At 41.5% G+C, this 144179-nt stretch overlaps 4 protein-coding genes across 8 annotated transcripts; 1 reads left to right on the top strand and 3 right to left on the bottom strand.

Annotated features, from left to right (window-relative positions):
* Positions 1-29513: 29513 nt before the first annotated feature.
* ACE2 (angiotensin converting enzyme 2) lies at positions 29514-55311 on the bottom strand. The gene is made up of 18 exons (XM_063150387.1): positions 55019-55311; positions 51477-51635; positions 49485-49578; positions 48701-48844; positions 47272-47384; positions 46668-46776; positions 45851-45948; positions 44168-44337; positions 42894-43120; positions 41977-42121; positions 40400-40498; positions 39639-39761; positions 39131-39303; positions 38197-38255; positions 33449-33549; positions 32382-32498; positions 30948-31142; positions 29514-30323 (listed from the first exon to the last, which is right to left on the bottom strand). Exons 1-18 carry the CDS (start codon positions 55205-55207, stop codon positions 30203-30205), a joined length of 2436 nt encoding a protein of 811 aa, XP_063006457.1. The 5' UTR covers positions 55208-55311; the 3' UTR covers positions 29514-30202.
* An 8565-nt stretch (positions 55312-63876) lies between these two features.
* Positions 63877-86975, bottom strand: CLTRN (collectrin, amino acid transport regulator). The gene is made up of 6 exons (XM_063183067.1): positions 86841-86975; positions 86410-86468; positions 80558-80643; positions 73301-73417; positions 69992-70186; positions 63877-65926 (listed from the first exon to the last, which is right to left on the bottom strand). Exons 1-6 carry the CDS (start codon positions 86905-86907, stop codon positions 65776-65778), a joined length of 675 nt encoding a protein of 224 aa, XP_063039137.1. The 5' UTR covers positions 86908-86975; the 3' UTR covers positions 63877-65775.
* A 7185-nt stretch (positions 86976-94160) lies between these two features.
* ZRSR2 (zinc finger CCCH-type, RNA binding motif and serine/arginine rich 2) lies at positions 94161-111075 on the top strand. The gene is made up of 11 exons (XM_063183028.1): positions 94161-94228; positions 96026-96105; positions 96252-96348; positions 96651-96759; positions 97047-97133; positions 99263-99301; positions 101421-101536; positions 104471-104684; positions 106929-106984; positions 107165-107274; positions 107905-111075. The coding sequence occupies exons 1-11, from the start codon at positions 94182-94184 to the stop codon at positions 108396-108398; spliced, it is 1449 nt and encodes a 482-aa protein (XP_063039098.1). The 5' UTR covers positions 94161-94181; the 3' UTR covers positions 108399-111075.
* A 1913-nt stretch (positions 111076-112988) lies between these two features.
* Positions 112989-143781, bottom strand: AP1S2 (adaptor related protein complex 1 subunit sigma 2). Of its 5 annotated transcripts, none has more exons than XM_063183039.1 (6): positions 143629-143781; positions 142465-142643; positions 135232-135340; positions 134220-134357; positions 126348-126441; positions 112989-114901 (listed from the first exon to the last, which is right to left on the bottom strand). In XM_063183039.1, the coding sequence occupies exons 2-5, from the start codon at positions 142641-142643 to the stop codon at positions 126397-126399; spliced, it is 471 nt and encodes a 156-aa protein (XP_063039109.1). In that variant the 5' UTR covers positions 143629-143781; the 3' UTR covers positions 112989-114901; positions 126348-126396. The 5 variants fall into 5 exon arrangements, with proteins under 5 accessions (XP_063039109.1, XP_063039105.1, XP_063039115.1 ...); XM_063183045.1 differs by lacking the exon at positions 112989-114901 and adding an exon at positions 117184-118621; XM_063183052.1 differs by lacking the exon at positions 112989-114901 and adding an exon at positions 118584-126022.
* Positions 143782-144179: the final 398 nt, after the last annotated feature.

Raw genomic sequence — 144179 nt, 5'->3', positions numbered from 1 at the left:
TAAGAAATTCTGCAAAACCTCGGTGATTTAAAGGCAGGTTAACAGAATAACAGGTATGTTAAGTCCATCGTGCTTTCAGAGGGAGTTTGGGTCACAAAACAGTAGAATAGTGCTCACATGAGAGTACCAGAGTATTCCTGCCTCCTAAATGTCTGTAAGGCAAGCCTGGCCCCCATCTGCAGCCTTGTGCCACCAAGTGCAGGACTGGTGAGACCTTCAAACCACAAAAGAGGGTCTCACCTATTCCTTCAAGATGTACTGTTTGCACAGTGTTAGCAACATCAAAAGCAGCTCAGAACAGCCCAGTTTGAAGGAGACTCCCAGGGGTCATTGAATTCAGCCTCCTCCAGGTCCAGCTCTGGCAGCTGCACCACGACACAAACAAGAGGGAATGCAGTTGGTCACCCTATGGAGCAATATCCCATTTCTCATAGAACTCATCTGGCACACTGTAAACACATGGCTAATCCTAAACCAGAGTAAATTAAATGCATGTTTAAACACACTTGAGTGATCATATTTTAAGGGATTTGAGGCTAGATCCCACTAATACCCCTTCATAAATAATTATTGTGGCAGGTCCCTGTGAAGTACTTCTGATTTTATATCCTGTATAATAAGTTCTGTCCCTCAGCAATTTTTTAATTGCACAGAACAAAAGACTGATGGAACAAGAGAGTTTCAGGGGCAGGGGTGCAGAAGAGTTTGCTGCATGGAGTGAAATTAGACTGCCACTTAACATACAAACCAGTAAGCATAATATTGCAAAGATTTTGCATGTCTCGTCATGTGAGGAAAAATACATTATCCCCTTTTTACTGAAAAGTGAGGGCTGAAATACAGGTAATTTAAAACACCATTTAAAATTATGTTCTAAAATTAGAAGGCAGAAAACATTAAGATTATTAGGACTATTTTCCATGTGTACTTGAATTGTCTCTTTCACTGCTTTCCATTACACCAGGATCAGAAACCTTTTCCATCCCTAAGCCTAAATATGATTTGCTAAAATGAATACCAAGAAGATGCATTTTTTATGTTTACATTTTTATCATACTAAAAGAAATAACCTGCCTCATTTCAGATCACTTTTTATGCACTGTTTGTGTTATAATCACCTTAATCATGAATTATAAACACCGAGTTTTTTGCAACTGGTTTAATTAACTAAAATGTACTTCAGGTGTGGTGGATTGAAAAAGGTTAGTTTATCAAAACATTCAAATTTAAAAATGTTATGTCTCATCAGGAAGGTGAATAGAATTTGTAAATAATGTGAGATGATTGGTTTTGCAGGTCTATCCACAACTTGGAAGTCATAGAATTGTTAGCTCTTGCCCTCTACATCTACTTTATTTGTAATTAAAAAGAAAATTTGTAATATTCCAAATGCTGTGTTGTTGCAGAGCTCTGAATAAACAGCTCAGTTAGATGGAATAGTTCATCTGAAATGAAGGAAAAAGCTCTCTCAACCTGAGTGAAAGAACACCTTTAAAAGGCATTAATAATTAAAGGTATAACAAAAATAAAAGGTATTTTTGTGAAACAAAGGGGGTCTTTGGCCTTTAGCACAGGGAATGCCAGCAGAGCTTGCTGCAGTGTCCTTACACCCCAGGCATGCTCCTGGGGCAGGGGTGGGAGGTGATGGAGTCTTTCCTCAGAGATACCCAAGCAGCAGAATGGGAGCACTCTGGTTTTCCAACAGTTTGCCCTGCCTGACATATGCCCAGCCCCTGCCCTTGCCTGGCACCTCTCCTGCCTGCCCTGAGCCCACCTTGTGCCCTGCCATTGTCCCTGCCCTGTCACCTCCCCACAGCTGCCCCAGGCCCTGCCCAGCTCTGCCTGCTGCAGCCTGTGCTCCATCACTGCCTGTTCCTCTGTCCCACCCTGTCCCACCAGCTCTGCCACTGTCCCTGCTCTGTCCCACCCTGTCCCATCAGCTCTGCCACTGTCCCTGCCCTGTCCCACCAGCTCTGCCACTGTCCCTGCTCTGTCCCACCCTGCTCCACCAGCTCTGCCACTGTCCCTGCTCTGCCCCACCCTGTCCCATCAGCTCTGTCCCTGCTCTGTCCCTGCTCTGTCCCAGCTATGTCCCAGCCCACCGGCTCTGTCACTGTCCCTGCTCTGTCCCACCCCACCATCCTGCCCTGGTTCCCTGACATCCACACACCCCTCCCCACCCCTGCAGCCCACCCCTGCTGCTGGGGCTGTTGGGGATGTAGAGCCAAGCCACAAGGACAGGCACCTCCTTGTTCAGTTTGTTCCTTTCCTCTGGCTGGAGGACACTTTTCCATGTGTTTGGGAGTCAGGAGCTCAACCCTGAGCTCACCATTTCTGAGCTGCTGACAGGGCTATTCCTCCAGCCATCCTAAATTAGTCAGATTCTTCTCCAAGCTTCCCCTGCTATGACTGCTGTCCCTTTCCATCTCAGTTTCCCAGCTGCCCACTCTCCTGCAGCAGGAGGTTACCAGGAGGGAAGGAGCCAGAGCACCCTGCCACCAGAAAATGCGCGTAGGTGGCCACCATACCCAAAGCACTGTGCCAGAGGAGGAAACAGGAGCAGCAGCAGCAGCAGTAGCAGCTAGAGAATGCCAAGGAAATATCTCTAACCTCCAGGAGGCCCTAGGCCCTCCTGCCAGTTTCCAGGAGCTGGCTCAGTTATTCTCGTGTGCTCCTTCCAACTCAGTATATTCTATGATTCTGTGACTCCATGAAATTGTCTCACAACTACCATCTTTCTGAAGGACAGGAAAAGTTTCTAAGCCCAGCTTTGTTGGGGGAACAAACCTTTGATGTTTTTTCCTGTTTTACAGAAGGCAAAGAAAATGCATCTCTCCTCAGAACAATTTCAAGTTTGGAAAAATAATCAGAGATCCTTAGATCTTTCATATTTCTTCAAATCATAGAGAACATTCACATCTGATTCCACATGGCTTTTTATTTTCTTCCAGGGCGAAATTAGATTTCACAGTTGAAGGGATTGAGCTACATCCGGAAAAAAGAGAGGTTATCATACGTGGCAGAAATTTGTACACAGCACAAGCCACTCTTTGCACTTTCTGCCCTGAAGAATCATCCATTCCCTTCAGCACATCCATGCAAGCATGACCTGACTCAGCACAGGAGGCTGCTCACAGAGAAAGGGCAGCCTGGGCAGGAAAGAAGGCAGTGCAACACAGACATATTTTATTCCTGGACCTGTCACCTCATTAGAAAAAAAAACAAAAGAGAGAGAGAGAGAAAGAAAAGTTGAACATTTCATCTGGCATAATTTCTGCTGTTGTGGTTTTCCAGAAGTGAAAAAAGAAGACCATTGTGCAGTGGATCTGGACAGGAAATAGTTTAGCTTCTCTGTCAAGATTTTTTTTTTTTGAGATTGAAACTGTTTTCTTTCTTGAATTGTAATGAGAAGTTGAAATCTGGGTAACATTTTTTTTAAACTTCAGCCAGAGAACTGCAGTAATGGAGTGGCTTATACATGCTGCAGTGTGGGCAGCTGCTCCTTCAAAGGCTGAATACTCTGTATTCTCCTTCAGAAAAACAAGGGATGTATAGGCTTTTTAAGTCTTTTAGGTGTTTCTTTTAACCTGTACTTTTAACCTTCTGCATCCTTAGAACCAGGTGATGTGCTTGCCACAGGCTCACAGACAAAGATGCTTTTAGATCACAGGGTGATCCAGTGTGTCACTTACTGTGCAAGGGCACATCCACAGACACCAGGTACCTAAATTGAACAGAATATTTTTCAGCTAATTACCTTAGAATGAAGAGCATGTCTCTTTTATCAAGAAAACACAAATTTAACTATTATATTTAACTGAACTTATAATTTTATTATATAAATATATTTAATGAATCTTGTAGGATTTTACTGTTTCATAACTTGTATTTGATATATTTAACACATATCCCTGCATTTTAATGCTATTTATTAATAAATAAGTTTTGCAAGGTACAGTTTAAAGAACATAAGGTTCTAATATTTAAATGAAATTACATATTATGATAAATCCTTTTGTCTCTACTCATTTCTTTCTACTCAGCTTTGTCAAACCCAGAGACTGTCTTGCTAGTGTTTCCACTAGTAGTAATGGAAGTACTTGGCCTATTTTCTAAGCCCCACTAAGTGTAGGTTATAGTGATTCCATGTGGCTTCAGCTGATTCTGTCTCGGTGGTCACAGTGTTAGAGCTGATGTGAATTTGGCACCTGGTCTCACATGCTCAATGTTATCAGCCCAGGCAGCTCAAGCAATTGATCTGATTAATCCAAGCACCAATAGGTTAGGATGTTTTGTAAAGATCACCCTGTGACAACCCCAGAAAAAGGACCTGCAAGTAGTGCTTTAAAATAAAAGTAGCTGAAGTTCCATCTCCCCCATCCTTTTTCCTGGATCCAGTAGCAAATGCAACCCTGCACCCCTGTGAGCCCCATGAACTTCAGTGGGAATGACAAGGTTTTTTACATTTTCTGTCAAACCTGATATTTTAATTGCAAAGACAGCTTCTCTAAGCTATGATGAACTAACTTCCAGCTTTATACCATTTACTGCTGCAGCCAGTCAGGGCAAGTACCTGCCCTGTAATGCCTGGGAAATTTCTTGAAGTGGGGTGGCTATTCCTCCTTTGCCCATACATAAAACATACAGAAGAAAATTATTATTTTTACATTTTATATAGTTGTTTTTACCACCATGCTAATGGTGGTAATAGAATAGTAGTAATAAATAGCGCTAGTTAATAATGACAATAAAGGTAATTGTGATGTTATTTTAGGGAATATAATGGACAAGAAAACAATTCTGGAAGAACTTTTAAAGAAGTCACAACAGAAGTAAAATATCACCAATCCATTACAAGAAAAGGTTCTTTGTTCTGACAAAATCAAGTGTTTCTGATTATAAATATGACAAAGGCATATGAAATATATTTTTAAAGAACTTTTTTTAAGATTTTCCAGTGCCACTCCCATTTTCTCCTTTGAAACTTGATTAGATATTATGTGTTAGAACAACAGGTGTAGTTTGTTTTGAGTTAATTATAAGGTATCAAATCCTAGTTTCATTTCAGGAAAACACCGATTCCCAGGCTTAAGAATGTTTATATTCCAAAGAACCCCTACAGTTGTGCTTACTATTGAGCATCTGTTTGTGTCCTTCCAAGGAGGACTTCAGCAAGTAATTAACATTGGCATATGTTTACACACTGCCTTGGATAGGGATGTTTTCCTTGTTGAGGCTTTGCTCTCAACTGCTGTAAATAACTGGCTTAAGAATTTACCTGTATGAGGTCTAATTAATGCAGAATCTCATACTCAGCTGCACAAAGCAGATGGTTAAACTATCCTTGTTTCCTAAGGAATGACTGTATATCACAAAAAGGTGTCTTTTCACCCAAAAGATCTCTCATTGGGAATATGTGTTCCAGGCAACTTATTTTAATTTTTGTTTTGCTCCTTTTCATACATTTGAGCTCCTGCTGTGAGTTACATCCCATTTCATAACTGCAGGGAAGCTCACTGACAATAAACTCCTTTACCTTGCCAAAATTAGGAATGCCCCAGGTAGGCTTCTGGCTTGCACTTGAGGTGTTTCCCCCTTAATTCCCCCTTGTTTTCCTCCTATTCCCCCCTTCTGCCCTGCCCTCCTGCAGCTACAGCAGATGCTCTCTCAGGTGGAGGGCTGAGTCTCGTCACTGACTTAGAAAGGAATTTGATTCACATATTAGATGCAGATAAGGTATCAAGGAGATTTCTTACTACCTTCCTCTTTAATTTTGACAAACCTGAAGCTATGGCTTGTACATCTTGAAGCACAAAATTGTACAAAATCTTCCAACTGTAATATTTTATATTGTGTTAGCATTAGTTCACAGTTTGCTGTGGTTGTCTCCCTTAGGAAGAAGAAAGTGCAGGGGGGTCAATTAGGATAGAGAAAATCCAATTTGTTAAGATAGTGAATATCAAGGAAACAATGCCTCCTGCAAGACTTTTTTTTACTTTTTTTAGGTCGGCCATGGAATTTGTTTCATTTATGCTTCTTGTGAAATATACCACTTATCCTAAGGTTACCCTTTGTGTCCCTGCCCTAACCTGATATTTCTAAGTGCTGCTGATACTGATACTTTCTGGTTGGACACAATGGTTTTAAAGCTCTTTTCAACCTAAACAATTCTGTTATTCTAAAATATTTACAGGAAAGAAAGAACCAGTCCCTGTTAGTGAAGGTGCAACTTTCCTGAAATATTTTAATTGACTGTAATGGAATTTAAATCAAGTCTTGTTTCTTTCATGTTCACAAATCTATCAGATACTTGCTTTGATTTTATCTGGAATATATCTATTTAAAGCATAATTGAGCATATAAAAATCTTATTTGAATTCTCTCTGTCTAATTCCACTCCTCTTTTTTGGCCTCAATGCCAAGAGCAGGATCTGCCCCCTGACCTCCTGATTACCATTCATATGTGCCACATTCAGGAAATCCAAGGCTGTGCCTTGTATCAGAAGATGCAGCCGCACAAAGCATATTTGTTCAAGAACTAAATGTCATGAGAAAAGCATAACTTCAAATTTGCTGCCTTTCATCAGTTTCTGATGCCTGACAAGTTCCTCCTGGAGCCTCCCTCAATGCCAATTCTAAGGCCAGTGGGACAAGCAGATGTGGAGGTGGTCACAGATTCCTTGCTGGAGTGCCAGGGACAGCCTGCCCCACCACAAGAAGCAGGATGCCACAGTGAGCAACAGGTTATTGAATAGTGCATTAATTCTTGACCCTGCAATAATTCCCTTGCCCAAGAGCAAGCCCATGACTGATACTTAACATTTAACTGTGTGGTTGATCCTAGGTGTCGTTCCAATCTTCCTTTTTCCTTCTCCCTCCCACAATGGCGTAACACCAAACAACACATTTATGTTAAATCAGTGTATTTATCTCAGGAGAGCATTATTCAGTAAAGTGGAGGAAAGTGTATGCTATAGTTTCAGGATGGGGAACTGGGAGAACAGTGTTTCTTAAAAAGACTTTAGGATCCTGAGAGCTGAACATAAATTCCTACAGTGATGCTGTGGCCAAAGCAGTCAATGCCTCCTTGGACATGGAAGCAGGCACATTCTGAGTGAAAGCACTGGACATGTTTTGACGCTGCTGTGATCACCAAGAGAAGAATATTGTGTCTAGTTCTGGTGACTGTAATTGAAGAAAGATGTTGAGAGCTGAGCAGATGTCAAAGGAGAGGCTTGGCAATGAGTAATGGATTGGATGGATAAGGTGCTCCATGAGGAGACAGGGAGCCCATTGATCAATGGGTGTGCACTCACCAGGGGGAGCAAACATTTAACCGCAGCTCTTTGGGCCAACACACAAAAGCAGTAAAGTGGCATTGGAAATGCTGTGCAGATGACTGAAAAGCAATGTACTCAAGCGAAATGAAACCCTGACCCAACACAAACACACACAGAGACAGGCCAGTACTAAACATGATCTAAAAAGCTAAGCAGATGTTAGTAATTATCAGGTAGGAATTGAAGGAAGATAGGCTAAAAACAGGCCAAAAACGCTGATTGTTCATATTGTTAGTAGTACTTAAGTTGTGGGAATACTTACTGAAGGATGTTATAGATTCTAGTTATTTGCTTTAAAAGGTAACAATGAATTCAGAGTAGAAATCTACCCCTCAATCGTTATCAGGTATAACTGCACCAGCTTTGGATCAGGATTCTCTGATGCTTTACAGCTGCCTGGAGCAGTTATTTCCCCTCAGTATTTGTTACTGGATCACAGGCTCCTGGACTCAATGAGTGTTTGATCTGGCCTAGTGTAACATGAGCCAGGAACTGGAGGATGAATGTGGAAAAACTGAAGTGGAAAGAACAAATTTGCATGTGGACTATAAGGTGTTTTGTACACAGATGATGGGAATATCCAGGAATATTTGCCATCCTTTTTCAGCAATTGTTCTCTAGGACACTTTGGCTAAGACAGTACACATATTATTTAAATTTATATCTTTTCATGAGTGTGCAAAGCTTTTTTAACTTCATAGCTGCTATAAAATGTAGCTTTTAGTACAACAAGGGGAAATAGAACACTACATTATATCTGCCATGTTTAATCAAAAAGTTAGTGACATTTCTAGCTATGAAATAAACCAGATGGAATTATTTTTGTCTTTATTCTTAATATCTCTAGTTAAATTCTAGTCTTTGGTTGCAAGACCCTTCTAGTCATAATGTCCCATAAGCTGGACAGATAGGAGCAATAGAAATTGAGCAAAAAAGAGTATATGGGTGAGTGTAAAACAATAAGGTATTAGAAGGTAAACTCTTATATTAATATTTTCTTTTCTAAACAATGTGATTTCATTTGCATAATTTATTTTAACATGCCTTTCTGACATACTTTCTGTACAATTTAGTTGCAGCTATTTCAGGATTTTAGTTTTTATCTGCATAGACCTAGAGAGAAACATTTGTACAACAGTACCCCAGTAGGTGCTCCATTTTCAAAAGGGAATTCTCTCATGTCTGTGTACATGCTTAACAGTGAAAGACATGTTTGGTGGAGGGAACAGTAGGTAATGGATATTTTGGCTTCATCCTTCTAAAGTTTGATTATTTGAAATTGTAGGACACTGGTAGATTGATTAGTCTTAACCATTTACAGTCAAAAGTAAAAAAAAGCATGAGCCCAAAATTAAAAATTAATCCAAAAATGTAGATGTGAGTGGTTGGGAACTTGATTTATGATTGTGAGACTGCCTGTATCCATTTTGAAAATTGAAATTAATGATACTGGCTTATTTACTATTACCACGGATTTTATCATTATAGAATACTTAATAATGCACATAGTTTTCAATTGATTTGTAATAGTAGTTTGAAGAGTTTCATGTACCTTCAAAATCACTTGTTACAACAGCAAATAAGGCCATGAAACCCCCAGTCAGGTGCAAGGACAAGAAAATACTCCATTACCAGTCATGGCTGGCTTACCCAAGAGAGGAACTAAAAAGAGAACTTTTGCTTATTGAACATTTCAGTTATGTCAGATAATAATGCATGCATGATAATGTGCTGTGTCTACTCCAAATTTGTTCCTAAATGAGCTCCTGGTGTTGCTAACAGAGATGTGTGGAGCACAGGGAGACTGTCTGTGTAGGGATGGCTCCAAGCCTTGAGCTTGTGACCTGTGGATGATTCAAAGCAGTATTTCTTAATCACTGATTCATACACTAAAAGAGTCAATGAAAAAAACTTCAACGAAATTGAAGCCAGCTGAACATGAGCCACTGAGTGCCCAGCTGGATAAGGCCAATGCTGGTAGCAATACTGGCTACAGCCAAAATGTGCATTAAATCAAAGGCTTTTTCCAGAGGGATCAGGGAATACATCAAAATTAGCTCTCTAGTGTGTAGGGAGTCCCCATTCCTAGAGATCCCAGAATCTCCTCTCCACCACCCTCCTCAGTGAAATCAGTGCAGGGTGAGCATTGTGGACAGCCCTGCCTGCTCTGCAGGGTGATGAAGTGGTCAGGAGCTGCATTTCTCTCAGGCAAGTCCCAAGCTCTGCTCTTCTGGGCTTGGCTCAGGAGCACAGATGCCCTCTTAGGAATGTCTGTTCAGCCCAAGCTTACAGAGCAGGTTAATGAACTGGGAGGTGCATCTCAGCTCTTTTCATACTCTTGCCATTATCCAGACTCTTTATCAGTCAGAAACCCAAGAGTGCAGGGTCCCAGCAGCACCTGCTGGGCAGTGCTGTGCATCTGAGAAAGGCAGGATTTCACAGAGCCAGAGACAAACTGGACATCAGGGTGCCAAAAAGCACTGCTCACACTCAATTCGACCTGAGCCCTACAGCACAGCAGTTGCTTGATCAAGAAGGTCAAGAGCTGACAGAGTTAAGAATAGAAGTAAATTTGAACATTTTCTTCTCTGTTTATTTCCTCATCTATCTCCTCCTCCTGGACAAAAGCTACAGCAATAGTGATATCTTTGACCTTAGTTTAACTTCCCAACTTAATTATTGACATTTGTAGGTGGGAAGGAGTTAACAATACCAAGAGAAGAGACAAAAGTCTTAAGTTATGATGTTTTCATCTCCTAAACAGGAGGACTAACAGTAGGGTCTGACTGTGTATTCATACATTGCTACAAAGCCTCCAATAAATTTTACCAGGTTGTGTTTCAATCATGGATCTTAAAATCTGTATTTCCTGCACTTTTTAAAATTTGTCTTCTTTTCTGAATATTTAGATTTGGGTATATTTCCCAGATTCTCTCTGTTAATCAAAAAGAAATGTAAAGAAAAAAGAGAGCTGGAATTCTTATTTATGCAGTTGATATGAACAGCCAGGGCTTTAAGAGACACATAGGTTGTCAAGAGACAGAAGATCAAAATCACAAGAGCTGTAAAATAGAGCTTTGAGAAGAAATAATAATAAAGCCTTAGAGAGAAGCTATGAACAAAGAAGCTTTTGACATTTTTTTCTAATAGATTTGAAAGCAATAGCATTGTGGACATGTAGCAGCATAACTTGTTTTGAATATTGTGGTCTGTTATGCCTGGGTTCCATCAGGAGATGCTTTGTCTATCTAGAGAGATCATCAGCCAAGCAAATCTGCTGCGGAACATTCTGGATTCTGCTAAGCCTTTGTAATTCATTTCTACTACCTGCTTGATTTCAGAGAAGATATTTTGAAAGCAAAATTTAAAAAGCAGGGACATAACATTTTTCTGATGGATACTTCTAAAACAGGTTCAGTAAATGAAGCTATAATAATTACCACATCTGGGTAGAACAAATTGACAAATTTTCCAAAGCCATATGATATATCAGGTTAAGAAGGCTAATACTGACTTTTCATAGTGAGGAACAGTCTATATTTAGACACAGAGCTACTTCCATAAGCTCTCAGCACATTTTCACTTTGTCCTTTCATCTCTTCAGTTTGATCATACGAGGTGTCACCATCCCCGGCCTTCTTTCAACCTCTCAGCTCATGGCCCTCACCTCTCCAGCCTCTGCAAGCCTTCCTCCCTTGCTTTATTCCCAGCTGACCTGAGGTGTTGTTTTGTATGACTTTTGGCATGACTTTTGCACGCTCACATCCTGCACCTTTGATGGCTCCCTTTCTTTCCCCAGTTCAGCATTATTCCTCTCATCTCCCACAGAGCAGCTGGTGCCTAAAGAGTGATGCCATTACAGAGAGTGTTGGGAACAAAAGGTCCCTTCATGGGGGCCAGAGGGCTCTTCCTCTGTGCTTTGATAACCACAGGGAGCAGGAGGAACAGTTTCACCTCTGCTGGTGCCTGGCATCCTCTGCCTTTGCCATGGACAGTGGTTTGTGCAGGTCAGAGCAATGCTGAGCAGAGCAGAGGGAAGTTCACTGAGTGAACACACATATCTTCCCTTTGTTATGTAAGGGACAAGCCCTATGGAAGCTGAAATGATCCAGCACACACCTCCAGATGTACAATAGGAATGCAGTCCTGCAGAGAATAACCCTTGCTCATGTGCGCATCAGAGCTGAATCTCCGGCTGTCACCTGTGGCTCTCTGTCGATGGCTGTGGCACAATCATCATTATGAAAACCACAATAACACCACTGCAAGCGTAAAGGAAATTACAAGATCCACTCAGTTACTCAGGAAATGCTCTGGGGCTTTCAGCCAGTTTTGGACATGGAAAGCTTATATATGGACACAAATCAGGACATTAATGTCTACCAGATTACAGATGGAGTCTGTCCAGAATATTGCAACAGTCAAACATACATCCAGCAGTGAAACACAGATGTGCTCTTCTTGGACTGGTTCTTTTCCCTGGCAGGCTGGACAAAGAAAAACTAGCTTTCATTATAATAATTCTATACACCATTTACTTTTCCCAATGCTTTCTGGTTTCTTTTGCTCAAAGAAGAAGATGAAAGTTCCATCAGATGATGACACTCTGATCAGGTCCAAAAAAAACCCCACAGGAAACTGAAGGAGCAATTTAATCTTCAGAACTCTTCAAAAATTACAAAGGCCTAGTATCAGAGGTGCATATCAGTTCATAAATATGATTACTGAATATCACTTTGCTCTAATGCCACTAGGTGCTCTAAAGAGAAAACAATTTAATCCCTGTACTATATTTTTCCCATCTTTCTGACAACTGCAGACAACTCAGTCATTATTCCTCAAAGCCACAAAGGCAGCTTAAGATTTGAGTCCTGCATAACTCAGGCCCTCAGCTCTAAGGTCCTTTCCATCAAAGTCAGATATGACCAAGAGGAGTAGCATTATTCGCTGAGTGACAGATCTACTTTCAAGAGAAGAGGATCTCCTGTGAGTGATACCTCTGTAAAGAATGAGTATCTCATTGGAGCTGGGTGAGATGAGATTGAGATTTTTTGTTTGCAGAAGAGATTATGTGTGTCTTCTTCTGGCTCAGAGGATTCAACCCAGTTCTCTGTTTTCTTTTGTTTAAATTTTAAAATGTCAATATATAGAAAACAAGCATACATACAATGCCATGATCACTTGGACTTGATTTAAAGGAATCACAGCCTGCTGAAGGACACTTGGCATTATTTCCTGACAATGCATTACAGTGGGTTTTTAGTGATAAATAAATAAATAGATGGCATTTGCAGCCTTTTCTCCTAAGTCCTTCTTATTTTCTCTCATCCTTAGCTGTCAGTGTTTCAAGTGTAGTTTTCCCTGCTCTTAATTAAAGAATTGTGATGTCTGACATTTCCCTGATTTCTAAATGCATCTCAGTGCCTTCATTTTAGATAGGCTTTTGCCCATGACTTGCCAGGCTTCTCATCCAAGTCATTTGTGCAGACATCCTCAACAATCCCTGATGAGAGGCAGACCCTTCTGTAGGATGACATATTTCATGTGAAGACATGGGTCAAAGTCTCATAAGATGAATCCCATAGTCACACACCAATTACATTCAGCTCTGCCCAAAGTTAGGCACCAAGGAGTGACATTCCTTATATCCAACATGCTCAGCAGAGAAACATCAAAAATGCATGTAAACGAAGTTATTTAGAATTGGCAGAGATTTTTCTTTCAGTGATTAGTAATAAAGAGTTGATTAATGCTTGTTGTGCTTGATGATAACATTGCTATTGATCAAAAGCCGTTAAAAAAATAATCCCAAAGTTATTTTTAAAATACTCTGATGGTATCTTTTGATACAACAGTTACAGTAAAGCAAAACTTGGTCAAGAGGTGTTTGGAGTGCAGGAAGTGCAGCAGTTCAGAGAGGTGGCAGGATTGTGACACAAGTCAGGTCCATCCCATAACCCTGGTAATGAGGGCTTGCTATTACAGCAGTGTCAGTCTCCACTCAGAGTTAATTGCTTCTGCTGTCATTATCATGGAACTTGGTCCTGTCCTCACCTGTCTCTCACATGGGGACAACAGAGGCTGGGCTGTTTTCCTCATCCATTCTAACAGGATAAAGGAAAAAACTGCATGTCTGTGCCTGTCTTCAGGGCTTTGATTAATTTGATTAATCATTATATATGTTGAAGATACAAGTGATCATGTACATGTCATGTGTTAATTCTTATTGCAGCCTGTGGTGCATCACCTTATCATTTGTGTCATCTGTCTTCAGAATCAGAAGTGGCAGAAGCCTGTCCTGCCCAGGGGCTGCCACCAGACAAGCCAGCCCTGAATATGGCTGTGGCTCCATGCAGCCATGAACACAGAGGAAATTCAGCTATCCAGCTTGTCAGAAGCAATAAATACTGTGTATCACAAGAAAACCATTCTGACTGGTGGAAAGTCAGGGATTTGGAAGGGTAGATATGTCCTGCAGAATGCTTTTGTTCCATGACCAAAGTCTTCCACATATCTCATCTTCAAAGACAGGACTGCAGACAGTCCTGGCACCTTTCAGGATCTATGTTAGAATTACCTCAGTAGATTTAAACATTGCTCTACAAGTCTTGTTATCTTCTGTACAACTCCATTTTCATTACCATCCTTGGCTGGCAGGTTGAATAAAATTTACAGCAGTCACTGCCTAGTGCAATAGCTAAGATATCCAGTGGCCTTATTCTTCATATGGGCCTGAAGAAGGACTTGTTTATGCAGAACATATACATTTTTTCCAATTATTTAGCTCATGTGAATAAAAATATAAAATCTCTCCTAACAAATGTTGCCTCGTGTGTGTGTGCAAGCCAAGGATCAGCACCATTGCAATTGCAGTAGCACAGGCAGCATGGGAGAGCAGTGAGAGCTGCTGAGCCATGAATCCTCTGTCACTTCAGGCTCAACTCAGCTTTAGCAATACTTCTCCCCAAAGGCAGGGCATCCCTATCCTGCACAGGATTTATTATGCTTTGAGGGGTTCACAAATGGAGAAATTCCCTTCAGCAAATTAAAATAAGATATTTTTGTTTAATAGCCATCATGGGCAGGAAAGAGCACATTTTCTAAGCTATTAAATGAGAAATAGCTTCAGAAGTTCACTGGAAACCAAGGCAGTACAACAAGCAGGAGATGCCTAGAAGAGAGAAGGTTCCTGGTGTGTCTCATGATGGATAATAGCTGAGTTTAATTTTGTGTGCTTGATAGAAATGTGGAAGACAAGAATTTTTGAGCTAGGGGATGCTCAAATTGCTTTGGAACAGACTGAAATTACTTGATCTACTCATAATTCCATGATTAGGTTTACAATTACAAGAAAACCAATTAAAAAGCCACTTGGGTTGAGGTAAATCTCAGGATTGCAAACAGTTGTGGATGAAAAAAGCAGCACATGACCCCACCAACTCAAAGAAATGATAAATTGGTAAGCTGACATGTGCTCCTAAACACCTTCATTTATGCTTATGTAAAAATATATGATACAGGCAGCTTTGCTTATGGAGCCTGGTTAGAGGGCTCTAAGATGGATGAAGGAGCAGACAGACATCCAGAGAAAGGCAGAACGTTTACAGCTTTTTTCCTTTGGGTAGAGAAACTGACACTTTTGCAGTCTTGATTGTATAAGGAAAAGTCACATATACACCATAAAAAAGATTTAAATTCTGCTTGAAAAAAGGAATGAAGATCTCAATTTCTTGAATGTAGTCAGAATAAACATCAGCAGTTACCTGTTTCACCTGTTTTTATGAGCTATCAGTTTTCTTGTGCTACTGAGATCAGTGATAAAGGAACTTATTCCTCTGTGCCTACTCATACTCAAATGTACAATTTATTTTTCTGATGGACACGACATCCAGCCCACCACCTTAACTCTACAGATGCCTGCCAGCCCCTGTGACATAGAGCTGTCATGCCAGCTGGCCTGAGTGTCCATAGTCACTCAGCTTCTCAATTTAAGCTGGCATTGTGCAGGGAAGAGAGCTGAGCCTGCCTTCTGCCCCTGTGCTCAACCCTGGGTAGTTTGCAGGCAGCATCAGCCACTGGTGTCCATCACAGCACCTGAGGTGGCACACAAGGACATCCCAGAGCAGCTGCTCCAGCCTCCCACTCGATGAAACCAACCACGGATGAGGAAACCACTCCATGACTAGCAAAAAGAGTTCTTCATTGAAGTGCAATTTTCTAAAACAAATTGCTTCTGTATTTTTATGCATGGTAAGTAAAGGCAGAAATGTTTTAACCATGAGCATTTCTGTAATGTTCTAAGAAGTGGCTCTCTGATTAATCTCTTTTCCTGTGTTAAGTGACCAATTTAAGATGCAGTCATGTACGATATCTAAACCAGGAACTGCTTATCTTGTGGGAATGAAGGATTTGTACCAAGTGCTTACTTGAGAAAGCTGCCTTGGAATGATGATAAGCCAAGGGTAATCAATATGCAGCCATCTACTGCTTAAATGTTTTCCACACCAGTCTAGTAAAGATTAAGCAACATTTCTTGAATATTTTTCTTTTTAAATGACCTCCTGAGTATTAAGCATAATGTTTCCTGAAATGCTTAGAATCGGATAAAGTTTATCTTCTTGACTCAAACATTAATAAAAACCATCCTGGTTTCATTTAAATCAGTAGGGTTTTGTCACTGACATCACAGATGCTGGAATTTCAATCTTTATACTCTTATTTCAACATTTAATCTGCCTTGCTAGTACTCCTGTGCTTTTGTATGTATGTATGTATGTATGTATGTATGTATGTATGTATGTATGTATGTATGTATGTATGTATGTCAGTAGTCCAGTGCAGCATAAAGGGAGCCCAGATCAGATCCATCTTTCCCTTTTCAGTAAGATGATATGATATTTTAAGCATTAGATGCATGCCAAACTATTTAAATGAAACAGAACAAGGTTTCTTATAATAAACCATACTGGAAAAAATTCAGAGTTTTCCTTGAAAAATCTCTACTCTTCTATTATCCTGTGAAAGGAATCTTAAATAACAATCTTTATTGTTGGTGTAGAAGAGGTTATTTTAGAGGCTTCTTTCTCTGTCACATGAATTCCTGTCATCTGTCATGCTAAGGACATTTGTTTGGGAAGTCTAGGGTTGTGCAATTTTGGAAAGCTTCCCTGTAATGTTTGAAAAGGTAGATGCAATCTCCTCCTAAGGTCACTCAAGGGATATGTGGTGTCATTGCCTGTTAGGGCTTGCACTGAGGATATTTGACTTTCCAACATCCTGCACAGAGGAGGAGTGAGGCTGTTTAAGTGTTCAAGTGATGAAACATCCAGACAATTACATATGTGCCAATTTTTTCAAATATTCACCTTAGACCGTGGCATAACTACTCAAAAAAGGTATATGCAGCATTACTTTTAACCCAAGAAAGGAATTTTTCATAGAGTCATTGAATCTTGTAACGGTTTGAGTTTTAGGGACAAGGGAAGGGACCTTTAGAGGTCACCTAGTCCCTGCCATGGAAAGGGATGTTTTTCACTAGATCAGGTTGCTCAAAGCCTCACCTAACATGACTTCAAACACCTCTAGGGATGGGGCATTCGCAGCTTCTCTGGGCAAACAGTTCCAGCATCTCACCACCCTTGTCATGAAAAATATCTTCCTTACATCCAGTCTAAATTTATCCTCATTCCGTTTAACACCACCACTCCTGGCCTCATTACTATGGGCCTTAGTACAAAGTCTGTCTCCATCCTTCTGATAAGCCATTTTAAGTATTGAAAGGGCACAAGTTTTTCACTATTTGAACATATTGTTTTTTCATTGCAGAGACAACTCCAATGTCAGCAAACTGCCAGAAAAGCAGAGTATTGCTAAGCATGAGTGGATTTACAGAACCCATCTTCATAAGAACCAGAAGATTCTTTGGGGAGGGCTTGCATTTCCACTTTACATGTCCACTATACCTACAGCAGTGATACCCTATGTATGGCTGTCATAATAATGACAATAAACACAGATATTGTCATTGGGAACCTCACTGCCCACAGATTTCTGAAGGCATGAAGGTATTTATTTTCAGGGAAAGAAAGTCATTTAGACAAATGAGTCTGTAGACTAAAGTAATGCTTCATGAAAGGGAGCTGCTATTAAAGACTTTCATTGGTGCTCCCTGAACTGATCTGACAGAGCATGTTTGGGTCGTTTCTCCCTTTGGCAACTCTCAGTTTATTTAGTTTACTTAAATATTATGCAACCAGAGGGTTACATAATAATAACAATATGGTTAGAGGAGAACTATGAACCTTCCAGGTTCAAGGCAGACAGCTGTGTCATGGTCTGCAGGAGACAGAGCAAACTGCTCCTGATAGAGCTCTGGGCAGAACTTCTGGGCAGCAGGATACTCCTCTAAGGAGTTACCCTAAGAAAATGTCACAAAATGAACCCAGATATTTAGGGCAAGGAGAACCCCTGATGAGGGGAAGCAGAAGGGAACCAGTGGTTTCCCTGTAATCTCATGGCAAATAATCACATGCAGGACAAGTCCTAGTTCTACCTTCTGACTTTTAAAAGCAGTTTTGAAAATATTTAAAATGTCTGGCATTTTTTGTGTGTCTGCTGCACTTTATTCAGAAACCAGCCAGTGAATAAAAAGCCAAATATTTCTCTTTGTAGTTGGTATGCAGGTAATATCTCCCATGGCCAGTCTGAACAGCTGCTCTGTCAGAAGGCTCTAAATATCCTTTATTGATTTTATATGAGCAACCATGGAACAGTTTCTGTGTAGTCTTTGCTCTACTGTGTAGCTAGAGGATGCTGATGCTCTTCAAATAGCTGCAGTGTTATGAAATGCTAGAAATTCTTGAGCTGACTTGGTATTAATAGTCATATTTCAAAAAAAATGCCTCTTCTACAGAAATGAACAAATTTTGCACCTCTAAAAAAGGCTTGGAACAAAGCCACACTGAGTGCATTTCCCCTCAAGCTCTGTTTTTTTTTTGTTTTCACCTCTTTTTCTGTGTTGTTTGCTCCCAGTGTGGCTTTTTCTGCAGGTCAGTTTAGAAGAATCCTCTGAGACAGTTTTACAATACAAAAATGTGGAGAAAAGCTGCTCACTGAGACAAGAACACAGCCCTGAGCAAACTCAGCCCTGTGCTCACTGACTGATGCAGGGATGGGCAGCACCACAGGACCAGTCAGGTGCACAAGGAGATGACTGCAGAAATTCATGTCCATGGACCTTTCTGGAACAGACACAGCCTTATCCATGCTTTCCTCTAGGATATGCTGTGTAAACATGTTTTCCTCTTGTGGCTTGGTACTTGCTCCCACTCACTCTTGGTGGTACTCAGCCACTGAGAACTTGGATGGAACACAATCCTTTGGGAGCCTTGGCTCACTCTTCTTTTCCTTGGACCTGTACAGGAGGTTCAGAATGAAGCTCAGGTGTGACCAAAAGGTTGGGAAAGGCAGTTGTGGCACAGTCCTCAAAGAGGCTGGATACCACTGGCTCTATTTAACTTTAGGGACGGGAAATTTCCTTCAAACTTCACAGCAATGAACTTCTGGGTTTCTTCTTTCCTCCCTGCAACATAGAGGTGGAGCTGTTAAATGAGCTCTGAAAACCAGAATTTCCAGCCCAGTATGGCAGGAAAACCATTAACAGAAGTTAAAACTGGATAGCACAAGTTAGGATTGGAGTACCACATAAAGACTAAAAATAGTGCAAATACAGAGTACAGCTAGAATCTTTTTACTTATTCAATATTTCAGAAATACTTGGACAATAGAAAATATATTATTCTTAATGTAAAGAAACTAAGTGTGGTGGATGGGGCTCTTATATGCGGCAGTGTTTGGGTCTTTTAAACTCTGCAGCCTCTGGAGGAGACATGAGGTTAATAACTCTTCATCTCCCCACTTATAAATCTGTATCTGTGCAGCAAAACAAAATTGCAGACAACTTGCTTCATGTCTGGGCTGGGGTAGAACTTATCTAATTTTAAATATTTATAGTGGGATACCACAACCACTTTCCTAGACCCTCTCTTTAGTGGAAAGAAATATTTCTAAGGCATAATTCATCATGTCCTAATGTAGTCCTTTAAGGAGATCAGGTGATTCATGTCTCATTCTTTCTGGACATAATGCTATAAAAGCCTAAAGCTGACTGAAATTAATCTCAACCTCATTGCTTCTTTGTTTCTTGCAAGTTATTAATTGATTTTTTTTTTTAATTAAGGAAAAGAAGGTTCTTTCCTGGTTCAGTCTAGCCAGGCAGGAATGTTCAGTGTCTGTATTCAACAAGGTTCCTTACTAAGTATCCAGTGAATGTGCAGTACTTCTGTGAGTGTGCCCTGGACATGCTTGGTGTGATTGCTCACCAACAAAATCCCTACATTGTGTTAAAAATGAACCTGGGGCACATTCAGGTCATTTTCATTCATTGACTTTGAATGGGCAAACAGAACTGTCCAGAGCTGCTTCATCTAAACAGTGGCATGCAGCAGGCACATAAATGCAGGGGAAGGGAGGAGTCTCAAGAGTGAGAGAGAAGGAAGGGAATGGGAATGAGAGCTGGAATGGGAAGTAGGGGAAGGAAGAAGGGAAGGGGAGGAAGGGAAGGCACTAAAAATGGGATGTAGAACCATTGCAAGGGCAGAATGTGAAAGTTTTGCTCCAGATGTGACTGTTGGGAGACAAGTACCAACCCTCAGAGTTCATTAGAGTGTGCTGCAGGAACCTCCAATGGGCTGGGAGCCTGTGCTGCATATCCCAGGTGCTGAGGAGGGAAAAGCAGGCTGAGGCAAATTTCCTGGTGACTTCCATGACATATTTTGTTATTTGGCCAGCTGGAGCATTGCAGCTCATGCAACAGCTAACTAATCTACTAACACAAGGGCTGGAAGGTATTTTGCAAGGTTTTGACGTGTACTGCATTTTAACTAGTAAAAAAGAAGCAGTTAAGCATTAAATGTGTACAAACCTCTGACTACCCCAATGAAAGTTACTGCTTTGAGCCAATCCCCAAACTTAGACAATACCAGCAGCACAACTTAGCTTTCTGGAAGTATGTTAGGATGTTTTTGGGGCTGTTTCTGGAGAGCTGTCAGTTCAGGCAGGGATATTTTGTGAGGTATCCCACAGGAGAAGGGGAAGGCAGGGGCATGACCCAGCATTGGCCAGTTCTAGCCCTGGGATCAGCCACAGCTGCACTGCCCATGCTGGTCCTCACCCTGACCAGCCTGGGCTCTGCTGCCCCCTGACACCCAGCTGGCTCAGCCCAGGGCAGCTCTGGAGAAAGCACTAAAGCCACTTGTCACCAGCACTGTCCCCATGGTCCCTGTGGGTCCCTTCTAGCCCAGGATATGCTGCATTCTGCAGTGCTCTGCTTCAGAGGGGAGCTAACACATCTACAGCACTGCACGCTGTGCTGCCTGCCCTTGTGGGCTCAGTCTCAGCAATTGATGTGCCACTTCTCAGCACAAACACTAAAACACTCCCAGAAAGGTGAAGGGTAGAAAGGGTCCCTTGCCATGACTCCCTAGGTAGCTGACCAAGCAGCCATTAGACAAGTATTCAGTCAATAAATAGATGGAGTATAATGTTGAGCATACACATAGTGTTTGGGATGATTAAGCTTCCCAAAATACAGGGGAAAAAAAGAAAATAATCAAAGAATAAATAGAAATTATTGTACATTTCTCAAAGTTTTGTTATTCAAAATATCAATAGTGTGTTCTGAAGGAAATTGTTGAAACTGGATAACTCTGACTTCAAATACTCCATTTCAAAAGGATTGAGTGTTCTTCTGCTTAGTACTTTGATGACAATCAAAAGAAGACTCAGTATCGATAAAATTACAGTCTTATAGCCAAAACCTGAAACAGGATTTAGCAGCACAAAAGTGTGTCCTTAATGATGGGAATGCCCTATATTTATCTGCCAGTTAGCAAGCATGTATTTCAAGTTGCTTTTGATGAGGGGATCAGTCCTTTCAAGGACTTGTACCTAAAGTTTATGCAAAACTTAGCTTTCAAAAATGCTTTCCTTCATTGAGGAAATATAATAGTATTTTATTGGCCTAATAATAGTGAACACAATCATATTTCTGCTGCATTATGTTTCAGTCAGTAGCAATATTTTGCCTTCTAACTTTCAACAAAAACATGCTGGAAGATTTTTGACAATTTATGTTCCAGATTTGCTTCATTTTTCAACAGGGGTGCAATTGCCTCAAGTAGCATTTCATTTGTACTGTTGATGCTTTTAAAGAATTGTCCATGTGTAAACAAAGTTGTTGAATCCACAGCTCACCAGTTTTCACAAACTGATTCAGAAATCAGGAATTTCAGACAAATTATGTAGGAGAATTCAAGCTGTAAATATAAAGTCACTTTCCCAATAACTGGCTGTGCACCATGGGAAAGCAGAAGTAAAACTTGAGCTTGATTTCAGGATGAAAACTGTAGATGCAAATAGTATCACAGAAGTTAATGAGAATGCACACAGAGAATACAGATCTAGACAAATGTTCTCAAGTGATCATTTGCAGAAATAGGCTTCTTTGGAACTTTTCATAAATCAAGCTATTTAAATTGCCTTTCACTCTGTTTGTAATGCACTGCAAATAATCCAATCAATGCTTTTCACTTTTTGATGCCTTGGTAAATTCTGAGACTACTGAAAAGAGCCTGGAGTAGGAAGCCTTTTAAAAGATGGGCTTTAGCTTCTTGCTCTGTTGCTGTTTTTCTAGATGAATGTGAGTTTCTCACCTCTGCTTCTCATCCTTCAATTTCCTTATTTTTTTTAAGCTGGGATAGTGCTACAGAATGTTTCAATAGTCAAAAAGTGAAACAAGAGAGCAACTTACTATTCCCTCACAGTTTCAAACTTAATTGAAATTCAAACAAAAAAATCAATCAAAGATCTCATTCACTGAAATGCTAGAGGACAGTAATTATTACCAAACTCCGGATGTTATTTGGTCCTCTCTGTGTTCTTTCCACTCATCTCTTTTCATTTCTCCACCAAAGGCTGCTTGGAACTGTTTGATTGACAGCAAACTTACTGTGAAAGTATCTGACCTTGGGATGACAGGGTAGGTGAAAGAATTGGGAGCCTGACAATCAGAAGCTCAGATGTTGGTGGATATTCAGTTTACCGGCATTGATCAGCTGCAGCTGGCTGCCAGGGGTGTGATACAGCACTTTGTGCTTTCTTTCCATTAATGACCATAAATTATTATGGAATAAGAATAAAAAAGAGAAAATTGAATCACACAGCTGTCTCCAAAAGTTAAGGCTTAAAGGCAAATCACAGCCGAGAGATTTCACTGGTCATGTTTGTAAAGAAACCTCAGTGTTTACTTTGAGCACAAGGTTTGCGCCTCATTTGGGGACCAAGCATCTCAATCAGTGGCCTCAATGGAGAGAAGCTGGAGAGGATGAGCAGCCCATGGAGCCTGTGGGAGAGAGCTGCTTAGCCTGAAGAAGAGGGCATAGGAAGTGCCTATAGTCACTTACCATTGTCATTATAGTGCAGGAGTTCTGTTGTCACTACATTGCAACAGTTCCACATTACTAGAGTTTCACACCTCCTTGATGTTTCTCATAGGCAGCTCCTCCAGGCACTGCCTCTTCCTTATCCTCACAGCAGCCAACTGACTCCAGTCCCCCTCAACCAACCAATCCACTCTTTTATAACACTCTCCTTATTGGCTACAGCTGTGGCCTGTTAACATCAGGCCTGCTCCTAATCTCTAGTAATTGGCTCAGCTGCAACGCTTTAGGGGGTGAGATTACATTCTATACCACCTTTTTTACTTATATTGTATCCCCCTACAACTTACAGTTACAAAGCCACTGGAATCTTATCTATGCCAGGTCATAACAGCAAGAATCGGCCACAGGCTGCACCTCTGGAAGTTCAGGCTGGATGGTAAGAGAAGGTGATTCTCCAGGAGGGTGGTGGAGCAGTGGAACATGCTGTCCAGGGAGATGGCAGTCTTTAGGGACTCTTAAGACTTAGCAAGACAGAGCCATGGCTGACCTGCTGTGATGTTGGGAGTAACCCTACTGGAGCAGAAAGCTGGGCTAGACTGGCCTGACAACAGGTGAGTTCCTGTGATTCTGCATTATTTCCCTAGTAAGATGCTAGCAATGATCTGTTCTGGATTATAGGCAATGCCTCTATCAGGTATCTTTGCAAACCTGAGATTCTGCCTAGGCTTTCTTTAGGAACCTTCTGATGTTCAAGAAGCAGTAAATAGTATTTCACTGTAACTGGGTCACAACCAAGTTTGGTTTGTGCTTTTTAGGCGTGTTCTGGATAAGCTGTGTATAAGTTCTCTAGGAAACAAGTTTCCACAGAAGTCCTCAGCACCAGAAGTTTTTCATCACACCAAATTTAGCAGCTGATCAGGTGCATGGGCCTTTGGTATGTATGAAATTTGACATGTGAGTTTGTATGTATATATGCCATTACATTAGGATTTCATCAACTTGTTAAGCAGAAATGTTAGACATTTAACACACTGAAGGACTATAAAAAGCAGTTATAGTTTGTGTTCTTGTTCAATATTTTTATTCAAACAAGACCTGTCATAGTTGGATTTTTAGCACTAGGATTCTTCTTTTAGGCAAACAGAAACTCTGCCCACTCCACATTTGCTTCATATGTGTCTAATATGGTAAACTTTGGCAGTGGAGATCAAGTCAAGTCTTTGGTCTGTCTAGACCATAAATCAGTGTTACCCAGCTGTGGAAAAGACTCTCTGGGAGCTGGGACTCTGAATCTCAGAAAAAAGTGTATCTGTTTGCAGATCACTTCCCACCAGGATATTCAAACATTTGAACTTCTACTTCAGTGGTTTCAAGCTGTGATTTCCAAATCCCTGGAGTCCGTTCAGTGTTTCTAAAAGTCTGCAAAAGGTGTCAAAGGAAAGGGAACCTTTTGTGAACAGGCTTGAATTCCACTTATCTGGGTCTGCTCCTCCAGAAGGAAAATTTTGGCAGCTGTCAAAGTGATGAAAGATTGGCAACCCACTGTTCTTGGCACTGAACCACAGTGAATAAAGCAGATAAAAGTTTTTCTGAATGTTGGGTTGCTTCTTATCTTTAACCTCAGTTAGCCTCCCAGTGCTAACCACTCTGGCAGAGAAACAAATCATTCATGTCCTCAACAAGTTGTTTATAATATATCCAATTAAATCAGAAGCTGGATACTTTTCTTTTTGCTCCTATTGATTAAATCCTGGCCCCAGGCTTTACTTTCATTAACGTCAATATTGGCATTAACTTCAATGACAAATCTTATTTTTCCTTAGAAGATATTTTTCTCACTTTAACACTATCCATTGATGCAGAGGAAGAGAAGGGACTGGGATCAGTCAGTTCTTGTTTGATTGTTTTTAACTAATGAGCCTTTAAAGGGCTAAAGAACAGAACTGATGTATTCATATCCCCAAAGCAGATGTCAGAGAACAAAGAATCCTGTTTTTTTTTAATGTTCTCATCAAGGAAAGCTGGGATTTTGATGCCATTTTAGTGTCACTGTGACACTACAATGCTCCAGTCTTCAAGCTGGAGTGAAATCAAAGATCCCATAAATTCCTTTAAAAAGAATATTACAGCCAATATTATATATCATTGTGAAATAAATATTTCTCTCCTTTTTTTTACTTTAGGGTAGGCATATTTATCACATATATACAGTTACAAGCAAAATTGTGGCTTGCAAGTCTATAATTATGAATTAGTAGTTATTATATTATTCTGTGTTTCTATTGCTCCTGTGTATTCCAGCTTTTAAAGCTATATATACAACTGACACTGGAAAATATTGGGAAATCTTTCTCATACCAAAGAAGTGTATGTCCCATTCAAAAAAATCAGTAATTTTTTTCTTATTATTTTGTAAAGACATAGATACCTATAGTTGTCATTTGGTTTTTCCTTCCCTCTCTGTACACATATATACTTAAGAGGATGTTTGCATGTGATCTGCAGAAAATTCAGCCCAATATATTTAATTGTCTCCATTAAATATATTTTGTAACTAACTTTATCATCTAAATTAATCTTTGTATGCAGTAGGCGTTGTTTTACATTCAGGTACAGAATCACACTTGTCAGTCTTTTTTTTTTTTTTTGGACAATATTCTCAGAGTCTGATTATTTTTATGTTGCATGTGTATCTTGTTCTGTGAAAAAGGACTTATATTAATTGACATACATTTCATGTCTTGATGTGGGAGGGGTTCACTTTGGGAAAGCAGCCCCATGTGCTTGGTGATGATGGCAGAAAGTCTCTCAAGGATTCCGACTTTACAGAGCACAGCAGGTTTCAAACATCACCTACCAGACAATGGACAGCTGCTGGTAGGGAGTATGTATTTACATCTGCACATACAAACTGGAGAAAACAAAAGAATAGGAGGCACTAGGAATCCCTGCTGATAGCTGAACTGATGCTTATCATGAAAATACCCTTTAATAAAAGCCATTGCTTGTAAATTATACATTCCATATTACCTAGTTCGGGACAGGGTTAATACAGGAGATGAGGCACAAAGGCAGGTTGGCTCCCTTCTTTCCAGAATCACCTATTTGAGCATAACACCTTTCAACATCAACAGATACAGGATGAGAATCCTCTCTCCTAATTTTAACAGTTTAAAAATTGTGTGCTGAGCTAAACTAACTGTCTAAATTTCTTCCACAACTACAGGGCTATTATTGTTACCTCCCCGTGGTAATTTGCCCCTTCTCTTTTAGCAGCAACAGAATAAAAGACATTTGCCTTCCTGTACAGAGATTTCAAACAGCAGACTTAGAAAAGACCTCCAGTTTTACAGACAGATAAATCTGTGTGAAATAACCCTGCCCTTACAACAGAAGGATGTGTTACCCCATCCATGAGTCTTCTAGGGGCTGTAAGTCAAATGCTGCTCATGCTGGTTTTATTTTGAGGTCTGCATCTTCTGCACCAAAAATTATCCTGATTTATTGTTCTTCTTCACCTAAATTTTGATCAGCTGACTGTCGACCAGGACTTGTTTCTCACCAGCAATAAAGAATTGTTTTGCACATTATTGATGACACCGTGAAATGTCTGTGATGTTCTCTTGGGCTTTTTAATATAATTGCCAGGAAAATGAGTAAAGTGACTTATATTAGAGGATATATTAATGCAAAGAAAGAAGATTAACCTAACACAATGTAAGATAGATATAAAAAGTAAGTTAAATTTTATTTACCTCCTTCAACTTTATTTTAGCATGCAGAAATTTGTAGTGACATCACCATCTGTGAATTTCTGCATGTTAATAAAAAAAAAAAGAATGCAAATTACAATTTCTGAATGATTTCAAAATTAAATAACTATACCTATCATCTTTGCTTCATTTAGCTACCAGAACAGTGCCCTGCTTTTTATCAGCTGCTACCACTCTTTTGAGGCATTAAGAGAAGGCAACAGAGCTTGGAAAATAAGACTGACAAACAGATGACTGTGCATTCTGGCTCCACATCACCTGTCTGCTCTACAGGAGCTGAACCTGGAATCTGTCTGACATTAGCCACCCTTATTATTCTGTATTTTAGTGTTCTTCTCATTTAATCAGGGGGTTGACCATATGGAGAAAGCATTTCTGACACTGTGGGTGACAGAATTTGGAAGAATACTGCGCAAGAATATAATTTATTTTGTTAGCATTTTTTCAAAAGGCATCTCAGATATTGAGATATATATACCAATTATCTGCACTCCTTCAGTGCCTCCAAACTGTCATTATTTGCCCTTAACTGGAAATGTAAACAGGGAAATATATGCTTGGTGGGTTTTCTGATTATCATAACTCATCTGAATGTGGTTTTTCTTTATAACCACTTGAAGCTGACACCTAAAGTCGAACTTAGAACTACTGCAAGTGACATCAACATAAATAGATATAGTCTCACTTTCAATTACTTAGAAATTACTACAGGTAAAACATTATACCTGTTTTCTCAGCAGTATTATTGACACTAGTTTTGGCCCTCGGGGTGTATATTTGATTTGGAATTCATTCTAAGCTGCATATTTAGGATATTTTCAATTTAGCAACATATGAAGCATCTAGTAGAGTGTTATTGCTTCCTCCAATAATAGGTAGAAATAAAGAAAATGTTTTTTTGCAGAATTCCACAGTCATTGCAACAGTAAATGGTAAATTTGCTGATCTCTATAATACTTGAGAAACAAAAACTTGAAAATAAATGAAAATGCTAATAATATAACTGCTTAGCCAAATATTTTACTACTGACACACTGAAATTTGGCTTCTGATGTTAGTGCTTAAATAGGAGCACCCAACTTTCAAATGTGCACAGCACTACAAAAAATAGTGCTAACTTCAGCAAGTCTTGAGATACAGATACATCTGAAGCTACAAAAGAGAGGCATCTAAACTTAGACACTAACAGTTGTAAGATGCTGATCTAGTATGTATAAAGATGTTTTAAAACAAAGTAATTTCTGAAATAAATCCTTTTTTCTCTCCCCATATCTGTGCTAGTTCAGCAAGTGATGCTGGTCAGAGTCCAGGTGATGTCTGCTTGCCCTGCCCTAGCCCTACCAAGGGCCTCTCTGCAGCTCTGCTCTGAGCTCACCTGAACCCGAGGGATAAGAAATGCAGGGTGCAGCCATGTGGGGAAAGAGCAGAGAGAAATGAAGGTCTCTGGCCAGGCAGAGGCTCCCAGGATGTGCCTGCCTGCCCTGCTTGGTGCCAGCACTGGGGGCTGGCTCAGGGAGCACATCCCTGTCACGGGGAGCTGCAGGTGCGTTGGAGGGAAAGCTGCATTTGGGGTCAGGGAAATGCATCCCTGGGGACCTGTGCAGGCCTGGGGGCCATGGAGGCTGCACGGGAGAGAGGGCCAGGGTGTGATGCTGCCCATGGCCCCAGCTGGGCCAGGAGTGCGACTCAGAGAATGGGTCAGGAGGAGCACTGAGCCTGAGAAAGTAGGAGAGGGAGGGCTCCCCCAGCACAGGTGTGCCCTAATGCATGCAGGTGATTTTTTTCATATAAACATTGTCTTTTTTTAATGTTCTTGCAACACCCTGCTATATTCTTGTAGCGGCTCTGGCAATTCTGAATGGTGCTTTTTGATTCAGAGCACAGCTTTTAAAATTAATTATATTGAAATCAAAGCTTTGTCATAATGAAAAAGTTACTCTTAACAACAAATCTGAAGAGGGCCAGCATGACTAATTACTTTATTTGATTGTCTCCAGAATTGCCATTTCTTTTTTGTGTTACTGCAAAGAAAGTAGGAAGACCACAAATAGTTGATTAATTTATCCTAAAAGTTCAGCTCAAGTACTAAGGTTTGGGGCTATTATGGCAATGGAATATATGGTATAGATAAGCAACTTTAAAAAAGTATTTTCATTCCTTAGCATTAGTGTCTAGCTTGCCATTAATTAGTATCATCTGCTTACCATATTGAACTGCTTCATTTACGGGTCTTGTCTCTTAAATAGGAAATGGATATGCAGCATTATAACAGTGTTTTGTGAACCTGCAGAGCCCAGATGTATTTTTCAGATATATGTTTGGTTGCTTACTACAGATTGTGGTCATTTTTTGGAGGCCCTTGATTTTAAGAGTCCATGCATTTCTGAGCATTTTTCATGCAGGATCGCGTTTGTTATTGGCTCTTTTGCAATCCAGAACTGAGTATCAGAAAATTTTGTGGTTTTCAGGGACTGGGTATGTACAGAAAAAAACACACTGGCATGGTTGCAGCTACAGTGGGGGACCTGAAATCAGAATCACAGAAAATCTGGCTGAAAGGGTCCTCTGGAGGTCATCTAGCCAAACTTCTCCGTCAGAGTGGGATTATCTCCACTGCTCCATCATCCATACCTTCATCTACCTGATCTCTGAGCACTTCTAAAGGTGGAGATCCCACAGCCCCTCCCAGAGTACAGAACAGGCAGCCTGGTCCAGTGCTGCTCTATCCTCCATGTGAATGGATTTTGTTCTTCAAAACAAAACCAGAATTTCCCAAGCCTCAATCTACTGCACCTTGTGTGTAACAGCACAATTGTATTTGTTGTAGGCAGCATTTGTAATGTAGCATTTGTAATAGAGGAGGCAATGGGCAAGGTATAGGGGAAAATAACCAAAACCACTTTGATCATTTAGTATTAAGGAAGTTTCCATTTTTAATGTCAACATAAAAGATTTTTTTTTTTTTTGAGGGAGCATGGGATATTTTGTCTCTACAATACTTATCAAGCAAACAGTTAGAAAAATAACTTATGTTATAATTTTCTAATAAACTTCCAGTGCTTGTTAGTCTTCATCCAGTATCCATTTTACATTGATACAGATTTCTTGAAGGTGCAAAAATTGCAGTTATATCAAATTGAGTTCTTTATCACTAAGGTTCTTCTGATAGTCAAGGGTTTTTTCATCACTGTCTTTAGAAACACTTTTAACGTCTCCATCTGAGAAGATCAAGATGTTCTTCGGGAGTATATGAGTTATTGTTTTGTGTGCTTTGGTCTGTATAAAACTGTACACTTCCAAGCTTTTGTATCTCATTACACAGGAAACAGAAGTTGGATGCAGCACACACATGAAAAGCAGCACAAATGGAGTGTAATGTTATGCACATAATCCATAGAAAAGCCATGCATGTTTTCTAGTTACCACATAAACAGCAGATTTAGTTGCTATTGGCCATGAACCAGTAGATTAATGTTCAACCAGAAGACATTGTTTGATGACATCCATAGGCTTTTGCTCCTTTGCAAGGCACTATTGCTAAAAGTGAAATTTAAAAAAGAACCAGAAGCCCTTAGTGTACCCACACCTTTTAAAATGATGTTTGTGTCTCTTCAGCTGGCTCAAAGCCCAGGTTTCTTTTTCCCTCTTCAGCATAAGGGTTCACCTCTTCATGATTTGATCCTGCTTCCCCTCTGCTTTCTCTTGCCCTCCTGTAACGAAAATTCATTTATATTAGAAGGTCCCTGTTCTGTTCCAAGTCCTTCTGGATCCCCAGAATCCCTGACTGCAAATAATACTGCAGTTAACTGGAGATGTATATAAAAGAAATTGAGCTAGGTTTAAGAAGAACTGTAGTAAATCTGCTATGTTCTTAGTAACCTTGTTAGTGGAGGGACATAGAAAACCAGCCAAGCTATACTTGTTAATGCAGTAATATTTAAGGAAAATGTCATTACTGAATAGCCTACAATCAGATTAAAGAAAACTGCAGGTGCTGGTGAATGTGGGCAACTCTGCTGTTGCAGAAGGCACCATGATCCCATCAGGACATCCCCTCCTCCCTGGCAGCAGCCACTCTGCAGCTCCCTGTGGCCAAAGCAATGGTTACACTGATGGTGATGGGGAAATTGCATTAAGCTGCCAAAGCTGTCCTGTACTCAGAGACAGGGAGATGAACCTTTAGCTACCACTGTTGATGGGAAAGGGATAACAGGCTTTCATTCCTTAACTTGCTTTAGGCTAACTGAAGCCTAAACTGTAAAAAAATCCTGATTGTTCAATTATAGGGACATGTCCCAGTAGTCATGACCACAGCATCCAAAACTATTACTCACTTTTTGCGATCTCTCAGCCCAGTGACGATCAAGGCAATAGCTCCAACGACAACCAGACCAATGACCACCCCAAATACAATTAACCAGATGGTTACTGGTGGTTCATAAGGGGCAGCCAGGGTTGGAAGGATTCCCACAAACTCCAGGGTACTGTCATCGAGTCTGAAAGCCTCGTTCATTCGTCCTCGAGACATACTGCCAGCAAATGCAAGTTCAAAGGGTTTCACACATTTATTGAAAGGAACAGTTTTCAGTTTTTTATACATCTTCAGCATGGCAAGCTTCCCCTGAACACCTCAGTTAAAAGGCAGAAAAGGAGGTACTGCTAAACCCATTTTCCTTCTGGCATGTGAGTAACAACCATAGAAACTTAAACCCTTAACCTACTGTAGCTTAACTGACGTGTTCAGACACTGCATGGACTCTTAAACTCAGTCTTAACATTTATTAAATGAACCTGCTGATCTCCTTCTCTCTTTTTATTTTGCCCTTCATTCTCTTTACCATTTCCTGTCTATTGAAAATTTTCTTATTTATGCCACATAAAACCACAGCTTTGACATCTTACCTGTTTCCCTCCTACAATCTTAAACAATTTAGATTAGTGTGTTTCTCCCCGCCCTAAGACCCCTTTCCCTGGTGTATCATCTGTGCCTTGTTTTTCCTTAAACTTCCACATCTGCTACTGAGTGCTAACCCAAGAGTCACTTTCACAGCTATATTCTTGTCCCTTAGTTCACCAATGTATCTCACTGCTCCTTCAACCCCATCTCAGGTTGATGCTGCTTTTAGATTTGTGCCCTCTTCATTTCCCACTGCACTTTACCCGTGATCTTCTGCAGAGTTGCAGTTTTACTTATCATTTTTATAGCAATGACTTAGAGTGGTGCCACACCATGCTATAAAAGAGCTGTTTATTGACCTGTAAGTGGGAACTAGTTCCTGCTCTGACCTCTTCTATATAATCAAATACATCTGGCTGTCTTTCTAGTACACCATTATTCTGGACTCCTTGTTAACAATAATTCTTGCACTGACTTTTCAAAAATGAGAGGAAGAACACATATGTGCATGCACACATCATTACTGTATTCTGTATTTCAGGATATAAAATAGTTCCTGTCAAAGTTTGAGCAATTAGGTTGGCTGGCAAGGTCTGATGCAAATGAGATGTGTTTTGGCAACACCCTGGAGCATTTTACTTTGGCTATTATCCAAGACACCATCTGATAGATAGACGATTTTCTTTCTGCCATAACGGTTTTCATCCTAGTATCTCTCATCCCACTATTTTCATTTTAACTGCAGAATTTACTTTTTTGTCACTGCTTCTGCCTCAGCTAATTTAAGCACTGCTTTCCCTTCCAGCCTTCCATCTGGTTGGTTGGTTGGTTGGTTGGTCGGGCTTTTTTTTCCCAGAAAGCAAAATCTCACCTGATGGCATCTTCCACGTCAGCTTTGGGCACAATATCACTGATATTACCTGGCATGCTGACAGTAATGTAGAAGGAGATCCTTTTTGTCAATTCCCCAACATGAATGTCTGTAACGCTGAAGGAGAAAGAGAAGAAAAAGGTTATTTTCATTGTTGAGATGACATTAAGCTTTAAATTCAAGCCAGTGAACAGTTGTTTGATTGACAATGCCAGAGGTTTAGCTTACACTGGGGGCATAGTGAAATGAGCTGGGAAGTGAAATCTGTTTTCCTGCCAGAATCCCTTTTTCTATGTGCTAATTTGTAACTTGAGCTGAGAGAGTCTCCCTCAGACCTAAGACAAGTCTTGGTGTAATTTTCCATAGCACATAATCACTTGCAGAACAGGGAGTGTCTGGGGTTATCTCATGAATGAGGTGATGTATGAAGTACAAAGTGGAAAAAAATAGTTTTCTTCCTTATTTTTCTAGAGTAGATTCTAGATATTACATTACTGTAGTTCTATAAAGTAATATCTAATAGCTTTAGTAGATAGCTTCAGGACATTATTGAAGATACTTAATCAAAAGAGTTGTTTTTCTTACCAAAATCACTTTCAGGTGAAAGATTTTATGCTTGTAACTGAACCTAGATAAGATTAGTAAGCCTGTATCAAATTCTAGTGCTTTATAGTCAACATGTTTACCTTTCCTTAGCCCCAAACCTCTTGGATATTCAGTATGATATACATACATTGCTAGAAATGTTTATTCCTAATCAGTCTACTTTCCCTGATATTTCTATACGTGTGTTTGGCACAAACTCTAAAAGTTCATCTCCATCACTGATAAGCTGCAGGAGACAAAGCCTTCTTACCTCTCCTTAGCACATTATTCCTAAACTTCAGGCTCTTGAGGGAAAAGATCTCACATACCCAAGCTGTCATCTTGCCTTTTTGCAAACAATGTTTGACATTGTTTCTGTCACCTCACATTTGACAGGAAGCACAATTATTCCCACCAGTTCCTGCCATTAGCTGAGCAGGAGCAAGGCAGGCAGAGCTGGCACAATGAGGCAAGCCACTCACTCGAAGGCAACTTTCTGCTTCTTCTTCTCTGCAAAGTATTTCCTCATGGCATAGGCAACAGACGACTTGAACAAGAAGAGCTCGCTTTCATCCCATTCATACTGCAAAACAGCACAAGAGAAATTCCTCAGAGATGCCAAGAAATCAGGGACATTAAGAAATCCTTCTAAAAAGAAAGAGCAACTGTGATGCTTGGCATGCACTTCAGTATTATTTATTTGTGCCATGATAGCACATCAGAAACCAACCCAAACCCTTTAGGTCTGTTAATCTGGGCACTGTGCAGGAGAATAACCAAGGAGGCATCCCTGCTGCCAGACATCATGCTGTCCCTCTGCAATCTCTGGCACCTTTATATGGGGCTGATGAAGATGCTGCAGTCCCAGCACACCTCCCTGCCTTACAGGGAGAAGAGGCATCAGCAAGGCTATTCCCACTAAACATTGTACATCCTCTTTGAGTTTTAAAGATTTCATGATTTAGGTCTTGTTCAATCATATAATTTTATTTGCAGAGCTGTTCTGTTAAGGAGGAGGACCTTTTTGGTAGAGCTTTTGTGTGAAAGTGGCTAATATATTTGCTTGAGCTCAGATTTTTGTTCATGTTCTGTTTTGCATCAATACATCAAAAAACTCTTTGCATCAATACTTCTGCAGCAGCACACATTTGGGGTTTTTCCCCCTGGAGAACAGATAGGTGATATTAAAAAAAATGTATTGCCTGTGTGCAGGCTTCTCCTGGCCTGCCTTATGAGTCCAAAGTTATTTGCAGTGGAAGACAAAAACAGCTTCTCTGGGCAGGACCAAGAGCTGTACAGGGGGCAAAAACCACCACAGGAGGTGAGAAAGCAGTCTGGTCTGTTGTGAGATAGCATGTGTGCACAAAGGGAAAATCCCCAGCTGAACTCTGTGGCAATATCTTTTTATTCCACTCAGGCATAGATTTGATTGTGTTTATGGTACCTGGGCAGCAAGGTCCATAAATGCTGTCAGTGACTGAAAGTCAGCTCCTGACTTTCTTGAGCATTATTCAGGAAGGTGTGGTAGAAGGCAGCTCTGTTTTAACAGGCTTTATAAAACCTAGCTACATTTTCCAGATGTGTCCATCTCTTGACACTGATGTAAAATGAGAGAGATGTATAAATATCTATGAGGAAGACAGGGATAGACAGGGATAGACTGTTTAGCTGGGTCTCTTGCAATAGCACAAGGAGTAATAGTTTTAGACTAAAAGAGAGTTGATTTAGATTAGTTACTAGGAAGAAATTCTTTACTGTGGTGAGGCATTGGAGCAGGTTGCCCAGAGAGGTGGTGGATACTCAGTTTCCAGAAACATTCAAGGTCAGGCTGGGTGAGGCTTACAAACTTGACCTAGCGGAAGATGTCCTTTCTCATTGCAGCTGGGTTGGGCTAGCTGATCTCTAAAGGTCCCTCACAACCTAAAGAGTTCTGATGCTATTAATAAAGGGCAGGAGGGGCAGAAAGAACGCACTGCTGCCAGCCCATTCAGGACCAGGTCCCAGGCAAGGCACAGCTACCCAAAGCCACGGCAATCAGAGCAGTGCCCAGGGCACTTGGAGGGCAGGGGCTGTGCCAGCCCTGGCTGTTCCCACCAGGAAAGGCTGAGGCTGAGTTCCCTGTGAAAGGCAGATGTTCCCAGCTTTCTCCTGCTGGCACAGCCCTGCACTGAAGCTCCTCTTGTTACTGCTGCTGCCTCCAGCAGCTGGCACTGTTCACTACCACAGCTCACAGGCTATGGTTGGGGTTTCTCAATTTTCTATTTATGCCCAACATCTTTAGGCTTGCAGTGCTGCTCTTTTATTATTATCATTTTTACCAGGATCTAATTGAGCTTGATTCCTCTACTGATGCTTTCTGTACTTAGCACGTTAACTTTTTAATCGTTTATTCATTTTTCTAACTTATGTCTTTTTCAGTCTAATGTATTCTAATTACCACTGTGCCTCTCAATTGCCTTTATAAATACTATTACTGGCTGTGTGGAGGGGAAGTACCTGGCTGGTTTCTGATCTGTGTTTGAGTTGTTATTACCCACATGGCTTCCCCAGGCATCCCAGGCAGCCACCCCACACTGTGCCTTACAGAAGCTGCTTTGCTTTCAGAGAGAAATGAACTCTGCCAGGCACCTCTGCTCTGTTACAGTGTGTTCACTCTGAGAGCCCGTATGTGATTTGAAAGACAGTGTAAGTGTGGCCTCTGATTCAAAAAGGATTTTTCATTGTCAAATACATCTAAATGCCTGCAGGCTGACAGCTCTCCATTCTCTAACACCGTCTCGTGTGACAGTCCTTTACAATGTGATCACACATATGGCATTGACCTGGTAGAGAATTTTGAATTAATCTTTGGAGTGGGGTTTGGTTTTCAAGTGGCAGTCAGGGGCTGGCACTCCTGGAACCATTTACTTTAAATGTGACAGACCCCAAGGCATTCAGTGGGGATCTTGTGGCAGTTTCCCTTGTGCAGGCACTTCCATAAAGCCCCAGCTGAAGGAAAGCTGTGGATGTTTCAGCCCCACCAGCTGCTCCGGTGATCCAGCAATGCTGCGGCTGCAGCTCTAATCTCATCAGCCTGAGAACAATTAGCAGGGTAATTGCGGCAGAGCACGCTCTGCTACAGCTGGCACTGAGCCCATCCAGAGTCTGGATGCTTAATTTGCCACAACTGGGGGCTATTGAACCATCCCTGCTGGGGCTGAGACACAGCCTGTGTGAGCTGCAGCTCCCTGGCCCCCAGCACAGCTGTACCTGAGCGCAGACCAGGAATATTTCCCTGCCTGAGCCCAGAGCAGCAATCCTTCCCTACCTGAACCCCAGAGCAGCAATCCTTCCCTGCCTGCTCTCTCCAGAGCAGCAATCCTTCCCTGCCTGAGCCCCAGAGCAGGAGCCTTTCCCTGCCTGAGCCCAGAGCAGCAATCCTTCCCTGCCTGAGCCCCAGAGCAGCAATCCTTCCCTGCCTGCTCTCTCCAGAGCAGCAATCCTTCCCTGCCTGCTCTCCCCAGAGCCAGCGAGCACAAATGCAAAACTGTTTGCTGATATATTGAGTGCTTTGTGCTGTTAGGTCAGGGCAAAGCAACTCAAAATACACCTTAAATGAACAATGCCCAGAGCTTCTGGGCACTGTGAGCCGTGCAAAGCACCCAAAACACATCACTGTGTGTAGCTGGGCTGAGATTGTGCCTGAGATTCCCCCTGCCTTTTCTCTATGCCAGCTCACACATGTACCACTGCCTGCTGCTGCCATACCAGCATTCAGCTCCGCAAAAGGCACATTTGTGGGGAGGCAGAAAGCAACCAAACAGAAAAGGTTTCTTGCAAGTCAGTGAACTGGTGATGTGAACTGGTTTTGAGAGGAAAATGTATGGCTTGCTCTTCAGAGCTTAGGAACCTACTGTCCATGCAATAATTCAAATTAAGTAATCTGTATGAGATTGTTTTACAGCTGCTCAATTGCACAACAAAAGACTATGATGGTTAAAGGCAGGCATAAAAATGATATTAAGCTAAACATTAACCATAATGACTAATAAACGTGTTGTAATATGGAACCTTTTTATGCTGTTGGTATCAGTTTTGAATTGTATCTAACTCGACTAGGCAGTCTAGGAAGCAATAAAACTCCAGTGGGGCTTGCGTGTGAGAGAGTGATAGAAGCAAGAGCATCAATTCATGAAAAATGGGCCCGTGCTTTGTGTCCTTGCTAGTGCAATAGGCTCCAACACGCAGCTCTAAATGGCCTGCCTGATGACACACTCATTCTTGCAAAATTACTAATGTCCTGCAAGGTGAAAATGGCTATTACCAGGAATGAAGTGTCTGCACTTAAACCTTCTACACTGCCTCCATGAGATTAGCATAAAGAGGAAGAGTTAGAATAAGGAGTAAATTTGCAGCCTGGGTTAAGCAGATGGGCTAAGCCAACGCTCTGTTTAAAATCGTAAAAGCCATCTTCAGCTTTGATGAGATTTTTTTCATTGCTGTAATACATTTTATTGGACCAGCTGGTATAATTGGGCAGAGCAGACAAGCTCTTGGGAATGAAAGCCCTTCGCCTCATCTGAAACAGAAGCAGCTGCACTGCACTGTCCCCTGCAATCTCAATAACAAAGCTGTCTCTGCATCAGGGTTGGAGGGCAGGGAGGCAGCTGAACACATCAGGGCCTGGAAATATTACTGTACACAGCCAAACAAAAATCTATGGAGAAATGCTAACAGATGTGTTTTAGTTTGAAATCAAGAGCATTTAAGGACAGAGAGTGGGATCCACCACCCTGCTTTTAAATGTGAAGTCAGCTGCTCTAATAACTTCTGAAGGCAGCCACCATAGCCACGATAATGGCAATTAGAAGAAATTAGGTAGAAGCTTTAAGTGGAGACATCAGCAAATCTGGGGAAAATATTCATGTACACAGGTTCCTCAATGTTAGCCCTCCAGGTCTATTCTGCAGGAGGAGGAAAATCACGATTGGTATCTCTACAGAATAACTCACCTAGCTGAGATGCCTTTTCTTAAATGGGTGGGCTCGCTCAGAAATTCCTCCACTAATTTTAGAGGCAGCCTTGACCACAAACTTAGACAAGACACCTTATATGTGATGACCGTCCAGCTGAGCTGATGCCACCCTTCAGACACAAAGATCAGCCATGCCCTGACTCATTTTCTGAGCCATCACACACCACCTCTGTTGCCCAAGCAGTAAGGAGGGTGCCACAGCACAGACACACTCACCGCCTTGTCCCCCAGAGCTGACTTCAGGCTGATGCGCACTTTGATGGCATTGCTGGAATCTGGTTTAGAAAGAAACAAGGGCCATGTTAGAGCTGCTGCAACAGAAAGGCTGCTCCTGGGAAATGCTGAGGTGGCTAAAGCTTCCTTACAGGTTCCTCTGCTCCCCTTGGAGAGCGTGGTGGGACTGATTTTGTTTCCCTTCCGTCACCTCTACTGCAAACACACTGATCTGACCTGTCAGTTCCCAAGTCTGGTTTTGTTTCAGATTGAAGGAAAATTCCTCTTTCCCATCACTGGGAATGAGCAGCTTAGATGCTGGTGCCTGGTTAGGTGAATCCCACTATCAGACTGCCACAGGGCTGTAAGAGTTACAATGCTCTCTAGTGCCAGCAATGATTACACAAATACAACCTGTCTGGTTCATCACTCACTGTCACAATGAGCTGAAAAATGCATTTTTCTACAGTCTCCTCCTTTTCCTCCCCTTGAGCTCCCCTCTTTGACTAACATGTCAGCAAACCCATAGCAGTGATATTTTTGTACTGGTTTGCCCCTACACCTAGCCCCCTGAACAGCTCTGCAATACAGGCACACTGCTCTCAGGAAAGTGCCACACAAGACCAAGCTTCTGAATCTTTCTCCTTCTGTAGAGCCATCCCACACTCTGGGGGCTGTCATCATGAAAAAAAAGACACCTCAATTTCTGAGGACTGGGTGAGGCTCTGACAAACACAGATGCTGACTTCTTCAGCTCTGGCCATGAGGAAGCCAGTTGGTTTTCCTGTCAGTAAAACTTACAGCTCAGTGTTTATTTCCCATAACCCTGCTTTTTTAGGGAGAATAGCCTCCAACAGCTACAAGAGAGAGGCACTTTGCTAACCCAGGGTTTTGAAGAATAACTCATGTCCTTGAATCACCCTCAAGCCATACATACATGGTGTCCAGTCTGTTTTCCAGCCAATGAATCTTCCAGAATTGTTTTTTTTCAGCCACTCATATAAAGGTTCAAAGTAGTGGAGCAAGGGGGCTGCATTCATGTATTTCTCTCCTGTTATACTTTCCAGTGCTTGAGTCCAGGGCTTGGATCTCCCTAATTCCAGCAATTCTCTGTATATGTGGAACAAGAAGTAATATGTTATTGCCATGCTCCATCTAGATGAGAAAAAACACTCTGTGATCAGTACAAAGGTGTTCTTCTTTGCTTCTGAATTCACTCCTTGCTCCCACTACTCTTATTAATAAAATATTTTATTCCCACAAACAAATAATTAAACCTTTGATGTTTAGAACCTTAATGTACATAAATTTAGTCAACTTGTCAAAATGAATTGAGCAGGTTTAGGCTAAATTTCCAAACTAGGCTTATTCTTGATACAAAATCATTTACTCCAGAAGCTTTGTTACACTCTGATTTATTACATGTGAGAAATTTGCTTTGTTACCTGAGCTTCTGCCCAGCTGCAGTGGAGTTGGTAATGTCACATTTGTGAAGAGGGCCAACATGGTTGGCTGCCTTGCAAAGTGCCTCCTGAAACTGGAACTGATAGATGGTGCGGGTGTAATACCTAAAGGAAGGGCAAGGAAAAGGGAGGCACAGGTTTCATTAGCTGTCTGTCAAGGAAACCTGCAAGCTTTTGGCCTTTGTAAAGCTCTGCTGCATCAGCTGTCACTCCTGCCTGGGAGACTGCACTGCAGGGACAGAGGCCAGCTGATACTTACAGGCTAGGCTAACGCAAATCTAGCAAAATGCCAAGATCAAGTGGACTAGAAGAGCCCCAAATCTGTTTGTTGCCACATAAATCAGAAGAGAGTAAGGTTTTTAAGGTCCAGCTCTCTGCTCTGAGCCCTCTAAAATGAGGTGGCTGGGACACAGGGGACATCCAGGGCTGCATGACATGGCCCAAATGACATGGGGAACACTGATCCTTCAGGAGGCAAACACCTCATACAGAAGTGCTCCTGCAGGTTTGATGGCAGCATGAAACTTTCCTGTTCAGTAAAAAGGTCAGCAGCCTCCTCACTGCTCAGAGATTATTGTGGAACAACCCCTGACGTGCAGAGAAACTCCCAGTGAAATCAGCAACCTTCAGTCTGGGCTTTAAACAAAATAAGATTGGGTCCTGTGACTATCCAGCAGATGTTTTAGGTAGCTGGGGCTTGTTCTGTAGACAAAACTTGAGTCATGAATTAAACACTGCCTTACCTTATGAAGGAGTAGTCATTGGCCACGTGAAACAGCGCGGCAGGGTCGCAGTAGGTTTCATCGTGAGGGACTGGCTCCACAACACCAACTATGGCTCTCCTGGAGAAGAAGGAATAACACAGGGTTTCTGTTTATAGACAATAAGCAGAGGTAATCTGGCACAGCTTTTCTTCTGTTTTGTCTGATACATATGGACACCTCTCCCTTGCAAACAGAAGAATTCCATACAGCTCCCAGTAACACCAAGAGTTCTGCTCCACAGCTGGAGACCACAGAGAGGAAGCTGTTTGGAAACTCATAATGCAAGGAACGGACTTGTATGATGGCAAGATGTGCAGGGATCAATTAATGGTGTGAAATAATCTCCAAGACATGAGATTCACATGCCACAACCACCTCATGCCCTGGGCCATCCCAAGTTTAGAGACCTGTATTTCATTCCTGGCAAGGGCATGCAGAGACTAGGCAACCCAAAAAGGTAGATGGTCTCCTGTGCCACTGTGCTGGAGATAACATTTCTCTTTATTTTCCTCTCCTGAGACTGTGTTTCCTGAGAAACAAACCCATGCCTTGAGTTCTGAAAATGGTAATAAGCTTCCATGGAAATATTTTTCATAAACCTGTATTTAAAGCAGAGAGCTTTGCAGTGCCACTGCAACAGATGTGATAAGCTTCCCTAAACAATTTGTCATTCTCTATTTCTCTGACATCTCTGCTATTTTTGAATACATTGAAGCTGATTGATTTTTACAGTGGGTCAGGAGGCTTGCATATATCAACTTTTATTATAGATTCTGTTTGCTGATGGAGGCTTGCTGTTCATGTTCGTGTTAGAGTTCAGGCTCCATTTTCAGCGTGGGGCTTGTTTGGTTTCTTTGCATTTTTTTTTGCCCTCATATTAAAACCAACCTGGGAAATTACAAACTCCAGTATGAATCACATTTATTTTTAATCTTGTGCTCCAAGGTGCTGAAAATAGACTGATTGATGGGCACAATCTGAAAAAGCACCTCTGGCTGTTACTTGCCAAGGGAACTGTATTTTCTGTACCAAGAAAGGTGATATCTTGGTACACAAGGAAGGAAAGATTCAGTCTGAAATCTTTCAGACAATTTGCCTCCAAAAAAGCACCACACAGTCTGAAGGAAAGTGGGCTCAAATACTTGGTGAATTGAGATCTGCACGTTTCTCTGGCAAGTACAATGTACCTCACTTTCTACTTGTCCTTAAGGATGTGGGGAGCAAACCAGAGCACAATGAGACCAGTGAGACTTAGAGAAGGGCTGTACTTTGGCTGTGAAGGTTTCTTGGGGAATGTGCCAGGCAGACAGCAATGTTGATCTGGAACAGGCCATGCAAAGGCCACGGGCTGTCTTTATCAGGAAGCTGACATGAGGCATTATGAGACATTGTCTGCACCACAGTTGGGTATTTCTATCTAGCACTCTATTGGTATTTACAGAAGAACCCAGAGACACAGATCCCTATGGGGGAACAAACACCTCAGTATGTTAACTAGGGTTGAGTTTGCAGGTTCATATGAAAAAAAAAAAATCCCCTTTGTTTCTCAAACTTACTTCATCTCCCACCACCGTTTGGTCCATTCCTGCTTTGTAATCTCACCCCTAAACACCATCCACCTCCACTTCTCCAGCATGTAAGTAAAAGGCATTGTTCCAACAATGGTTAGTGCTTGTTTGAGCAGAAAGTTGATTTCAGTTTCTGAAGAGAGAAGCAGTTAAGGTAATGGTTATGGTAGCAATTAGTATCTGTTTGGATGGTTGTTTCCTTTAACAGCTCATGCTTACATCTTGTTTGAATTACAGATTTTCACTAAGGAAAAAGTGGAAGGAAGAATACTACTGAAGAAAACACAAGATCATTTAGGAATTGTAAATTTTTTGTTTCTTTCACACAAATTCTTAAATAACCTAGTCCTTTGACATTTACATTTAGTTACTGAGAACCTCTCCAGTCTCTGAGGAATTCTGAGGTGAAGACATCTCAAAATGTATTAAAAGTGCATCTTCATCCATCTAAGGCAGTGCTCAGAAGCCAGGTGAACTGCATTATAATGAGGGCCTACCTATGTTGTCACTGAATATACGCTTAAGTGGGAGATGCAAATCTCAAGGTTTCAGTTTCATTTGAAGTACTAAATACATATATTGATAGAGATATGTATAGATTCATGCAATAGAGATTGAAAAGAGTTTTGGAGACTCATCTAAATGAACTATGAAGATTTAAGGATGAGTTGTTCAGTATTGAAGGTAGTGAAGTCCTAGCTACTTCTTTTTAAATTATATAACAGCACTGTAAAGCAGTGATCCTTGCTTCACAATGCAATTTGGGAAAAAATAGTATTTCTGGTAAATTAGAGGAGTAAGAAGCCTGTCAGTTGATTGCTGAGTTTGCAGGCACGATCTTGCGCTACAAAATAAGGCCAGAAAGTGCTTTCACATAAATGCATAATATTACTGCATTTATTTACCTTCATCATCTTGGAAAGTTGGCTCTAGCAGATCAAGGGATTTCAGGTGCTGGGGCGTGGCTGCAGAGAGTGACATAATTTCCCCCACAGCTTCGTGGAAGCCCTCGTTGGCCCCGCTCCTCAGCAGGTAGGGCTGCCCCGCGTAGGACATGTCGTACTCGATGTGCCCCATCTCGTGGTGTGCTGTCAGGAAGTCATCCATGGTCACTTTGGCGCACATCTTGATCCTACACAGCAAAATAAAGTGTCTGTGCTTAGACAGAGAGTGGCCCAGAGAAAGGCTGGCTGAGCCCTGTGTGCCACAGCCATGGGGCAAAGCCCCTCCACAGTTTGCAAATGCCCTTTGCAAAACTCGGGCAGCTACATCCTGGTATGCAGTGCAAATCCTCCTGCTACAGCAATACTTCTGGGGAACTCAGCAAAACACCTTCAGCCACCTTGAAATTGTCCAGGGAATAAGAGAAAACTGCTGTTTTGTGAGAACAGCTGTTCCCTAAAACCTGGCAATAAACTCACTGTATGTGTGGGAGTGAGTAACCACCAGTCTTAGTAACACAGTAATGTATGAAACCCTGTGTGTTGGTGACTCCTGCTACTTCATCCTCGTGTAGGGTTTACTAAAGGAATGTCTTCCAAAGAGGGTTTCCTTTCATCTTCCCTAGACTGCTGAGGTGGAACACTGATGTGTTTCACTAAGGCTCTGCTGTGCACCAGCTTCTTTCCCTGGGTAACTGTGGGGGCTGCAAGAGGAGTCAGAATTTCTGTGAGAAGTATTCATTGTGTGGGAACTTGCTGTCCCACTTCTTTCCCAAGTATGGAAGAGACTGATGGATTTCCATGAAACTGGATAACTCTGCTGAAGACAGATATTGGGCTGTCAGGAGATTTTCCCTTGCTACCCAGGGACCCGCTGCCATTGCTGCAAAATGCGCAGTTGTCCATAAATATCACTGGTATCCACCTGCATTTCTGCTTATCCCTTAAGCCCCAGAACATAGCCATTATTTCTCCAATTCATAAAAATATTAGTCACTTTTCAACTAAAATTTGAGAGTAGATCTATGAGTAAGTTTGAGTAGATCTTCACAGGAAAAGTTATACAGAAAGGTTTACAGTCCCACAGGATCCCTGCTCTCTTGTCTTCTTTCCTCCTCTTTTCAGCCAGAAAAAAAAATAAAGGAGAAATTATAACTTAAGACAGCATGATGCACCTGTAGTGAAGATATGTTTGTTCTAGGAGGCAGTACAAGAAGGGGTCATGGCAATTCCAGTACCTGTAATCGTTTTTGCCCAGGTCCCATGCTGTAGGATGGCAAACAACCTTCCTGCCATCGGTCGGCTCTATGAGCATGGAGTTATTCCAGAAGCCCTCAGTCATGCTATGAAGGCCAATGGAAACAAAGAAGGCCTCAGCAGATTTGAATATTTTAATTTCATCCCATTTCTGAAAGAGACAATGCCACCATTAACCTCTGCTTCTGCATGCAGCCTGTTTCCCAATGCTCTGCTTGATGCAGGGCAGCTGACTTAAAATATTTCCCAGGAGCTTCCCACCTGCACCTAGCCTATCGAGAGCAAGTCAGTAGTGTCTGCCTTTGGCACTTCTGTGAATTCTGCTGGGAACTGGAATTGTGTTTTCCCTGCAAACAAAATAGGTTCCTGCACCCAGAGGTTCGGCAGATAGCACCTGACCCAGGCTAGAGAAGTTCTCAATAAAAGATAAAGTAAGATAAAAAATGCATTCCTGTACATCAGATCTGTGATCTGACCCTTCAGTCACTTCATTCAACCTGGGGACAACACATTTGAGGAAGTGGAGCTACATTCCCAGCAGATGAGCATGAGAGACTTCAGCCAGAACCATAAAACCTGGCAAATGTATCTATGGGAGCTGCTTATCAGATTAGGAGTGCATGGTTGTGTTCAGGATAATTTTGCCATTCAGCAGTTTTATTGTTCTACCCAGCAGGAGCTCTGCATTTACTGAAATGAGCTCCCACAGAGACCTGGGTGGCAAACAGCTCATTTGGATGAAAATCCCAAATGGGACACACCCACCAACAAGAAGGAGCCCTCCCACTGCTCAAAGGTTTTGTAAATAATGCTTCCCTTCTTGCAGTGGTACTTCAACAGACACAAATTTATGAGTGCAAGTGGGTCAGTAGTGTAAAACAGAGGTGAGACTAATGCAGACTTGAGCAAACTGCTAAGGAATCAAATTCAACTACTCCTTCTCTTACCAGCATAACATTTTCATGGAGTGCTGCCTACGAGAGGAGAGTAGATTTCAGTTGAATAATTGCATTTCAGAAATCAAATTCCACCTAGTTCCAACAAATTCCCTTTAGTTTAAAAAAGGATAAGGCTTTTCCAAGACTACAGGGAATTATCTTCACCCATGTTCTTGGTCTGGTAAAGGTGGTGTCACAGCTGTTATCTCTACAGATCCCAAACACAGACCTTATGCTGCTATGCAGTTATCAAAAGATTACAGCCAGCATTTCAGTTTCTCCAGCTGTATCCAAATAAACAAGGCTGACAAAAATAAAACAAACTGTGATATACAAACTATTTGATTATGGTAATGACTGGCAAAGGTCATATTTGATACCAGCCCGCTCCAGGAGTCCTGAAATATTTATAAGTACAAAATATAACTCTTAATGGATAAGAGTCTCTGAGGAAAATAGACTTGGAGACAAGATTAAGGGGGTCAAAGAGCGTGGAGGAAAACAGAGAACAGCCAAGGGTACAGTGAGAAATGCATAAATGCTTAAAAGTGAACAGCAAAAAAACGATGGGAAAAGAAACACTTTGTTGGCAGTGCGTCTGCCTGAGGGCAGCCATGGATTTCTAGAGAGCAGCTGATATGTGGTACATAATTTTTATGTATGTATGTAATTTTTATACCTTCTAGATTTCTTACATAATGCATATTGCATAAAGGCATGTCTTACCTTTTCAACCATTGCAGAAGTTACATCGATGTTTGGTTTGGCTGGATAGGGAACAGTCAAGGCATACAGATTTGTCCAGAATCTACCCCACATATCACCTTCAGAAAAAGAGAGAAACAAAGAAATACTTTAAATTATTTATTATGTATTGCTCAAAGGTGCCAGACAGGTCTATAAATTGTGCAGTGTCAAAATTAGGGACTCCTATTCATCTAACCAGGCCTGATCCAGATGTGTAGGGGAACAGTTCTAGAAGGTTATAGGAAAAACCCAGATCAAGGATCCTTTTATTACCCAATATCAGCAATTCTTGGATAATATGGTTTCAGCACTGATGACATTCCTAAAGGTGTATGAAAACTGAATATCCTTTTCTTAGTCCTCATGATTGTTGTGCCACGTTCAGGTACACAACACTTATGGCAGCTTAAGGCTGCATGATTTGAAAGCCAAGTCATGAAATGTGGGATCTTAGAGTAAAATCTGAAAGGGAAAAACAAGTCTCTCTGAAACTCTCATTTCTAAGGAAGACAAGTGCTGCAGAGGGGAGGGAAATGTCCCAGCCAAGTGCCAGAGTTTTGTGCCATGTGAGGTTTGATGAGGATGAGAATACCTGCCCTCCCTTCCTGCTACTACTGCTAAGCACTTGGCTCACCTCTGCTAGGAATTTATCCATTTCTCCTCTAGCCTTCTTTTATCTGCAACCTTTTTGTTAATATCTTGATTAAACAGTCAGGTTGTTCTCCACCCACGTGCCTTGTAGGTGACAGTCCTGTGTATAAAGCCAGGCTTGCACGCCATGGATGCATTGACATACCCAGCAAGTGAGCAGGCAGGCCTCCAGTGGAGCTGATGTGCTCAGGGCCATACACTTGCCCCAGCTTGTGTCTCACATAGGCATGCAGCTGCTCATACAGAGGTTTTATCTGGAGGCAGAGGAGGAAAAGGAAACCATTTTTATTTTTCACTTAGCTCTATTCCGCTCATTACTCTTAAACAGAGAGCCTTGAAGCTCTCTCTGACAAAAAGCTCCTGGCAGGTAACTGCACCCCAAACCTGCAGCTTAGCTTTGCCCCCTGCCTCAGGGCTCAGGCACTGAATCCAGATTCCAGCCACAGAAGTCCTGCTCAGGTATGAGGGAGGGAGCATTGCTGACTTTCGAGCTGGAGTATCAAGGATGCCATCTACCCCATGGAGCTGCAGAGCTCCCTCTTTCCCAGCCTTTGGGGACCAAGCTGGTCCTTGAACAGATGCAGAGGTAGAAAAGTCATGTGTGTCTCCTCACATCTGTTTCTGTTAAACCCACAAAGACTGAGATCAGCCAGTTTAAAGCAGGTTTCATCTTCATTCATAACATCAGCACATGAGCCCATTTCAAAACACAACCCTGCAACTCAGATGAGAGCTCTTCCTGCCTCTACCTGCTCAAATGTCTTCTCCACATCTTCAATCAGCTGGTCACGGCTGTATTTGTAATTTTCTGGAGACGTTGCTTCATAATTTGCTCTCCAGTAGTCTCCGTAGTCAGAATAACCTGTAAAGCACGGATGCATCACATGAGGACCCCACAAGTGGCACTGCTTGGGTCTGCAAAAGTGCAGCTCCCTGCAGATCCCATGCACATCTGCAGCCTTTCCCCAAAGCAAAGCAGCAAAATTCTAGATAGTTTGGGTTTAGCAGAGAAGAAGAAGCCTCCCTGAAGTCTCCCTCATGAACATGCAGATATGGGAGATTTCCAAGAAATTCAGAAATTGATGTCGTGGTTATCTGCTAGTTAGGGTCATTCAGTCCAGAGATGGAGGTCAAAGGAAATCAGGAATCCTGACTGGAGCTCCTGGGCTATGAGGGACAGCAGCCTCTGCTCAGGCTGGATGCTAGCAGGCTCTCACAGAATGAATAAACTGGTGCACATTGAATATGGGCCCCCCTCTTCCACCAGGACAGATGCAGACACCAGCAGGGAAATTCAGCTCCCACTTCCAGGACATCTTCCAGTCCACCCAACTCCATCAAGCCTGGAGTAAAAATGGCTCCTAGCTGAATCTCTTCCTTAGTGCTACAGAGGAAGGCCATAATGACCATTTCTTAATGGTTGGCTTTTTTCCCTGTCTTACTATTTGGGCCATATTTTCTTATCCAGCTGCAGCCTGACAGTTTTTGCAAAACAAGGAGGATGGGAAAGCAGCTGATACAGCTGCAGTCTGGCCAAGAGACAGAAGCTAGTTCAGAAGTTACCTTAGAAGACCTCAAAAGAAAATCAGAAGGCAGCTGCTACTGTTCCTTGAAAAGAGTTCCATATGATTTGTGTGGAGATCTCAGGCTGGAAGCACAGTTCCCTCAGTACAAAATCCTTTTTGAACACCCAGCTGCACCTGCTGTCCCAGGCCTACCAAACCTGATCATTCCAGCTAGGGAATAATGCTTATAAATGTACTGTGCTGCTGCAAGAAGGTCAAGGCCCATAGGAAAGAGATGTTGCCAAAACTCAGCAACACTCAGAAGCTATTTAGATGGAGCGTGCTTGTCCATAAATCACAAATGGTGCAGTTCTGGGTGCTATGTAATGAGGGGCACTGATACATTATGGCTTTTGGGAAAAGTGCCAACCAAGAAGGGCACCAACTTGGCCAAAAAGGTGCCTCTTGTTCCAGGCTGGGAAGAACTGGTCAATGGCAGCTGTCTGCATTGCCTCTTACTTTGAGACATGCACACCAAGAGCAAATTATGTGCAAATTATGTATGTGTTTTGAATTCCTGGGAAAATTTGGTATACTGCAGTATATTTACTAGTTTCTGGAAGCCAGAAGGAGAAAATAAAAAGAAACAGAAAGAAAACAAAAATTGACTTACCATTAAGCCTTGCAACCTCATTTTCAAGTTCAACATACTCTTCATATAATGGTCTCATCATTTTGCCAACATCAGCTCTCCAGCCTTCCCAGGCCCACAGTCTCTCATTATAATCAGTGCTGTCAGCCATAATAGCATCCAGACCTGTCAGAACAAAAAACTAGGTGCTAGCCTTTGAAAAAGCAGAATTTTTCTTTCATAACAGGCAAACAAACCAAAGTGAAAGAAATACATGGACAGAGAAAAAAACACTTTGTACTTGATATACTGAAAGTATATAAAGATCCCATTATTTCAGTGCATCCTTTCCTAATTTAAGATTTCCCCCTTGTCTTTAAGAAGCATGGAGCACATCCATAGCCTCATAGACTCATAGTGTCTCAAATGCCCTCTCCACATTAGCTTCCCTTAAATTGGTAGAATTCTCAGGACTGGCCTCAATGCAACATTAAGTCCAACACCACTGAAGGCAGGGAATAAAAAATAGATTTTCTGTGATGTAGGCAAACCCCAGGTGACAGGCAGGCTGCCAAACAAGCTGAGCAGCCCTCCACAATTTATTTTTTTTTTTGCTGCAAACAGGAGACACTATGTCTCGTGGGCAGAAGGTCCAATGGAAGTGCCTGAACTGCAAGGTGCAATTAAATTATGACTAAGCTTTAGATAGCAGGAAGTATCTGTTGAAATTACAGCCTGTTCTTTTGCAGTCAGGGGCCACCCTTTGGCTTTCTCTTTCTGCACCCTCGGGGTAAAGAACACGGTAGGGCAGTGGTTGGTGTCATACCTGGCTCCAGCACCAAGCACTCCGATGGATTGTTGATTTTACAGACGGTCCCAGTGCTGTAGATGGTACTCATTGTATTGAGCACAGTGCCCAGCTGCAAGTTAGATGCAAGACAGCCTGTTAGAAACCCACTCTGTGCAAAATAACAGCCAATTATGCTAATTCCTTAAAAGCTAGAATCAACACTTCACCCACCAGCTTAATATTTAAGCATATGTTTGAGCTCAGGAGAGATTAATGAAAGAATTTGCCTAAATGCATTACTGAACCAGATCTAGCTGGAAAAGACAGATAATCTCCCAAATATATGATTATAACATACAGGTTCATAATATCCAGTGAGACAGAGCTCTGGATTCAGTGAGCACTGACTGCCATGAGAGAGCTGTCGCTACACAGCAGCAATAAAAACATAAAGTTTATCAATGTGCTTCCAAAAGCATGGACCCACACAAACTCTGCAGGGAGGCTGTGGCTTTGAGTGGCAGCACAAAGGGCCCCTCTGGCAGTGCTGCCAGGCTGACTGCTGCCTGTGGGTGTTCACATCACACTGATGGCATGGATCTGCTTGGACTCCACCACAGAGAAGCCATGGCTCATGCCTTGGGCCAGTTGAAAGGCAAAATGCACCTGAAATAATTCAGCTGCATCTCAGAACCTATGCTACATGGCTTTGTTTTAAATATTTTTTAATATTTCCACATCTTCATGCCTCAAGGATAACATGTACCACTTTTATCTGTGCCTTCAGGACTATGCAAGTTCTCACTTAGAGGTTGAAATCAGAACTCTGAAGAGCTGTAAGTGGGAGGGGTAATTAGTGAGTACCTCTAACTTTACCTCTGTCAGCATTAAAATCAATCAGTGCCCAGGCAAATTTTTGTGCCAGTGAAGAAGACTTGGATATTCCTATGGAACCCCATCAGGCTGTATAAAAAAATCACTTTTCAAACATGAATCAACAACTTCAGCCCCAAAGGCCATTATCTAGTAAATTATAAATGTCTAAACAAGGAGGATACTTAAGAACATATCTCCTCAACAGAGACAACATTTCCATTAGTGCGCTGTTGTGATCCAAAATAAATATTTGTTTGTATGAACTGCCCGCATTCCCACCAACACAATCTGGTTTTCAGAAATGCATCTGATTTGGATCAGACAAGAGATCCAGCCAATCTGCTGCTTCCCTTGCATGGTGATTAGCACTGCTGACCTTAGCAGAGAAATCTCAGGATTCTTCTGTAATTAGGACTGTAGGATTCTGGACTGTAGGTACCCATGACTCAGTGCTATGTTTCAATTTGATCTTCAGCCAAAGGAAAGTAATTTAACTGTCAGGTCTTTGGATATAAATCCCTTTTGAGTCTGCATAGCTGCTCACTCCAATTTCACATATAGTCATTATTCATATATCTGCCTCTTAGGTGAGCTTGTCAGTGCAAATGTCAAATCTCATTATGGTTCTTGTCAAATCTTGCTGGTCTTCAGCAGGTTCCTGTGGAACCCTCCCCATTTTCACCTCCCCAGGGTGCCCAGTGCAATGAAACACTCCTTCTTTTTCCCAGTGTGATAAAGTACCATGTTCAGAGAAAGAAAGACTTCCTCCATCTCCACCTTTTTGACTCATTGAATGGCCTTGTACCCATCTCTTTCTGCTCATTGCCCTAGGTCTGGACTTCACCAAGCACTTACCACATGTCCTTTCTTGGTTTTATGGCTAATCCAACTATAAGTGCAAGGACTGCTCTGAGGCGTGTTTGAAATTTATTCCATGGCAAAACTGCTGACAGAAGTGGCAACAGTTTCCTAGGCCAGACTAGCCCCAGTCCTGTACTGCTGTGAACACCTAGAACAGGTACACTCCCAAACCATCCACTGCATCATCCCAAAACAAGCACGGTGGTGACAGCACCATGCCCTGGCTCGGGGGTGTTGTGAGAGGCAGCTGAAGTCACCCCCCAAAATGATGAACTAGGTTCAACAACTTACTCTGTTATACTTTTCTGGTGACAGCACAGATGATCCTTTTTCCTGGAGAATCTGGATCTGGAGCTTGGTGAGTTCATCCGTGATGCTGTCCACTGGGAATTTGCTGGCATTCCTGGAGGCCTCGTCGTAAAACGCGGCCCACCTGGCGCCCGCCTCGCTCTGCAAGGGGTCACACAACCCTCAGTTAGTCCCTCCAGGGCACTGGAGTGGCCTGATGCACTCAGTGAACAAAAACATCACTTCTGGGAAGAACTTCATTTGTGAAAAACACCCCTGGACTGAGGGCTGAGCACTTAAAGCACCTGGTCAAATGGCTAGAGAGCTTTCTGGCTTTGTTTTATTCACACATCCAGATAGCCACTTTTCTTTGGGAACAGCAAAATGCACGACTGTCTACTCACACCTTGGTTGTTATAATTGATCCAGCATCACTTTGCTGTGTCTCCTGCTATTCTAAATCACGTTTTCTTCCCTTAGTGCTTTTCTTCACCCACCTGTGAAGAAATAAGCCGGGGCACAAAGAGATCTGTGACCCAGATATCAGTCCCCATTTCTGCAGCAGTAGCAGGAACACTCAGCTGCCAAGATAGTGATACTGAGTCTGTTTTTAAGGCAAATATCACTTTCTTCTGAAATGCTGGCAAATAAAAAATTACACTTGGGCAAAGGAGGGTCTAAACTGGTGCCCAAATTGGGTGTGCAAAATCTCAACATTTTGCATGAGATTGCTTTTAACACTTCTGCAATTACAGACCATGATATGTGAAACCCCCTAATTTCAGTTCACAAAGTAGCAGCATTAGAGCACAGTTCAGAGTTGGGACTGTCTTATTCACCTTTTTCTAATGTGTTTGTACAAAGTTTAACACATCAGCAGCAACTCCAAATGGCAACAAGAACAGTACTAATTAACCTGGGTCCTTGCGAGAGTTTATTTAATTGTGCTTACAGCAGAGCTTCCCAGGTTGTGGACAGGGCACCGGTAACACCCATCTCTGGTGCTGAGGCATCAGGGAACTCCAATGCCATATTGTGCCTGGGGGGCTCTCTCAGGCACCCTCCACCCCTGGCAGACACACAGCAGGACCAACACTCTCTGCAGGGCTGTGCCCAAGTTGTTCAGCCCCATGTGTGACAGGGGCACAGCACCCACTGCTCCAGGCTCCAGCACAGAGGGGTGCTGGCAGGTGTAAACCCATGGTAATCCCAGCCCCACATCTCCTCCATCCTAGCTGCAGGAGGGCAGCCCTCACTGGGAGGCTTTCTGTGACGGTGTTCACAGGGGTCTTAGGATGAGGGAAGAGACGAGGATCTGACTCCATGTTTCAGAAGGCTTGATTTATTATTCTAGGATATATATTACATTAAAACTATACTAAAAGAATAGAGGAAAGGATTTCATCTGAAGGCTAGCTAAGAATAGAAAAAGAAAGAATGATAACAAAGGCTTGCGTCTCAGACAGAGAGTCCGAGCCAGTTGACTGTGATTGGCCATTAATTAGAAATAACCAACATGGGCCAATCACAGATGCACCTGTTGCATTCCACAGCAGAAGATAACCATTTGTTTACATTTTGTTCCTGAGGCCTCTGAACTTCTCAGGAGGAAAAAATCCTAAGGAAAGGATTTCTCATAAAAGATGTCTGTGACAGCTTTCTAAACTCTCCCCTTCATGGTACACTCCTGACTCTACTCAGCAGCTTGCAGAGCCCAGTGGGAAAGAGCCTGATAAGCGCCCAGAGAAGAGCATTGCTGTGCCAGCGTGCTCCTGAGCTCCCTGTCCTGAGCAGGAACAGAGAGGGGCCTCAGGAGGGGCAGGGCAGAAGAGGGGGCTCGCTGGCCACAAAAGCCAGGGGAAAGCAGTTATCTTGCTGTCTGATATTTCCACAATTAGAGAAATTGGTTGGTAAGTCAGAGGAATAGTTGTAGGGGTTGTGACACAATTTAGAAGGCAAATGGATGTGAAGGAGCCAGAAGGGACGGTATTCATTAACTCTCCTCCAGCAGAACGGGAGGAGGGGAATCAGTGGGTTTATTGCCAGCACTGCTGAAGAGATCAAGAGAGAGAAAAAGTTCTCTCTGAACACTAGACTAATTGGTTTTATTACTGGTATCTCCTCATGTATTTTATTATCATCTCATTAATGCTGAAAATACTATATAGGGCTTTCATTTTATGTATTTGGAAGCATTTGGAAGCAGTTTAAGTGTCTGGTGCCTCAGAAAAAATTCCAGACTGACAATGATTAGTCATTAGGATTTCTTCCAGCAACCAGTCTCCTTGCTTTAATTAAGAAATATGATAATTAAAACATGTTTTAATTAAGTTATATGACCACAAAGTGAAAGACCAGCCATTAGGCAAAATAGATGTAGGATGTCCAGCTTCATTTTTACGCTCTGAATTGTTTTCTCTAAGGCTTGAGTTAACTTTAAAAATTGTGATGCTTCAAAACAAAGCAAAACTCAAGGTGGTTTTGTTCATTTTGAAAGGCTTTGAGCTTACAAGATACTGAGCTGAGGCTTGGCAGTATCAGTAACCAGCCAGACCATGGCAGGCTGCTCTTGACAAGCTCCTGCTTGAGACCCCCCAGGGCTGGGGCAGACAGAGGCTGGTGTTGAGGAGCAAGAACTGTGTTGGAAGACAGCATGAATAAAAGTGCTCTGAGATGGAAATGGACTTTCAAACCAACACACAAGACCACTGTAATAGAAACTCCACTGCTGGCATTTGCTAGTCTGTGATCTCACTTCATTTTTCCTGGTCTAATACCTCCAGGCAATCCACCAACAGCCCTGACCATGAGAAGAGTGATGGGGGGAATGTCCACCACTGAGTAACTGGTGTGGGCCTATAAATCCATCAGCAAACTTTTAACAGAATGCCTGCATCCAGGAAATATTTGCATACTCGCTGAGAAGTGAAACAACTGCCTGTGTCGGTAAAAAGCCCAGTGCTTGTCTGCTCTTAGGGAAAGTGGGAGACCTGAGCTCACGCGAGTGCAAGGTTCAGATCCTGTTTCCTTGCACCACAGACAGCTTCTACCCCAGGCCCTTGGAGAGGATCTTCACCCTCAGGATATGCCCTCTCCCAGAGGAAAGGGAAATGCTTTGCTCTTGGAAAGGGAAACCCCACAGGGAAACACTACACCAGGAGGCACTGGTGGTGTTGCACTCAGCAGAAGGAAGCATCTCTCTCCATCCAACACAGATTCTCAGGATGAACATGCAGTGCTCCCCTGCCTTTTCCCTCCACTCACTGGAGTGACCTGAAGGGATGGCTAGGGACAGTCCAGCTTCTGGACATCCCTCTGCAGTGCAGGCACTCCAGGTGCTACCCCAAGGCCGTAGAGCTGGAAGGGGCCCAGGCACATCCAGTGAGCATTGCTACACTAAAGCAAGCTCCTCTACCGTCCCCAAAATGAAGCACAGCTACCAGAGAAGTAACACTCCAATTTCAGACAAGCTTGGCGGAACCAAAACAAACCAGAAAGTGTCAGATTCCTAAGAGAACAGTAAGGATGCAGGATGGAGCACTCACCATTTTATTGGCATTCTCCTCAGTGATGTTGGTGTTGTAGTTCCATGAGGCAATGGAGTTCTCATAGCTGATATCTTCTGCCCTCCTGTTAAACTCTACTAAAAACGTTTGGGCTTGTTGAGTGACATCCTGAGGGGTCACAACAGCACTCAGGCTGCAAAGAAGCCAGAAGTGAACCAACATATTCATGTTCAGGATGAGAACCTCTCAGTGAAGTAGGTTTCCTCAGGCAAGCTTCTCTGTTGGCCTCTGCCTCATCAGCCCTCAAGCATGGCCACCGTGAAGAAGAAAGGCTGAATCCAATTTGCTGGACCTTTTATAGGTTTTATTCATTATAGGAGAGAAAGGAAAAAGTTTTTTATAAAAAGCCAAATAAACAAAAGTCAATGATTAACTTTGGAAAAACATAATTACTCCTGCCATTTTATGGCCTTCTTATAAAAGGCTTTTACTTTTGGTTAATGTTTCCCAAATGTGCTGTCAATGATACAGCTGGTCACTTTATCTATAGCCTACCCGTGTCTCTGGTAGCTCAGAATCTGTCAATCCTTTAACAGGTTGGCGATAAGCTGTAAAAATATTTAGAAACTTCACTGAAACACCAAGCCAAGAACCTTAACTCCCAGGCAGGAAGAAACCCCAGTGAGTCTGAGATAGGGTAGCTGGTTGGGTGTTCAGGGACATGTTTTTAAAGGCTTTGAAAGCCCAGGTGATTTGGGGAAAAGACCTCATTTTCAAAGTAATGGGGGTATATAAAACCTGAATTTTAAATGTGTTCACTGAGCCATCAAAGAGCAGCAAGAGACTGTGGGATCACAGCATCTTGTGTAGAGACCTAATCTGAGCTATAAATCAACTGGATTTGAGTAGTAAGGTGACTAAGGCTACTGAAATAACTCCATCTTAATATTTAAATACCTTTGCTAATCTAGCTAGGAACCCAGCAGTTACTGCAAATCAATGGGAAAATCAATGCATGAATTAGCTCTGGAAATGCAGCTTGGGTTGAGTGTTATCGATCAGACAATGCCTTAGTATTTTCTAAATTAGCGTATTTCTGCTCAGGATCACTTGGATGGTTTTGTTTTGGGTCTTGTCAGGGCTTGTTTTGAGATGGAACTCTGAAGCCACATCCACAGGCTTCATTTCCCATTCCCAGGAGAGTTCTCTGAAACCACCATGAGTCTGCCTCCAGGGGAGCAGCAGGAATTGGCCCCTCATAGCCCAGCCATGGGGAGGAGGTGCAGCCCTCAGGAGCCCTTGGGAGCCCAGCACAGCCTCAGCAGCAACACCAGCAACAAGCACCTGGCAAGCACAGCCCAAAACCAGGGAGCTTGAGGGAACAGCCAGCTTCAATATGCTGTGGTAGCCACGTCCTGTGGGCCAGGGGTGACTGATCTCTCTCGTCCATGTGAAATCCTCTAACAATTGGTTTTTTTTGGGTGAAAGTTAACAACATTCACTCAACCCTTTCCCAGAGGTCATGTTCCCTGAATTTCGTGTCGCCCTTCTTGGTGTCATCCGGACTTGCCAAGCCTTGTGCTTCCTTAGTGATGGTGTCCATATCTGCAAACTGAAACTGTGTCAGTGACCAGGAATCCAATCACTGGGACACTTTACACACAGAGCCTCTCTGATACACACCTTCCTTCTCGTGACATCAGCCAACATCAGTTCATATTCCAGCTGAGACCTTCCTGGTAGTCCTACTTGCTCAGCCATTCCCTTTTTTGTCTCTGTACATCTGGCTCCAGGGTGGCACCAATTACTGCATTGTCAGTTTGTCTGGGCTGGAGTGTATCACAGTGATTTCAGTCCATTTTTCAAAATTTTATGATCATTTGGAATTGTAATCCTTTGAAGGACTCCCTTGGCAGTGCTTGGCAATGCCCAAAAACCTGTTAATAGATGGATTTTCTCTTCCCACATCCAGATGATATGGCATACAGTAAGGCCCAGGAGAGGTAGTAAAATGCCCCTATTCTTGACTGAGAACCACAAAGCCTGTTTTCCAAGTAATTATGTGCCTTTTGTGATTCTTGTCTTGCTCATCGCTTCTCAATTTGCCAGTGAGACTGTCACATGGTGAAATGATGAAAGGTTTATGTGCTGTTGTTTCAGCTGCTGCCTGTCAGTGCAGAGAATTATGCCTATTATTACCTTGATTTCTTCTTCTTCAGCAGAGAACAGGAACTATGTTGACCCTTCACTTCAACTCTCCTATTTTCTCTTCTGTGCTGGCAAGTTAATTGCACAATCACTGAACTGGGTATTTTTAGGGTCCTGAAACAGGGCTGGCTGATTCAAAACTCCATTTTTACATGCAGGTGTCATTTTCCCCCCTTTACAGTGCTCTGCCTGTCCAGAGGCAGCCCTGGTAGCTGTGGTGCAGGAGTCACCTCTGCTCCTCACTCCCACCTGCTGCAGCCACCTGTCCGTGCACAGCCTGGAGCCCCAAGGGATACATGCACGGCCCAGGAGCCCCCAGATAGCAGGAATAATTCTGGGGGATACCCCAGGGCACAGCTGTATAGGGCTTGCCTCTGCACCTGCATTTAAATGTGTGTGCAAGCACTGTAGTGAGCTGGAAATGGAGCAGGCAGAGTCACACTGAGTTATGCTGCAAGTTCTCAGCCCTATTTCTAAGTTCTTTTCTATTGCATACCTAAATGCAAACCTTGATATCATATATGAGGAATAATAAAATAATTACACTCCACCTTTCTTGCCATTGCCTTTGCACAAGAGAAAAAATAAACTGTGAGATGAATTAGCACAAAGCTACATTTTGAAAAACTGTGTTGGAACAGTGAGGAGTCACCGAGCCTCAAGCACATCAAACCTTCATGGACGGATTTTCTCCCCTTGAGAAGACATATGGGAGACACTAGATTTGTAGAATCTATGAATCCTAGAATATCCTGAGTTGGAAGGGATTCACAAGGATTATCAAAGTCCAGGTCCTGCCCCTGCACAGGACAGCTCCAAGGCTCACATCATGTGCCTGAGAGTGTTATCTGAGTCCCCTGTGAACTCTGACAGGGTTGGTACTGTGATCATTTCCCTGGAGAGCCTGTTCCAGTGCCCAGCCACCCCTGGGGTGATGGAGACTCAATTGTGTCAGCCTTACTAGCACAGCAGGCTTTCTGCAGAGCGGCCAGGCTCTCAGCTGGGAGTGGTTTATATAGCCAGAGATGGGGATGGACATCCACACTTGGATGAGGGGCATTTCTTGTGGTGGACCTTTATGCTGGTCTGGAAGGCTGCTGAGAGCAGGAAGACAGTTGTACCACAGCAAAAAGGACACAGTAAACAGCTGAGGAAGGGAAGTACCTCGAGCCTTTTCAGGAAATTCAAACCTCCAAGGGCAGCAAGGCAGCAGCCATGGGTTTGGGTGAGAGAGGAGCAGCTGGAGGTTTAAACTGTGTCTCAGTGGAATCCTGCTGTGTGTGATGGCAGCCAGCCTGCTTGGCAGGAGCAAAGGGCTGAGTGAGTTTGCCACTGCCACAGCACAAAGGCTGCTGTAGCCTGGCATGCTGGCACAGGCTCCTTCTCCTCCCAGTGCCATTCTCCCCTCCAGCCCTCCCGTCTGCAGCAGAGCTGTGGCTCCCAGCTCCTACCTGGTGCTCCCAGTCCTGTCCCCAGGGTTCGAGCTGGCTGACATCTGCTGAGAGAGCTGCCCACCGATGTTCATCTGTGCTCTGGCTCTGTTAGAGCAGTTTTCTGCCTCACCACTCATGTTGTTGGCTGAGCTGTGCTATGAAACTAGGACTGCAATAACAGAGAATTGCAGTTAGGACATGCCTCAATAAAAACCCCTGTGTTGTGTATTGGGCACCACACACCCTTAAAATGGCTTTAAATACCATTATCAGGGCAATTTTTCCACACAGGAGCACTGTTTAGGCTCTCTGTTACACTTTGTCATTCTGCCTAGTGCATAAAAGACGGACAGAAGCGTTACTCAGCGGCCACTTTGTGCAGAAGGGCTCTGAAAGGCTGTGGCTGCACAGGGATTGCCTGTCCTGGAGCATCCCCAGGGAGACCGAGCTGCCGTGCCAGGGCCCCCTCACCACCTGCACAAGGCTGTGGCTGCTCCTCCTCTGCCAAAGAGCAGCTCGCTTCAGTGGAATCCTGGCAGATCCCTGCTCTGAGGTCTCCCATAAAGTGGCTTTGGGGAGGCAGTGAACAGCCCAGGGGTGGCTTCAGCCCCTCCGCACAGGTCCCTGCAGCAGCGCCTGGCGAGGAGCCGTGCTGCCCCGGCTGCACCTGGGCATCAATCCCCCATCCTCTCCTCCTCCTCGTGCTTTGAACAGGGGGCTGGGCAAATTGTCCTTTTAATCCCCTGGGCAGCCTTCTTCCCACATGACTAACCCTTCTGCATGCGTGCCATCCGCCTCCTCTCAGATGAAAGTGCTGGCACTGGGATGCTGGCTCCCTGCTCCCTGGTTCCCTGACTCCTTAACTCCCTGACTCCCTGGCTCCCTGCTCCCTGACTTCCCAGCTCCCTGCTCCCTGGCTCCCTTGTTCCCAGGCTCCCTGCTCCCTGCTCTCTGACTCCCTAATTCCCTGGCTCCCTGCTCCCTGGCTCCCTGACTCCCTGTTCCCTGCTCCCTGGCTCCCTGCTCCCTGATTCCCTGGCTCCCTGGCTCCCTGGCTCCCTTGTTCCCTGACTCCCCAGCTCCCTGACTCCATGGCTCCCCAACTCCCTGACTCCCTAACTCCCCTGCTCCCAGCTCCCTGACTCCCTGGCTCTCCAGCTGCGAGCTTCAGCCCATGCCACAGTCGCTTTGCCCATAGAGGGATCTGTCCCCACACAGGACACATCCCTGTCTGCAAGAGGAGGCTTTCATGAGATCCCCGTGTCCACTGTCTCAGGGGACCGGAGCTGTGTGACAGGGATGGGGACATCTCTCCCCCTCTGCAGGCACACACCCCCTGTCCAGCTCCATCCCAGACACCAAGGGCCCGTCCCAGCACCAAACCTCAGCCTGAGCATCAGCAGTTTGGGCTTAGCTGGCTCGTCCTCTGCAGGAACGAGGAAGGGCAGATGAGTGGGAGGCTGGATTAATTCCCTGTTGCCCAGCAGCAACGGAGGTAAAGGCAGCCAGAGACTCCCCACCTGCTGCACCACAGTCAGAATCTCTGTCTGTGAGGAGAGGAAGCCAGGGGAGGCTGCCACCTGGAGAGCACCCACCTGGTTCGACTGCCAGCCACCGCCCAGTGACCTCCTGGGGCACAGGGGGCTTTGCACCCCACTGCTCCGAGCCTGGGACTGATGCCTTGGACAACTAATGAATACCTCTCCATAACCTCCTCTCCCATTTGCTCCCTGCTTCTCTTTCTCAGACCTAAAAAAGCTGCCACCTCCACTCAGCTCCATTGCAATCCCAGGCTGTCACAGGCTGATGGCTGTTTCCCAAGTCAGAGTGCTCAGCATTGCCAAAGGACAGTGCCCTGTGCACAGGGGCCAGCCTCAGATCTGAGCACATCAGGAGCTGTGTAAAGATGCTGTCAGTTTCCTGAAGCATCAGGAAACCAAAGTGTGTTTGCAAAGTTTAGGAGAAAGCTTAGAAGATGAATGATTTTTAGGAAGATGAGTGTACAAACTGTCAGGATAAATCAGGGTTTCATAACGTGTTACTTTGAAGGCTACAGTAAAAATCAAAACCATACACTATAAAGGCAGAGGAGAGGCAACCACTCAGGTGCACAATACTCTACATCCATTACACATTGCCCTTTACGAAAAAAACCCTCACCCCAACAATGAAGGGAAAGGTATTGATCCTCTGAAGCATGGCTTTGCATCCAGGTAACGTGTGTTTCTCACTTCAGTTTTACTAAGCAAGTGGTCCCAGTTCATTTTACAGTGAGCATGTGCTCACACATCAGCACCTGCAAAGTTGTTTAGATACAATGTCATCAAGAATGTCAAGAATGTTAGTCCAAAGTCTAAAATTCCTGTTGGTCTACAGCTGATAAAAGCTACATACTGTCATTTGTAGTAAGTATAATTCAAATTATATGAGAAAAGCAAAGGTGATGGAGAAATAATGCAAGAACACTCTTGCAGTTTTTCCAAAATTAAATGCTTTCCATTTAGTCATTGCTGTAGCTAGCAAGATGCTTTGACAGCTTCAAATTGCCCCCTCTAAGGGAAAGGGAAACATGGTAGGAAGGAAGAGGACAGACTAACAAAATCAGATTTTACTTTTTCATCTTAGATCAAATTCAGTTCCTACTGAACCTGCTTACTTTACTCAGAACAAAGCTGGATCTGGGCTATAAGCGCAGAATTACTCTGGACTGATGCAAACATCAATGCAGACACAAAACATCCAGTTAAAACACAAGGCTTTCATGTGAAGTGCATCCACAGTGCTTAACGTATTCACAAAACTGAACATACCGATGTGTTTGTGCTGGCAAGAGTGACCCACTCATCACTGTCGATGTACTTTAGTTTAATGTGGTTTGAAAAATAGCAAGTTCAGTCCATCGAATTAGGCATATCTAACTGTGCAAATTTTTCATTAGCAATTGTCTGTTTGTAGGAAGCTGTGGTGTCACTCCACTGCAGACCTCCCTTCTTGCATGACACATTAAAAGGAAACAAAAACCATGAGAGGCCAAAAGGAGCCGCTCATAGAAAGCCAAGCACAGATTGTTCATTGCTAATGGATTGTGGACATTTGGTCATGCATTTCTATAAAAACCCAGCATATTTAAAGAAGCTTATTTCATGAGTCACAGGTTACTGCACTGATGAACCGACCAAATTTCTGAGAGCATCTGAGCCATGTTTTAAGAGTATCTAGAATCATAAACTTTCACTTTTCACTGAGTTGTTTCATGTCTTTGTTGCACTTCTTCCCTGACCTCAAAAGCAATTTTTTTTGTTTTCCCAAATGTGGGAGTTTACTCATGAAAAACTCTTTCTGTCAAGGTGTGGTAACTCTCCTTGGTTGGTCAAAACTGGAATCCAGTTATTGAAAGAAATTATCTAACCAAAAGCTCTTGTGCTAATACTGTGATTTGTATTAATTTGGAAATTATTTTGTACTCGCAGTGATGAAGGAACTGTGAGTTCCTTCACAGCTTGAGACTGCCCTGAGATTTCTTGAGCCCATTTCACACATCCTTTTAGTGAATAATAGCAGCAACAATGGACTGACTTCCCTCAAAATGTACAATAAAGGTGCTACTTTATGAAGGCTCAGCTAGGAAAGAGTGTCCAAGAAGATCAGTATGACAGAAGCAAATGTTGCACCTGGACAAACAGGAGCAGACTGTGTGCACGGGGCCCCTGAGCTCATCCCTGCAGGCTCCTCAGCACTGGCTGAGCCCCAGGGGAATACCAGGTCTAGTTGGGACCATCAGGCTGCAAGGTGAGCTGATAGAGATGTTCAGGGCTGAGTACCACAGACAGGCTCTTTACACCAACGTTCTTCAGCACTCCAAATGTCTGGCTAATGACTGCCAGCGTAAACAACTTACTCGTGCATGATTTGTGCTCATTCTGATGTAGGCATCAATGCTCTCTCTCAAGTAAGCTGAACAGAATTGTGAAAGTCCTTTCTGAAATGTCAACTTGCCAGGGATATAGAGCTAGTGATAAACACTGCAGATTTTCTTCAAATAGAACTACTCTGGGTTTATTGCTTTATTGAATTGAATTTTCCTTTTTCTTCTCTTTTCCTAAATATAGCTCTTGAAAATGAAAAAAATTCAGTCTTGGGCACACCATGTACCTCTTTCCAAGATTCATTGGCACAGTACAAATGTAACTGAAATCAGAACCAACTCATTGTTTTGGGAAGCAGTTCACTATGCAGTCTATATTACTTGTTACTCACTTTGCTGTTTATTATCATGGATAGGATGCAGGTGGTTTAGAAAAAAAAAAAAGTGGAAGTTACATAAAACATGTGGGCCAGATCCTCAAGGGATATAAACTGTTGTACCATTTACAGGCTCTGGAGGACAGGCTGTTCCAAATCAAAGTGTCCTTTGTTTTCTAATAAGATCCTACTGCACAGACTAGAAAAAAGATTTATTTCTTCTGTAGCACTGTGACCTTGATTAACTTCATTTGTAGTGTCTATTTAAGTGAAAGAGCTAATACCTACACTGACTTCAAAATGTTGCTAAATGTAGTATACGGCTGCTCATGTATCATTTGCTTCTCTCAAGCCATTTTCTGTCAGCAGAGAGGCAAGTTAGGTGTATGCTCTGGGTGATTCCCATATCATCATTAGCACAAAATTAAGCCAAACTGCTGTAAAAGGTGAGCTGTCAGGAAGACACTGATTAAATACTTACCACCACAGTCAGCACACATTGCTTAATTTCTTGTCTAGAGGATTTCAATCTGTTTTCAAATTGGTGGCCAGTGCCATAGGCTAAACTGAACCTTCACTCAGGCCTTGAGAAGTATGCTCAGATAAGCTTGGCCCTTTTTCATCTCAAGAGAATTTTATTTCAGTATCATATAGTACAATACAGGAAAACAGCAATTCTTAATCTGTAACTTGAGGTTGTTCTTGCACTACTAAGCTGTTCTCACCAAAATCTTTCACAGGTCCTTGCAGAGGTGCTGCAGACACAGCAAACCTTTGTGGTCACACTGAGGTGTAGATATCTGTCATGCAAAATATGGAAAAGTGTGAATGTTTAGAAATGATGGGATCTGAATTACTCCAATAAAACTTTGCATGAGAGACCTTGGAGCAACAACTGAGGCAGTAATAACACTGTACTCCATATTTCCCCTCCAACCCTGGCAAACTTCATCTTCAGCATTCCTGTGAGAAACACATCCACATGTTGTGGATGGTAATTTTGAAGCGCTGAGATATTATCACTAATAACCAACTTTATTAATCCTTTCCAGAATAGAGCAGCCCACACTGGGACACAGAGATAATGCAGTCCTTGTCCAGAGGGACCCACCAGCAGGACATCAAAGACAACTGTGACAAATGAGACCACATTATGCAAATGATTAGTGGGTTCCATGGTTTTATTTTGTATTTTGCCTTCCTCTCTCCTGCCTCACCTAGCTTTGGGCTTCCCTTGCTCAGCTTTCCCCTTTCACCCTGCTGCTTCCCCTTCTCCTTCCCATTCCCTCCTTTCTGCTGACACTGGTCCTAAGAGCCAGTACTGAGACAAGTCAAAGGTGCTCAATACAGACAAAAGGTTGAAGGATTTCCACTCTGGGAAACAAGAAACCTTTGTACCCTTCAGAACACTGGATGGTCCTTTATAAGCACCTTTTACTTTGTTTAAGCCTGTTCCTGTTGGTGAGGAGTCTGATGAAACAATCCTAATAAGCAAAGATGTTTTCTAATATGCTTCTAGACATGACACTGGAAACTGGATGGTTAATGGTCAAATCCTGCCTCCAATGATGTGGGCAGATACTTAGTGACTGCAGATATCATATTTTGCTTCAACACATTTCCTTTATCTTTTTACAGTTACCCACACACAAAACTCCCCTTTTCTGTTGACCAATGCTTCTGAAGACAGCCAGAATTTTATCACTTATCCAGATCAGGTGCACCAAACTCAGCAACTGGTGTTTCAAAATCTTTTGAATCCTTTCAAAAGTTGTCTACCTATCACATGATCATGAAGGTTCATCTGACCCCAGGCTGGCTATGCTGGAAATCTACTCTAGTTTTATTATTAAAAACTGTAAGCAAGGCATTTCCAGAGAGCTGTGAAAGACTATTTACAAGGGCATGTAGTGACATGACAAGAGGGAATGGCTTCAAACTGAAAGAGGGCACGTTTAGATTAGATATTTGGAAAAAATCCTTTACTGTGAGGTTATTGAGGCATTAGAACAGGTTGCCCAGAGAAGCTGTGGATACCCTATCCCTGAAAGTGCTCAAGGCTGGACTGGATGGGGCTCTGAGTAACCTGGTCTAGTGGAAGGCGTCCCTGCCCATGACAGGGGAATTGGAACAAGATGGTCTTCAAATCCATTCCAACCCAGGCTGGCCTGTGATTCTATGGTTTAATGAGAGCTGGGCCACAAAATACTGACTGCACCTGTGGAAAATCTGCCCTTTGTTGCAACTTTTAATTTCAACCAATTTCAGATTTTTGCAAATTTCCAGCTCACATAATCTGTAACCTTGACAGTTAAGTGAAAAACACTTCTAGTAGCACATTTTTGCTAGCCCCAGAGCTATACAAGATCCAGGTATTTTGACCTGGTCTTACAGAGGCTGTGAAAGCTTTTATGTGTCTCAGTAACTGGAAACTTTCATGCACTGATGGCTGTTCCATCGAAAGGCATACTACATAGCAGCAAACAGAAGTAATTTTACAGAGAAACTTTTTCCATATGGCTTGAGAAAAAACCCATCAAGAATTGACAATGACAGATGATCTCCCCAGTGACATTCAGGAATAAAGCAGTTCCACATTTATGTCAGGAAAAACAAACAATGGACATATTTAAATAATCATTAAAAATGAGATGCCTGGCACAAGGCAGGTTCCAACCCTGTTCTGCCACACATCTCCTGGAAATCTTTTCTGGATATTATCTGAGGCCTTCTTATTTGCGTTGCTCACGAAAAAGAACTGTAATGGAGGACGACCCAAGCAAAAGGTTCTCTCAAGGAAAATCACGTGAAAGGACATTTTTCTTGTCTTCATGTTTGACATTCAGGAGTAGTGATGAGAAAAGGCAGGCACAGGAGTCTTTCAGAAAACCACCAGAGAGCAGTGGCAGCATTTCATAGGGATGTGAACCGGTCATCATCTGCTGCAAAGACTCCATTAATGTGGCCTGCTTTTAAATCCAGTGCTTCACAAGGAATCCCATTTTCTAGTGTCACTTCAACTTTCTCTTCTAAATTTTCTCTCTCTGTTGACTCTTTATTCTTTCTAAAAACAAGAAAGAAAAGATCATCTTATTCTGTTGACCAGCAGCACTTCACAATGATTCCATAGAAAGAAAACTGCATATTTAGTTAGAAGTTTGTGCTCCTAAAGGCACAGTCTGGTGTATTCCCTTGCTGTAGTAAATACACCAGATGAGTGTATCTAAATAGCTGGGGAACCCACAGTTTGGAAGCCCTAGTTTAGCAGTTTGAGCTCAGAATTGGAGACCAGAAAACCTTAAGCAGGCATGTTCTAAGTATGTTTTAAATACTATTTCACCTTCTTATTCTGCATCATGACTAGAAGGTACAAAAGAAAAGCTGGAGCAAAACAAAATTTGAAAAAATCTCTAAATCTGTTTGGGTTTTTTTACATCAGAAAGGTCTACACTAAGCATGTAATCTGACCCTGCAATGTATGTTATAGATCACACCCCATGATCTGTACAAAATAAAACATATTTTTTAGAAACAGATCAGTCTTAGATTAACTATAGCCTCCAAATGTAGAGACATTAATGACATCCATTATTACTTTAGTCAGAATATTCATGATTACTTCCTTAGGTAATCTCAGTGCTGCAAATCTGCATTTTTTTCCTTCAAACTAAATTAGCAGCCACCTTCCTACCCAGTATTTTATACTTTTGTTTTCTAGATCAAACAATTGCATGGCTGTCACTTTTCCAGACTCCAGCTCTCCCAAAAACATAACAGTGGTTGAATAAAATTCTTTACATTAAAAAAAAACCTAAAAATATTATCTAAAATACAATCATTAAAAGATGTAATAAACAAATATGAGGTCACGATGTTCCTTTAATTCCAGATTTATTCTGACCTTGGGAACAATTAGTTCATAGTTGAAAAACCTGCTGTACTTTATGGCCTGCAGCATCAGCGGTTTCAGAGGACAAGCAACTCAAAGGTCAGGTGCACTGCTTCTTCCTATCTCACAACGAGCATTGTAACAATCTTACTCAGGACAACAGTAAAAGTCTGATTCAGAGTAACTGCTAACGACAGAGATATTAACAATAATAAAATTTTATAGGCCTTTGGGAGATTCTTCACATTACAGACTTGTTAAAATAAACTTGGGGTGTAGTAGCGGAAACCTCTGACCTCTGGCTACTCTCACACTGATAAAAAGGAATGTTCTTTAACATAAAACTGTGGGGGCAGAACATAAAAGTTACTAAGGAGGTTCAAAAGAAATGAGAGGAGCAGAAGATATGTGAAACTCATTATCAGAGGAATTCAGAGAAGTTTCCAGGATTTCCATGAATCCAAGGGGTGACTCAACACCTTAAGTTAAAGGAAGTTAAGGGAAGAGAAACTTAAGGGAAAAGAAAACATACAAGAAGACCAAATCCAGCTCAGGAAGGCCCACAGCTGAAAATTAATTACTGAGGGAACTAATAAAGGAAAAGACCTTGTGCTGGCTCTGTTTTCACTCTTCCCAAGGCAATTTTTATGGCCCCTGCTGCAGGGGGATAAGGGGAGACTTTGGGCGAGTTCAGGGTAGACTGAAGAGGATGATTCTGCCCTGGGCAGGTGGCAAATTTATTGCTGTAGGGGGAGATGTCCTCTTCCTGCAAGGGTAGAAGAGCAAACACAAGGCTGGGAGACAGTGTGTCTGAGCCAGCTCACTGCAGGCACTGAATTCAGCACATCTCTCACTTCAATAAATGATGCATGAGTCTAACTCAGTACTCAATCTCCTCAGTAAGCCAACTCCCCTTCCCTGACACCCTGAGCATGGACAGCCTGGAGCACGTGCTTTTGCTTTTATCTGAACTGAGGTATTTACATGGCATTTTAAAGGCCTTTAAAGACAAAATGCCAGATTTATGAGAAGATGACACCATCCTAGGGGTCAGATTTCCAACACAGCTTACTAGGCAACAGGGTTCCCATTATGTAAGCTCTGGACAGACTTCTAAGAAAACAAATTATTGAACATGCTAAAGCCTTTGAAAACCTGGTCACTTACTCCACTGTCTGACAAAGAGATCAGTGCTTTTGAAATCCTTTTCTCTGATTTTTTTTTCCAAGAAACCAAATAAGCCAGACCATCCCTTTTACCTTTCCAGTCCTTGCAACCATAGATAGAAAAAATATATGCTTGGTTTACCCTCTCTTTTACTTCCCCACCCCTGCCTGCAGGTATTATTGATGTGAAAGGAGGGTTACAGTTCAGCCACAGATGAGCCTGCTCTGAGGAAAGATTTTATGTAATGGTAGAGTAGGGAAACAGAGGGAGAAGTGGAAAAAGCATAGCAACTAAAAGGACAAGAGCATGAGACAGAGAGGGCGCACAGGCAGGCAGCAACAAGCCATACTAATGGCAGTGTGATGATAAGAGCATGCAGCTTGCACCATATTGAGGGGAACTGCTCAAGCTCAGCTGAATTATTTTGAAAATACAGGGGGAAATCCTATCTTTCAGCATGATATGAAGCACAATTGATTATTTTAGCTAGAAAAATCCCAGCTATTTATCCTAGTTTATTTTATTACACTTTTATGAAATGTTCAAAGATTCCCTTAAATTCAGCCACTATTAAGAAACACAGAGCCAAACTGCATGCTCTTATCACAGAGAGCAGGTACGGGCTTCAGGTAGCAACATCACTCAGTTTTACAGAAGAGGTTGCCTATGTTTAGGGCATGAAATAATTCAGTCCATACAACATGACTGTGATAGGGCTTATAACAATCCACAAATTCCAAATACCTTCCCAGACTCTTTCCCCAACAGTATCTTTCATCTATTGTTTGCTGAGTTTTGTGGGATTTTTTTAGAAAACAGAAAGGGGTTTTGGAAATTCATGTAACTCCTCTGATTGAAAAATATAACTGAAGGGATTCTGACTGCACTACTAAAGGTTCTCTATGAGAAGCACTTAACCTTCCCAAGTGTTGTTCTTCTGAGGTCTTTTAACATTCTTCAAGGTAATAAAAGGCAGGAAGGAGAAGTCTCTGCAACATACCACTTTTTATGTGGTATGTTAATTCCTTTTTTATTATGTATTATGTTATTTATGTTAAGGTATTATGTTAATTCCTTTTTCTGATATATTTGGGGATACAATCCATTATACAGTCAATAATTTTGATATTATCTGGTTGTCAGCAGGAATGTACCCTTTTTCAGTTCTTCTGCTGTTCCTCTATGAATCTATTGCTGAAGTCATAATTTTGTGTAAATCCAAACTCTGTGACAGCCAAAATCATGGTAGAGGCTGAACTTCTATGGCAGAATCTCAACTCAGCTGAGAAATTTCTATTCCTTATGCTCAACTCAGAGCCAGCAGAGGTGTTAGGATCAAAACTCCACCTGCTCTCTGTGTTGCTCCCACATGCTCACACTAGGGAAGCATGAATACCCTTCTCTTTTTCACCAGTGCCACCAGGGCAGAAATAGAGAGGAAAAGAGAGTATCTCTCTCCTACCCTATCACCAGAAAAATTCCTAAGATCATGGGTAGATCTGCCCAGGAACCTGTGAAGGGCTGCGTATTTTAAGCTCATCAAATCATGGATGTTAAGTGAAACCCTGCTCTGTTCCAGTGAGCAGGCCCCCTTCAGCCATACATTAATCATTACTGTGTGCTCTCCTGAGTCTTCTCAAGCTGCAGCAGCACAGTTTCTTTAGCCCTACCATATTTTGACACAACTGCCCTGTAAGGCACACAGAAAATGCCAGCCTTCCCCTTCCTATGTGAGTGGTCTGTGAAAGGAGACTCATCCCTGGCACAATAAACCTTCCCAAGAATGGCATCAATTGTCTTTTCAAAGCTCATCTCTAGTTAGGTGGCCTCCAGGATCATATTCTTACACTCTCCCATTTCCTTGTTACATCATAAAATTACTACGGTATCTATACCTTACAGTTAAAAATTTTAAGTCTTTTCCTCAGAAAAGGAGAGATGGGTTACCTTTGCCTAGCTAGGGAATGATGCACAGCATTAATCTGTCTGAGGCTGCTCTGAAACACAAAACCAGCTCAGCTGACCTAACTAATCCATATTCCATTAAAACAGAAGAAAGGCTAGGCTGCTTACTTCTTGTGTTTCTGAATCCCTGAAACAATGAGGAAAACAATCCCAGCCACAATGAGACAAAGAACAACACCAAAGACAATAAGCCAGACAGGTGTAGAGGGTTCCACAGGAGGTGATAAGGTTGAGGTTATCTTCAGGAACTGCAGCGTTTTGTCACTCAGTAGGAAGGCATTGTTGATTCTGTTCCGGTTCATCCTTCAGGGAAAAAAAGAAAAAACAAAAAAAAAAATCACAACTCTTTATAAAGGTATTTTACAAGTTAAAAAGATAGTAGAAAATAAAAGGATTTTTCATGAATGTGCTGTAAGTTAGGCAGGGCTGAATGTCATCCAGCATGATGAATAAAAGGAAGTTGTCCACCTTTAGGGGATCAGCCTCTTCTCTCAGCAACAGGACAAGAGGACATAGTCTCAAACTGCACCAGGAGAGGATCAGGTTGGACAACAGAAGAATTTTCTTCACTGCAAGGGTGGTTAAGCATTGGAAAAGGCTGCCCAGGGAGTTGTGGAGTCATCATCCCTGGAGGTGTTCAAGACACAACTGCTCATGGCACTTAGTGCCATGGTCTGCTTGACACAGTGGTGGTTTGGTCAAAGGTTGAACTTGATGACCTTGAAAGTCTTTTCCAAGCTAAATGATTCTGTGAGTCTATGATTCTGTGATTCTATGATGTTGGCAAGGTTACACAGATCTTGACTATAACAGAGACTATAACAGAGACCTCAGTAATCCACAGACACCCACACACTTACAACATTTTGAACATCCGACTTTTGTATGCATTTATCTGAAAAACTGGGAAATACAGATGAGACCTGAAGTACAATATTACTATTTATTTCTGGTTTGAACCATGTCCTGAAGACATAGCAGGTTGTAAGCTGTAAGGCTGGCTCTGTTGCCTTGCTCATGCAGCATTCAAGTTTAGCACAGGAGTGGCAGATCTACCCTTGAATGCTTGCAGGATTTACTCACAGCTGCCCCCTAGTTCCTCAAACTGAACCATCCTCCATGTTTTGGGCTGGTACATCTGCCACTGCTGCTGCAGATTTTCTTAGATCCATGAGGCACAGGACACAATCTGGTCTGGAAGAATCCACACCTATTGCCAACATGTCCTTCTTCCCTGCAGGATGCAGCTAAAGGGGTTTGTACTTTCTACATTTCTTGACATTTGCATATGAGAACCTGTAAGTCTGAGAAATTTGCTTTTTCACAGAAGTAGTACAACTGCTATCCTTTAGTGGATATCTTAACCCATTTTCACTGCCTGTAAGATACTCCTGGATCTAAATCTATGCAGATTTATGAATCTTTAGAAGTATCTTTCATTAGCTTTTTCAAAATGTTAAAAATTTTTAAGCAAATGGATTACACATATAGGTCTTGAGAGATTCTTTTTGATAGCAGTTGTATGAATTAATGCAGCTCTTTCTTGTATATAATTAAATTCCTTTACCACAAAGCAATTATTTCCTAAGAAAAGATGTATGGGAAATACGGGTAAGATTTAACAAATTTCTCTTCTTGGAAATGATAATGTTTGGCTGTCCCTTAAACAGGAAGTTCTTAGCCTCAATGGAAAGTCAGCATTCCTGGACAGGACTGAAAGCCATGGCATGTTTTAAGACTCATAATTCCGTAAGCTGTCTGCCATTTGGAAAAGATTTCCTTACTGATATGAAAGGATCATTGTGAACAGCTGAAATAAGCATTGTTTACCCTCATCTAGTGGCTTGAGTTTCAGAATTATGTGCTGAAACACATGCAGGCAACTACAAGTGCATTTCATGATTGTATATGCATAACTATATCTTGTGTATATTTATGCAAAATCTCAAATATCATACAGAGCTCTGACATGGTTTACCTTCCTCTTTATTCTTACTTTGTAGGAATCTCATACAACAATATTGTAGTCCATGACTAGTGCTATGTGCTACCCTAGCATGAAGAATTATAATGAAGGTTTTGTATGGAAGCCTGCAACCAGAAGCAATTGAACAAAAAAAAAATTAGTTTTATAGACCATTTTATTTCTTGTTTTTAAATTAGGTAGGAATTAAAACTTTTCATAAATAGCATATTCTTTATCAGGTGACAGACAACAGTTAAAATCCAAACAATAACACCATCCAATTTCTTTGCCAAACAGGGCACATAAAAGACTTAAATAAATCAGCTTATGCTACTGAATGTATCAAAGAATAACAGAAATGCAAAACCCCCGCATTCCAGCACTCTTACAGAGAGCTTCAGTGAATAAATAATCTGCTTCCTCCACTAATGCTATGAAGCTATTGTTTGGTGTCTCTGTAGGAAATAGTTTAATCTGCTCATAAGCTTAAATTAATCTTTCCAAAAGAACGCATACTCATTCATCAGGAATTAGGCATTACACCTCCATTGCGATAACACGAATTTTCAAGACAGACTAGAATGCCTGAAAACAAAGAGATCCATTTTCCACTCCATGCTTGAGAAATATATTTGTGTTATGCTGCTTGAGGGACTCATCCCTGTAAACCCCTGGTGCAGGTTTTTTTGGACCATTGAAGTCAGATTATCCCATTTTTATTTTTTCCCTTGTCAGCTCCAAATTCTTCCTTTTACTTTCTCCAGAATGTGACAGTAGAAGGCAAAGTGATTTGTAGTGCACTGTACTTTGTACAAGCAATGCTCAACTGGGATATTGACTGGCATTCTAGAAGGAGCTGGTATGAAAAGAATGTGAGCACAAGATTGCTTAAGCCAAGCTGGGACACAGCCAGCTCTGCTCATGAGGAGTTCACACGAGCTCTTCTCACGTGAAAGCTGACTTCCAAATTAATTCAGATGAATTGTTAGTAAGAAGCACTGAAGGGGAACCTACAGTCATTGGCCCAGGTGTAGATGTGCACATACCATGCAGTAAAAGCTAAATTGTATTAATCCCACCCAGAAAGTGTTCCCTTCCATCCCCTGTCTCACTGGGAAATGTGATGAGAGCTGGATGAGAGCAGTGTGCCACACACTGGACAGCACATCACAGGTGGGGCTCTGGAAAGGGATTAGATTTCTTCAGAGTATCCAGCATCAACAGAGACTCTTTCCAAAGTTATAATCCCCAGGCTCAAGTTCTTTGCATTCTGTGGGACTGTTAAACATCCTCTAATCTCACATTCATTAAAGAGTACTGTGCCCTCAGTGTTTTAGCAACTTGGATTACTTCAACCCTAAAGAGGCAGAGTGCTCATTCATAAAAGGCCCAGAGAGAGAAAACATCCTCAGTAGACAGGGAAGAAAACATTGCAAGAGCAGTGACTGTACCTGATGGCTGCCTCTACCTCACTTCCAGGAACAGTTGTCACATTTTTGGAAGAGTCTGTGACCACAAACCAAAAGGACACCCGGTCTGTCACATTGCAGAGCAGCACATTGGAAATTCTGCAGACAGTTAAAACAAAAATCATCACTAAAGAAGCATGGAAGGAATTATTGAAATATTTTAGATTTTCCTAAAATATTGCTCTCAACTAAGGGGGAAAAATTTCTTATCTTTAAAAAAGCTAACAGTTAATACTCAAGAAAGAAACACCACTCACCCATTTCCCATATGATTTTAAAGAAATCAAGCTTATGAAGACCAAATGAGTTTTCAAACAAATTTCTAAATCTATTACAGACTTTCATGGTCTTGGACATACATTTAGTCTAATCAAATGGAAAAATACATATTTGAATAACAATCATCATTGGCTATGACAAAGGCCATATAATGGAGGAAGTGCATTGGTGAACTAAGAATTCTGGTTTTGACAGCAAATACCACAGGAACCAGTCATTGAGAATTGCCCACGTGGTTGTTAAGTAAGTGCAGTTCTTCTACAAGATACATTTGTTGGAGGGATCAGTGGAATTGATGTTATAGCTTTTGACATCTTTGTTCACAGAGCCAGGCACAGAGTGCATGGAACAAGCTAAATTTAGTCATTCTAGGGGCACTGGCCTCTTCCTTTTTGCCTATGCTATATCAAATATTTATATTATCTATTTTAAAGGAAGATTGTTCAGTTTTATGTGAAGTTAAATGTGGAGGGGCACAGGCAGGCAGCTACTCATGGCATACTAAGAAAATAGTCCACGAAATGCCTTTTTGTACGCGATTTTCTTTTTAGATTTCTACTGGTAAATGGTGGAAACATCAGAAAACCCTTCTGGAATGACACAATCGCGAATATTTAAGCAGAGGAAGTGAAAACCGACCCGTTCCAGGCCGTGACAGGGCCCCGCGCTCTGCTCGGCAGCGCCGCCTGCCGGCCGCGGGCAGCACGGCCCCGGCCCCGCGGGAACCGGGACTGGGACTGGGGGGAACTGGGGAGACTGGGGGCACTGGCGGGGGACTGGGAGGACTGGGGGGATTGGGGGCATTGGGGGGACTGGGGGGACTGGGGGTGAGAGGGACAGGAGGGAGAGAGGATCTCCATGCCTGGGCATTCCCCATTCAGCCAGGGACCTGCTTGTAAAGCAGATCGCAGTGCCTCACTATTAATATTTTGTAGAAATGTTTTATTTCCTGATGAAAACTTTTTATTGCACCCAGGTAGTGCAATAGATCATTTTACAGAGGTCTGTCTGTCTGTCTGTCTATCTATCTATCTATCTATCTATCTATCATCTATCTATCTATCTATCTTTCATCTATCTATCTATCTATCTATCTATCTATCTATCTATCTATCTATCTATCTATCTATCTTTCATCTATCTATCTATCATCTATCTATCTATCTATCTATCTATCTATCTATCTACCTTTCATCTATCTATCTATCTATCTATCTATCTATCTATCTATCTGTCTATCTATCTTTCATCTATCTATCTATCTATCTATCTATCTATCTATCTATCTATCTATCTATCTATCTATCTAATCTATCTATCTCATGAATCATAGAAGAGCTTTGGCTGAAAAGGACCTTAGAGATTTATTCCAACTCTCATGCCATGGGCAGTGAGCCTTCCACTAGACCAAGCTGCTCAGAGCCCCGCCTAGTCCAGCTTTGCATAATGCCATGGATGCCATCCACAGCTTCTCTGGGCAGCCTGTGTCTGTGAGTCACCACCAGTAAAGAATTTGTCACTAATATCTAATCTAAACCTACTCTATCATTTTGAAGACATTCCTATTTGTCCTGTCATGCCCTTGTCAAAAGTCTCTTTCCATCCTTCTTATAGGCCCTTATCAAAAGTCTTTTCCACCCTTCTCATAGGCTCCCTTCAGGTACTGGAAGGTGCTATAAAGTCATGCCAGAAGTCTCTCTTTTCCAGGCTAATGAAACTAAATTGTCTCATTTTTCCTGGAAGGAAAGGTGCTCCAGTCCTCTAATGTGAGAATCACAGAATATTCTGAGCTGAAAGGGACCCACTAGGATCATGAAGTTCAACTCTTATGGGAGTGATCCACACAGGAGTCAAAGTCACAACCTTGGCATTAGTAGCACCATGCTCCAGCCAACTGAGCTGATTTCATTCTGGCTCTTTGGAGCTTGCTCCAACAGTTCCATATCCTTCCTGTGCTGGGGACCCCAGAGCTGGATGCAGCATTCCATGTGGGGTCTCACCAGAGCAGAGCAGAGCAGAGGGGCAGAATCCCCTCTCTTGCCCTGCTGGCCACACTGCTTTGGCTGCAGCCCAGGATGCAGTTGGCTTTCTGGTCTATAAGCACCCATTCCAGAGAGATATGCAATAAAATGGAAAGCAGTGATTTTGCAGAGCCAAAATGACCACTTTTACCTCTCTAGAACAGTATCAATTTTACAGAGAATTTTCATGGATAAAAGAGGAAAGTCATCCTCTGGAATTTGAAAAGACATTCACATCAGTTGCTGGCAACGGTCAGAAGATGAAAGCAGATTTATTCTTTGCAAAAGAAAAGAAAGCACAAAATTTACAGGAGAGGGGAAAAATGCCTACTTTTGGCTGGTGGCTGACAAACTCTTGCTGACTTCACAGAATATTTAAAATTGTAACTGCAGAGAAAGTTTTCTATCTCGGTGTTTACAACAGTAGGACCCAAAACTTCACGTTGCCAAAGTTCCTAAAGCTGCAGCTTCTGTGGTGCAATCAAAAAACAGGCCAGGTAGAAAATCTGAGCTGGTGTTGCCCTACAGATGTTCTTGAAATGGGGTAAGAAAGATTGATCCCCAAAGAGACAGATAAAGGCAGACAAGGACTGGCAGAACACCCAGACTCTTCAAGCCAGGGTCTCCCCTAAAGTGCCACAGTTTTTAGCATGAGACAAGGCATTCATCACCACAGGGATAGCATCCCTCTGTAGAACAATCAGCACTGAAACAAGGGGCAGCAAGGATTGCACTAAGATATGTAAATTTGGCTTCTTTTCTTTTCCCTGTTCTTTCTAAAATCCTTCTCAATTACAAGCATCCAAACTCTGGTTTCACCACCACCTCTTTTTCATCAGCGGAAATCAAATGCCATAAACCCTTCCAGACCCCAAAGAGAATAATCCCACTCAAGAGAAGTTCAAAGGGAATGAGTAAACACCAAAACAGACTGGTTCAACAAGCACCAGTGTGGCAATTTCTGTGCAGTGGTGCACTCTTTTTCCTCCCATGGGAGGAAAACCAGAGAACCTAGAAAAAACAGAGAACCATTGCAACTATGCCATCACACTGCATAGATCTGAGAAACCTGACTTCTCCAGGCACTAATCAGATGTATTTGTAAATATATATGTGGACATTTTTCCTTTCCTTAGCAGTTGATAGACTTTTGACATGGGATTATAGTAGACTGTTATCATCAAAATGACAAAATCCTGGTTTGGCCTTATGGCACCATGGCAAAAATCCAAAATTGCATTTCCTTTGATACACAGTGAGTAGAATGCAGGAAACCCTGGCAATTCCTTGACCTGAAACACCATCATTGCTCCTTGTGGAGATTTAAATGATTGCTTAGGGGTAAGAAAGAGCTGTCAGAGAGCCAAAGGAGCTGAGTGCCCAGAATGGCTGTTAGCTCATGGAAAAACCACAGTCCCCAAGTCCCAAGTGCCTATCTCCAGCTCTCCCAAAAGCATCACACCTCTTCCAACACAGGCCTCTGCAGCTGCTTCTGCAAAGGAACATTATTTTCCTCTCAGCAGCCATGGGATTACTTTGATTTAACAGCTTTACTCCAGACTCTTTATTTTGTTGTTCTAAATGGTCACAATATTTTTATTATCAAAAAATAGCCTGTCTTAGGAAGATGGATAATGTAGATGAATTTTTTTCCTGATCACTTCATAAGGAAAATTGCAGGGTTTTTTATCTATAAATGGGAGAATGATATACCAAAAGTAGATTCTGTTATTTGAATGAACACAAATGTGTTGACATTCTTTCTGCTCTAAAGATTAACTAGTCTCAGGCCCAAAAGAAATGCATATTATTTCAAATGAGTCACAGATTAGAGAAACCAGGGTTGCTAACACAGGCTACAACAATAATTTTTTAACACTGAGAGATCAAAGGTTGCCTTATGTAGTTCATGACCATATGAATTGAGAATCAATTGAAAGGCCATCTATAAAGCAGGAAATAATGGGGTATTAATTCTCCACTGAAAAAGAAGTATTTATTTTTAACTCTATTAATAGTTATTGAGTAATGTAATTGATTGTACCTTTCTTCTGTTTTGTGCAAACTTGAAAATTTGACAGGCCTTTCAAACATAAAACACTGCTACATGCTTTATTAAATTTCAGTTTGGAAATTAACTTTAGAGAGCTTGAGATGTAACATGCAATCCTCCCCATTCTGTGCTGGGTCATTCAGTGGTTACACAAGGGCAGCAACAGCATCAGCTGCTGTTTGCAGCCTCACATTGAAATGCTTGTCACCACAGCCTGGCTTTTATCCACCTTCAGAAACCAAACAAGAGGTGACTTCAAATATCAGAAATTATGGGGCAGACTACAACAATGGTTATCCTGATCCACCAGACAAATTATTCTGGGGCTTGATACAGTTTGCTGAAATTAATGGCATTTGTGTCACATATGGAAGTTAGTTGTGGCTGTGAGTTACTTCGAGGCTGTGGTTGTGTTAGAAATTAATGGGATTTTAAAGCAGAGGTCTGTCACATCCTGGCTATGGTCACATGCATAATTTAAACCATGGCAGAACCAGTATTTAGTTACATAAAATAATAGTGATCTTTTTCATAGGTTTTATTTTGAAAAAAACTTCAATTAACCAGATGCAAAATTTCCTTAAGTTTAGATGCTACCAGAATGCAATCACAGGCAATTTGTTTGTCCTTATATGACAGAATAATTGGTCATTGGTCTTTTACATCTCCTGAAGAAAATCTGTTGACATTTTCCTGCAAAAGCTCCTGTAGTGAAATGCAATTTATTTGCCAGCAGTGCGATGTAATTTATTTGCTACAAGCTCCTGCTTGTGGCCTCCCTCTTCACCACAGTGAAGTGTCCTCACCAGCTCTGCCAGGGTGCTGTTCCTGTGCACAGCATCTGCTGTTCTCTCTGGCTGCTCCCATACCTCCATGCCCACTGCAGAGGGGATGGAGCAGGACTGCACTCCCTCCTTCCAGCTGCCAGCCCCAAGGGTGGGGAAAGGGATCTGTATTTCCATCTAACAGGATGGAGGCTTTCACAGCCTTCCTGCTCCCATGTAACAGGCAGATTATTTGAGGTGTACTGGTAGGTTCATCCAGCCTCTCCATCACTAAACAGGGACTCTGAGGTCCCTTGGGATTTGAGAGAGATCTGTGCATAGGAGACTCTTCAGCCTGTTGCCTAGGAAGTTGTGAGATCTCAGAGCTCTCCTGCAGGTGACATGCTGTCTATAATGACCCCAAACGTGTCTCTAAGTCCTACATGAGTTTTCAGTTATAACTCCAATATACACCCCAGGAGGGGTGCACCCAAGTTTATATCCCATGAGAAAGTCAGATACCATCCTAAAAAGAGGTAAAGATCCCCACAGCTGGCTGATTCCAAATACTATACTGACTTCTCTGACCAAATGAGTAGCAGGGAATTATTGACGTATGCAACACCACCTCCAAACTGGAATAACACTGGCATCATCATACTTGTCCCTAGGAAAAACTCTCTAGATAGGAACTGAATTAATGAGTATAAATTCTATGATTGCCCAGAGTGGGTACAGATAACTGCCATTAAAACTTCTACTCCTTCCATACTGGCGTGATTTTTTCCCATTCCTGCAGCAACCTTACTTTAATCTGCAGAAAACCACAGTGCTTGAAGAGAAAAAAGATCACTTGCTTCTGACACAGGTTTTTGCTGTGTGAAAGCAGCATGACTTTGAAGGAAGACAGTAATTTTAAAAAAGGACCCAGGACTAAAATAAGTATACAAAAGAGAATCTTTATGGAGCAGATGCCAAATGAAAACTCTGCTGCCTTGAAAACCTGAGAAAAGTCCTACATAATCATCTGCAATTAGCTTGTATCTTGAACTAATTTTTTAAAGTGCCATTTTAATTAGGTTGAGTAGCACACTTGGCTGTTTTTGTTAAGCTTGATGTAACAGCTCTTTTGCTCAAAGGAGACCACCTCTGAGGAATAAAAATGAAACAGCAGGAATCAAACACTCCTGTCACATGGAGGGGGAAATCCCCTTTTATTTAAGAGAAAGGCAGCAGCCCCAATAATCATCATGAAACTAAAGTTAACTAATCTCTTTTCAAATGTGGAATATGCTTCACCTGATGCAATGACAGCCTGAAGCAGTTTTATTTTTAAGTAAATTGAAAACCTTGTCCTTGTTAGCCTACCAGAACTGTCAATCTTTCATTTCAGATTGAAAAACAGTAAAAAAATAATAGGCCTACGGAAATGCACTTACAAGGTTTTTCTTTTAAGAAAGATAAGAACATCCTGAAAATACAGCTTGCTAAGTGCTCTGTCTAATCTGGTATCTAATTTCATAGAGTAGCAAGGATCAGAAACCAGCAAAGAACACTCAATACCTCAGGGTAGATTTAATCCCAAAACCAATTAAAGGCTGATTTCTATCTGCACTACAACATCTGAGACTTGGTGATGGTAGGAAACTCCGCTGCTGTGATACCAGGGATAGGAATGCAGAGCGCAGCACTGGCACGGCTACCCACCTCCCAGGGCTCTGAGTCAGCTCATCTCCAGCACACTGCAGAAGCTGAGCTCTAAGGAAGGATGCACCAGAGCTGCTCCCCCAGAGATCTGTGCTGCCTTTCCTGACCTCCCAGGGCGTCCCTTCACCTCCTCCCAGCGTGGTCTCCAGAAGGTGCCAAATCTTCCTGCTGCATTCTGCTGAAAGTGAACTGGCACCATCCCACTGAGATCCACAGGGACACTGGTTCAAAGACTGAACATTGTTGAAATGGAGGCAGTGTGATGTTGAATATGTAACTGGGTGTCAGAAGCACAGTGGAACAGCCTGCTTTTAGAATCTCTATATAATGATTTCTACAGCTCAGTACAGCAGAGGACAGGTCACTACATGCAGCATTGTTAATATGTATAAGGCAAATCCAAGCAGATGCTTACTGAGTTGTGCTCTTGCTGGAATATCTTCTCATTGCAAAAGCCACCATTGCTTTGAAGAGGTACTCTTCATTAGCATCCCAGGCATACTGTAAAGGGAGATGAAAAATAATTAGTTTCAGCACCAGTGCTGGCAGTACACAGAGGGAAAAGAGTCGCTGAACTTTAAATGCTGTATTGATCAAGAAAATGAATAAATTCTCTGGCTGTGCTAAGAAAATGAATGCCCATTATTTAGTGAGGACAAAGGACTTTTTCTAATGGAAAAAAAAAGTGTAATAGAGCCTGTAATATAAATAATATAAATTGCAAAGAATGTTTCCAAAAATTGAATTAACTGAATATTTCTGAAAGCTGACCAAACTGGAGATGTAAAGTTTATTCTATCAAAGACTAGACATATCATTAGAATTCTCCCCACACAACTGCACTCGTAGCCTTGCCTCTTTTGTTGGAGAAACTGAGTTAAAGTAAAAGGTTTAAATCCACCCTCTAAGACTATTTGGCTCTGGCTGAAAATAATAATAAAAAACCATTGTTTAAGGTGGTCTCTGGGAGTTGGACATTAGGACACCAGGAAATAAGCTGAGATTGCAGCCTTATTGCTGCACACTGTCCTGATTATAAGATTCAAATATATTAAAGATTATTATACTGCATGTGAGATAAAAGAGAGAAAATAGCATCCTTACTACCTCAATAAGAAGAAGAATATAGGCTCCAAAAACTGTTCTCTGTTGTCTTGATGAAAAATCATGCTTTCATAATTTAAGTTTTCTGGGACAGCTTCACTGGGTTCCCCTGGGCTTTCACTCACATATGCAATTCTAATGACCTGTAAGAACTGCATCTATTACATTCTTATAACAGGAGCCATGACTGAGGCATACTGATTAAATTTCTTCCCCTTTCAGCAGATTACAAAGATTATTAGTTTCTTGGAATTATATTAAGGAAGGTTAGAAACAGCTTTCTTCAGTCAGTCAGAACACAAACCTAATCTTTAACTTTCAGCATTAAAAAAATCTGCTCTGTAATCATCCAAACCAGAAACCCAGTGGTGTGGACACTTAGCTCTGTTCTCAACTTGGACCTACTTTTTATGGTCCTTTATAACACATTCAAAAAACAGCAATGTACACCAAAAAGCAGTAGATAGCATTGAAAATTCCAAATCTTAATTCTGGTTTTTAAATTCTGATTTTAGGTGCGTGGAGATGCAACCTCTCCATAAAAAAAAAAAAAAGGAGAATCCAACTTTCAGGTACCTGCAGCCCTCATCTTGTACTGGCATGCTGGGAAACTGAACAGGGATGGAGGGAGTAATTTAAATGGCAGAAAGTGATCTTATTTCTCATCCCTAGATGAATGTTGAGTGAAATGGGCTCTCTGAGGTGAGATAGGACAGGGACACCAAAGCTGAGGCAGCAGACCAGCAGCTTGAGCAGCACCAAAGTGAAGCTGCACTGCTGAGAACCTGGGCTCTGACTCACCACTCCTGCCTTGTGAATGAAGGGGGTTGTGAGCACACTGTGACAATGCTCGCCAACCTGGGAACTAAATTGAAAAAAAAAAAAAAAAAACAGAGAGAAACTCCTTGGAAAAACGTTATAAAAGTATGTGTTTTGATCCCTCTGCACTGATGAAAATGTGACAGTAATGAGAGCCACTAGTACTGAAAGAGATTGTGTAGTAAAGGAATTAATACAGATTGGAGCTATAGAACTATTTATCATCATTTTAAAGATATCTGTATTTAAACCATGAAGCACAATTTGCATTACTAAAAGGGAAGATCTGGTTTTTCTCTGTGTGGCATTATTGACTGAATCCCCACATGCCATCTGCAGTCTTTGAGAACAGGTCCAAAAGGACAGAAAAGACGTCATTTGTTAGCCAGTGAATTAAACCAGCTGTAGAGATAATTTAATCAGTTGTCTTGAAAATAGATAATGATGAAGCACACTCCATTTCATGCTCATGTGGACACAAATACAATGCAGCACTACCAAGTGCATGGACTCAGTATGTTTATGTTTAGTGCAATGCATATATACATGCACAATTTGTCACAGCTCTCATAAATAATGCAGCAGCCTAGCACTTCTTTAAGTCAGAGTAACAAAAAGGGTATCTCAAATCAGGGAAGATAATTTCTAGTGAGGAATTCCAGGCCCAGTTGAAAGAGTAGGCACTCTTAGAGTAGGAAAAGAGACAGAATAAACAGAAAACTGTGAGAAAGAGGGGGAGGAGACTAGCAGAGAAAGATCAGCAGAAATCAAGGGTCTGCCTGAGCCAGGAGAAGATATTGCAGACAGCCTCTTGGGCAGAAGGGCAAGAAGGCCTAAGAAAATGGAGACTAAACAGGAAGTAGGGGAGATGGACATGGCTGTGGGCTCCAAGTGAACAAGAACCCCTGTACATGACTGCATACAGGAATATACAAGGGAGAGGCAACATAATGAGGAGGAAAAGTAAGGCAAGAACAACTTAAAGCTAACAAACTGTATGAACTCAGGACAGGTGGGCATGAATTTCCAGAAAACTGTTTCTAAACAGCAGCTTTCTCTAATCAGAGGTGCAAAGAAACCTTGAATGATTTGGATTGAAAGGGACTCTGAAGATCATCTAGTTCCACCCCCCCTGCCATGGGCAGGGACACCCTCCACTAGAACTGATTCATTCTACTATGGGGCTTTCTCAGCTTCATCTTTATCCTCCAAATGCAAAGGCCTGGAGCACAGCTGATGACTGAGGATGTCCCTGTGCACTGCAGATATTGATGCACACTTTCTGCTACTCTAGAGGAAACATTAAATATTATTTGCAACCATATTTAAATATAATTTGGAACCACATGCTGTAAACATAACTGTTATCAATGAAACAATATATGATGGTATCAGAACTGTTAAATTTACCATCTTTGTTGTGCTGCAAAGGAACCAACACAAAGATGTTGGCTCAGTTGCAATTGCCATCCTTTATAAGTTAAGGAGGAGCAGAATTGGACACAGCTAACTGTGAAAGGCAGTCTTAAATGCCTCTTACTGAATGAAGAAGATGATGAGATAATGCATGAAAGATGATGAGTGTAGGTTGCTGATGGGGTGAAATGCTGTAATAGTGCTGTAAAAGACCAAATTTAAGATATGAGAATATAATATTACAAGATTGCACTGAGCAACCTGGACTGATTTCAGTGTTGACCCAGCTTTGAGAAGGTGAGGACTAGGGACCATCCAAGACCTCTTCCCTCCTGAATGGTTCAGTGCTTAACTTTACAGCCATTCAAACTGCAGAGTAGCTACAGACACACCCTTCTGGATCCCATCTGGTGGCAAAACACAAGGTGTATGCCAGCCTTCCTCTTTTTCATCCACTACCCTGGAAGCAGCCTGAACACATGAGCCTGAAGGGAAGTGCACAGTCTAGTTCAGCTGGATGCAGCCCCTGAAGTGCAAAGTCTTTGACTCTTATGGTGAAAATGAGTGATGACACCAGGTTACACAGACTTGTCAGTGCCCATCACTTCCTCTCACTCTCTAGTTGCCTCTGTCCCTTTTGAATTAACTCTCTACCCCTCTGCTGGCTCCATGAACAGAAAGCAACTACTGAATAGTAGCTATTCCAGAAGCCACTCATAAAGTCAAAACCATCCTCAGAGAGACTCATAAATCACCTTCCATTTAGGCCTACAGGCCCTGTGTTTCCTCCCACAGATCAGCAAACAACACCTCTGTCAAGTACACCCATTATTGGCAAATAAAATGATAACAGGTGAATACCTACTGCATCAGAGCTGGTCTTTCCAGCTCCATTGTGATAAGAACTAAATAAATACACCAAATGGAACTCCCTGCCTCAGGGTACAGCTTACCTGGTGAACAAATCAAAAAATGGTGTCCTGTTTTCATCAGTCTCACACACAGGGGATGGCATGCACTACACCATGAGAAAAGCTGCACCAACCTATTTCCTATGCCCCTGAATGTACACTGGAGTTATCCTGACACTTCTAGAGAAAAATTCCCACAGCATCTTGGCTTTCCAAGCTCCATCATGGAGCTTGAAGTGACCTAGAAATGAACCAAGCTGACCATGTCCTGCTGTGACACAATGACAGTATTACACTTCTCTTTGCTAAAATAACACAAAGAAGTAAAGTGCCCCAAATTCTTTAATGAAATGAATTTCAGTTTCATAGTAGTTTCATTTTTCAATTTCAGTCATTCACAGAGAAGACTTCAATGGCTATGAAAAGGAACTACTACCTCCTGTGTACTTAATAAATTGTTTATTGTTTGTGGATGATTTTCTATAGCATTATACCACTTTCAGCAAGCTGTTGTTCTAAAATGCTGTTCTTGACTGTCCCATTCTTTGAGCTTTCACACACTTTGTTCTATGACATAAACAACTACAAAAAAACAATAGACTCCTCAGTTATGGCTTTTTTTTTCCCAGCAATACAAACTGCCTTCAAGGCTAATGATTTGTCTCATACCCTTTTTCAGTGAAAACAAAAAAAAAATTATAAATTATCAAAGAACCTCCCCTTATTTTACTACAGCTGGAAAAGAAAAAGGCACTAAAAAAGGATATTACCAGGAACAGCAATTTTTGTTCTTTGTTACTATGTTGAACCAAGATTAAATCAAAATATTAGCACTTATCATCAAGAGGAGCTTTATTAATTATTTTGACATATTTTCAGCCATAGTATTACTCTATTTTTAATAATTAAAAAAAAAAAACAACCTAGGCTTACACTACTGTTTAATTAAAGTCTCCCACTCAAGAGAATTGACCTCACTATGAATTTCAAGACATTTACTTTAGCAGGTATCTTGAATATTTGTTTGTACTTTGTCTGTGTTATAAAATTACCAGTGAAATTTTGGTCCCTGCTAATGTTAGTTTAAATTACCTGATCTTTCAGGGTAATTTTAGAACAGCTTTTCCAGTCACAGGGAGTTTCTCATATCACCAGTCTTTTAAAACACGTAACCTACTGCTTTCTGTTTCCTATGGCTCATAACATGATCAGACACCAGACTTACAGAGGACATGACTGTCCAGGATGTTTCATACCTAATTTCCTGCTGAGCCCTGTTAACATGCTGCAGATTTGCTCTAAGTATTCAAAACTACTAACAAAATACTGGGCTCTGACATATTAAATAGTGCTTTAGATCAGGAAGGACCACTCAGTCATCTAATGTCCCAATCTCTTACACAGCTCTCATTGCTCACACCAGTATTTCTACATTAAGCCCAAAGATCTGAATTAAGCCACAGCACTTCATGAGACAAGCCTGTGCACCACAGGCAGAGAAGAAAGGCCACTATCTGAAGCCCTCCATTAGCAGGGAATTGATGAGACATGCTTGAATGATCTCTACAGTTAATGCTTGTCTGAGAGCCTGATACAAAGTCCCATTTCATAAAGACCTAAAAATCTTTTCCTGCTTCTCTTCAGAGACATGCTTGACTTTACAATTAGCACTCCCGAGCAGAAGTGCTTTTCCAAAAATACAGACTTACATTTATGCAGCACTTCTCATGTATAAAGTGTAACATCCCTACTGCTTTTCCACAGGAAAAAAAATCTTTGACCAGAAAATTATCTTTATGAACAAACAAGCTTTATATTTCTCCTAAAGGATGACATTTTAAGGAGTGGGCTAGTCAAATGTCAAGAAATGGAGGCCTGGATCATGACTTGAACAAACTATTACAATTAACATTGCAGAATAAATTGCTTGCATTGCATTCACAAATTTTATAGTATACAGTACTTCTGTTTTGGCAGATATTGAGTTAGGAAGAATATGTGAGAATATTTTACTTACCGCATTATCTCCCAAAGCTGTTTTGATACTAATCCGTACTTTGAAAGCATTCTGTGCATCTGACAAAAGAGAAAAAAGCAAACATATATTGGTAGTCACTCAAAATAGGATTTTAAATCATTTACTTCCCTGATTATTTCACAAATGTCAGTTTCTAAATGCATCTTAAGAAATCACACAGGTTTAGGAGAAATTACTTGCATGAAAAAAGTCCAAGAGACTCTTAATGAAGTTTACAATGACCTCTTGAAGTGCAACCGACTTCCATACTTAATTTGCAAACTCATAAAAAAAGATGTGAATACTCAGCATTTCTATTTTCAAACTGAAGAAAACCAGTTAAAATAAAAATCTTAGAAGCTGGCAGCTTTGTAGTCTAAACTGATAGCTACTTTACCTAAAGAAAGATGGGAATCAGCTCCAAATCTTACCTGGTTTGCAGAGCTCAGCATGAGCAATGGCAACTACAGAAAGTATAAGCAGCAAAGCCCGTAACATCCTGTCAGCATGGAAAGGTTGAGGCAAAAAGAAGTGAGTCTCCCCTGTAAAGCACTCTTAAACTTTGTGTGACCCAGGATTAAAGCATCAGGAGCCAAAGTGATCAACCAAGTAAAAGGTTTAATAATTAACCCCCGTTATTTTAGCTAAAAACAGGCACTAGAAACAACTGACGTCTGTTAGTTATTTACTACCTTTCTCTGTAGTAAAAAAAATAAAAAACAACAAAACCAAAAAACTGCAACAAGTATTTAATTTTCCTTATTCCTTTTTAGAAAAATATAACATTTTACAGAGTGTTCCAGGCCAATCTTTTTTTCTCACAGGCATAGTGTCAGACACACAAAGTGTCTGTGGCACATCACACCCGAGCATCTGGCAACTGCTACCCACGGCAGGTGAATCTGAAGCTTGGCTGCCACTAGATCCCAAAGGAAGCTGCCACCTGTCTTCCAGGGAAACTGTCTGGCCCCACTGAGGGTCCTTGAGGATAAAGGAAGACTGGGCACCCTTTTCACCTCACCAAAAGAAATGTGTGATGAATACAGAATACCTGGACCCAAAAAACAGGGCTCAGGCATTGCCCCTCACTTGCCCTGGAACTCACAGCCCTTGGGAAGAGCCAGCCTGATGGGCACAGTGCTGTGTCCCCCTATCCCCACCCCAGCCCCACTCCTCTGTCCTTGCCCAAGCCCAGCAGAGTTAATGCCTTGTTCTACACAAAAACACCTTACATCTGAGGCATTGCTTTGCATGAAAAGAACTGTTATATGCAGGGAGAAATAGTTTTTTCCTGTCAGAGGCTTATTATGGTAGCAACTAGAATAAGCAGAGGTGCAATAAAGGACTTAGTAGGAAGCATGTTGAAAAGGAATGTATTTTTGTTTTATAGACATGACCCGCTGTGTATATGTGTACACACACATGTGGAAATATTTTAATGCATTCTGCACTATTAATCAAATGTTTACCAAGACAAATAAATAAATGTGGAGGAAAAAGAATTCAGAAACTGAAATGTATTTGCAGGTATTTGTACAGTGTCTGCAATCTAGGCAGTAAGACAGGATTTCTTTATTTCATTATGTTGCTCTATTCCCCCTGTAGCCACTCTGATTAATGGTTTGGTCCTACCTTGAAGATCATTTCAGAATTACTTTCGGTGGATCCTTTAGCACCAAGAAGTGTCTTGAGACTGCAAACCCAAAGAGCTTCACATGAATGACAAACAGTACAAAAATCTGACTGAACTGTGGGCTGAATTTATGAAAAACAATAACCAGTATTTACTGCATTAGATACTCAGACTTTTGGGTAGCAGAGAACTTACTGCTTCACTAATTTAAACTGGTTTTAGAGGCCACTGTTAAAGGACATGATAGCCCATCTTTAAAAGTCATTCACCAAGCTGATTCCCAGGCACCTCTTTGCTCTCACTAGGCAACCCAGTCTGGTACAAAAGTATTGGATACATTATCTGCTCAGATGTTCAGTCTATGCCTATGAAAACAAAAAAGTGATGCATTCATTTCTAATGACAGCTTAAATTAACATGCTGTGTAAATGCACATCAAAAGGAGCACACTGAAAAATGTACAGATATATGAAGGACTGTCAGGTTCCTGTAGCATTTGTAACTTAGAAAAATCTTTAAAGAATGTGAATGCAGTCAGTTTCATGGTGAATTCATGTGCATTGCTTCAATAGCAAACACATGAACTTTTTTCTATCTTTAGAGGAAACACTGAAGAACTCGGGAAGAGCAAAAAAAAGTCCAGCACTCTTTCCCTGCTGCCAGAAGTCAAATGGAACTGAGTGTGATACACAGCATCACCACTTCCCCCTGCTGTAAAACATCACAAATCAGTTCTTCCCCTCAGAATTGCATGGGGCCAGTGTCAAAGTACAGCAAAGGGACATGACACTCAGCAGGAACAAACTCAGAGAACATGACTGGATTCCCTGATCAGAGCTGCTGAATTCCAGCCAGGATGGCTGATTTTCCCCAATTTGTCTTGCTGGCAAGAAGCAAGAAAAATTATTTTTTCCAGCAGAGAGGGGAGGAGGCCAGGAGAAGAAGCAGTGTGATAAACACCCCAGCTCAGAGCTCACAGGGAGAGCATCATGCAGTTGATATATACGTGCACAGCAACGTGGATGTGTGCCAAATGCATCCAGCTGAAGGCCCACGTGCATATCCAATTGTAGATGCAGAGAGTGCTGCACATAATCTACCAATTGCTACACATCTATAAATCTTTTCCCAAAGCCAGCACAGTTTGTAAATAAGCCAGGTGGACGTGCAAGAATACACCAGGTGTTAGAAGGAAGATAACTTTGCTTCAAATTAATGGTATTTTTAAATAGTGTCTTAAAAAAGCACTGCAACTTTTCAGTTTATAAATGGAGTATATCTGTATAATCTAAAAGGACAGACAGACATTCTGCCACTTTGTATCTTTGTAATAAATCTACATGCATGGATAACTTTCTGCCCAGATTCTGCTTCCATTTTGGCCAGATACACAGCACTGTTTAAGCATGTCTGCATTTGTTTGCCACTGATTAATCAGTCAGGCATCAGTTTGCTTGAATAAATTACAATCTTCAGGCACAAATGCAAGGCATGTTTTTAACTGACTACTTTGTGACGTGTTAGATTTCTAAGCAGTTCCTCTTTTATATTATCTTTGCTTTTCCTAACTATTGTGGAGCTACAGGTCATAGCCATGAAGAATTTCGTGCACATTTCTGCATTCCAGAAATATCACTGTACTAGTGCAAAGAATTATTTTTCTTATTATACCAAATTAATTTGTCTGCCTGGTTGAAAATAAGAGTATCTCTGTAATTTTTTTTCAGTGCTTTTGATCTACAGAAGTTCATGTATAATCTGTATGAATTAATTTAAAAATATATCAAAATTTGGATTGCTGAACAAATCAGGAGAAATTTGTTGAAAAGTCAAGAAATCATATGACTTGGTAAAACAAACAAACAAATCCCCTCAATCTTCTCCATGTGATTAGCAATGTACTTTTTCTGCTCCTTTCAATGTCTTTGAAATGGAAAATCCCAGGGAAGTAAAATATTGATAGCTATTGTATAAGTTAATTAACAACTATGGCTAAACTTAACCTCAGTTTTCAAATTTGACAAATTAACAGTTTTAAACTCGGAGGAAGTTAATCTTTAGTCTCAAAGAGTTGTGTCCAATTCTTAGGAGGAAAGAGCCCATGTGTGACTGTCAGCTTTAGTCACTCATGGAAATGTACCTGGAGAACTGCAGACCCGAACTGCAGTGGTGCACAGTGCTGTGCAGTTCCCTGGGTGCAGTGGAAATGACAAACACTGCATTGTCACTTCCAGAAGTCATGGGGGAACAGGGTGTTGAATGAGGACTGCCACCACAGCCATCACTGTAACAGGGCAGAAGTGACCTGGCTGTCACCGAGTTTTTATCAGCGCTCACAGAAGCAGACAGTGGGTGAGGAACATTTAGCTCTCCCAACAGTAGTGCAGGTGGGGGAAGGATGCACTTGCCAGCATTCCCATCTATCACCTTGGAAAGGGCACTTTGCAGTGGAAAGCACCAAGGACAGCCCGCAGTGGGGCTGGCATTGAGACTTCCAGCATGGAAGGGGTGGGAGGATGGTGCTGCTGCCACCACTTCATCTTCACATTTATTACACAAACACACCAAGAAGTGTCAATGAAAACTGACCCACCCCAAACCCACACTTCCTGGATGTCTCCCACACAGCACATATCCTCTGGGTCAGACAAATCCAAGCTAGTGATTTGACTGACATTTGACTGCCCCTTGTATTCTCTTATTTCCATTTGCATCACCCAGTGGAAAAAAAAAAAATAACCAAAAAAAAAAACCCAAAAAAACAGATGTACAATTCCATGAGGAAAGGTGCCACTCTTCTCCTGGAGCTTATGGCAAATATTTCAGTGAGGACAATTTTACATAATTTGTATGCTTATCAAATGTATCTTTCTTTTTTCCACAGAGGGCTGGGGCATACAACAAAGAGACTGAACCCTTCTTATCTGCTTATGTTACTCTACAATGGCAGAAAAGACAAGAAATGGAAACCAGAAGAGCCACAGGGAAAGGAAGTTCAAATGTGTGCCAAAGAGAGTCACTGCACTTCAACAGAGGGCTGCTCTACTGTGCATGCACAGCCCTGTGCATACAGCTGGAAAGACACACAGACATTTACAGTGCAAGGTGGGACATGCATGGTAGTTACCACATGCATAGTACATAACTACAAGTCGTAAGATAAAAGTTTCTCTGTTCTGGCTGTTCCACACAGTACAATCTGTGCATCCAGTATTGACCTTCTCATGAGAGGGTTCATGTGGTACTGGACCATGAAGGAGTATTTCTCTTTAGAAAATATGGAAGAGTGAGTCTCAAAACCTGAAGGTTGCCACAAAAATAAACTATGCTTGTGAAGGCCTGGGGTCTATAATTCCAGTGTAAGGAATAACAACTGCTGGCTGGAATGCAGTATCACTTTGGATATGTGAATGACTCTTGCCTGGAATTGCCATATCATTTTCTTTCTGACACTCTATCAATTAAATTGTGTGGAAGTCTACACCTGGACTTGAAAACCAAGGTGCTATATGTGTATAAACTAATCAAAATAAACAAAACAGTGAATAATGCAACTGTGTATCCTTGTTTTGAAAAGAATGACAGCTTTTTCCAGAATCATTCTGGATGTTGGTAATAGCTGTTATGTTTTGTGTTTTCTTAAAATGAGATCTACTTTTAATTGCTGAAATGTAAAAGCTGAAGATGGTGCCTTCCCCAAGAACATTGGGAAAATGCCATGATGAAATGGAGCATACCAAAAGAAATTATAGAATTTCTCAATTTTGACTCATAAATAGCTTAAAGGAAGGTTAATATTACGGCATTTCCTGTTGATGAGAGGATGAAAGCTATAGTTATAATTTCTTAATGAAATAAGATTATGAAACACATTTGGTTGTTTTCTTTCAATACTTTCATGGGTGCCAATGGTTCATCAGTTGTTAAATGCCCAATACTGCCATCTTCTGTATCCAAGAAACAGCAAATTATGTGTTACTTTACATGTATGTTCTGCACTAGGAGCAGGGGAAGTACTACTGGTGACAACTCCTTAATTTTAAGAGATTCTAGGTTCTGGCACACGGTTCGGTAACAGCAGAGAGGTCACGGTCTGAATATTCATTGGTCAAGTGGCAAATGTAACTGCTGACTGCAGCAGTCACATGCTTGCTTTGAATAACTTCACTGAGCTTCAGAGTAAGAAAGAGGATACTCATTATGCTGTTAATGAACAGCACAGTCAATTAGTCAGGTTTTGACAGAGCCTGCTGTGGTGTGCTTCACCATCAGCAGCTCTGGCTGTTTCTGCAGTGCACTACCCCCAGGATGTAGGAAATAAGCTCCTACGTTGTGGTTTAGAAGAATAATTTAGACCTTAATCAACAATGTACTTTATTAATGCTATGCAAAACATGCCCAAATGAAAGCCACAAGCACACTGCCTCTGAAGGGTGTAATCTATCACTCTTGTCACAGAGGAACTGATTACTGACACCTTGCATATTTCCACCCATCACACCCAGGAGGGTCTGTGTGGAATAGTTCCTGCCATGAAATGCGTTTATAATCAGGTCAGGTACAATGCCTCAGAGATGATGATGGGAGTACATCAGCAGTGTGAGCTAAATTGATCAATGCACTGGAACTGTGGCTTCCCCCAGCTCTGAGAGGCTTTGGGGCAGGGCAGCCATGCTCACAGCAGCCAAGGGACACCCTGAAAGCTTCCCTCATGGCAGGCACTGAGCACCCCGCTCCCACACACGATTCCCAACACAGCCAAGGCAGCTCCCACACAGAGCACAGGCTGTGGGCAGGCAGGCACTGCCCAGTGTCACTCAGTGACTGCCATGTGCAGCAGCACCCCAGGCAAACTCAGGCACCACTGCACGGGCACACAGGTACCCAACAGGGCTAAGGACATGGCACAGAGTCAGGAAAGGCTCAGAGAATTGGGCCTGTTCAGCCTTGAGGAGACAACCCAGAGGAGACCTCATCATCACATAGTAACATTAAAAAGGAAGTGTCAGAGGATGGGTCTAGCGAGGGACCTCATTCCCGGGGTGCCGAGCAATAGGACAAGAGGCAACGGGCAGAAACTGGGCACAGCAAATTCCACCTGAACTTGAGCAAGAAATTCTTTACTGCGTGTGACCAAGCACTGGAACAGATTGCCCAGAGAAGGTGCAGAGTGTCCCTCACTGGGGATATTCAGGAACTGTCCGGACACAGCCCTGTGCCCCGCGATGGCCCTGTCTGAGCAGGGAGCTTGAAGCACATGATCCACTGTGGTCCCTTCCAACCTGACCCACTCAGGGATCCCGTGACAACGGAACGTTCTCTGCACTCCCTCGCTTGCGGTCCTTGGGACAGTTCGGTAAATCGGGCTCCCCAGTGCCGCCTGTCCCTGCCCTCAGTGCCGCCTGTCCCTGTCCTCAGTGCCGCCTGTCCGTGCCCTCGGTGCCGCCTGTCCCCGTCCCCCGGTGCCGCCTGTCCCTGTCCCCGGTGCCGCCTGTCCCCGTCCCCCGGTGCCGCCTGTCCCTGCCCTCGGTGCCGCCCGTCCCTGCCCTCAGTGCCGTCTGTCCCTGCCCTCAGTGCCGCCTTTCCCTGCCCCCCGGTGCCGCCTGTCCCTGCCCTCAGTGCCGCCTGTCCCTGCCCTCAGTGCCGCCTTTCCCTGCCCCCGGTGCCGCCTGTCCCTGTCCCCCGGTGCCGCCTGTCCCTGTCCCCCGGTGCCGCCTGTCCCTGCCCTCAGTGCCGCCTGTCCCTGTCCCCCGGTGCCGCCTGTCCCTGTCCCCCAGTGCCGCCTGTCCCTGCCCTCGGTGCCGCCTGTCCCTGCCCTCGGTGCCGCCTGTCCCTGCCCCCCGGTGCCGCCTGTCCCTGTCCCCCGGTGCCGCCTGTCCCTGCCCCCCGGTGCCGCCTGTCCCTGCCCCCCGGTGCCGCCTGTCCCTGCCCTCAGTGCCGCCTGTCCCTGCCCTCAGTGCCGCCTGTCCCTGCCCCCCGGTGCCGCCTGTCCCTGTCCCCCGGTGCCGCCTGTCCCTGCCCCCAACCCGCACCGGCCCCGCCGCCCTCAGCCCCGGGATCTCGGCGCGCGCGCGGCCGCCGGAACCGATTGCGAGCCCTTCCGCCGAGAGGTCACGTGACGTCCCGTCGGTCCCGCAAGATGGCGGCGCCCATGTTGGTGCCCGAGCCCCCCCTGGGGAAGCCGAGGTGAGGCCGCGGCCGGGCCGGGGCTGGGACCCCCCGGGGCAAGTGGGAGGGCCCGCGGGTCCCTGCGGAGAGTCACGGCCCTGTCCTGGCCGAGACCGCCCGAGCGCACGACGGCCGCGGCTGAGGCCGCCCCGTGGCCGGGCCCGGCAGTGGCGCAGCTCCGCGCGGCCGTGGCCCGGCGGGACGGGGGGACGGGGGGAACTGGGCTCGGTGATTCTCGGGACGGGTGGTTCTGCGGGCGGCGAGCGGGCCCAGAGCGGCGGAGCCGCGGGCGGGGGGCGCTGCCGGTCCCGTTCCCGGTCGGATCCGGGGGGAGCGGGGCTCCGTGCCGGCCCGCCCCAGCTGCGGCGGGGCGGGACAGCGACCCGCGCCCGGGAGAGCGGCGGCTCTGAGAGGTGTGCGGGACAGCGGAGGCCGCGGCGCGGGGAGGCAGCGGCATGTGCGTGCCCGGGCTGAGCCCCGGCCAGCCCCGCCGCCGAGGCCGTGGGCAGGGCAGCCGGGGGATTGCCCGGCCGGGGTCTGCAGGCGTTTGCCCAGGCCTCGCTCCGGTGTCCTGCGGCTGGAGGCAGAGGCGAAGCCCAGCCCTGGAGCGGTTTGGGCACCGCCGCTCCTTGTTCGTCAGCCGTGTGCCCCCCTCTCCTGTGCTGGTCCGGGAGTAAGGGGAGTCCCTCCGTCCCTTCCTTCCTTGGGCTTCAAGAAAAAGAAGTTCCCAGGAACTGGGGAGGAGCTTCTCGCTTGTCAGCCCCAGGCACCTGCTGAGGGATGCGATCCATTTCAGGCAGGGACACGAGGTGAGAAGCGGCCAGGCTGGCCGGGGCAGAGGCAGAGGGCCCAGGTGGTGACATTGTTGTGCGGGCGGGCGTTGCTGTCAGGACAAGCACCGCGGTGTCCCCTTGGCACGCACAGGTGTGCAGGTGGTGAGGATGTGAGCAATCCTGAACAGGACTGGAGGTGTGGGTGAAGTTCTGGCTCGCTGAGTTACACGTGTGGAATCTTTTAAAATTACACACTCCAAAAGGGGAAGGTATTAATCTCCTATCAGTATTTGGTGTGGCACAATGACCAGAGCAGAAGATGATCCCTCCTGTTTATTTCTCCATTATCACCTGGCTAGGAAGAGGAAAGATAGAATGAAACTTGACAGAAAAGAGCTTGATGTGAAAAGGCTTTTAGACATTAGAGGCATTTTAACCATAGTGAAAACGTGGTGCTGCTTGTAGGCAGCTGGTCAAAGCTGTCAGACAAGCAAGGAGGAGTCTGGCCAAGCTTCTGTAGCAGAAGAGCAGTGCTGAGCATTGTCTGTGGGGGCTGTGGAGTGTGTTTTGTTAGCTGTCCTTTGAGACTACTGTCTGTGGAAAATAACAAAGGAGAAAAGAAAGAACTTGAAATTTCATGTCCTGTAAAAGAAAGACTAGAATGTGCAGAAAGTTGTACCAAAATTGTAGGGTAGGAGATCCCCAAGTTTTTCTCCTTTATCTAGTGATCTAGTTTCAGGAGCTGAAGGAGATTTCATGGAGTTGGTGATGATGTTGAGTACTGCAGAGCTCAAAGAAGATGAGACCCCACGTCAGGTCTTTTTGCTGCTGCCCATGTGCAAGTCTGAACAGCACAGCCACAGATTTACAGATTTCATCAGATGTCACAACACATGCTGCTGTGCAGTTACTGTTTCGTATAAATGCCTGTTAATTTTGCAGTTTGTGGGATTTTGTATTGCTGATGGAAATTAAGTGCATGTATACAGTAAAAATTATTTGTTTGGCTGTTTTAACATAAGCAATGTTCTCTCATCCTCAGCCATCAAAAGTACAGAGCTATTCTGAAGAAGGAGAAGAGGAAAAAAAAGCGACAGGCGCTTGCCAAACTAAGGGACTCAGGTACTGAAGTGTTTGGTACTGTCAGTGGGACTAGAAATGATTGGGAATTTTTGTTTGTTTTTTGTTTTTTTTAAAGATATTTTGTGTATCTGTGTTGGCCATAGCATGCCGTTATGTAGATGTGTTGAATTGTGCTTTTTTATCAGAAGCTGCAGAAAAAGATGAATCTGTGTCTGAGGAGGAAGAAGAGGAAGTGGAAGAAGAGGAGGAAGAAGAGGAAGAAAAAAAACTTGAGGCAGAAAGGTGAGAAATCTAGAAAATGGCATATATGCAATAAACAGTTTTTAATCAATTCCATTTTAGTACTTTGAAAAGTTCAAATATATTCTGTGAAACACAGTCTTTATTGAATATGTCAGGCTACACAGTCCTTTCCTTTAAAGCCTGAATGATTCCTATGGAAATTTCTCTTTTAAATAAGATTAGGTAAGTTGCAGTTATTACTGTAGTAATAAATACAATATTGAATTGTTTTTATGACAGTTGCATCAATCATGGGTACTCCTTAAGTTGGTGGTCTGAGTGGTATCTGGTTTCTTTGGTAGACAAAAACTACATGAGCAGTGGTTGCTGAGAGAAGAGAAGGCCCAAGAAGAGTTCAAGCTAAAGAAAGAAAAAGAAGAGGCCGCAAGAAAGCGTCAAGAGGAAGAAGAGGTATAAGGATGTAAAACCTTAGAGTTGTGCTAGGCAACAAGGTAGCTGAGTGTAGTAATTTTCATTATTCTTGATGCTGGTTTGAAAGCGTAGAGTCTCCACTCTTTTGTATAGAAAAGCAGAATTGAAAAGAGAAAAAAACAACAGCTCTTAAAAGGGCTTTTGTCAGATTTAGTTGCTTCTGACTAGATGAAAACTTAATTGTCAAGAAGTTGTAATGCAACATGATGCTTTTGACTTTGATTGTAACGCATTTTTCCTTAATTTATTTTTTTTCTGTCATAAAGAGGAAGATCAAAGAAGAATGGGAAGAGCAGCAAAGAAAAGAGAGAGAAGTGGCACAGCAGAAGCAACAGGAGAAGAGAGAGAGAGAGGTGATTGCTGGTGGTGGGAGGATATATATGTTATATGTCCTGTGACATGATCAGATGCAACAGTTATGCACGTTGAAAAGGGATTTTTTTATAAACAGCAAATGCATTAGTTAACCCATTCTAAGTTCCTAAACCATTGTTCAGTGTTAAAGAGCATCCAGGGGCTCCATATAGTGAAGTATAACTCCTGTTAACCCATCTGGTTGTTCACAGTATGTAATTGTTTACGTCAGGTAAATACAAAGGTACTGTGCCAATGCAGGTTCTGATAAGTGCACTTTCTGCATCATGCATTAAACATAATCCTTCCTTAATGTCCCAGTTAAACACAGTCAGTGCTGAAGAAAATGCCCAAAGAGGACATGGAACATGGAAGTACATTGCTGCTGTTCCTTAACACAGTTCTTAATCAAAAGATGTGTTACAGCTCTTCTTTACCTGACTCTTCCAACAGGACGTATCTTTTTTCAGAGCTCTTTGGGTGGAATAAAAATGATACTGAAGATACAAATCATTGATAACATTTCTATTAATGATACATTCATCTTCAGTTTTACAAGTTCAGTGACCTGGATGTAAGGTTTCCTGTACAGTAATTCAGTGTGAGGACATTTCACTGGGAGCTGAGTCTGATAGCCACAGCAGGAGAGGAGCCATGAGCAGACAGCTCTGGCTGTGTGCAGTTAATAGTTGGTTGTGCTACTGATGATGTAACACTTGAATGAGGGATGCCAAAGAACAGTAGTTATTGTATTTCTTGTCTTGCTTCCTCTGGTGTTCAGGTGTCCATTTCTGTCTTTGCAGAGTAGGGAGAGAAAATTATGCTCGTGTCCTTTATTTAGGGTTGAGATGCAATTTGGAGAGAGTTGAACCATGATAACAGCAGGTTTTCAATCCTCCCCTCTATCCTTGTGTCTGGGTGTGCCCAAGCCCTCAGTGGGATAACTGGTATCCCTGAACTAGATGGAAGCAGCTTTCTCTTTTATTTGGTAGTTGGATTCTTTGCTTTCTGTTTTTCTGGGTTATTATTTCCAGGGGTAGTGAGTTAAATTGGCTCACAGAGGGCAATGACAGGCACCCAGAGGGAAACTGATTACCCAGCTAAAAGCAGAGCCACCCATTTTAGCAGCAGAAAGTTGTTTAATTGGTTTTGCTTGTGTCTTGAAACAGCAGTTTATTCAAGTTCTAACAAGTGATACAATGAAAAAACTAATTTCCCTCCCTAAAATTAAGAAATAGATTTTCTGGTTTGATGGGTGATGGTGATTAGAGGCTTTTTTTGGAGATGGTGAAGGATTAGTTTTGGGTTTAGTTTTTTTTGTTTGTGTGGTTCAGGGAGTTTTGTTTCTTCTGTTTAATTTTTCTTTATTAGGGTGGGTATTATCTAATATCCTTGGTGATCAGTACCAGGTCCTCATCTTTAATTGCATTTTTTAATTTTTATTTGCTCTTTTTAAATTTAATTAATTCTCTTCCAGTCCTAGCATATTTTCTTGTTCTGATTATATTAAAATATCTTTTTTCTAGGAACTTCGTAGAGCAATTTATTAGAAGCAGTGTCCAGCCAGTTTTGGAGAGTTGTATTGTTATGCTCAGCTCACTTAGAAAAATGAAGGGAAAGAATATCCTCATTGCTTTCCTGTATTTGGAAGGCTAGATATGGTTAATTTACAGTGTTTAAGTTTCTTACCAGTTACATCTCTTGCTTTAACAGAGGTTCAGTAAGCATTGTATTTTTCTGTGTATTCCATAAAATGTGTAAGTTAAAACATTTTGTGCAACTAAACAATTATGGACTTACCTGTAACCAGGCTGTGTGCTAGAGCAGGAGATTTAAGCATCAACAGTTCAATGATAGTTTTAAAAAAGAAAATTAAACTTCTCTGTTGTCTGTCATTTAGTTTAGAAGATCATCTACATGAGGGTCTTGTCTGATGTATCCTTTAACAGCTTTGTAGTACCTGAATTGCTACAGAGCCAAAGTAAATCTCCTGTTTTTAAAGCAAACCCCATCACACTTTCATTATGCATAATCACTGAGCATTGTAAATTAGGTTCTTAACTAAAGAAACCAGATGTTTTGTGTATCCTCAGGGTTTTCACTAGTCCTGTGTTTGCACCATTTATAGGCAGCTGTGCAGAGGATGCTGGATCAAGCTGAAAGCCAGGTATGCTCTGAGACTTTCTGAAAAAAGAACTGAAAAGTAATTTAATTTCCATCCAGTGTTTGCCTTCTAGCATGCTGTCCATCTGCTCTCCAGAACCTAATGGCCTGAATAAATTTAATATATAGTGGCTTGCATGAGCTGTAAACAATTATTTACTGGGTGGAACATAATTAAGCATATTTCTGGCTGGTTGGTGGCAGTGCAGTTGTGCATGCTGATGACTGTTCAGGAGGTCTGAGTCAAAATGAACCTGGAAATACTGCTGTGTGCTGTTAAAAACCACTGTGCGTGATGGTTTATTTGTGAATTGTAATTCTAAATAAATCTGTCAGTCCTGGGTGGCAAGATAAACTTGTCTTTCTAAGCAGATGTCAGGCTCTAAATAAGAGGATTGAGTGGTAGAGAAGGGCACAGATCCTTAATGAAAAGAAAAAAAGGTGGGGGAGAGAGAAGCTTGACTGCTTGGATGCCTGGAAGAGCATGGATCTCAAGCTGGCAGTGTGTAGAAAAGAAAACTGCAGTTTTCATGAGGCTCTTAGAGATTGCCTTAAAGAATAATTTGGATTTTTATCCCTGTCATATGGTTCAACTTGTGAAGATTCCTGCTCTGTTTAAACCACTTCATGAATCTGAAAAATAAGTTTTAACCTAGTTATCCATTGTTTATTGACTGCCATAGCTACAATGGAGTTAGGTTTGGTTCCAAATCATGTTTAAACAGCTCTTTAGGCAGGGAATCTGTTTCCTAAGATGGGTAGGAAACTGCTCTGAACTGCTGCCTGCCCAGAGCTCAAGATGCATTAGCAGTCATGTCTGCAAAGGAATAGTCAGAAATGTGGTATGTTGGAGACTGCATTAGAGTAGCAGTTCAGGGTTCATTTACTGCTGACATAACAGGGCTGTTCTGGTGATAGAAAATTATGGCTGCAAGTCATGAGCAGAATTGGTAGCTGGGTCAAATGCTGCTTGTGAGTAAAAAGAATTTTCAGTTGATTTAAAATGAGAACTTAGGCCAGTCAGCTTTATAGATTGTTTGGTTAGAATGAAAATTCCTTTTAAAATATGTGTCTTGGTTGTAGTCATGCAAGGCTTGCAACTTGGTGAGGCCATTTTGAATTAGAGAACTTTTAATGACCCAAGATGATCAGTATGGACACTTCTACTTCCAGTGCTAACTATGAATTTCATTTTTTAAAATTCTGTCCTTTGACAAGTTACTTTTATTTTAGCCTTTTCTAGATGCACATAACAGTGATAATGATGAGCTTGCTGAGCTTTGGGCTGTTGCAGAGAAAAATAAGTAAATAGTCTTGGCTTTCTCTCTGCCAAGTTGTGGTGGTTTTGGCTGGGGTAGAGTTATTTTTTTTCATGGTGGCTAGTATGGGGCTTTGTTTTGGATTTACACTTAAAATAGGGTTGAAAATGTGGAGATGCTTTTGTTATTGCTGAGCAGGGCCTACACAGACCTTTTCTTCCAAGGTCTTTTCTGCTTCTCATACTGCCACACTGGTGAAGAGGCAGAGGGTGAATGGTTGGTTGGGAGGAGACAGCCAGACAGGTGACCCCAGCTGACCAAAGGGATGTTCCAGACCATCTGACATCATGCTCAGTGTATAAAGTGGGGGAGGAAGAAAGAAGGGGGAGACATTTGGCATGATGATGTTTGTCCTCCCACATCACTCTTACATGTGGTGGGGCCTTGCTTTCCTGGAGATGGCTGAACACCCTTCTGCCCCTGGGAAGCAGTGAATTAATTCCTGAGTTTGCTTTGCTTTTTTTGCCTGGCTTTTGCTTTCCCTCTTAAACTGTCTTTATTTCAATGCATGAGTTTTATATCTGTTACCTTTCCATTTTTTCCCTGATCTCACTTGGTGGGGCTGTGAGCAAGTGGCTCTCTGGGGCTTGGCTGCTGGCTGGGGTTAAACCATGACACAGATGTATAAAGTGAGACCCAAAGCACAGGGCAGCTTTGAAAAACAATGCTTTAAATAGGTTCAGCTCTCCTTGTAGAAACATAGTGCTCATAACTGCATGTGAATTCAGTTGTTAAGTTTTATTTTTGACACTCCATTTCTTTACTGTTTTGTAACTTTTGTCTATTTTAATGTTTCTTCCACAGCTGGAGAATGGTGTGAGTTGGCATAACCCAGAGCCCCCAGAGAATCTGGGAACAGAGAAAGACAGAGCAAATTGCCCATTTTATATTAAAACAGGTTCCTGCCGATTTGGAGACAGGTAATCCATTGAATATTTACCAGGGTAGAAGTGTGTTGGGGAGATAAAACAGAGGCAACTTAATTAGGTCATAAGAAAACTGAGGAAAAATTGTTGCATAAAATACTTCTGTGTATTTGGATGTGGACTGAGAGCAGAGCATTGTCTGGCTGGAATTGAGCTGGTTATTGTTATGGCATATCACTGATGGTGCATTCTGGTTACATTGATTTTTCTTAGCCTAGGCTCCTGCACAGATGTATTCTGACAGAATGTATATTGTCTGTTATTAGTACAGGTCTGATATGTCAGATGCCAATTTTTTATATTTTCTCATTTGCATATGTTCAGATCCCAAATGGACTAAAGAAATTTAGTTAAGGTAAATCTGCACACTTGGAAAGTTGTCAGGTAGCTTCCAGAGTTCTCACTATTTGAATGTGTGATGCATTCAGTTGTGATTGTGGTACACTGACAGGGTGCCCCTGTCTCAGGAGGGACATGTAGTAAAAGGGAAGAACAGAGAAGCTCATCAGGATGATGAGAGATGAGGAGCACCTCTGTGGAAGTGGCTGACAAGTCCAGACTCTGCTTTCAAAGAGGGAGGTGGAAGAGGACTGTGGTAAACGAACAGCAAACTCAGGAGCAGGATGGGAATGATTATTTGCAACTTAGTCAGGTGTCTCAGAATGTTTACCAGCTTTGACACAGGAAAGACTTTCTCTTATGAAACAAATGGCAAACTTGTTCCCAGAGGATGTAGAGGGAAACAGAAGTATAAATGAGTTTATGGAGTACATGTTCATTGGTGACCAGGAACAATGATGACCCAAATGCAGCTTCTGGTTTGAGAATCCCTGATTTTTTCTCCCTGCTAAGCAGAAACAACAGCTTAGCAGGGAAGGACTCTGATATTTATTACATGAATCCTCAGCAAAAACTTACAAGGTTATTTTACTAACTTGTATCACTGAGACATGTGCAGTCTAGCTATTGTAGTTTTCTTTATCCTGGGAGTAATTTATTCCAGTGTGATGTATATTGTGGATAATTATAAGATAATTCAACTATATGGAAGCTTCAAGTTCACATCTTTTTTTTCTATCCTGAAATATGTGTTGAATTCCATAATAAAAATTTCACCAGCTATATCACTGCAGACAGCATTTTTTTCAAATGTCTTGGTCTTTGTAGTCTTTGCAGTATTTTTTTGTAGTGATCTTTAATGGAGATAACTTCCATGGATTATTTAGGGATTCCATAAAACTCAGTTTTGCTTTGAACTTTGCATTTGAACTATGAATAACCCTTGGAAAATAAATACTGAGAAACATCATATTCTGCCCTTCCTCTTTCACCCCTATTGATCTCAGCTACCTCCCTTTAATCTTCCTTCTTTTTCTTCACATACCTGCTTCCTTCATAATCTGGTCATTTTAACATCTGGTGCTGTCTCTAAGTTGAAGGACTGGTACAGCTAGGATAGGACTGGAAGGATGGGTTGAAAGGAGTTGTGAAAAACTAAGAGCCAGTGTTATCAACAAATAACTACTGAATCTTGTCAAAGCTCACTATGTCCTGACTAAGCTGAAACTGGCTGAGTTTGCTACTACCAATTTCCCCAGTAATTCAAACCTAATATTTTGCAGTAATATTGGATTCTTGGGTCATTAATTTTCCTTGGGGTTCCTTTTTTTCTGTCGTGTGAATATATAATTTTGTGTGCAGACAATATTAGGGCGGTTTCATATTTTCTGTTCTATTATTGAAATTGAACAGCAAAAGAAGGCAGCTTCTAAAATGTAAAAGAACAATAATCATGACATTAATTGTTTCCTGGTTTAGGTTTGGGTTTGGAGATTGGATTTTTTTGTTGTTGTTGTTTGCTTTTTGAAGTCTAAGGGGCCAACCAGAAGGTGAGAGTCCATTTCTGATTTGACTGGGTACAGAAAAACTTCCTAGCTGAAGTCTGGGTTGTAATTGTCCATTTTGAGACCTGACCTCCCTGCAGTTCTTTTGTGCTGCCCAGTGACATAAAGAGACTAGACTAGTCTGGATGTTTTCTGGTCGCGAAAAGGAGAAAATTGTTGGAGAGTGCATGACCCAGTTGCTTGGGGATATATTGAATGGGATTCATAAAGCACAGTGAAATAAGCATGGAGAACATCTGTGTTCTTACTGAATCTAAAGATGTCTAGGGGAGAACTGTATTTCAGCATGTTAGCAAGGTAGCCTGAATATGATGGATGGTGAGGGAGATCTAATACTTTTATGGCTGCCAAGAAGCTGCAGATTAAAATATGACTGATTTAGAAGAATCTTTTTTTTTTGCTTCGGTTTTGATTTTTGTAGGTTTTTTTGTTTGTGGATTTATGGTTTTGTGGGTTTTTGTTGTTTTTACCTTTGTGTGTTTTGGTTTGGTTTTTTTTCTGTTGGAAGTGGAAAAATACCAGTCTTACACTCATTCAGGGGCAGGTCTGAATGTGCTGTTCTTCCCACATTCCCACCTTCCATTCCCATATGATGAAAACAACTACAGTACAAGTTTTTCAGTTTGCAAAAAGAAGAGCAGGGACTTGCTTTAAAATCTCTTTATAGAGAGAGAGACTCCTGACAATCTTTTAAGCCCTTCAGAAAATGGGAGCACATTAACCCTTGTAGCCTAAAAGAAATTACTTCCCAGCTCTCATTGTGACACTGGTATCTATAACTTTTGTAGTTCTGCCTTCCTAAGCAAGAATGTGTTTGTTAATGGCATTAAGGAACCCCTAAAGTTATGTACAAAGTCACTCCAAAATATTTGGTTTAGTAATTGAAATATCTTGATCTTCCACTAATCGATTTTCTTTTACAATAACTGTAAATGAAAATGGCAAATGTTTGAAGCTTCAAGAAGTGTATTTTCTGCTGGAGGTGCCAATCTTTCCACTTTCCTTTTTCACTGCACCTGTGCAGGTGTTCTCGCAAGCACAACTACCCCACGTCGAGCAAGACGCTGCTGGTGCGAGGGATGTTCATCACCTTTGGCATGGAGCAGTGCCGCAGGGACGACTATGACACAGATGCCAGTCTGGAGTACAGTGATGAGGAGACCTACCAGCAGTTCCTGGAGTTCTATGAGGATGTGCTCCCCGAATTTCAGAATGTGGGAAAGGTGGTTCAGTTCAAGGTACGTGCGGTTTATGAGCCTTGCGAGGAATTCTGTCCAGCATGCCCCAGCTAAATCCTGTGGGCACTATGCTGTGTCCTTACAACAAACCTGTGCATCTCTCATGGCACCTGTAAACTTGTCACTGCTCTTACAGAGCACCATCTTACTCTGGGTGAATCTTCTCTCCCATTCATCTCAAGTGTTACAAAAGCCTGGACTTCTATGTTGCACATTACTCACGTTACTCAACAGTCCACTTATCCCATACTCCTTTCTTTTCTTATCCTGTGCAAAGTCCCAGCGGGTCCATTAAGACTGTTAGACAATATAAATATATCTGAGCTACTGTATTTGGGTCTAAGGAATGAAATAGTGGGGGTATGAAATGCATTTGGAGTGTACACCAAAACAATGTCATTTTAGGACTGGCTGAATAAAATAAAACCAGATTACAATGAACTGAAAAGATAGCAGATATTTCAGTAGGAAGAATTATAGAAAGGTAAGTTACATAAATGGTTTTGAGATTTGTCATCCATCCTTAGTTTGTGCATTTGGTTTGCTCAGTCTTTTGTACTGATTTTTTCCCATTTATAATTTGTTTCTTATGGGGACAAAGAGGGATCTCTGAATGGAGACCTCAGAGATGAATGATGTGTGCTAACAATCCCATGCTGCCCCAGAAATATGCAGCTTGGATGGTGCAATCTCCTTGTATCTGAATCTACTGCAGCATCCCTTTCTGCTTGCCATTCCTGAGTGTTTTCCTGCAGTCACCAGGAGGCATATAGTGCCTTTTCTTCTTTTGTGTTCATCTACTGACAGCTGCCTCAGGACTGAGATGGCGTTAGCATTTCAAGCAAGAGCAAAGTAGAAGGAGTGAGTTTTCAGTAGTTGTATAATGAGCTTTATAGGCAAGAAACCTTCACTTGTTTGGAGGAGTGGAGCATCCCCTCCCTATTTTGAGTCATGGAATAATAGTCAGTTATCCTCCACTAGCACACAGGATGCAGATTCATTATGGAGCATGGCTTGAAAAGCCTTATCAGCAAAGTCAGGTTCTTGGCTTTGTACCATGGTTCTGTGCAGGTGTGCTAAGCACCTGCTTGGGTTCCTGTCACTATTAGTGTGCCATTCCTTGGCTTCTAAGGCAATTGTACAACAGCAAGATGATTCTCATGCACATTTTTGCTACATTAGAGATGCTTCAGAAAAACATGTTGGCTGCAGGGATCTTAACTGTGAGTGAGCTGAGCCTCTGTGACCATTTAGAATCAGATTAGACACACCCCTCTGTCAGCTTACTTACTTTGCCAAGGTTTTTATTATGGCTGTTTTTTCTAGGAAGCTGCTCCAGAATCTGGAAGGTCCTGATAAAACAGTACCTTAGAACTCTAGGGTTCTTTTCCTACCCAAAAATGTCTATGGCAAAATAATTCTCACTTGTTCTTGTATTGACACTGTGTATCTCAAATACTTTGACTCCTTATCCTGTAATACTTAATTATACAAGTGCTTGTTATTGTGGCTGAAGCCCTTTGCTGATCCAGCACACACAGAGGTATTCCCTGAGGGTCAGTCAGGGTTCAGGGATGAAAGGAGCCGCTAACTTTGTTTGCTGCAAATATTGGAAGAGGCCTGCAGGCAACAGAGGCTGGAATCACAGTTTGTCCTGAAGAACTGGGTTCCACCTGCCTGGACCTGCCTGTTGGAATCTTTTGTAACTAGCAGCAAACTTTCTCAAAGTTAATTTTTGAGAGCTTTAGATCTACTTTGAATGCTAAATTATTACAAAAAAGGTTTTTCAGAACTGTACAGTGAAAAATGGTGTCACCAGCTTTTTCAAACAATTTTAAAGGGATGCTGTGAAGATACATTGCTCTAGAGTCTCTTACTGTAATGAATCCCTCATTTCCATGTGAGGATACTAATAATTGTTGTCAGAGCAGGATTTGGCTGTTGCACAGTAGGGTTGGCCCAGACTAGTGCAAGACAATGGAGTACAAGCTTTCCTGTGGACTAAGTGAAGCCAAGGTCTCAGAGTTAATCCAAGCATAATTTAAGCATAAGCCAGAAAGGCTTTTTTTGTTTGTTTTGGTTTTTTTTGTTTTTTTTTTATTAACACTTAGTGTTTTGAAAAACATCATCTCTAAGTTGATATGGATGAACTGTCTTAAATGAGAATTGCCCATCTCAGAATGTGTGAGCTGTTGTACAGCATAAACCTTCCACTGGCCTAATTTCATGTTTCCATCCCCTCAGGTCAGTTGCAACTATGAGCCCCACCTGCGAGGAAATGTGTACGTCCAGTACCAGTCGTAAGTACTCACAGTCTTACCAAGGGTTGCAGCTAAACTCCAGAGCTGAGTGATGAGTAATAGGTGTTTGTATCATGCATGCAGTGCATTCTCACACTGTAGTGGGAACCCAGAATTGCTAAGGGGTGTCTGAAATGATTGTGTGATGGTCATGCCATCTGTTGTTTTTCCTTTTTAAAGGGAGAAGGACTGTCAGGCAGCTCTGGCTCTGTTCAGTGGACGATGGTATGCAGGCAGACAGCTTCATTGTGAATTCTGTCCTGTGACGAGGTGGAAAACTGCCATATGTGGTGAGTCTTGGAAGAGAGAATATGTGTAACTGAAAGAATACTCACTCATGGAAGTGAAAAAGTGGGATAAGGCTGTAGCTTTCAGATTTGCCTAATGTTGTATTCATTTCTGTTTGGAAGACAAATGTCTTGTGCAGATCCAGGAAAGAAAGGGAGTGTAACACCATGTCACATAAGTGTCTGAATTATTCTAGTGGATTTACCATGGTCTAGGAAAAAAGTTTTGGATTCTTGCTTTTGAAATAATAATCTTAAAGTGAAACTCCAGGAAGTACTGGTTTATCTCTTGAGAAGCAATGGCAGTTTCTGGACTATCAACAGTTATAAGCAGTAAATATAACATGGTCTTTATTTACCTTCTTACATTAAGGTAAATAAAACTTAGTGAAATAAAAAGTTAACTTTGTTCTAAGCTAAATCCAAATCTTCACAGCTGTTAAAAAGCTAATTCAAAGAAAAGTACACAACGAAAATTAATCTCTTGTGAGTTAAATTGATAGGTGGTCAGATGCATGTTCTTCTGTTTGGAGAAGCAAAATTCAGTTTATTTAATTTCTTCCAGTTGGTACATAATGAAGAAAGAGATTTAAAAGGTCTGGTTAAAAAAAAGCAAACCCTAATCTGTTGCAGGTTTATTTGAAAGGCAGAAGTGTCCAAGAGGGAAACACTGCAACTTTCTTCACGTATTCAAAAATCCAAACAACGAGTTTTGGGAGGCCAACAGAGACATACGTATTTCTCCTGAACGGACTCATCAGTTGTCTAAAAACTCTGAGAGGAGAAACCGCTCGAGCCATCGTGACGAGTATTACAGCCGCTCCAGGAGGAGGGGCAGCCCCAGCCCCGACCATTCCCACCGCAGGAACGGGGAATCGGAGAGGAAAAAGAGTCGCCGCAAGAACAAGAGGCGGCACCGCTCGGGGCGGTCCAGGAGCCGGGAGAGGAGGCGGTCCCACAGCAGGGGCAGGAAGCGGAGAGGCCGCAGCCGCAGCAGGAGTCGCAGCAGGAGTCACAGTCGGACACGCAGCAGGAGCAGGAGCAGGAGCTCCTCTCGATCCAGGAGCAGGGGTAAAAAGAGATCAAGCAGCAGAGGAAAAAATAGTGAAACTCCCAAAACAAAGTGAGAATTACTTTCAGAAATCACTAATTGACAAAAATAGAGCTGAAAAAGAAATCTTTCCAATAGGGTACCAGATATATATGAATTTCAAATAAAGTGTTCTTGCACATTAAAATGTTTCTTCCTAATAAAGGAACGTAGTTTACTGTGTGCGAAGCTTGAGAAAATTTAAAGTTTTCAGTCCTGTAGAAGGTGTGAATGTCAAGTACTCTAGCTACTCTGTCCCTCTGAACAGCTGCAACACCTGGATGCACACTGAGTGCAAATAGAGAAGTGAAGCCTCTTTGGTATGTGCTTATTTCTGTTATGTGTATGTTAAGTGTTTACTGTTCCTGTAAGGAGTTAGTACAGAACAGCCAGTGTGCAGTAAATTCACACCCCAGCACACTGCAGATCCAGGTCTGTGTAGATGATTGCCATTTGTATTTTTCATCTGTTTATTGGAAATTGCTTTCCAGACAAAGAAAATATAATTGTTTTATGAGTTGGAGAAAAGGGATCTCAAAGACATCTGTGTTTTGATTGTACAGTACTGGTCCAGTAGGAGCTTTTTGGTCACGAGTGTTGGATTTTTCTCAGCCCTGACTGAGCTGCTGAGCTGATGGCTTGTAGGGATTGCAGTAGACTAAAACCAAGCAGAAAGTACACAGAGAAACAATCAGTTTATTCAGTACCTTAATCCCCAAGTAAGACTGGAGACCATGCAGCTGTAATCCTTGAGTGAGGTTGGAACTGTTTTGCATACCTCTTGGTTGCTCACCATTTGTAGGTGAAAAGGACCTGCCTAAGTTGTGCTGGAGGGGTGCAAAGTGTCCATCAGGGAACCAAAGATGTGACTGTGAAGGCTCAGTCAAGATGGCTGCAGAGTGGCTGAAGAAACTGAAGGGTTTATACATGAAAGACTATTTCATGGTTTTGGGAGAGGAGGACTTGACTTAGAGCCTTTTGAGGTTTATTTTACCAACAGTTTAAGGCACCCTACTGCCTTGCTTTCCCACAGCCAAGGTGAAGAGTAGGGTACATAAAAATGAAATTATTGGGACAAAACCTCCTTGAAATGACAGCTATATTAGCAAAGTACCTGCAGTTAGAGAAATCCTTACCAATATTTTTTTCACTTTTATTTAAAAGATTTGTGCTGTTAGATGTACTGTATTTCACATGGTTTACCTTCAGGTTTTAACTTGGGCACCTCAGTGTCCTCAGACACTTAGAGAGAGCTTGTAGCACCGAAGGTGCAGGTGCTGTGATGGTCTGTAGAGACACCTCCCTGTCTTTAGCCTCCCCAAAGAACTGGGCTCCTGCCTTCAGAGAGCCAATCACACCCCAAGGGTTAGAAGCCTAAAGCAGGCATGAAGTGCTCCCAAATAGGAATTCATTAGAATTCCCAGCAGTGTAACATAAACTCCCTTAGAAAATCTAGGTATCTGAACTTTACCAACAGCATTCCTCTCATCAAGAATGTTTTTCCCCAGAATAGTTAAGATCAAGTGAACATTGCTTCTGGATGTGATATATATATTTTTGCTTTTCTAAATGCATAGTGCGCCTAGCATGCTGATTATATATTTTTCCTTCTTTCTTCATGTGTAACTTGTCCAGTATGGAGTAATACAACAAAAGTGATGTTCAGTTCAAACCCACCTTCCATGATATATTGTCATAACTGTAGGCAGAGCTGTAGCTTAGTTAATTTGATTAAATGTTTTAGTTATTAACAGATGTAGGAATTGTAATTAGCATAACTTTTGAAATAATAACTTTTTTAAAAGGCATATTTCAAAGGATAGACAGCACAGAGTTTTTAATTCCATTTGAGAAATTTGTTACTGCCAGTTTCTTGTAACGTACCTTTTTCTCATCACTCCTTAGAGACAAATTTTCCCTGAGGTTTCTACTTTTTTATAGCTGCTCAGTTGTCTCACTGGGTCACTTGCACTGCATGTGCAAACTCTGGTTCAGTTGGCCACCACAGGCTGGTTCCACCCTCCATTCCCTGGGCTGCCCTGCTTCCCAGAGCTCTCAGGTGGGAGAGCTGGCTTGTGCCCCCGCTGTGCCCCCTGTGTCACACGGACAGATGTCACAGAGCATTAGCCCAGCAAAATCAGCTGTGCAGCTCAAGGAAATGTGGTGGGAACCTGTGACCAGTCAGGTGAAATAAGCAAACCAAGTCTCCATGGGATTAGAAATTAAGTGCCCAGTAATAACCATGTGAGAATTCCACGGGTGATTAGGCTCCTTGTCCCCACAGTTTTGCAACAGGATTTGAGAAGCTAAGTGGCTGTATTAAAAAAAAAAAAATACACAAAAAAACCAAACTTGCTCAGAAATGCATGTAAAAATTTAAATATACTTTATTTCTGCTACTACAATGGCTGAAGCTTCAGCTTGTTTTTCTTGAGGTCTGGACCCAAACGTGCTGGCTGTACCTGTACAGTGTAGGACTGGTAGCTGTGATTGCCCTGCACTTTCACACACCGTCTGTCTATTACACAGAATTTGAGTGCTGTAGATCTGACATTTAGCTTGCATTTGTTAGCATGAAACCTGGGATTCCACCAGTTTTCTAACTTTGGAGTTTGTATTTTTCAGTATTGTTTCTCTGCTTCATAATCTTAAGTAGTGTTATATGCATGGTTTTGTGTTTTCCTTATTATTTGAGTGAGCTGCTTTATTCTGGAGAGACAGACTAGAAGTTTTTTATTGTTAAGCTTAATTATTTTCTTTCCCCAAGGGAAAAAGCCCCAGAAGAACACGGAAAGGATTTAAATTTGTAAATTCCCATTGCGTGTTATTGCGCATATTCCACAGAAAAGGACCTTATAAAGTGAATTAATACGGGCCAAGTTTTGTTTTGTCTTCAACTGCTATTTAAAAGTAGCAGTATTTCAAAATACTTACTTTTCAGTTGTGAATTCTGCAGGGATCATGGAGGTGCTTTGGAGTAATTCTGGCATTTACACAGAGGTTCAGGGTGGCAGTGCCAGGGCCTGCCAGCTGCCCTGCTTCAGTCAGGATGGGGAGCAGGTGCTGCCCTGCCCTTCAGTGGAGGAGGAACAGCCCAGGCAGGCAGCAGCACAGGGGAGCCCCTGTAGGCAGGGGCACTGTTGCTGTCCAGCAGAATTAAGGCATCAGGGAGCTGGGCTTGCCCCCTCAGACAGAGAGCCTTCCCTCCAACTGTAGCTGGGGGCCACTTCTGTGGGATTTCATTCCCTGTCTGCCTGTCCAGAGCAGCAAACCACCATCAGGGGTTGAGGAGGGTGGCACGTGTCTGTGTGTTGAATGCAAGGCATTTCTTGTGGACAACCAGCAAGGCCTTCCCTCTCTGGCCCCAGCCCTTGTGTATAGGGCACATTGTCCAAAATGCATCCCAAGTGACTCCTCTCCCACTTTTATGCCCTGTGATGGCAGCATGGCTGTTCTGCATCCAGTTTTGCATTAGCACGTTCAGTGTACTGAAAATGCCCTCTGGTTTACCAGTGACATTCCTGTGCGCTAAATAACTTGGTTTTTTTCTAAAGACATGCAAGAGCCTGCTAAAAGATGCTATTGCTTCCTGTCCTGGATCAGCACTTCTTACAAAACATGAAAGATGGAAGTTTATGATAGTTAATAACCTAAAAGCCTAATTTACTTTTTACATCATCCAAAGAGTGCAGCTCATTTTGCTTTCACTGTAAGCTTGTAATTAAAATGAACTTCATTTATTCCACATACACTCTTGCTCAGCACTGACGTATCAGGTGAATTGGTATCTATGGCTGAAAACCAAAACTGATGTGGCATGGACAGGTAACACTTTGTTGAGCTGTGGGACAGACTGCAAAGCAAGCTGGACAACTGTAACCCAGTACATGGGAACTCGACAGAGGCAGCCACAGAGTAGCATCACTGTGGCCTCATTACCCCAAAAGGAACAGCACATGTTCAGGAAGGCCTCATCAAGTAAAAGACTTAAGTCAGTGAAGTTGAAGACATTTAAGACAACAATCAACTTGCCTGAACAATCCAGAAATTCCTACTTCTTCTTTAGCTCTTCCCAGCCCTTCTGCACAAGACAGGAAATTCAAAACCTGGAATTTCATTTCAGATTAATTTCAGAAATGCCCGAAGATGTTAATTTTTCCTCATGCTTTTGCTGATAACATCAAGCAGTTCAGTTCTTTTAGAAAGGTGGAGAACAGATTCATGTGACGTATTTTTGGTCAAGACCAGGATTGTAAACATTGCATTGACTTGTTCAGAATTCTATGAAAAGAACTGAATATTCAGTCTCTATTATCCAGAAATCTCTCTCAACATGTGGTTTAATTTTCAAATGAAGTGGTACTACCCCATCAATTTAACATCCACTTAAATAAATTTTATGTTTAATGTGGCAAGCTTTCCAAAAACCTGCTAATTTATTGCTTTCTCTACAATATAAATGGATGTAAATAACTAAACTTGGACACAGTATCCTCAACATTTTTTAATGAAGTGCTCAAGAACAGGTTAAGCACTGTAATAAAATTTCCCTTTTTTTTAAGCCAGCACTGAGTGGCCTCTTCTTTCCTCTGTGAATACAGGCACTAATTACATATAAACACAGTAATGGTGTAAAAATGGACATTTATTATAACTAAACCAATGTGACAGACAGAGGTCAAACAGTTTGTCACAATCACAACGAAGCTTAATCCAGCCAAGCACATACAAGTGACAGTGTGAACTTTAAAAACATGTTTAATACATATAAAATTGCTTCTGGTTTGACTTAAATCCATTTTACCACTACAATCTCACACACAGGGTCCTTTCACTACCCCTCTACCCTCATCTACCCCTGCCCACTGTGCACTGGGGAAATGCCCTGGGACAAAAAACAGTCTCTGGAATCTGTGTATAAATCCTGGAATGGGCACCCATAGACAAGTTCTAATGGCTTGAGTTCACAGGCACCACGCTGGTACTGCCACAGGAGTGGCACACACAGCCTGGGCCTGGCTGGCCACTCTGCTGGCCCAAGGATTGGTGCTGGGGTCTGGATCAGGGCCTTAGAAGTGGCACCACTGCACCTTTCCTTTGGCTGGTACTACTGAACCCACCCTGCAGCAGCACCGCCAGAGCTGAGCTTTGTGAAAACATGGCACCACTCGGGTGAACAAGTCCAAACTCCCAGGGGAAGGTGTCTGGGTGGAGAGGGAGGGGACAGGAAACAGAACTTGGCTACTCCCAGGTGTAGACTCCCAGTGTCTCCCTCAAAATCACACATGCATCACATTTATGCTAGTGAAACAGGCTCAGTCCCTAATTACTGAGAGTCTGTTCAAAGTGTCAAAATATTCCTGGATATCAGTTCACATGATCTGTAGTGAATATACTATACAAATCTAATGGTTGAGAGCTCTCACTGCCAATTAGTTGGTTCAACTACATCACGCAGGAGTACTGTAAGAGATGTACCACATGTTTAATGTGTTGATCAAGAAAAGCAGTTAAATGACTTTGACACTTAGTGGGTCCTAAAGGTACCTATACACCCAATGAAGCATAACTACAAAACACCAAAAAATACTAATTAGTTGGTAGACTTTAAGAGAAAATAATAAAAGGTCCCTTCTGTAAAGCTTCTTCTTTCCCATCTTTGAAAGTATTCAGTTTTCATTATGCATCTCTCTATTCAGTTAGAAAGCTGATTCCTTGTGTTCATGGTCAAAGCAAGCTAATATCAGACCTAAAAACAGTTTCCTTATTCAGTCTGGGTTGGTTTTCCTTCTCCCCTACATGCATTCCCTTTGAAGTATAGTAACTTGCACAGTTTTGCTCAAGGTAGTTACACTAAAATACACCTTCATGTCTAGTGAGTTGATCAGTTTTCTTAAAAAAGCAGTTTATCACCATAACAGTTTTGTACCAGTTTGATATGCAGATCCTGGCAGGATTCTTTGGTATAATGACAAATTCAGTAGTAAACAGGTATTTCCAATCATTAAGCAACAACTGAAAGCAGAATAATCACAAGTGGTGACTAAAATGTAGATGAACAAATTCTTTGGTTGCAATAAACACAATTTCTACACCGGAACATTTCAGATTTGGAGTTGTCCATGTAGATTCTTTTCATTTAGGTAGGCTATGCTTATGTCATAGTAATACATTTATTTCCTGAAGTCAAGTTCACTTATAAAAAACAGTAGGCTTATTGAAGCCAAATGCAATTGTCCTATAAATGCAGTGAAGGGAAACACTGAGTCAATTTAAATCTAATTCCCTTTCATTTATAAATTTTGAACTTAGGTTTCTTGTTCCCTTTTCAAAAAAAAGAATTTTGTATTTTTCTTGTAGGCCTGAATGAAGCAGCTTAGCAAAACAGTAATACTGACAAACAGCATCTTACACCATTAGCTAAACATTACAATGAAGGCAGTGAACATTTACAGTATGAAACACTGAGATGGCATCAGCTGAAGAGAAGATTTATGTCAATCCAATTTCTTCAAGTACACTACGTGGGGTCTCTGCTTCCTACGGAGGGAAAATGTGAGACAGTAGTAAATGAACACTGTTTCTACTGAGCAGAGCTGTACATGAGTTAGTATGGAAGATGCTGAATTGAAAAAGAAAGCTGAAAAGACATGAAAACATGGAAGCACTGCACTTTTCAATGGTATTAGCTGCACTTTTCACAGAGCTGTTAATTAGATTGCCATGGTTCACAAGAATAGCTGGTGGATTTTATTGCCCTTAAGCATAATAAAAATAAAACAATTTAGATCTACCAGCAGGGAACAAATCACAAGTGAATAACAGAGATAGGAACTAGGGAAGGATGGGGAAGGAGCTTGCAATGGAGCCAGTGAATTTTGTGGTAAATTGTTTCGAGGGTCTCAAAAAATCTGTTCAGGAATAACAAATAAGTGGATGAATGAATCTACAGATGCAATAAGATACAGTATCCCTTAAGATCTTTATAAAAGAGCTTTGGTTTGGTTTTTTATACAGTGATAATATGTTTTTAATTAACAAAAGCAGGTCACAGTACCTTAGTACGCCTGGTGTCAAATTGATCCCTTTCAAAGAGGGAGGAGTTTTTATGACAGGAATTTTATTATTCCACACCAGGCATAAAGTTTTAAGTTAATTCTCATCTTAGGAAGCTTTCCTTAGATTCAGAGAAAGTTGTTTAATACCAAATTCCAAAAAATTATCATCAGTTTTGTATTTATTACTTCCATAGCATCTGAAAAGAAATTGTTTGAACTAGAAATGTTAGGCTGAGCCTTTTTTAAAATAACTATTAACAATGCCATGATAAATAAAGGGGGATACTGTGTCCATATCAAAACAAAAGCTTTAACATCAAGAGCATGAATAAACTTACTTTAGCATCCTAAAACAAGACATGTCATGCAGCAGAAAAAAAAGCAGATAACAGTTAAGGCAGCCAACAAATTATTTTTCAACTGCTTTGCAAATATTTATTAGAAAAATAGTGTTGGTAAAACACAAAATTAAACACTTCAAACCTTGCAAATAACATCAGAATATTGTCTCTATCAGCCTTGACTATGTGGCACAAAATGATCAAGTTTACTATGATCATTCAGCTCATGTATAAGGTGATTCAGCAGTGAAGGAACAAGCTATGATACTTTAAGTCAACTTCATTAGAAATCAGTCAGAGCTTGGAACAGGCATATTGACAGGCTTCTAAAATCCAGAAGGAAATAAAAAATTGCAATAAAAAGGCAAGTTAAATCTGAAAACAAAATGCTTGGTGTATTAAAGATGTAGTGCTGGCTTGGTTTTTTTTTTCCCTCACAGATGCGATATTTAAATATTCTTAAAACTGCAGTGACCTAGACGAAGCCAGACAGGATGTCAGGATTAAAGATTTACATGTGTATTTTAACAAAACCCCAAAAGGAGGTACTGACTGAAGAAATGGCTGTGTAGCATTTCTAACATAACTTTTTGTATTATATTCCCAGATTACTTTGTTGCATTCACTCTGGAAGACACACACCTCCCCTATCCACCAAGGTAAGGCATTTTACTCAAGAAATCCTATACTGTTAACTATGACACCAGAACTGAAGAGCTTTCTACAAAAATACAACTTCTCAAGCATTTCAGGGTCTTAAAATATTTGAAATAAATTCACTTTTTAATTTTAAATTGATTGGACAGTAGTGGGCACTTACGAGTTACACAGGAGTGCAACAGGATATTTACAAAGTCACCTGAAAACAAGTTCTTTATAGCTGTGAAGAAATGCAGAGCAGTGCTGCCACTGTTTTTAGAGCAGTTCAGTGTTGTTGTTTTCACTGCCATTTCAAAGTCTGGGATGATTTTCAGCAGGCATAAACACTCTGCATTTCTTCAAGTAAATCAAGGTCACTAGCTAACCATTAAAAGCAACCTATTTCAAGGACATTAGCTACTGGTCCACAGATACATCACCCATAGAACTCAGACTTATTTTAATGTTTTTTATTACTAAAGCAGTAATCTTGAAACAGATGTGCCTTCCTCATCAACAATATAATCTCAAGGAACACCTAAAGGCTAATGTCTTTTGCTAGAAGAATAAATTCATTAATTATTACCTTTAAGAAACAAATAGTAAAACAAATAATGTGAACAAAACATAATTCATTCTAAGTGTAATACATGTTATCCAATTCTTAGGTAAAACATTCTGCAGTGTTATATACTACCTGCAGCTCAGAATCACCCAAGGCAAACAACAAATTTGAAATATCAGAACACAGATGAGGAAAAAAGTCATTCACATGAGACAAAAGTGCATGCAATACTTTATTTCAAACATGCCAGAAAAGCTAATTCATTACCTAGTCATTTAGAAGCAAGCAGCTGTATACAGATAACAAGAAAAACAGCATCTCATTACAGCTCAATGCACAGCATTTTAAGCCAACAGGCATGAAATAATGCAGGCTAAAGCAGCATTAACCAGACATCCAAACACATTGTTAATGGCTTACAGAAAAAAGGCAAACTTGGAAATGGAAAACCACTCCTATGATCTTGTTTTCTAAGATTTCAGAATGCTGCAAATCCAATCCAAATCTTTTGTCTAATCCCCTAAATCTCCCATTTTTTTTTTTGTCAGTTTAACATTTGGAAGGTAGTGCATTACCACATATAGTACAGGGAACTGGCTTGTTTGTGGTTTATTTTAGTAACTGCCTCCTTGATAATTCATGGAAACAATTTTCAGAATCAGCCCTGGTTTTAGGTTACAAACAGGATGCATTACATGCCCTCTCACTGCCCACTTTTCAACTGAATGCATTTATATTCCCCTTTGTGGCAGTTCTCCCATACACAAGGCAGCCTGCGTTTAAAACTGGAAATGCCAATTTAAGAAGGCACATTGCAAGAATACTGTTAATGGACTTGGATCTTTCCAACACTAATCATTAATGGCTGGACTCAATAGGCTAAGAGGTCTTTTCCAACCTTAATGTTTCTATGATTCCATTATTCATTTGTCAAGCAATGGTATTGTACTCTCTTTCAGTGGCAGTAACTTAAATTACTCACAAGAGCATTCTGCACACTTAAATACTAATGTTTTAATTTCAGATTTACCCATCATTCTCTTTGACCTAATAAATTCTGCCCCTCTCCTTTTTGTAAGGTCAGTCACACTTTTTGTACCAGTCTTCACAAAGGGATAGTGTTATTTGCACCTTTAAGATGCATGGTCTACACAGAATTTAATTCAGCATCATTTAATACTTGTGTGTATACACATGTCACATGATACTTCTCCTTCACTACTTTCTCTGTAAGTCTTAATTTAAGAGTATGTTTAAATACCACCACAACCTATTTAAAAGATAAATGTGGGTTGAGCAAAGTTACAATATAGGTATTGCAGTATATAGATGTTTAGCTCAGAAAATGCTACAGAACTCTTAAGCATAAGACTTCAAGCTTACACACAATAAAAAAGTTAAACCATATGGCAACAAGCACAAGTTTTGTTGAAATGAGACATGTGAAGAGACAACACTGTAAAACAGAGGGGGAAGAGGAAAGTACAACAGCAGAGAATGGTTGTGGCATTCTATTAGATTCAGGATGACTGGATTCAGCAAGCTGATGATAATGTTCTGTCATGAGTAAGTCACAGGTCTATCTCCTCTGAAATTCTGCATGCATGATGAATGAAGCCATTTAGTACACTGGTACATTAAAGTATTCATGACGTGGCTACAAAAGAAATGTACATATTCTTATACATAATAGAAAGGTGGACAGATATGCAAGAAAACAAAAATATTGCCTTGCTATTGTATCTCTGACATTAAAAGGACATTTGATACAGAAATACAATATTGTATTTTTGACTACTCTAGATGTCCAGGGGGTGAGGGTAGTGGGCAGAATCACTCTTTTACCCCCCCCATACTTGCATACTGTGTCCAACAACAGACAGGAAAACTTTGTATCATAAATACTTTTATTACATAAGCTCAGAGTTTCTTCTTAGTCAAAAAAAGTTTGAAGCTCCAGAGATGGGCCACCCCATCTATTACTTGTCTCTGCATCAGGCATTGACTGTTGGCTTCTGTCAGGGACAGGCACTGAGCTAAGTGGCATCTGACATCACCCACCACATCTGCTCTAATAAAACACACATTTAGAGGTACCAGGCCTCCAGAACATGGCTCTGAACACACCATGCCAGGGTCATGCAGTGGTGGCATTACTGGTGACAAAAATTCCTTTTTTGAAATTCAGAGAGTCTGTTTAGAAAAATGGAGGCCTCTGATACACCTCTCAAAGCAAGCAAAGTTTTCTTTGCTTTTGGATTATGCTGCTGAACTCAACACACTCTTGTATGAATGGCATGAACATTAGTATTCAATTTGCTGAAAGATGAGCTAGAAAGAAAGCAACACTCAATAATGCAGTCACAGTAATTGAGGAGCACCAGTCCCATATATGCAGAATTAACTTTTTCTGGGATGAAAACACACAAAACTCAACTCTCTGCATGTCAGTTTTCATCTTTGATCCTGTAACAATTACAATCTTCAATCTATTTTTGTATCCCACTTCCCAGAATGACAAAAGTTTTAAAACAGAACTGAGAAGAGTTCCCATGGACTTCTAAAACTGTCTCCTCTGTGCCATCTCACTTTATTTGCATGTCCAAGCTTGCATGTTTTAAATTCTATTCTCAGATCACAAAAAAGCACAACAAAAATATTCCAGAAGCTGCACAGTTTTTTATACTGTTTTTCAGTATCAGTAATATGAAGATGATGTCACAGTAGTTTAAATTACTTTGACCAAGCTAACTACAAATCCAGAAGTTCACAAAATAATAGCACCTATATAACTCTGTGACAGTTATAAATAGGTTATATGATGCATGCTATAATTTTTAGATTGAAAAGAATTTGGTATATAATAAGAAATTACAAATGCAAATTTCAACACTTAACACCTCTCACGTGGACTAAGTAGAAATCATCAGTCTACATTAAAAACAAAATGCTGAGGCATTTTCCTAACTGGAAAAGGCATTGCATGGTAATAGTGTATGTTATTACGGAGTTTTGACTAAAAAGAATAAAGTACTAAACTTAGAATTCCCACAGACAAATACTCCCAGAAAGATTCCTAGGGAAAACTTCTGCTTTACTTACACTGGTGACTGTTCATGAGAAGACAACTGAAGAACAGGCATACTGTAATAATCTAAAATGCCCAACTTCAATCTGGGTTATATATGAGTACACGATTCCCCTCTTCCTTGAAAAAAACTCATGTGTTCCAGTGTTTACCCTTGGAAATGTGGAGCCATCAAAGTTGGAGTCTTCACTGAAATGTCTTTCAAATCTCCTAATAGATTTCTCCTTAACTTTACATTAGCTCTCAGGACAGAAAGAACAACAATAGCAGCTCATTCTTTTTTATGAAGCTGACTGCAACCCACTGTTGTATTAAAGGATTTTGTGTGTACACATTCTTAGGCATCCTCTTTGGCCTGGAAACACTGACCATGTCCCATTTTACATATCTGTAAACATCAACAAATAAGGCCATGGAAGTGCTCACTTCATGTGAGCAAGTCCTTTCCCAATTTGCACAGACCCATAGTCTGGGTTACTCCCCACCCTGATTGTATTTTCAATGGTTTATACCTCGAGGAATTTGCTGTCTTTGATGTTAAAATCATGGTACACAAAATTAGATGATTGACTCACATTACTATTGTGAGATCAGTGCCTCATCTTCACAGAAACTTATGGTTTACTGATAAACAAGACAGATGGTCAGACAACAATAGGAAGAATGTGCTTATTTCACTCCATTTTGTTTTACAGAATGTGTAAACATCACCTGCAACTAGACTAGCAATAAACCGACCCTGTAGAAGTGAACCTGAAGGATTCAATGGAAGACAACAGTAATGGAGATACAAAGTGATAACACAGCAATATTGAGAAGGACAACTGGTGTTCCAGTGAGGCCTCTGTACCCACCACGGACACCCAGGACCATCCCACACAGGGGCCTGGCACTGTGGGCTGCCTGACAAGCAACCAAAAGGAAAATGAAGTTTTGACAAATTGTTTGCCATCACAGAACTACAGCACCTCACAAGTTTCAACTCTGACTGACCTTTTTTTGTGCCTCCCCACTACACTGTCTCCAGAGCAGCTAGCCTGGTCTGAACACCAGAAAAGACAACATGGGGAAGGGACAGCTGTCAAATTCCACAACCAGTATCTACACTACCTTGCTTTCCTTTTGTGGGAATGTACAGACCTCAAGGACATGCTTCACAGGCTCAGACGTTGTTTAAGATAACAATTTAGATCTAATATAAACTTATTGTTATAAGTTTATAACTTAGTTGATCTAGAAGCTAGGGAAGAGACAATAGTATCCTTACAGTACAATGTAAGGGCAAACTAACATGAAATGCACCTCTGAAAAATCATCACATAAAACTGGCTGTAAACCATTTATCCAACTTTAACACAAAGGTCTTAGATCCTAGTACTGCCAGAAAAGTAATAACTCTACAACACAATTTGCACATTGTGGAATTGCAGTATTTTAAAAGTTACTAGAATTAATCTTCTTCAAAACGACATCTGTGTTGACAACTCATTTTAAAAAGCTAATAATACTCTCTGAAATTGTCAGCCTGAGTCATTGGAAATTTTTTAAATTAGAAAAATGGTAGAGTTGATCTGAGCAAACAGAACTATTTAGCCAGTCCAACCCAACTGACATTTTCTCGGCCAACTCTGTCATGACCCAAACTAATTAAAAATCACAGCTAAAATAAAATTAGAAGGGACTTAATTTGATCCAGTCCCCCTAAGAGTATACCTATAACTTTCCTGAGAGATATTTCATCTATTAAAGGCATCCAGTGATGCCATTTTATTGTGCCTCGGGCAATCTACTTAAATGCTAAATTATCATCTCCACTGGAAAATTTGCCTAACATCTACCTTGAATTATTTACTTGCTGCAATTTAAGGTATTTTAAGTCTGTAGTGGACAAAAAAACTGTGCTATTTCCTCAGGCAAGAGAGAGAAAAGAAATTCTTTACGTCTATACCAAACTGTCTCAAGTTCAGCATGTTGCAGGGCTGCCATTTTACTGATGACATCTCATAGCAGCGACACAGATTTCATCAACACTTTGCTCAACTTCTTTTCCAAGGAAAGTTTGCTTAGGTTATTATTTTAACTTCTTTCCCATCAAACTCAGCACAAAGTCTGTGAAGGCAAGCCATGTTCAACTGCACACAAAAATCACAACTGCCACCATTTGATAAAGACTTGGCTTTCTTCCTCATTTAGCACCTAACAAAACCCTAGCTCAAACAACATACAAGATGGGGGTCCATGGAGTGCATGAAAGTTTGGGAAAAATTCTATAGAAGAAGCAGGCTACGGGGAAATCAAGGGCAGAGGCTGAGGACTTATGTTTAGAAACGTGAAGTTTTTACAGTAGGAAGAAATTCACGTTTAACAAGCACTTCCTTAGCAATGTTTCATAAGCAATTACTTTTTCACTCTACTTCTGAATCATTATTAGGCAATATTTCTAACGAACGGCTGCTTTAGGAAATTGCTGCTGTTCACTTGCCTTTTCAAGGATTTCAAAACAGGAGAGTACCTGTTTCCCAATCTTTGGTTAGCTAACTGTTCAGAGACTTCTGTTAGAAAAATGGGGTTGGGTTGGAAGGGATATTTTAGATCATTTAGTTCCAACTCTTGTGCCATAGGCAGACACATTCCAATAGGCCAGGTTGCTCAGGGCACATCTAGTCTGGCCTTAGTATTTCCCACTAGGGCATTTTTATTACAAAATTCTAGTTTTATTTTCAAAGAAGACCCAACTGTTATCTCAGAGAACCTAGAAACACTTACAAACATCTTCAAAGACAAGTATTAAAGAAGAACAAAAAACAAAAAAACCTACACGCAAACAAATAAAAAGAAGAATACTTCATCAATACCAACTCCTAGTCAAGATCTTGTCTGCAGCTTTCTATACAGAGAAAACAAAAAATCTTCAAGATTTTTTTCAAACCAGTCAACAGAATTCTCAACTAGAATATGAAACAGCAAGTTGTCCTGCAAACGTTATTCAGCAAAACACCCAAGCATAGGCACAGAGTTCAGCTCTAAAACATCACCTCAACAGAGCAGAAGGGTATGAGAGCAGTGCCTGCCTCTCTCCCAGAAGCACAGCAAAGATCAGCTGAAGCTCTGGGCACTGTAACCCGGTAATAGCAGGTGCTTCCTGCCTCTGAGCTGCTGCTCTGATCTGCCAGCTCAGAGGTGATAATCGCTCTGGGGCTCTCCTCCACATGTGCCAATCAGTTGCTATGCAGCGAGCCAGGAACAATCGAGAGTCAGCCTTCAGCAGGAAGGATGGTTCTGAGAATCCGTCAGAGGCTCCACCTCGCCACCACAAAAACACAAATGCTTTGAGCACATATTACGGCTGAACACTTCGTATTCTGAAGTTAGAGCCAAAATTATTTAAAAAAAAAAATCACTGAGCTCCCCATCAGATAATCTGACAATGTCTGGATGTTTGGCAAACTGTCAAACTAGGCACATAAGGATTCATTAATGCTTTCTTTCAGCACTGCAGATACAGGTTTGCATCACTTATTCTCCTTTGCTCAAGGAAGCATTTCTTAAACTGCAGGACTGCTATCTTTGAAAAGCTGACCAGAATATACTGCTGCAACAAGCCATGTCACGTCCAATACTATTCAGCTTCCATGGCAATGGCATTTAAGCATCTCCCTTCCTTCCTGGCACTGCAGCACTCTGCATTCTTACAATTGTTTGGACAAATGTTTGCAGGCACAAGTTGTAAACACAGAAAAGAAAAGCTGCTGACTATATGTTTTTTAAAATAAACAATTTGAATTGGATCAGTTTAAATGGATCTGAAATCCAGTTCTAGAATTGTTGTATAAATAGCTTTTCTGGCACAAGGAAAGAGGGAGAGAAAGGACAGCTGAAAACTCCCAAAGTCAATACTGCTGCTGAAGCTCCTCACTACACTCCTATGACTCAGGCCAACAGCAGGGGCGCAGCACATGACAAGTAAATTAGACCCTACCTCTGCAGGCTGACTTGGGGGTTCACAGCAGACAGTGAGTCAGGACAAGATGTGTGGAACACTTGCTTTTTAAAGCACTTACATATTGTGATTCTTTAAAAAATAGGACATAATTTAAGCTGTACTATCAACTTTAGCAAAGTCCTGGTTTGCCAAAAGCAGCTGCTTTTTACTTCCCTTTTCAATGCCACCGGTTTTCTCCTCCTGGCACTTCCCTCATGCTCCCTCTACGTGAGCTCAAGTTTTGGCTAACAAGCTAGGAGCCCCAGAACCACAGGGCAAGCAGATCAACACAAAGGTGGGAGTGAGAATAGACCCAGCTTTCTCAACAACAGTCACTGTCAGCATGAGTTTGGGTGATGAGCATCCTGCATCCTGACTCAACACCATGACTTTACCACTGTAAAATGCTCTCCGTAGAAAGCAGAATTTCTACATGGAACAATTTGAATGTATATCAAGATTTCATGTGGTTTTTCAGTATTATGCAAGGCTTACCATAAATTTCACCACATTCTCTATGAAACCAACTGCTTCTGAATATGTGGCTTATTACAACTGCCACACGGAACACATAGTACTCAACACCCTAGATTACAGAAAATCTCTCTAAAAGAGAAAACAAAAAAAACAAGTTCTACTCATTCTAGGCTTGGTTATGCCTCAAAGTAACAAGGATTAAAGTAATTTAAAGTTGTATAACCAATTAGTTAAACATCAGGTTAATCCAAACACCCAAGCTCTGAGCCAAACTCCTCCCCTTGCCCTAGGCAACCTCCTTTACCTCAGGAGATCTTTCTCTAACCCAGATGATCTTCATTCCTACACACAAACTGCAGCACCTTACTGCAGGCTAACTATTCCCCATCTCTGATTATGTGCAACCATCTATCTGTCCCTCTCCACTCAGCCCAGCAGATGCCATTTCTATTTCTCCATATTCTGAGGAGCCTCGACGACCTTGTAAATTAGGATCTGAACACAGCAACTATTCCTTCACTCCTTCCAAGGAACAGTACAGGCCAAGAAGTAGCATTCCATGGGCATCAGATAATACAACTGTGTTTAATTTAATGGGGACAAAGCACATTTTTTCAAGCAAAACTATGCCCACACACAGAGATCTCCCAGGGAAATATTGTAGGCAAGTAAACTGGAGTCACACAGTTATCTAGGCCTGGTTTGTATGTGTCAGAATTGGTCTTTGTAGCCATCTGAGACACAAAAAAAAAAGATTAGGATTCCTAAGCTCTGTTCACAGCACAGGTGCTGAACAATGTAGGTAGCTTTTTAAAGTTCTAATCACAAGGAAAGTTTTACAAACACAGTTTCAATTCTAACCTCACTATAAGAATCACACTCTTTGTACATGAACTTGTTATCATGAAGAGTACAGAAAAAGCAATAAAATTGGGGGGGAAATGTAGAAAGTATCAAGCTTGAGCACTTAAGTTTTCTATGGCTCTATCATATACTAGGAAACTCTTAAACGGTAAAAATACCCATACACCAGCTCTGAATTTGGTTTTCAACATAATACAAATATTTTTGCCTACTACATTTGTTTTTCTTTTATCTGGAAACTAAATCCTGGTATTTATAAAGCTGCATATGAAATTAGATCTATTACCACAGTTCCACAGTACAAAAGCCAATCTGTTTACTGAACTACTTGTTTATCATTATATCAAATAAGTAGCAGACTAATTAAGTTTTTCCTAGCAAATCATTTTCGTGTATGTTTTAAACTTGCTTTATGCAAATTAAAATCTTACCTTTATTAGTAGGACTGCCACAACGTATTCCACTTATGCTTTGGACAAAAATATGTTGCAATGCACTATATATGCAAATAAGCTTTGTTCTGTCATGCAGCATCCGGCATTTTGATACACAGTCAATTGCAGCAGCACCCAATCTTTTTAGGGCCCATTTTCTTTGCATAGCAGATGTAAACAGCTCATTTTCCAATAAATACATGTTCATATGGGCTGATTGTAAGTAAACAAAGCCAAACATCTGTTTAGTTATTAGCTTTGGTATCCATTTCTCTAACTTGCATTATCCCACTTAATTACCAACACCAAAGAAAGCCAGTAGAAGTCAGAGATTTCAAGTTGATGCGGTTAGTACGTAAAAGAAAAATAAAAGGAAACACTCAAAGCACTCTTCAAAGACCATCATGCAAGTGTTGCAGAAAGTTAAGCCCATCACCCATTTTCTGTTTACCCTTGCAAGGACTTAATTACACGTGCAGCACTCTTTGCATAGCACCCATTTAATCCATGCCACCAAAATGGTAAACTTGGTAGTTACCAATCATTTAGATGGGGTCAAAAGGGCTAATGCCTTAGATTGCTCTTAATCATAAGATATCCTCAGACAAACCTCCCCAGTCTTCATTCTGGCTCTACAAACAAAATCAAGCAGCAGTGAAAATGTAGTATCAACTACTAAATGAAAAAAAAAAAAGCAAATAAAAACCCAACATCCACTCAATCATGTACAGCTTATTTACATTTAAAATAAGACTTAAAAATATTCTAAACAATATACAAAAGTAAATGCAGTTATTTCACTTAAATCTGTTTCAGCTGTTATTCTTTAGATTAATACAATTTCAATAGGTTTTCCTAAAAGTCCACTGTTAAGAAAGCAAATACAAGTGCACCAGAAGAAAACATCAATTCAAAGACTTCAAGGAGATGCATCAGAAAAACTCTAAAGTTTACTTTTCATTTCTCAACCGGGTACAGGACATTGGTACCTCAAAAGAGTATGTTGTAAAGAGTTCTTTAGAAAGCTTCAGTTGTGCATGAAGGAATTTTAATTCAAAGATTTTACTTTTTTAAAGAGCAGTTGTTCATTACTGGAACAGATTAAAAGCATAATAGAATACAAAATTTACATATATTTCACTCAGTGATTAACTGTCACACAGTATTATTATTAACATAAATAATAAGACTTGTTTCATGAAGAAGTTTCATTCAACCTATCATCCTTGAAGTAATGTAACAATTTAATTCAAAATTCATATTTATTAAGTCACCATTGTTACTTGCTGAGTAGTCACTTTCATGTTGCATTGCTTAGCGCAAAAAGTTCAACATTTTCACTTGAATCAATCCATCTGTTAATCAAACATACTTAGAATTCTCAAAAAGTTGTGAACAATAGGTCTTCTCAGATTATTTTTTGCCTTTTAGTATCAAATTTTCAGCCTTTATAAAACTTCATATACACACTTTTATTATTGTATCTTGATATCCATCACCAGAACTACTACTGTTGCTAGACAGCTTGGCAACAAAAAATACAGCTTCTCCCTTAAAAATAAATAAAAGCCCTAAAACATACCAGCAACGTGCCCCAACATCTGTACAACACACAGAGAAGACCACAAAGAAATGAGAATCTAAAACCAAACACAACAGGATGCCTCCTGGGGACATTTGTACTCTTTTCACCTAATATTCTCTGGCACTCCAAGACCATCTCACAGGTAGTGAGAATTCTAGGAAAGGGTAGTAGCACTGCAACATGATACATCATCTCAGACAACAGAGTAAAAATGGAATTTTCTCCTCACAATCTCAAGATCCAAACATCAACACTGATCTTTTCAACAACCTGCCACATCCAATGAACTTGTTCTATTAAAATGCAGATTAATGTGAGCATTCAGAAAGAGCACCTGATTTTGAAGATAAGATACTCCTTACTCCTGAGCAGCCTTCTGCAATTGTTCACTGGATTTACTATGCTAATTGATGAGCAGCACATGACTAAACTCCTGAAAACAGCTATGGCACATGCAGCAGTGCTAAAATTCTCATTGCATCAGCCTGATACAGTGCTTCTATTGCTGAGGACAGGACAATGTCTCTGGAAAAGAATCTATCAGTTGAATGTACAGAATAAATACATCCTTATTAGAATTATAATCTACAAAGAGTTCAGTGTATTGTTAATATACCCTCAACAGTGCTACAAGAATTGCTTATATCAATAAATGATCAAGTTCACAGTTTGCAAACTGATCAGTAATGGCATTCACATCAGAGAGGGTACTGGATAGTTAGGAGACAGCAAGGACTGCCTATGCTAATTTGTCTTTTTTTTAGTTGAAACTTTCTGATGTTTCAATTTGCAAAGCTTAATGAATGCATATTTAACACTTATGAAAGACTTCTTCAACTTGTTGAGTCTTAACATCTTCTAATTTTGATTTCTTTGATGTAACAGAATTAGTCACATCTTACATACATACACACTTGAAGAAACAACAAAAAAAAATCAGACTGAGCAAGGGAAAAGGTCAAAGCATAGTAATGCTAACTTCCTGGATACTCTGCCACTTTTTCAAGAAGATATTTAAATCTTAAAATGTTAACCTCCTCTTCCCCCATTACTATTTGGGAAAAAGAGATGCAGGTTCTACTGTTCATTTTCTAGAATACTTTCTATTGCTTTAAACATGAAAGTGTAATTTGGTCAGTATTTACAGGAAAGCCTAATCTGCAATGCAAAGAGGACAGTTTAAAATTATCTATTAAAAATACAGAAATATCAAGGTTTACAGACCTGTCTGCTACAATTAAATTCAGAAACCTTTAGAGGTTTGCTCCTAAGAGCTGCATGCAACTCTCCAGGTGGGGTCTCACCAGGGCAGGGCAGAAGGGCAGAATGCTCTCCCCTGACCTGCTACTGATGCAGCCCTGGGCAGAACTGGCTTTCTGGGCTGCACACACACATTGCCAGGTCATGTCCAGCTTCTCATCCATCAACACCCCCAAATCCCTCTCAGCTGCTCTTGACCTGTTCACCCTCCAGCACAGCATCTTGTACTTGATCTTGTAGAACTTGCTGAGATTCCTAGGGGCCCACTTCTCCAGCTTTGCTATCCAGGTCCCTCTGGATGGCGTCCCATCCTTCACGAGTGTCAACTGCACCACTTGGCTTGGTGTCACCTGCCAATTTATTGAGGGTGCACTCAATCCCTCTATGTCACTAACCAAGATATCAAACAGCACTGGTCCCATTGCTGACCCCTGAGGAACACCACTGAAATGCATCAGGACCCCGAGCTATTGACTCCCATCCTTTGGATGTAACTGTCCCATCAAATCCACCCCTCTTGAATTTAGAGAGAGCAATGCTATGGGGAACTGTGCCCAGATAAATGACATCTGTAGCCCTCCCCTGGCCCACTGACAGAGTTGCTCCATTATAAAAGGCCAACCCAGAGAAGGGGTTGGCAGGACTTGCCCTTGGTGGAGCCATGCTGGCTTCCACGTGCCCTAGCACAGCTCCTAAGAGGATCTGGTCCATGATCCTTCCAGGTATGGACAGAAGTCAGGATGACAGCTTGGTAGTTTCCAGTCCTCCTTTCTACCCTTTTTGAAATGGGTACAAAGCTTCCCTCTTCCCAGTCACCAGGGACTGCCTCTGATTGCCATGACTTTTTTGAGTGTCATGGAGAGTGCCAAACACTCTAACAGCACTGTAACCCCTTTCTTCTATAAATGCATCTCCAGAGACTCAGTTCTGAAATGCATTTTACAAAAGCATCAGCTACCAAAACACTACAACTTGTTCTTCTGTGAGTTGGGAGGGATTCCAAATCCATAAAAATCATAGCTATTTCCTAATCCCTAAATAATGAACTAAAACTCTATCATTTCTCATTCACAGTAACTCTCAGAGGTCGATATATATATGTATCTTCTAAAATGTAAATGTAGATCATTTTCTGTGCCTAAAATCAAGCAGATGCATGTCTTAAAATTGCAGTGACCAACTGATCAACAAAGCTGACCACCTGAAAGTGAGACTGAAGTTATATGTGAAGAGAGGATGGCAGTCAAGGCAGTTGGATCTCCATGATAATAAAGACTTCATTATTCATTCTTGTTTCACATTCAGGGGAACACAGGTACAGCCAAGGCAAATAATGCCACTGCCAACTGAGGAAGGCAGTCCATTTCAACAGTTCATATTTAAGAAAAAACATTAAGTGAAGACTGAATTAATTGCATTCATTGTGGTCAGTTTCTCAGGCAAATGGTAATAAAAAGATGCTTACACAGGCTGTTTCCTAAATCAGACAAAATCCCTTATACTCACTCCCACCCACTGGAGGCATAAATATAAGAATTTTAACAGTGCCAATGACAAAATGAAGGAGTTTTGGCACATCTCAAGAACAACCTAATACCTACTATTATGCCTACTTTCAAACCTATGGTTTCCAATAAGCACATTTCATCTCTAATAAGAAAATTCTCATAGCATATGCAGGAAATTCACCAGAGTTTCATTTCCAAAGATGCTCATTCTAAATCCAAAAGCTTAAATCTATGGAGCAACCCTAAGCATCTGAGGCAAGTCAGCCAACATGAACACTGTCAGCACCCTTCTGGATATAGGATGAGGCAAGGGTTTGAAAGCAAAGAAAATAAGGTTAATTGATAGCTTATCTCTTATTCTTCATGTGGAAGGACTAGTAAATACTGCCTGAGGCCAAACTGCAAGAGCCTAAGAAAAAAAACATTCACATAGCTTTTAAGTTTTTGATCATTACTGAAGTAATGACACAAACAAGCAAGTCTGATTTGTGGAGACTCGTTGGCCTTTTTATTTAGAAACCTCTTAAAAAATATGTATTTTTAAGTATTTAGATGTTCTGCAATCAAGTATTAAAAATTACACAAAAAATCCTACAAAAGAACAGTGGTGAACAAAATGGGGATGATTTCCAAAATACTTTTCTAAAATTTACCTAGGATAATCAACAAAAACCATTTTCATTCATAGCCAATGTTTAGGAAATTTTTCCTACTTCAAATTAAGAGGAGCAAGTCTGTACAGATTTGCTTTAAAATATATACATGACTGCTCTGTTTAAATACTATAATTATTGACTCCTTAATTTCAACATTTTAGCACAGGAAACGACCACAAACCTCCAAGCACCATACTGAACTACTGAAGCCATCCAAAATAGCACAGAGCAACTAGACTTTTGAGAGAAATAAATCAAAATCTCTCTTTTGTATAGAACATCTATCATTGGTAGTTTCACGCCTTAAAAATCTCAAGTGTCACAAAATGATGCCACAGGCTCATCTTTTAGCTGTTTCACACATCACATGTATATATTTAATTCATGCAACACCACACTGCATCTACCAATTTCTTCAGTATAATTGAGTTGTTCACACAAGCAAAAACCACCTTTTCAGCAGTGCATGCCTTTGTAATCAGTAGTTAAGTATTAGAATCTCTCTAGCAAACAAGATACAAAATCATCAGCATTCTTTTGAAGAGAAACATTTCTACAATAGGGAGACAAGGAAGAATGGAAGCACTGGAGTTAATTACCTTTTACTACCCTTCATCTGGGTACCACTGCCAATATTGATGACTGACTGCTGATAAGTTATCAGGTGGTAATAAATATGGGGGAGGGGTTAGGGAATGAATACTTGAACTAAGTACATTCCTGAAGAACTAACAAGAATGTGAAGGTGAGAGGGATTTAACAAGCTGGTGTGTTTCCATCACACAAACTGCAGCAGTCAGTGAAGGGAGCTCACAGCACCAAGAACTTTATGACAAACTGAAGTAGGTGCTCACACGTAGAAGTACATCCTGGAAAACTTCAACAGAAAGTAGAAGTAGGCAAGGCTACTTAAGAACTAATTCACTACTCAGCAATTTGTGCCTCAGTGTATTTCCTCTTAGCATTACACCAACAGTCACTTAATGGATCTGTAATGATTTTCTTTTGGGTAAGTATTCTTTACAGCTCCTCATCTTTAAGGTACTTCAGACACCAATGCCTGCAGCATTATTAATTAAAAATGTTGTGTGCTCCATTAATAATATTGTGTATCTATCTATATATGTGTATGTGTGTACACATATATATATTTGGCAATATGAGTATTCAGGGCCAAATAATTACTTTGTTGCACATAATTAAAATCTGAATGGTCAAAAACAAATATATGACAAACGTGCTAGAAATCTGCTTTGCATTTGGATCACACCATGTTTCAGTCCGGTAGTTCTGAAGTCTTCTGGGAAGCAGGTATTAACTCAAAATACTAAAAATTCTCCACATGTGAGAAACTTATTTTAACAACTCTCTTCATCAAACCCAGCATTTACATAGCAGCAGTTGACACAAAACCAAATTGCCATAGAAAATAGTCCAAATTTATTGGAAGCTCAATTTAATTTGAACCCTGACTTTTACAGGGTTTATAAACTAAAATACAGGGATAGGGAGTAGTGTTATACTTGATCAACAGTCAATACAACTAAGAATGAAAAACACAGAATCCCAACATAGGACTCCAGCAGTGCTGTGATAAACTGCTACATTTCAAGTTAATCAGAATTATTTAATAAACATTGGCAACTCAAAATCTCCTAAAGATGGGGAAAGGAAGGGTAGTCAGAGTAAAGCTACCAGGGTTAAGGAAAAGTCTCACATTGAAAAAGTGGTATTTCCCTTGGCTTAAATTTTTTAACTTGAAGTTATATTAATATGAAATTATATTCTCTGTAAAAGGAGAATGTTTGTTGCTTGGAAAGAAAAATAGTAATGAATTCCTAGAAATGTATTTTTCTTTAGACCAGCCCACACTCAAAAGTAGTGAAAATAAAGTTCAAAAACAGTAACAATGAGAAAGAATATAGTTACTCTACTTTATGTACAATTAACTGTATTTGCAGGAGAAAAACTGGAATATATAACTAATCTGCTACATATGTTTTCATATAAAGAGCAGAAGATTTTAAAAGAATGAACACATCATTTTTGTCCCCTCTTTGTAAACTGCAACAGGACTTCTGGTTAAGATAATTCCTACAAAGAGTAAAGAGGACTTAAATTGAATCAGAACACAAGAAGTAAATAAGTGCATGTATTTCCTTTCTAGAAAAATAGGGTAGCAAATCTGTGTGTAATGGCTGACCTTGCTCATGACAAGAACTTTAATGTGTAGTGGATCTGCATGTATTCTGAAGGGATTAAAAAAACAACAGCTACCATGGTAAAGAACACCTTGTGCTTCCCCATCCTACTAATACTATGTCCAACAAAAGACTACCAAGTGGAACACAGAAGGCTTGTAAAAGAATTAAGCAACTAATTCACAGGAGAAAATAACAAACTGTTGTGGTGTGCTGTAATGTCCCATTTTGGCTGAAGGTTCGTGTAGGGGTAATAGAGTAACTTGGATCTATATAGCATCTAAACTGTAAACCTCAGTAGACTTTAAAAAATAAAGGTGAACCATCACTGTTTAAAACATATGTTCACTGATTTGCACACAAGACTTGATGATTCCCCCAGCACACCAGAATTTTTGATTCACATTCAGACATATATTCAAGGACCTTAACAATGTACATTTCAGTAAGGAAAAAAATAAAAAACAAACAAAATCAGATAAACCCAAAATAACCAGCACAGGATGGAGAAATATGGAGAAATTATATTAAGTTTTTCTATACCATTGAACCCCTTCACATCAAATGTTTTTTTTTTTTTCAAAATGGTAGACATGCAATCCATCATTCTTCAGTGATAATAACAAACAACAAAAGCATTCAAAGTGAAAAAAACAATGTTCTTATACTTTATTTTTTATGTTTCTATGGCACTACTATTACTGCTTTGTCAGCTTGGAAATGTTCCACAGTAAGCAGCCTACAGCAGAAAAGCAGGTCTAAGAACTAATCAGAACTATACCTGAACAAGTCTCAAAGAAGAGAGTCTAGCTTCTGGATTTCAGCAATGAAACAGTAAAGAAGTGAACATGCATCAGGTACGAGAAAAAAATTAATGGTTAATAAATAAAAAGAAGGAATGAAAGACACATGAACATAACTAAGTTAAATGAACATGATCTACAATTATCTAGGTACAAACACAGAACAGCCACTTGCATTTACTCGCAGAACATGAAGTCACAGTAGGTTACAAAGTCAACATGCCAAACCAAACGAAAAGAGCAACTAACATCATCCTATTGCACACTTAGGACAACCAGCTGAAACTACATGCTAGGCATGCTACAAAATACCTTCTAAAAGCTTAGAGGAACAGGAGGTTTCTGAGTCCCAGCCTACCATGCTGACACTCTGGCCAGAGAAGCTGGATGTGCTTACCTCCTGTAAGAGATCTGCTTGTTCGATGGCTTTAAGAACATTTTTCTTGGATGTCTCCTGAACTTCCCCTCCTAAAAGGAACTCATCCAAAATGAAATAGGCTTTTTCAAAATTGAAGATGATATCAAGTTCACAGACCTAAAAAGAACATCAGGCATTATTGCAAAGCGGAAGGACACTCTCACTTGAGGTACATCCTCTCACAAAACTTGTTTCACAGCTTCACCAAACTTTACCAAATCAAGATGTTAGCTGAAGGCTGTAACCTTGTAAGGACTGGGGCAGTAATAAAAACCACATCTTGAAGGAAAAAAAAAAACATCAGATTTTTTTCTTCAGTTAAAAACAGCTACAGCAACCTCTGAAAAAAGCTTTCACTGTTAAAAAGGCTTCAGTGCACAGCAGTCTGTAAGACACAGCTCCTCAAGACACAAGAGAACATTCCCTGTAGAAGTATGCAGAGGCAACTCACACAGGCTTACAGAGAGATATGAAAATAAATAACCTCAGATTTCTTGTTCAGTCTGCATTTCATAGTCAGAAGGACTATGAAAAAAGGCAGAATGAGCAGCAGTTTTTCTAGGAGTGTTCATGTACATTGCTGTAGCAGTTTGTGTTTGCTGCCTGGGTAAGCAGATGTCCCTCACACCTTTGCTTACCATTCCTGCCACTTCACAACCAACTGCCTCCTCTGGAAGCACATGTAAGAGGTGCTCACACTAAAGCAGTGCCAGGGGAAGAAAAGCTTCCTGTTAAGAGTAAGATTTTATCTGACCCAAGTGAGACTACTGTAAAATGAAACAAATACAGGCAATTAGCACCAGATTAATGGAAGTTCTATAAATCAATAATTTAATTTTGTATTTTAATAGAGGCAAGCATCAGCTTAGTTTGCCCAAGCAAGCCACACAGAAGTATTAAACACACCTTTTCAATTACTAGTTGGTTATGTTCCTGTAAAAATGTTGTGGGCCTAAAAAGAAATGCCAAAACATAAAGAAACTTAACTCACACTGCCAAAATACTTGTCAAGAAGTTCTACATAGCGATGAATTATTTCCAGAGTTATTAGTTCATTGTCCTGATCTTCAATAGCACAGCAGAAATAGAGGCTTGCATATCTGTAATAACAAAATAATCCTGATGTTAGCATACACACATAAGCAAAATGAGGAGTATCACATTCTCAGCAGTCCTTCATACTCAAGTTCAGCATATTGGTATCCCAATCATAACCAAGCAAGTCCTGCCAAAGAATGGCTGACAGACCAGAAGACCCACACATCTACATGGGTGTTATGTCCCTGAGTCAAGCATGACATCAGTCTCTGCCATCCTTTAGCTGACAGAACTAAAATAGCCAAAGAGGTAGTTGGAAAACTAAATATATTTGATTTGTAGTATCATGACAGAGTTCTGAGATTACGTACCTTCTCTTCTCTCTGTAACATCCACACACCAGTACATTAACCAACTGATCCCATGTTAAACTTTCATCATGTAAGCTATACACAGATAATAAAAACCATAATGCTTCAAGAAAGATAGACTGAATTAGCAATTAGGGTTTGGTCTTTATAGAGAATTTTAAAAATCTCCAAAACCAACACCAATGTCATCCACCCCAACTACTACTAAGTCAACGATGCAATTCCTACTAACTGTCCTAGCATCAGACTGATGAGAGGCCATCAAATAGTTTCTAGCAATCCACTTCCATCTTGGAAGACAGGGAGTCATAACTTCAGATATGATCCAGTTCCACTTTAACACAAAGACCACCCAATTCTACTGTGCTCTATTATATATTTGTTCAAGCCATGTTTAAAGAAACCTAATAAAATAAAAAAACAAACAAAGCAGGAATGAAAGCTGAAAACCCCATTTAGTCTTTTCTAACATGCCAAAACCATATGCCTTTCAGTCATACGTGGCACAAACCAGATTTCAAGTGCCACCTGTTGTAACTGCTAATTTACATAAACCAGAAACAGCTTTTGTTTGCCTCTAGAGGGGACAACTGGCCCCATTAAGCACTCCTGTGCAGCCAACCCTACTGAAAAATAAGTCATCCAGATATGAACACCTAGTTTAAGGTGCATAGTTTTTCCCATACAGAGAAATCCATCCATCTTTTAAACATGCAACACATTTTATCAGCTGGGACTTGTCAGACTTTTTAGAAGTCAGAAATTCTGAGAAAACCCTGCTGTGTTTTCAGTTATGTTGAAATTCATCTCCAAGACACCTATCCAGTGCCATTTATGATCTGAAAATGTCCCCCCTTCTCCCACTCTGCTCCAAATCAAATTGCAACAGCTTCAACATGAAAGATTAATCAGAATAGCTCTTATACAAAATCTTTAAACTACTATAAAATATTATTGCCTGTCCTACCACAAAACATGATGGGGGAAGAGAGGAAGACACCTCCAGTGAAGGACACCTTCATTCCCTCTCTCTTTCATCTCTTCACCACAGGGATTCATCAGCTCATCACAAGTCTTATCTGAGCACAGTTCTTTTGATTCTGCATTGTTCTGTTTATGCCTCACTAATTTTTCAAGGACATTTACAATCATTGTAGTAGCTTGCAACATTCAATCTGTATAAGGAACCTAAACTATTTTTAAAAGTATTGGAAAGAAATATTATAAAGAAAAAACGTGCTTTCAAACTTACTGAGGAATCTGTAAGTCAAGCTCCATGTTATCATATTTCATTGTAGCAAAAAGGAGCATTAACACATTATTTGATATTTGCACTAATCACCAGCACTCAGGCCAAATCCATCTAAACAAAGCCTTTCATCACCTGCACAAGAGCAGCACTGATTATGATGAAGTGCAGTTCAACTGTTTCCTTACAGTGCTTAAACACAAGTTGAACCACGTACCAGCAGACCTTACAAACCAAATTTGACTCAAATATTTTAAGTTTATCCACATGGGAAACTCCATCTCTGCTCCTCTAGTACTTAGGAGTGTCTCTTGACACACAGAACTATTTTATGGAAAAAGAAGGGAGGAGGGGAGAGAGGGAGTCCAACACTAAATACTTTCTCAGAACATGGTCTGCTCTCAGTGTCCTCATTTAAGAGAGCACAAAACATACTTTCAAAAGACTGTATTTGGCAGCTAGCAAGTAGACTGCACATTCAAGCCCTGCCAACTGCAGTTCTGGAGAACTAAGACCAAGAAACAAAAACTACTCAGTGGGTATCAACACAAAATGGAGGCATGGGTATCTACTATTATATGCAGAGAATATTTTGGTATTTATTTTTTAAGTAGCAACCATGACTAATGGATCACTACTCAACAAAAGCAAAAAAATGCAGATTTAATGAGCCTGAATGGCAAAAGGCAGAAGAGTAAAAACAAGTCATACCAAAGGGCATGAGCATACTACAAAGGAATGCTTCAGACCCAAATTCTCAGAGGCATTATTTTAATTTTTTTCCCCTGCAGGAAAGGCACTGGAAATTTTGCCAAGTGCAGAAGTTTACATGGACAGTATCCACACAAAGACAAGTAGATTACTTGGGCTCAAAAAGATTTCTGCTCTGCAGAAACAGCTTCTTCTTAGTGGGCCTGACAGAAACCTTCACATGCATCGGATGAAAAGGCAAACCCTGATAGAAAAGTACATTCCCAGAAGTAAATAAAGTGTAGTCTGTAAGAAACATTCTGCCTTTTTTATTCCTATTGTAGTTCTGGTCTTTTTTTAATCTCACTAAACATTATTAAAATAAACATCAGATTCAATTCAGCTGCTTGCCCTCATTTAGGAAATGAGGGCAATATTTTATGATAAATATCCTCCACCTACCAGAAAGGAGACCAAAACCAGAGAGACCAAACAATGTTTGGATCAAATCACCTGAAAATGTAATACAGGATTAAAGAACCAAAAGGTAAGACAGCAGGTATAAATACTTATGCAAATTCCTGCCTTCAGACAGATGGCCTCGAGATTTTTCTTTTCTGACAGGAAACAAATCCATGCATCTTTCCCTCAAGAGCTGCAATAATTCAGCAGTGGGAAGCCTCAAAACAGGCAGGCAATACTTCAGCAGAGTTCTCCTCTTCTGCTCTCCCAGCCAGGCTCAGTAACTCTGCTGAGAGATCCGGTCACTGTGGGCAGAGCACAACTTACAAATCCTACCAGCTCCGAGCTGCTCTCCCTCATGAGAGATCACCTGCTTCAAGTCATCCCTGCAAGTTCAGCACCAGCTAAGCCTGCAAACAAGCCATAAGTCTGTCAGCACCTAAGTCACTTGGCATGTAGATCCTAATTGTGGAAGTTTAAAGCTTACAAAGTTTGGCAAGAACAGAACTGAACTCTAAATGACAAGGAGGAGGCAGACGTGTTTAATGAGCCCAAGAATCTGTGGTTGGCTGATAGCTAACCCAATGAAAACTGGGACAACTAATATGCTGTGCTTGACATAAGGTTTTTTTTCTTGTCCCACAACTTTACACATTTCTTTAAAAAACTATGAACTTTGAGGCTCCAGGATATAGTCTATCAAAGTGAAGCACTTTTCCAGTTTCTTATTTCAGCACGGCTATAGCCCCCAGCAGCTTCAAAATGAACAAAAATTTTATTCTGCTAATTCTCTAAGACAAAGCTGTTGCTTCTTGATACAAAGGTCCTCCTAGTGCCACACAAACTAAAACTCAGTACAAAGAAGACTTGATCTAATTAAATTTATCCAGTCCAAGTATCTAATTCACTAAAATCATTGCATTCAGCCAGTTTTACAAAGCTCCCTGACTAACATCACAGTAATACTTTGAAGAGGTACAACTGGCTGCTAAGTTATACATAAGGAAAAAGAAGGATCATGCCAAGCTGGGCACATCCCACTGGCCACATGGCTGTACCTTCAGCTCTCAACACTCGAAGAGACACAGCACCTGCACAATGGACTCTTTCATTGCTTCTCTCAGTGGAGGGAGGGTAGAAAGAAAATTTAAAACTTATTCTGTTTTGAATCTTTAACATCATCTCTGATTATGGTTATGTCGTGCAAAAGTAAAAGACAACTGCCACATCAAGAGCAGCAAAAGCTATTGTAGTTTCATAATATCATATTCCAAATACAGTTCCAAACTGACACATAAAAGCAAAGCCACAATCCTTAATCAAATAATTAAACTATGTCCCGTGAATGCAGCTAAACAAATGTTAACCAAGTAAAATTTCTATAGAAGAGGTTTTTCTCCAAGTTCTGACTTTGACTGCAATATGCTACACAATGAAAATAACTCATATTGCCAGAAGTTACAATTGTGAACAGAAGTCTTCCAAGAAAAAATTAGAAATTTTAACATTTAACACATTTTTTCTGCCACAGGGGGAAAGCTGCATGAACTTCTACCCTATATGCTCCAAAACCACTATGTTACTTTTTAAATGACAAACTGTGAAGAGCACACACATCAGCTGTGCTTGTTAAGTTTCTAATCAGCTGTCTGCAGATGACTCCCCCTATATTTTCATAAACCATAATTGTGGTTGGCTTCTCATATTTAATTTTTTATTTTCCCAGCAAGTCACTTCAAATCTCTATGCTTCTTGAAGTTAGAAGCCCACATTTTCTTTTTAATCTTCTGGTGTCTATCAGCCTGAAAAACTATCTTCCAAAGCAGCTACAGAATACATAGAAGCCAATTCACACACCATGACAAAAGCTAGGCACCTTTCTGTCTGTGTTCTGTAGTGCTGAAGGAAAAAACTTCATAAGGCAATGACTGAGCCTGTGTTGGAGCCATTATAAATGGTATATGTATGAAACCAGAGGGAAATAAAAGCTACATCACCTACATTTAGATGAATTTTAAGATCTATTTCCTTGAAAATTCAGAAAACATCCCATAAAGAGAAAATGCTACAGAGCTAAGGAGGCTAATCAAAATAGCCCAGCAGTCTTAATAAATGTTAAGTATCATAATGACGTTAAAGCTCCTGTCTTGCCAACTGCTGCATTTAACTTCATTTTATTCCTTCAAAAAGGTATGATGAGACCCTGAATACAGCTCTGATACTGCCAATCATTCTCTGAGCTGCAATATCGAGGTTCAATTCTCCTACATGTGAACAACAAACACACTCTAAAAAGAGAAACAGCACTTAAATTCCAAGAATTTAAGATGCAAAATAGCAATAGGCACATCCTTTCAGAACTTCTATTGTAAAACATTTGTACCAGCAGGTTCAGATCATTCCCAGCAATAGATCAGACAAGAACAAATCTTAGCAGAAATCCTCTGGAGATGCTCAAGAGGAACTGTGAGCACCTTTTGCAATTTCACAAGCCACAGAGTTCCTTCTGGTGTGTTTTGCTTTTAGCCCATCACCTTCTCAGCTACAAAAAGTCACCCTTACAAAGAAATCATACTAGCTGGTGCTCATCATCTTTAACTATGATGCAATGATGGGAACAAGTCCCACAAACCTAAGAGCTATTAGTGTTACCAGATACAGACATTTAAACTATCACCTCTTACACCTAGTCCTTCTGGTGATGTTTCAGTCAAAACAAAAGTTGAGATGTTCATTAGCTTGGTACAAGCTCATCTTCAGCAGTTCCACAGGCTCTCTGTGCCAGACTGGTCTGCAGAGAGTGAAATAAGCTACTGCAGTCAGCTGTGCACACCAGCAGTCCAGCAGACAGACTGCAGTACTTAGACCATTTTTAGCCAGACATAGATGTCTCCCAGCAAATTTCTTCATTCTCCTTGACCACAGGAGCCACAACACACCACTGAGATGCAAGAACTCCACAACAATCAGCAACTCAAACAGTCCTACCCCAATTTCCACCAGCTCCTGGACACAAAAGGACGTGGCAAGGAGTTGTTAACAGCAACAAACAGGGAGGGAAAGCAGCTGTGTGGAAGCATCCCCACAACAACTACTGCTGTTCAGGACTGGGTAAGGAAGGAAACAGGCTGGCCTACTCATGTCTCATTTTTCTCATTTAGGCACATGAATGCCCAGCTGAAAAGGCACTTGCAGGCATTAACATGGAAGGAAGCACACAAGTGTTTCAGCAAGCTTGTCTAATACATGTTCAAGGAGTTTTGTGAGGCAATCAAGAGGCAGGAGAAACTGTGTCTGCTATTAGCATAGCTTCATGCATTGTTTCTCCTCTTTTCTCCTGTGTTGAAGAACTGCATGCATTAGGCAGACCAGCAATACTCACACATGTATCTTCACACAAACCAATGTATATATGAGAGCAGCACTGAAAACATCTAAACATATTTGATACTACCCATTGCTTATCCTGGAGAAGAGCTACAAACTGCTCATTTCTGCTCCAGTCCTTTCTGTCCTATCTACAGGGAATACAACAATATTTACTGTGGGGCACAAACTATCTACCATCTCCATGAGAAAACAGGAATGCATAAACACCCTCAGGTTTACAACTAACTAGGGAAGAGAGATAAGTCAAGCCTTTGTAGCACCACCTTTAGCTGGAAGAGATGCAGCATACCACATCAGGAGGAGGATTACTGTTATTTCTGGAGCAGAATTATGCTCACACCACTACACTCTGATACATTCTAAAGATCAGCACAAAGCTAAAAAATGCCTGCCAAATACTCCTACAAAGGTTAGGGAACACCTGAAAAATGAAATTATCATGAAGAAAATTATACAGTACTTCCATCAAAAGAAAGCTAGCCATGATTTTTTTAATAATGAAAAAATCGCTTTTTTAACATACGGGGGGGAAAAAAAAAGCCCCAAAAAAGCAACACCCAAAACAAGCACTATGAAAAACTATCTCCTTATTTCTAGAAGCCTTTAAAAGCAAGTTACATTTTCAGGTGATTTATGAAGCCACTTCTTGAGGTAAATATTTATAAAATTTTTATCACTTATTAAATCTGAAATGTGGACAAATATGAAGCATGTACGTACTGCGTGAATCTAAACAGACTACCAAGAAGAACTGCCACTCCTTATAAAAATAGGAGGAAAGCTCATTTCTTCAGTACATTTCTCAATGCATGAGTGATTTTCCACACATGAATGACTCCTGCTTGGTTATCAAATTAGATGCAAGAGAAAAGTCAGTCTTCTCTGTAACCAGCAGAGGGAAGTAAAAAAAAAAAAAAAAAACAAAAAAAAACCAACAAAACAAGAACAACCTTCATTATTTTCTTGCTACTTAACACACGGTTTGTAATGTATGGCAATTACGAGGTTAGTGAGACAGAACCACCTTTTGTAGACAATCTTCAGGTCTCTCCATTCCAGGAAGCTGCACATTTTCGGTTTGCGGGCTAATACTGTTTGAACAAGTTCCCTTGTGATTTTCTTCTTTTCTTTGTCAGATAATGGGACATACCACTTCTGGAGTCTCAGTTTCCCCTGGCGACTAAAAAGCAACATAAACTGCATCTGTTGAATTGGAAGGAGGGGGAAAAAAGAAAAGCATTAATCTCAGTCTCCGAGTTTCGAAAAGATCTGAGAAAAACCAAGCAGGAAGAAAGTCGGACATCCAAAACTCTATAACTATTTTATGTATTTCTATAGCACTGGCAGATGTTACACAAGACTTGGAAGTAGCAATGATACAAAGGATTCTGCAGAGCAAGGTCAGTCAAGCCCAAGGCAGAAGAAAGCGCACACAAGTTTCACAAGGGGTGTCAGAACCGTGGGCTGGGGAGTGAATACACCCCAATTTCAGACCAGCCCCGTCCAGCACTCCTATGGTTTCATTTGCGTTTTCCACCCAAAATGACAGAAAAACAACACAGCAGACTCCTCCAATACCCAACCTCATTTCCAATTCAGCCGATTAGAGCCTTAGAGGAGCAATTTGCACTTAAAATCTTTCTGAAAAGCCTCGGAATACTTTAAAAGACATCAAACCTCCCAGCGGAGAGTCCTACGGCACAGAAAAGCCCAGTCTTTTCCCACGTTACACAAAAGGAGAGATTAAGTGCTTTCCCTGCGGTCCTATGTTCCAGCTCTCGCTTCCTCTAAAGGAGTGATGTTGCAATTATATTTTAAGAGGAACTTGCCGGGCTGTGTTTTCCAGCAGCGGTAGCATTAAATGAAAAGGCTCAGGCTTTTTTCTTTTGCCTTTTTGCTCGAAGTTGTATCAGGCTGGAGAAGTTTCCCAGGCAATATGACAGACATGAAATACGATGCTAAAGCCCAGCCTGGTCCCGGGTGACAAGCGTGACCAGCGCCAGCCGCGACGAGCGGCGGCCGCGCCCGCAGCGGCTCCGCGGTGCCAGGGCGGGGGCAGAGCCCCGCAGCCCCCGCAGCCTCCCCACATCCCGCCTCGCCTCCCCGCCGGCCCCAGCACCGCCCCGGCTCCCCCGGCGCGGAGCGGGCGGCTCGGGAGGAGAGCCCGGCTGCGCGCGGCTGTGCTCACCGTGCCAGGGGATAGCGGAGCTGAGGCGGAGAAGAAGCAGGCACCTCTGCCAACAGCGGTACCGCCGATGTTGCCGCCGCGGCCGCCGAGCGGGACTGAGGGAGGGGTCGGGAGGGGACGGGAGGTGCCGCGGCCGCGAGCGCGCGCGCGCCTCAACGGCCGCCCCCCCTCGGGCAGGTCAGGGGCGGGGCCGGGACAGCGGGGGGCGGGGCCGGGATAGAGGGGGCGTGGCCCGAGCGCCTCCGGACAAAACTTTATCAGCGGCCGGGGAGGGGGGGAGCGGGGAGAGCTCGGCTGTCACCCAATCGGAGAGCTCAGCGCGCGGGCGGGGGGGAGGAGCGAAGCTGTTCCAGACCAATGAGAGGCGGGAGAAGGCGGGGAAGGCGGAGCTGGTGTTGGCGGCAGGAGGGGCTGGAGCAAGAGGCGGGGTTTAGATGCCCTAATCCGCGTGGCCCGAATTGCGATAAGGCAACGGCCGGCGCGGCAACAGCCAACCAGGCGGCGCGGTGCAGATAGCGGTCCGGGAGCAGCCAATGGGCGGGCGCGGCACG

The sequence above is a fragment of the Melospiza melodia genome, chromosome 2 (assembly GCF_035770615.1).
Source record: "Melospiza melodia melodia isolate bMelMel2 chromosome 2, bMelMel2.pri, whole genome shotgun sequence".
In the NCBI taxonomy this organism is placed as follows: Eukaryota; Metazoa; Chordata; class Aves; order Passeriformes; family Passerellidae; genus Melospiza; species Melospiza melodia.
The sequence above is the reverse complement of the archived record's forward strand: the minus strand, read 5'-3'. Positions and strand labels throughout refer to the sequence as shown.

Bases quoted from the DNA above. Each gene is read 5' to 3' on its own strand.
- ACE2 (XM_063150387.1), bottom strand. From the start codon at position 55,207: ATGAATATGTTGGTTCACTTCTGGCTTCTTTGCAGCCTGAGTGCTGTT. The intron at 45,949-46,667 runs GTATGTCAATGC...CTTTTTCTGAAG, and splicing joins CCTGCCTGCTCACTTGCTGG to GTGATATGTGGGGTAGATTC. The intron at 33,550-38,196 runs GTGAGTGTGTCT...GCTGTTTTGCAG, and splicing joins CAGCTCTGGGGGACAAGGCG to TATGAATGGGATGAAAGCGA.
- CLTRN (XM_063183067.1), bottom strand. From the start codon at position 86,907: ATGTTACGGGCTTTGCTGCTTATACTTTCTGTAGTTGCCATTGCTCAT. The intron at 80,644-86,409 runs GTAAGTAAAATA...CTCCCTTTACAG, and splicing joins CAGCTTTGGGAGATAATGCG to TATGCCTGGGATGCTAATGA. The intron at 65,927-69,991 runs GTAAGCAGCCTA...TCTTGTTTTTAG, and splicing joins GGGATTCAGAAACACAAGAA to AAAGAATAAAGAGTCAACAG.
- ZRSR2 (XM_063183028.1), top strand. From the start codon at position 94,182: ATGGCGGCGCCCATGTTGGTGCCCGAGCCCCCCCTGGGGAAGCCGAG. The intron at 96,760-97,046 runs GTATAAGGATGT...TCTGTCATAAAG, and splicing joins AGCGTCAAGAGGAAGAAGAG to AGGAAGATCAAAGAAGAATG. The intron at 106,985-107,164 runs GTAAGTACTCAC...TCCTTTTTAAAG, and splicing joins GTGTACGTCCAGTACCAGTC to GGAGAAGGACTGTCAGGCAG.
- AP1S2 (XM_063183035.1), bottom strand. From the start codon at position 142,643: ATGCAGTTTATGTTGCTTTTTAGTCGCCAGGGGAAACTGAGACTCCAG. The intron at 134,358-135,231 runs GTGAGTTAAGTT...TGTTCTTTTTAG, and splicing joins TTGACAAGTATTTTGGCAGT to GTCTGTGAACTTGATATCAT. The intron at 114,902-134,219 runs GTAAGCACATCC...TTCCCTCCGTAG, and splicing joins AAGCAGATCTCTTACAGGAG to GAAGCAGAGACCCCACGTAG.